Genomic DNA, 119,599 nt, shown 5'->3' on the forward strand with positions numbered 1-119,599 from the left:
GTGGGATGAGGTATTTCCATGTCCGGTTTTCTAAAAATGGAGTGATGCCTGCATTTAAGAGCTAAAAGCTCTGTGAGGTGGCTCATGGGGGCAAAGGGTTGCTGGCACCAGCTGCTTCCAGAATAGTTTTGAGGGTGCCGCAGCCTGGCAGAGGCCAGGTCTGAGCAAGGAGGTAGCACTCTCGGGAGCAGATGCACCCAGACACAGGTTGGTGGAATCAGTCTGCACCACGACGGTTAACGAAAACAACGATGGCAGATGGGAAGTTTCCGGAACAACCTCTGCCTCTCAACACCCCCACCACATGCCCCCATCCTCCCACCCCCACTCCATCTCACCTCACACCACCCCCTTGCCAGATAGCTATAATTACACTGGCCGGGTTTAGCTGGAGAATTTTGGATGCATTCCCATTATGGCCTTATTGATATCCCCTGTTATCATGACTTGGGCCCCTGGCCAGGAGAAGCACCTGGTCTAATTTTATTTATCACTAGATCCTTAATATCCTTTGGGAGCGTGAGGATGCTTCATTCCAAAGACTGCATGAAAGAAGAGTATTATTGCAAATTACTCATCTCAGACCTGAGTCCAGACTTCTGTTTCACATTTTTATAAATGGCTAAAAGGTTAGCTTTGGTAGGATCAGTTAGAATCATAACATTTTAAGTTTCGCCTAAGGTTAAAGGTAGCAGCTTTCAAAAACTTATGATTTCAGAATATCAGGAAGTGACGAATGAATTAATTGGAAATTATTATTAGAATTAATGAAGCTTTTGGAATTGCCCTCGTGAGCCCTGTAACAAACTCCTTTTTGTTCAGATTTCAAGAAAGTCACCCAGAACATGGCTCAAAGTTCCTTAGATGAGTATCTCTGTAATGAACAGGAGGTTTGAAAATGTGCTCTGCTTCAACAGCAGACTTTATTGCTTTTCAAGATGGAAAGATTTTTAGCTTACAGAAAAACAAACACCCTCATTTCCCTCTTCGATTCCTATCCCTGTGACAGAAGCACACAGTGACAGAACAATCAGCTGGGGGGGTCTCTTAATGGCTTCCTGTGGTAGCAGCTGTACTGTGGGACAGAAAGGATATTCAGGAAGAAAAAGTGAGATTTCATCTGTACTTTCATAAGGGAGGAATGTGATGCAGTCTGCACATAACCTTGTAAGGTGTATCTGTTGTCGCAGGAATGGACCACAAAATAACTCCACTAATGCAATTATTTGTACAATAGCTGTTTTCTCTATTAGACTGAAAATTTCACGAGGCAAAGTTCAATTTCACGTGGGCAAGTTGACCTCTATGTCCTTAGACTCTAACACAAGATGGATGCCAAAAATACATATTGAACAAGCACTATCAAGGTTCCAAAGAGTGATTAAAAAAAAAAATAATAACAGGGCACCTGGGTGGCTCAGCCAGTTAAGCATCTGCCTTCGGCTCAGGTCATGATCCCAGGATCCTGGGATAGAGCCCTACATCAGGATCCCTGCTCCATGGGAGCCTGCTTCTCCCTCTCCCTCTGTCTGCTGCTCCCCCTTCTTGTACTCTCTCTCGCTGTCAAATAAATAAATAAAATCTTTAAAAAAATTTTTAAGAATTAAAAGACTTTTTTTTAAAGATTTTATTTATTTATTTGACAGATCACAAGTAGGCAGAGGCAGGCAGAGAGAGAGGAGGAAGCAGGTCCCCTGCTGAGCAGAGAGCCTGATGTGGGGCTGGATCCCAGCACCCTGGGATCATGACCTGCTTAACCCACTGAGCCACCCAGGTGCCCCAAGAATTAAAAGAAATTTTTTTAAAAATTAAAAAAAAAGAAGTCCAATGATTTTTAGGGGAGAAAATGTAACTTTTTTTTTTTTAAGATTTTATTTATTTATTTGACAGACAGAGATCACAAGTAGGCAGAGAGGCAGGCAGAGAAAGAGAAGGGGAAGCAGGCTCCCTGCTGAGCAGAGAGCCCGATGCGGGGCTCGATCCCAGGACCCTGAGATCATGACCTGAGCAGCGGCTTAACCCACTGAGCCACCCAGGTGCCCCGAGAAAATGTAACTTTGATAACCTTTCATTTTGCAATAGTATCAAACTTACAGAAAAGTTTAAAAAGTTATACAAAGAACTCCTAGGTGTTCTTCATTCAAATTCCCCAAATTTTGACATTTGCTACATTCGTACTAATACATATATTGGAGAGTAAGTTGCAGACATGCTGCTCTTTTACCTCTGAATACTTCAGTGTGTAATTCCTAAGAATAAGGACATTCTCTTATGTAACTATCACATGATTATCAAAATCAGAAGATTAACAATGAGACAATATTATCTAATCTACAGACAGTATTAAACATTTGCTCATTAACTTAATATATCCCATATAGCTAGAGGAAAATAATTTTTAAGGATCCAATCCAGGAGTACACATTGCATTATAACATCTCTTTAATTTCCTTCAGTCTAAAACAGCTCCTGAGTCTTTCTTAGTCTTTTATGACCTTGACATTTTTGAAGAGCATAGGCCAATTATCTGTAGGAGGTCATTCAACTCAGGTTTATCTGATGTTCCTTCATGATTAAATTCAGATTTTGTACCTTTGGCAGGATCAGCAGATAAGTGATGCTGTGTTCTTTACAGTGCATCATATCAAGAGACACAGATGGTAGTTTGTTCCATTCCTAATGATGATAAACTTGATCCCTTGAATAAGGTGGTGTTTGCCAGTCTTCTCCACTATTAAGTTATTATTTTCCCCTTTGTAATTCCCCTTTGTAGTTAATAAGTATTTTGTGGGGAGACACTATGAGCCCATGTAAATATCCTGTTCCTCATCAAAGTTTTAACTGCTTGCTATAGTATCCATTAATAAATTTTGCTTGAATTAATTATTACTATGATACTTGCTAAATAGTGATTGTCTAACTCTATCATTCACTCTACATTTGTTGGTTGGCATTCTACTACAGAAAACTGTTCTGTTACTCCTCTGTTTGTTTAATTTATGTATTTATTTATATTAACATGGGCTTTAATTATTGTTTTCGGCATTGGGGTTATAATCTGTTAATATCATTATTTATTTGATGTGCATATTCTCCCAGATTAAGCTGGCTTCGATGATCTTTTGACATGACCCATTATTTCTGAGCATTACCCTTCTCTGTAAGATAATAGTATGTTCCAGGCTCAACCTGAACTTTTTCTGCCCAGCCCTGAAATCATTCATTTTCTCAGGATCTCAGGTTCCTTTAATTGGAGAATGGTCTCAGATTCACTTTTAAAATAAAACAAAAGCAAAACAGAGAAAACACAACTACTCAATAAATGTAATAAATATTTTAAACATAGTCTGATCAATGCCATTGCCAGTTAAACCAAAGAGACACAAAGTTAGATTCATTATGACAGTGTGGTCCATTACAGTGTGTAATGACAAAGGATCATTACATTGGACTATTCAATTAATGATGTTAATGGTTTTTTTAATATTAAAAGTAATCAACTTAGTTCCTCTCACAATTAAAAAATAAGCTCTCCATATATTAATGTCTTACTTATGAAAACAAAAGAGAATTATTAGAAAAAAATTTAGAAAAATAGCTTTAGAACAGAGCTACTGCAAGATTCCTAAATAGGCAATAAGGACATACAAGCTCATAGTCGTCACATCTTTTTGGTAGACTCTTCATTACTGTGCATAAATCACTATCAAATTCTTCATCTCAAAGTCCACCTTGTCTGGTGTTCATTTTCGTACACCAGCTTGCTTCTGACTGCTGTATTTGCAGTATGTCTTCTTCTGTCCCTTTATGTTCCATCAGTTCGCTGAGCCCTGACTCCTGTAAGCAACATACACCTGCATCTTTACCTTCTCACAATCTGTTTTATGTTAATACCAACTTACTTCTGGCAAAAAAATAGCAACTTTGCTCCGGTAAAGCTCTATTTCCTCTCCCTTTTTTTGCGCCTTTGTTAATCACATCTATATGATATCTATATAAACTCAGCAATGCCCGGCTACAAATATTGCTTTAAACACACATATAGTTGGATTTGAGTTACTGTCTGATGTCATTCTCTTTTGGCATGGAGGATTTCCTTTGGTATTTCTTTAGGCTGATCTTCTAGTAATGAATCATCTCAGCATTCACTTATGTGGACATGTTTTTGATTTCACCTTCATTTCAGAAAGACCGTTTTGCTGGACGTAGAAGTGTTAAGGACAGTTTTCCTGGAAATTTAATTCTTCACTGATAGTTTTTTGTTTGCATCTTAAACGTCATTCCACTGCTTTCTGGCCTCTGTTGTTTCTCATGAGAGGTCAGCCATTAGAGGGAATTTTGTTTCCACCAGTACATAATGAGTGGTTTTGCTGCTGTCAAAAATCTATCTCTTGGGGCACCTAGCTGGCTCAATCGATAGAGCATGCAACTCAGGATCTCGAAATCATGAGTTCAAGCTACACGTTGGGTGTAGAGTTAACTTTAAAAAAAAAAAAAAGGTAAAAAACATTATCTCTGCCCTTTTCTTTCCTCAATTTGACTATTAAATGTCTAAATATGGTCCTTTTTAAAAAAAGATTTTTACTTATTTTATTTGACAGAGAGAGAGAATGACAGAGAGAGCATGAGAGAGGTCAGCAGGAGAAGCAGACTCCCTGCTGAGCGGGGAGCCTGATGTGAGACTCCATCCCAGGACTCCAGGATCATCACCTGAGCCAAAGGCAGTCACTTAACCAACTGAGCCACCCAGGTGACCTAAATGTAGCCCTTTTGGTAGTTGCTCTGCTTAGAGTCGATAGAAATTCTTATATTTTTAGGTGAATACTTTTTGACAGATTTGGGAAATTTCTGGTTATTATTTCTTCAGATTATTTGCTACTTTTTCTTTCCTCCCTCTTGGACTCCCATTATATATTTATACGTATGTTGGAACAATTAACATTGTCCCACAAATGTCTGAGACTCCATTTATTGCTCTTTGATCTTTCTTTTCTCTCTTCTTTAGAACAGATCATTTTATGTGATCTATCTTCATGTTTACTGATTCTTTTTTCTTTCCTCTTAAATCTGGCATTGAACCCATCTAGTGAATTTTTTATTTTAATTTTTGTATTCTAGAGTTTCCATTTGATTCTTTTTTTTTAGAGTTTTAATATCTCTTTTGAGATTTCCTCTTCATTGACTCAGTGTCAGTATATTTTCTCTTAATTCTCTGAATCTATTTATCATTGCCACTTGGAAGTCCCTCTGCTAAATTCAATGTCTTGGCCCATTTAGAGACAGTTTGCATTGGTTGCTTTATTCCCTGAGCATGGACCACACTGTCCTATATTTTATAGGTTTAGTAATTTTGGTTAAAAATTGGGCTTTTTTTTTTAATTGGGCTTTTTAGATAATATTTTCCAGTGATTTGATTCTATTTTTCTGAGTTTTTCTCTTTTTTTGTAACTAGCCTGTACTTGTACTATGGAATTGCTCCACAATGTGCAGTCACTGATATGTATGCTGGCTTCTTACTCTAATTATAATTATTTTTAAGCCTGACCTCCTAGGGGTCATCTTGTGCCCATGTAGCTCACTGGTTAGCTGATGATTTGCACAGTTCAAGTTATTCTCTAACACATCCAACCTATAAAGCTTCCATTCTCTGCCTATCGATCTATATGTAGGTTGGAAAATGCTTTCAACTTTGCAACCAGTTCCAAGTCTCCCCTGGCTTTCACTTTTTACCAGGCTCTCTTAAGTCTCTTTTAGTCAGCTAGGTGTGTGAGTTCATCTCAGTACTCTGATGGCTCTCTCACTTTCAGAATCTCCTTCCTCAATATGTCTTGTCCACTGTTCACATTTGCTGGAACAACAATCTTAAACTAGCAAAGTCGTGGGCTCTCTCCTGTTCGCACAGAGCCTGCCACCATTAGCTACTCTAAAGACACTGGCAAAACTGTAAATAGGAAATAAAAATATGGCAAAAAGCTATCTTTTCCTGTACTTTATAAATGTTAATAATTATCTTAGTATTTTTACACAGGAGAGCATTTTCTGACAGTATATGGAGTCCCCCAAGCTGCAGCATCATATTGGGGTCAGTCATAGACTACAAAGAAAAATTGAGTATTTTTTGGAGCCCAATGTGAGTTTTGAACTCATGACCCTGAGATTAAGACCTGAGCTGAGATCAAGAGTCAGACACCCTGAAATGAATATTTTAACTGTAGATATGATGAGCTCTTTAAAATCCAGTAATTGTTTGTTATGACTTTTCAAACTAGAAATGAAAAAACTACAGACGTGCCTTACAAGGGAAATTATTGTACTTTCATTGGCTGGAAAAGTACACACAATAGCAGAGGGACTACTGAAACCTTGTAGAGTTCACATTGCTGAATGATTGCTGGATGGAAGTCAGTAACAGAAATCACAGAACTTCCATCTTTCAATGATTCAGTAACAAAGTAAAGACTTAGCTGCAAACAAAAAGACTGAGTTAGTATCTCCTCTATAAAGCTGAACGCTTACCTGAAAACAAACCTAAGTATATGCCTAGACTAGGCAGTCTTGCCTGTATTCAGGTTCAGCACCAACTAACCATCAGAGATCTTCCATTATGTGAAGATGATAAACACAAGTGGTATTGAAAATTTCAAAGTGTTAAGTAACATTTGGGGCGCCTGGGTGGCTCAGTGGGTTAAGCCTCTGCCTTCGGCTCAGGTCATGATCTCAGGGTCCTGGGATGGAGGCCCGCATCGGGCTCTCTGCTCAGCGGGAACCTGCTTCCTGCCCCCCGCCCCACCTGCCTCTTTGCCTACTTGTGATCTCTCTCTCTCTGTCAAATAAATAAATAAAATCTTAAAAAAAAAAAAAAGCATTAAGTAACATTTTTGAATGGCTCGGTTTATCTAGTAGAAACTGTTGACTTTTGTCTGGATGGTGTAAAAGCAACGGTAGACATAACTGCTGGTGATTTAGCATGAATCTAAGCCATGGTGCCACCCTATACTAGTAGTCACTCGATTCTTGCCACAACATACTTGGAGGAAAAAATTTTTTTTACTGAAGAACATCCTTGAAGAAGCAGTAAAAATTATTAATTTTATGAACTCTCATTCCTTGAGTACACATACAGATTTTTTTTGAGTACACATATTTTTAATATTCTGTATTGAATGGGAAGTACACATTCAACACTTCTGGGGCATACCAAGTACGACAGCCGTCTCGAGGAAAAGCACTGTTGGCAATTGTTTGAAATGAGAGCAGACCTAGCTTCTTCACATATGGAACACCATTTGAAAGAAGGACAGACAGACCAGCGTTGGTTATTCAGACTTGAATATTTGGCAGATATTTTATAAAGAATGGACAAAGTGAGCCTATTAGACTGGAGATATTTGTGAGCTATTTTGAGAAAATAAAAATCAAGCTTTGCAGCAGAACTTAAAATTTGGGGAAATTTGTATTTGCCCCCATGAGCTTGACAGTTTCCCAATTCTTAAAGACCTCTGATGAGATTAGTGGTGATACTAACAAATGTGATTTTTAAAAATCTTGTATACAGATCTTCCTCAATTTACAATGGGGTTATGTCCTGATAAAGTCATTGGAAGTTGAAAATATCACAGGTCAAAATGCATTTAATATATCACCTCCCAAACATCACAGCTTAGCCTAGCCCACCTTAAATGTGCATTTAATACATCTAACCTCCCAAACCTCACAGCTTAGCCTAGCCCACCTTAAATGTGCTCAGAACACTTACAATAGCCTACACTTGGACAAAATCATCTTACACAAAGCATATTCTATAATAAGGTACTAAATATCTCATGTAATTTATTGACTACTGTATTGAGAGTGAAAAGCAGAATGGTCATAGAGGCACAGAATGGCTGTAAGAGCATTGATTGCTTACTTTTATGACTGCCTGGCTGAGGGAGAAGCATTCACTGCTCCTGCCCACATTATCAGAGAGTATGTACTATGTTGCTACCCTGGAAAAAGATCAAAATTCAAAGTATGGTTTGTATTGATTGTGTATCCTTTCATAATTGCTCAGTGGAGATTTCTAGCGAATGTTCTAGCATCTTGTCAAAAGTTAGGGGTTTGGGGTGCCTGGGTGGCTCAGTGGGTTAGGCCGCTGCCTTTGGCTCAGGTCATGATCTCAGGGTCCTGGGATCGAGTCCCGCATCGGGCTCTCTGCTCAGCGGGGAGCCTGCTTCCTCCTCTCTCTCTCTCTGCCTGCCTCTCTGCCTACTTGTGATCTCTGTCTGTCAAATAAATAAATAAAATCTTAAAAAAAAAAAAAGTTAGGGGTTTGTTCCTCTCAATCCCACTCAGCATTTTCCCTTCTGGCTAGTTCCAACCAAAATTTGGTCTGGTTCTCACCAACAAGCATGTGGACTAACAGATATAAACATAAGAAACCAGATTGCTAAGTTTGAATAAGTGTATTAAATTCTTCAGCAAACTTACAAGTCACTTTAGGACACTCTTTTAACTATGGTTTGTAATTCAGTCTCAGTCCAGAGAACACAAGAAACCTGAGGTTTATTTATATCTTTGGAAGACTTAACTTTAAAGAGGCAGGTTTTAGTAGGTTTAGGAGGGGAGGGCTGGGGTTTGATTTTGAAGAAAAGCTAAGTTCAGCAGAGAGAAAGAGGAAAATGGCTCTGGAGGCAGGGCCCGAGCACAGGGCGATGCTTTGTGTCTGTGGATGAAGATGAGGGAGGGGAAAGAGATCTCAGAAGCCATTTTAACTCCTTTCAACTATTTGTTTGCCTCAGTTAATTTAGAAATGGTATTTTGCAGGGGCCCCTGGGTGTCTCGGTTAGGTGTCTGCCTTCAGCTCAGGTCATAATCCTGGGGTCCTAGGCTCAGCCCAGCATCGGGGCTCCCTGCTCAGTGGGGAATCTCCTTCTCCCTCTCCCTCTGCCTCTCCCCCCTGCTCATGCTCTCTCTCTCCCAAGTGAACAAATTAAAAAATCTTTTAAAAAAATAGAAATAGTATTTTGCAAAGAGGCAAACTTAGAATCCTGTAAACCTATGAAAGTCTGGAGGTACCATTTAAAATAGGCATCCCATATTCACAAATGACATATCAGATAAAGGGCTAGTTTCCAAAATCTATAAAGAACTTATCAAACTCAACACCCAAAGAACAAATAATCCAATCAAGAAATGGGCAGAGGACATGAACAGGTATTTCTGCAAAGAAGACATCCAGATGGCCAACAGACACATGAAAAAGTGCTCAACATCACTCAGCATCAGGAAAATACAAATCAAAACCACAATGAGATACCACCTCACGCCAGTCAGAACGGCTAAAATTAACAAGTCAGGAAACAACAAATGTTGGAGAGGACATGGAGAAAGGGGATCCCTCCTACACTGTTGGTGGGAATGCAAGCTGGTAGAGTGACTCTCGAAAACAGTATGGAGGTTCCTCAAAAAGTTGAAAATAGAGCTACCTTATGACCCAGCAATCGCACTACTGGGTATTTACCCTAAAGATACAAATGTAGTGGTGTGAAGGGGCATGTGCACCCGAATGTTTATAACAGCAATGTCCACGATAGCCAAACTATGGAAAGAACCTAGATGTCCATCAACAGAAGAATGGAAAAAGAAGATGTGAAATATATATATACAATGGAATACTACGCAGCCATCAAAAGAAATGAAATCTTGCCATTTGCAACAATGTGGATGGAATTAGAGTGTATTATGCTAAGCGAAATAAGTCAATCAGGGGCACCTGGGTGGCTCAGTGGGTTGAGGCCTCTGCGCTCAGGTCATGATCTCAGGGTCCTGGGATCGAGCCCCACATCGGGCTCTTTGCTCAGCGGGGAGCCTGCTTCCTCCTCTCTCTCTGCCTGCCTCTTTGCCTACTTGTGATCTCTCTCTGTCAAATAAATAAATAAAATCTTTAAAAAAAAAAAAAAGAAGTCAATCAGAGAAAGACAATTATCATATGATCTCCCTGATATGAGGAATTTGAGAGGCAGAGTGGGGGGCCTGGGGGGTAGGGAAGGAAAAAATGAAACAAGATGGGATCAGGAGGGAGACAAACCAAGAGACTCTTAATCTCACAAAACAAACTGAGGGTTGCTGGGGGGAGGGAGGGTGTGGAGAGGGTGGTTGGGTGATGGACATTGGGGAGAGTATATGATACGGTGAGTGCTGTGAAGTGTATAAGCCTGAAGATTCACAAACCTGTACCCCTGGGGCAAATAACACATTACATGTTAATAAAAATAATTAATAAAAAAATAGGCATCCCATTCAGCTTTTTTCCTTTTCTTTTCTTCTAAGAACCCTGGCTTTCTAATTTAATTTTGAATAAAACAAGTTTGGGGAGATGGAAAATTCCCCATAATGGAGACTGATGTGCTAAGTTACTGTTTGTTAAGTTAGTCCATTCAGTTTTACGTGTGCAAGAGAGGTCAGCATAGTTTTTAGACATAAAACTGGACAGAGTCCCAGTAAGAGGAAGAGGGGCACCCTCAAAGCATTTTGACGACTGGGATTCCATTTCCTCAAGGATTTTCTCTAAAGCAAAGGGAAAAATTCCTCAATAGCAGTTCTAACAGGAACAGCCTAGTTCCAGAAGGAATCAGACCAAAGGCCAGCCAGCACACTCTCAGTTCACTCACTCACTCTCAGTTCAATCCCCAAAAGGAGTCAGACTGAAGACCAGCACACAGCCAACTGGTACAGTTCCAAGAGGAGCAGCTCCACTCTGAAAATGAACCAGACTGAAGGTCAAACAGGTCTTCTCAGAGGGAAAAACAAAAAAGGCCTTAAAACAGATCCTGAATAGGGGATGTCTGGGTGGCTCAGTGAGTTAAGCATCTGACTTATGCTCAGGTCATGATCTCAGGGTCCTGGGATGGAGCCCCAGGCAGAGCCCTGAGAGGAGCCCTCCCACGGGCTCTCTACTCAATGGGAAGTCTGCCTGTCCCTCCCCCAATGTTCCTGCGAGTGCACACGTGTGCACTCTCTCTCTAATAAATACCTAAGATATTAAAAAACAAAAAGCCCAGATCCTGAATAGAGCCTGGAGAGCTCAGACACATAGGTGGAGCTTGAAATCCAAGAGAAAACCTACCCTTCAATTCCAGGGTCAGTGAGAAAGCAGTGAGTCCAGTTGGCCCTTGGGAACCGGCACCTGTTTACTCGCCAAGCTTGGAGCTGTTGAGGGCCCTCTCTGGATTGCACGTCTCATCATCAAGTTATGTTAACCTGAAAAAACAAAACTGCCAGTTATTTCACCAGCAAAATAGGTTTATTTAGAAGAGCAGAGAATTGTAACCTAGGACAAGCAAGCTGCAGGAGAACCAGAGGCAAAAGCATAGGAGGGATCGCTCTTTCATAGAGGAAAGGGGGGCATTGGGAAGTCTGTTATAAACAAAACTCCATTAGAGGGGGACCTGGCTGACTAAGTTGGTAGAGCATGCGACTGATGACCTCAGGGTTGTGAATCCAAGCCCCACATTGGGCGCAGAGCTTACTATTAAAAAAAAAAAAAAAAAAAAAAAGTCCATTAGAAGAAACTGGGAGTTGAAGTATAATGGCTTTTCATTGGCTGAACTGTGCTAGGCTCTCATTGGCTAGTCTGTTGCTAGGAAAAGGAAAACCTTTTTGTCTCCTGCAGGGCTGATAAGGTAGTATGCAGAGGCAAGGTCCTCCCTTCCTGTTGGGTCTGCAACTGACATCAAGTAGTAGTGCACCCAAACTGCCCACCCCGCTACCTCTGACTCCATCTGAAAGGAGGTTTCCTTTTATTAATATTTGTAATATGGTTTAAAATCCACACTGCAACCAACCTTGAAGAAATTCTCACTTGTCAAATTCTTGTGTGCTATCAAAGAAAAACAGCCTCAATTATCTGAAAAAGCTATTAAAATACTACCTTTTCCAACTACTTATCTGTATCTGTGTAAGGTCAGAGTTCACTGTTTGAGTAATTCATTTAAATAATATGTTAATTTAATAATATTATTATCATTTAAATAATTAATACACTGTAAATATGTTTAAAATTTCCCAGTTAATTTTAAAATAATAAATACAAGTAGATATAAGCTATGTGTAAACAATATCTCTTTAGCGTCTTCAGTTTTCGAGCGCTTAAGGGAGTCTTAAGACCAAAAAACCTTGAAAACAATTAGATTTGGTTAAGAAGGGCAGAGGAGTTTTGGAGGTTTGAAGAGAAAGGAAGAGATGTTTAAGATAATTCTGGTTATTTAGCAGAGTGGGAAAGTAACTGGCCTGGATAATGTGGCAGGAGTATCCACTAATGGCCCACTCACAGTTACTAATCACAAATTTAAAGTGAGACCAGTTGGCCTGGTGGTGTAGTTTTTCTCCGGTTACATTCAAGCTCATAGTGCAGGCTTGGTGCAGGTGAAGACTTGGATTTACTTTAGTTTGGCTGTGCCAGGCTGGTGAAAAAAAGGAAGACTAGGGTAAAGAAGTTTTGGGCACAAAGGAATGATTATGGTGATATGATGTGGAATCTAATCTGGGCAAAAGAAGAGAAGGCATGAGAAAGGTAAAACATAGTAGAAAAATGGGAGAAATAATGAATAGCAGGTTCTGATAAGGTGACTGAATTGTTGGAAATGGAGCTGTATGTGGAGTAAGCTTGAAAGATGGGGGTCCAAGAGTGGGATGCTTACAATGTAGATCATAGAGGGGGTACACTTACTATTTATGGGTCTAGCATAAGACAATGGGGGTGGGTGGCTGAGGTACAGTGGAGGACAAGGTCATATGGAGAGAAGAGGGCAAGGAATCAGCTAGGGGATCTGATCTGTACATCCATTTCAGTTGTTAAAATGTTGACATTGTTTCATACCCATTGGTTAATGAGTCCATCTGAATCCCCTGATGCTCCTCCATTGCCTCGGCCACACTGGTCTCCTGCCCCAGGACCCAGGACCTTCCCATAGCAATTAAAGTGTAATACCTCGTGCAGGCTGAGGCCCTCTGAGGGGAAAAACTTTGCGGCTGATTGGTCTCTGCCTATGCTTTACCTGAAAGTCGCCTCTGTTTCCATGAATATTGAAATCACCAAAGTGTGACATAGGCATACTGTTGGAGGGAGTGGCAATGAACATGGGCTAAAATCATCAAGGAGCAAAGACCAAAGACCCAGGGATCTAAAGACATCAGGCTACAGTAAGAAGTGAGTGCTATTGTCTGATGCTATGAGCTTTAATGCTGGAGATTTTCATAGAGGAGGGAGGAACAAAGATCTGGAACTGGAAACAAGGAAGAAGCAAACACACAGTTGGCTTCTGGGCCCAATGGGAAGAGGAGGAGGGGAAGAAAGCAACTGCCACTTGTGAGGGCTGCAGAAGAAGCAGGGTCCTCAGGAGAGAGCCAGGTTTCAAGAAGGTGAAGGGAACTTTCAGAAAAGAGGTTGAAGTGTGAATAGTGGCTGTCAATCCCATGAGACCCAACCAATATTATGCAATGCCCCTCTACTATTCTGAAATGGAGTTCAGAGACAATATAACCTGTGCATAAACATGCTTTTTACAAGTGAATCTAATGCCTGCATGATATACAAAGGAGGAATAAAAGTAGGGTATCTTTTAATCAAATAACATGTATTTCAATATGTAAGAGCTTGGGAATGCCCGCAATCAGGTTAAGATAAAGTAATACGCTTGCAGTCGTATACCGAATCACCATGGATGATGGACACCCACAGATGCAAACGGACAGTATTGTATTGATTCACAACTCAAACACCTTGAACTGCTTTGCCATTGGTACTGTGATTTTTTTCCCAAAATGATAAAGAGCCCCTGATAAAGTTTCAAATATAATAAAGTACAGTCTTCTCTTAATCGACATCATCATTGCAATTGTGGAAAATTCAGCATCCCTGATCCCTATCCATCCAGTGCCAGTAGGGCTTTGCAACCACCCTAACAAATTAAAAGATTCCCATGAATTTCCAGAACTGTCCCTAAGAATCAGCACCCTTCCTGCTGACTTTCCCCATACAGGGGATTTTTTGAATGGCCATTATGCAGGGCAAGGGGCACAACGTTTGACCTTGAGAAGGGGTTAGCTTTTGGGGTTAGCTGGGGAGGAACACTACAGAGTTGCGTGTCTGTGGTGTATGGTCTCTGTCCGGGAGGGGCTGGCAATCGGGTGAGCAGGTGAGACTTAGAGGAGTCTAAGAGCATCAAAAATAATAGTTATATAAAGGTAAGGTTTTGTTTTACTTCTAATAGTACAAGGAAAGACAGGAAGACTCACAATAGCAACACTTTTAAGAAAAAAATCAATCTGGTGGATTTTAGAAGCATTTTCTTGTCAATTCAGTTTTTAAAATATGTGACAGAGGCTTTTCTGTATGGAAAGAGTTACTTGCAGTGGCTTGGTTTTCATGGAGAGTCCATTTAATAAAGTTGTAAAGTTAAAACACAGCTTTTCTTAAGCCTTTAAGCTCAATTTCATTTGCCCCTTAATTAACATTCAGTTAAGTTTAACCGATAATATTTCTTTAAACAATTATCCCATTTAACTATCATGGTTAATTAAATCCCCTTAAATGTTTTAAATTATAATCCTAAATTTAATATACTTGATTCTTTCAAGCAAGATGCTCAACAAGGCTGATTCACTGATAAGACAAAGAAAACCTCTGTAGCATGAAAATTCTAGTTATAAAGCTAAGGTATCTAAAAAGACCTCAAAACATTTCAATCTTTTAGACAAATACTGTTCATAAAATTAGCCAAATCTTCATGCATTTTAAAAGTAACATATCCAGGGCTTAAAGAAGTGCAAAGTGTGGGTGTCTGGTTGGCTCAGTGGGTTAAAGCCTCCGCTTTCAGCTCAGGTCATGATCCCAGGGTCCTGGGATGGAGCCCAGCATCGGGCTCTGTGCTCAGCAGGGAGCCTGCTTCCTCCTATCTCTCTGCCTGCTTCTCTGCCTACTTGTGATCTCTGTCTGTCAAATAAATAAATAAAATCTTAAAAAAAAATAAAAGTAACATATCCAATTAAAATAATACAATTAACATGTCAAATTTTTTTAAATGGTTCAAATACCATAAATAACTATTATATACAATTTTTCATGATGGTTATAAAGCTTATTCCTAGGGCATCTGGGTGGCTCAGTTGGTTAAGCAACTGCCTTGGGCTCAGGTCATGATCTCAGGGTCTTGAGATTGAGCCCCAGGTCGGGCTCCCTGCTCAGGGGGGTATTTGCTTCTCTCTCTGCCTCTGCTCCTCCCCCTGCCTGTATGTGCTCTCTCTTGCTCTCTCTCTCTCAAATAAATAAAATCTTAAAAAAACAAACAAACAAACAAACAAAACAAAACAAAAACCCCTTATTCCTAAACCTCACATGAAATTATTAATCCCATGGGCTTAATTTACTTTATTGTCTCTGTACTTGGTCATAAAATTCCCTGAGTAGCAGTCACTGCCCCAGCTGCATGGAGCAGATGCACCATCTCAGGCCAAGTGGGAGCCTTGGCTAGAGTATGGTTAAGGTAGGTTTCAAAGTCAGAGGCTCTGGTCTGCAAGTTGGATGGTACTCCTGGGCTGATGCTACTGAAGACTCAGGTTCACCTCCCCTACCTTGTCTTTAGGTCATGGAAATTTATGCATTTATTTATTTACCTATCTATTTATTATTTTTTTAAAAGATTTTATTTATTTATTTGACAGAGAGAGATACAGCGAGAGAGGGAACACAAGCAGGGGGAGTGGGAGAGGGAGAAGGAGGCTTCCTGCTGAGCAGGGAGCCTGATGCAGGGCTCGATCCCAGGACCCTGGGATCATGACCTAAGCCGAAGGCAGACACTTAACGACTGAGCCACCTAAGTGCCCCTAGGTCACAGAAATTTAAATCCCCAAATTTTCTTATGATTTGGATCATGAGTTACAAGAAGTTATTCCATGTAGTCCAATTTTACAATCTTTCCTGTAACTTCTTTCCTGCCTCTTTACTGGCTGGTAGGACTCCATGCTCTTCACGTATTTTATTTCTTACTTGTCTTGCTGATCTAATTTTTATATTCATTTACGGACATCCCTCCTTTGCTCCCCACCTGAATCCTGTATGATGAAGCGCAGCTCCTGAATTGTTTAAATTAATTCACCTAAAATCTGTTGAGCCCCTCCTATGGTCCAGATACTATTCAAGACCCTGGAAATACAAGATGAAACAAAACAGAAAAACAAACAACCCTACCCTCATGGAACTTCCTTTCTAGTGAGACCATGACCTTCTCACCATCTTGAGCTACCACTCTGAGCTGGAATTATGTCACTGAAAACCCTGACTGGCTCAGGGTCCAGAACATAACAATAAAACGGGAGCAGTGAATATTTCTGAGGGCTTACTGTGAACCCAGCATAATTCTAAAGGCTTTCCTTGTGTCTTTCATGTAATCCTTGCAACAGCCCGATGTTGGGAGGTGGTCATTTTACAGATAAAGGAGCAGCCACACCATTGTTCAGTCATTTGCCTATGTCCCATAACTTGTAAGTAATAGGGCCTGGGTTCTAAACCAATCCATATTCTGGCTCCTATATTTTTTTTTTTAATTTTTTTGACAGACAGAAATCACAGGTAGGCAGAGAGGCAGGCAGAGAGAGAGGAAGGGAAGTAGGCTCCCTGCTGAGCAGAGATTCCCGATTAGATTCGGGGCTTGATCCCAGGACCCTGGGATCACGACCTGAGCCGAAGGCAGAGGCTTTAACCCACTGAGTCACCCAGGTGCCCCTTCTGGCTCATATTTAATGGCTATACCACACTGCCTCCTAGAGTAGTGTGAAATAAATGTTTGAAGCAAAGAAGTCCATGGGAAATTCTTGTGGGCCTAATCAGCTGGTTATCTTGGTGTGTGTTGACAAACCAAAGGTCTATCTCTCCTCCCCACCCTACCTTGTCTGTCTGTCTTCTGCTCTGCCTAACCGGTGTATCTGTTGATGCTTTATTTATATATTTTTAGTTTAATCCAACTGTATACCACGTGTCCGGAGCCAGATTCTACCAGGAAACTTGCCCTACCTTTGCAAGCAGGAAAATGGGATTAGATTAAACCAAAAGGGAGAAGCTGTGTGGGGTCTTTGGTTTATCTCCACCTACCCCTACCATGGCTATCCCCACCATGTATAGACCAGAGGCAACAGATGTCCTACTGGGAAGGTGCAGAGCCTGAATCTTGGATGTCAGCCATCATTTACAAAAATAGACAGATTCAGCCTTACTTGGATAGGTGGCAATTTCACAAGGAGTCTTCAGCAGTGACCAGGAACTTCTCCCTTCTCAGGCTGCTTTCAGAGCAGTGGGCACCAGCCCAGGAGAGACAGAACAGAAGTCCCCAGGGCAGACACCTTTTTAGGACTCTGTGGTATTGCTTAAAAGGGAGTGTGAATGTTCATGAGGCTCTTTAAAAAAAAAAAAAATCCTTTGTTTTTGATCATCATTAAACAAAAGCCACTGTAATAGCGATCTTTTCATGTTTTTGTAGTATTGCCTTAAAGCAAAACTATAAATCTGTGTTTCCCATCCAATAGCTAAGTCTCAGTAATAATAAAATGATCCTGATAAGGAGATAAGGACAAGTAAGATGATAAGAGGTCAAGCCATTGTGATTTGAACATTGAAAAATACTACGGAGGCTCTTTATGCTCACATTCTGGCAATTGAGAACAGAGCAGTCCTTGACTGCTTGTCACCCACCACCTACACAAGGTAGGACTGGATTCAGATGTTTGCGAAAGAAAAATCCCAAAATATCAGTGGTTCAGACAACGGAGATCCTTGGAATAGTGGCCTTCAACAAGTCACTTCTCGGTTTATGCCTTTGGGTGACTTGCATGGACTAGTATATGGACTTCATATACTAGTGCATGAAAAGCACTAGTATATCAGCATTTGCCTTCCCTTTTTTTGGACCCCGAGACTGCCACGTGAAGCAGCTTAGGCTAACCTATCATAGGATAAGACCAGATGGAACACAGATGAGCCATTCCCACTGGGGCCCCCTGGACCAATCAGACACATGAAGCCAATGTTGGACCAACAAGCTCTGGCTAATCCTCCAGCCACACAGCTGTCCTGTCAAATCAGGAGCTAAATAAGGCAATTGTTCTAAGCCACTAAGTTTAAAGTAGTCTGTGAGGCAGCCAAAGTTAACAAATGCATATAATGTAGAAACTTCTTTTTTCCTCTCTTATAAATGACAAATATGGATCCCAGGGATGGTACAGTTTTCCACTTTGTCATGGACTTATGCTGTCTTGTCATTCCCCCACCTGCAGTCAATGGCTTATACTTCATGACCCAGAATGGTTGCCAAGAGCTCCAGCTGGTGCAGTTCCATTTCTAACCAGCAGGAAGCAGGGTAGGGGGAGTGATGGAAGAAAAATAGGTTCCTTCCCTTTATAAACACTCCCCGAGAAGTTTCACACATCACTTATGCTTACATCTCATTGACCAGAACTTAGTCACGTGACTATCGTCTTGGCATGGTTTTCTAACAAGACAGGTTAGGAAATGTCACCTTATTTCTAGGAGCCATCAGCCCAGCTAAAAATCTGAATTGTTCATTTTGGTTTGGTTTGGTTCTTAAGAAGAAGGGAAACAGCATCTGCGGGGAAATGAGCAGCTGCTGCCTCACTTCTCTCTGCTGTGAACTCCTGCAGCCCGGGCTTGCACTCGCTTTTCAAACCACAGCACCCTACGGCTATTCAATAATGTCTGTGGAATGTTCCGGAGGGAATGGAGAGTTTATTCCTCAGATCCCTGAAGGGGCACTCACGGCTTTAGGAACTGCACCCCACCTCCAGCAGATAGCTGACATCATCCTATGATGAGTGACTTTCCTAGATCTTATCAGAGAGGTCTCAGAAGGTACTTAGAAGACCATAAGCCTTAAAGTCAGAAATCCTGTCTCTGTCACTTATTTCCTGGGTGACACTGGGCAAACGGCCTACCCTTATATCTCCTTGTCTTTAAAGTGAGAAGAAAAATTTCAGCCTTCATGGGGAGTTCATTCTTCACAGGTACGGAATATTTGTTTGGGGTGATAAAAAGTTTTGGAAGTAGGTAGTGGTGATGATTGCACAACATGGTGAATGGAATTCCTGCCACTGAAATGCACCCTTGAGAATTCCACCTCACAAGCGTGCCATATTTCTTCTGGGTGTGCCTCATGTGAGTTTATGGAAGAACATGACAGGGGAAAATTTAGAAAGGCAAAAGGAAAAACAATCCTAAAAGGGTGGTCTGGGATGGGGTGAGGGGATGAATGGCAGGGGTTGGAGGACAGTAATTACATTTTCCAGGAATGTTTGAGTCTTGTAATCAGAACCTGCTGCAGTCTCTTGGCAACATGCAGACCGTACAGAGAAATGCCTGACGTGCAGAATTCGTGATGCAGTTTTCTCTGGCGGCCTTCTGTGCAGAACTGATAGTGCTTATGTCTGCAAACTCCCAAAGACTTTATCATAAAGCTAGGTGAGGTGGAGTTCACTCCATCTGGTCCAGACTGGTCATTCAGCTTTAATTCAATCAACATTTAACGAGCGCCTATGTGCACTCATTAGGCTATTAATAAATATTCTGGTTCTTGCCTCAGGACATTAGGTCAAATTTCATTTCCCTGCTGCCTTAGATTTGACAAATGAAAGAGCAGAAGTAATGTATGTCGTGCTGGGTGAAAGCATCCTCCTTCCGTTTTCCTGCCTCAGTGAGTACAGAAGCACACAATACGAGGAAGCCTCTGTCACCCGTGTCTAGCAGTGGCTACAAAGGGCCATACTTGCCACCCTGCACAAAGCCCATTGTACAACAGAGGAAAAAGCTTTTGTGTGTTATGTCACAGAGACTTTGGCATTGTTTCTTACTGCAGCATTACTTAGCCTAACCTGACTATGCGTCTCGCCATGGGCTCAGTGAATATTTTAACATAGAGACTAGATTCCAGAAGAGAGAGCCTGAGTGTCCATTTGGGTGAGCTACTTTCTCATTGTGTGACCTTGGACCAATCAGTGAACTTCTCTGTGCCTATATCCCACACTTTGAAGGGTGGGGTGGGGGGAGAAATAATGGAAACCACCTCAGGGATTGAATGAGGATGAAACTAGGTGAGCTCCATAGCCCAGCACAGAGTAAGTTTTCAAAAAATGGGTGATGATGATCTTATTTAATTTTCACAACAACTCTATGGAAGATTTGTTGATTGCCGAGCCATTGAGGATTTGGTACTATTACTGCAGCATAACTAGACCCTAGGCATGCAAGTAATGAGACAAGGTTTTGAGATTAGAATCCAGCACTGGACCCATCAGCCCATCTTTCAGGCAAACTTTTGTGTGCCCGGAAGCTGTCCAGCTCAGTGTGCAGCTGTTTCTCGTCTGTCTTCAGCCGCTCTCTAGAGGGTTCATTCACTTACTCAGCTTCACCAGTGACCACATCCATGCAAAAGATCCTCCTGGGGCAGACCCTCAGAGCGACAGCTACCAGTCCTGGTCCCTCAGTCAGAGACTGTCCTGCTCTCCTGCCTAAAAGGCTGCCCAGGAATCAGACCCTTAGATATGGAATCCATGAGATTTCCTTCTGCACCAGACTCACCTCTTAGTCTGCCAAAGCCAAATGATTTATTTAAACAATTTTTAAAAAGAAAATAGTTGGTGCACAAGGTAAAAATACTCCAAAGATGCAAAAGGGTATAGAGAGGTGTCTCTTCCACCCTGCTCCCCAAAGGCAACCAGGGTGGGTTTTTTAATCAGTTCCTTGTTTCTCTCTCTGGCTATACCATTGCGGGGAATGCACTTTGGGGGCTCTATCTCCCGCCTGGAGCCACACCCACGGCTCTCTCTCCCCAGCAACGCCCTCCTCCTGGTCTCCTAATCCTGCACATCCTGCGTGTCTATTCAAGCCACCTTCTCTAGGAAGAAGTTTTTAGCAACTCCAGCTGTTAATCATCTCTCTTCTTCCTGACAACAGCCCCGTATCTGGACATTTTGTCATATCCGTTTGGTCAGGTGGTGGCTTCTAATGCTTGGTGGAGGCCATCCTCACTTCCCCAAGCAGCGTGAAGGCCGATTATCCATCCCTATAGCTTTCAATACCACCTACACCCTGATGACTCCCAAATCCACTCTCCTAAGTTTCAGACATATTTCCAGTTGAAGCAGGCATCTTCCGAGTTGTCCTATGGGAACGTGCTAAACTGAATTCTTGCTTCTTGCCCTTAACTTACCCTACATCTTAAATCTCCTCTCTCAGTGAATGGCAACAATATCTGTTTAGTCATCTGAACTTGAAACTTCCCACCAGCCCCACAGCCACTCTCCCCCTATGCCCCTAAATTTCCAGCAAGGGGGCCACTTGCCATTCTCCAGACAGAGGCTTCACTTTTGTGCCTTTGTTCCTTCTCTTCCCTTGACTTTCCCCTCTCCTGTTCTACTCTGTCCAGCCCTAGCCGACTCCATGGTCCAGCACAACTACCACATTCTTCGTGAAACCTTTCCCTTCCCCTCTAGCCCCGACCTCCGCTCTCGAGCAGAATAAATTAGTCTTTCCTCTGTGCCCTCATATTTGTGTTCTTGCTGCATATGCGTCACATCGACGTTTATATCTGCCTGAGAGTGAGGAGACACCATCCATTCATTTCGCGTTCCCAGTGCCCAACTTGGTGCCTGGTTGCTGAGGAGACAGAGAGTCAACCTCATACATGAACGAATGAGAGAATGCATGAATTCGATATTCTATAACTTCTAAATCTGTAAACAAGGGATTGTAAGGTATAATTTTTAAAGGACCATGATGCTGTGAAATTCTATTATTTGGAGCTCTTCAGTGTCTAACAGCCCCTCTCCTTCCCTCCTCCCTTCCATCTTTCCTTTCTTCCTCCACCTTTCATTTAAATAGCCTCTGAGAGTTCCCTGTGTGCCAGGTCCCAGGCTGGACACTGGGGAGACTAAGCATAATAAGGAATCTTGTCTACTTTCAAACAGCTCACACCTTGGTATCACAAACCCAGATTTCAAGATAATTTACAAAGCTGTAGTAACCAAAACAGTATGGTACTAGCCCAAAAACAGACACACAGACCAAGAGAACAGAATGGAGAGCCCAGAAACCCAAGCTTATATGGTTAATTAATCTATGACAAAGGAGGCAAGAATATACAATAAGGAACACAGTCTCTTCGACAAATGGTGCCAGGAAAACTGGACAGCTGCAGGCAAAAGAATGAAAGCGGACCACTTTCTTGTACCATGCACAAAAATAAACTCACAATAGATTAAAGACCTAAACATGACACTTGAAACCATAAAACTCCTAGGGAAAAAAAATATAGGCAGTAATTTCTTTGACATTGGCTTTAGTAACGTTTTTCTATTTCTTTGACATTGGCTTTAGTAACATCTCCTCAGGCAATGGAAACAAAAGCAAAAATAACCCAATGGGACTACATCAAAATAAAAAGCTTTTGCACCGTGAAGGAAACCATCAACAAAACAAAATATATCATATATATATATCATATATATCGATATATGTGATATATATCGATATATATTTATATTTTATATAAATAGATGTATTTTATATATATGATACTTATCCCTTATCAGCTATATCATTTGCAAATATCTTCTCCCATCCAGTAGGTTGTCTTCATATATATATATATATATATATATATATATATATATATATATATATAAAACAAATACAACTCAACACCAAAAAACCCCAAATAATCCAATTAAAAAAAAAAGAGGTCCTGAATATACATTTTTCCAAAGAAGACATATAGATGACCAACAGATACACGAAAAGATGTTCGACATCACTCATCATCAGCAAAATGCAAATCAAACCACAGTGAGATGTCACCTTACATCTGTCAGAATGGCTAGAATCAAAAAGACAAGAAATAACAAATGTTGGTGAGGATATGGAGAAAAAGGAACACTTGTGTCCTGTTGGTGGGAAAATTGGTGGAGCTGCTGTGGAAATAGTATGGAGGTTCCTCAGAAACATAAAAATAGAGTTAGCCTATGATCCCGTAACTCCACTATTGGGTATTTACCCAAAGAAAATGAAACACCAATTCGAAAATATATGTGTACTCCAATGTTTACTGCAGCATTATTTATAATTTATATGGAAGCAACCTAAGCGTCCACTGATAGATGACTGGATGAAGGAGATGTGGTATATATACAATGGAATATTTCTCAGACATAAAAAAGATTTGCAACAACAAGGGGGGATATTATGCTAAATGAAATAAGTCAGAGAAAGACAAATACCATATGGTTTTACTCATATGTAGACTCTAAAAAACAAAACAAATGAGTAAGCAAAGAACAGAAAAGAACAAACAGACTCATACAGAGAACAAAATGATGGTTGCCAGAGGGGAGGAGGTTGGAGGAGGGGGGCCAAAATAGGTGAAGGGGAGTGGGAGATACAGGCTTCAGTTATGGAATGAGTAAGTCACAGGCTGAAAGGTATAACAGGGAATATAGTCAATGGTATTGTAATAGCACTGTATGGTAACAGATGGTAGCTACCCTTGTGGTGAGCCCAACAGAATGCATAGAGTTGTCAAATCACTATGCTGTACCCTTGAAACTAACGTAACACTGGGTGTCAACTATGATTCAATAAAAATAATAATAATTTAAAAAAAATTTAAAGGAACTCACAGCTTAATGGTAGGGGGAAGGGTAGGAATGTGTAATGTCAGACACCCACTTCCCCTTTCAGAGGACAGCTTTCTTTAACTTACAGGCCCACAGGTCTGGTCCCATTGTATCTCTCTGGGTTGTCCACTATGGCTAGTATCATGTATATTTCCCAGGTATTCCCATTTCCTCTGTGGGCTCCCCCTCTTTATTGCTGGTCACTATTTGAAACTCATAGTAACTTGATAGAATGAGACCTTCCCCACTGGCACCAGAGATTGAGAGGCACAGTCTCCCTTCCCTGACCACCAGGCCTTTTAGGTCTTCCTGAGGCTACCCTTCCACGCTATGCAGGTATACTTGACTTCCACCAGAGCAAGACTGGAAACATTTAGACTTGGGCACCCTTAGACTTGCACCCTTCACAGAGTAGATCTCCTGGTGAGCACTTCCTGCTTCTAACCAGGTTCTGTTTGTATCTTCTCTCCTAAGTACTAACCATCTGACTCAACATCCACTTTTTTCTTCTTCTTTTTTTTTTTTTTTAAAGATTTTATTTATTTATTTGATAGAGAGAAGAGAGAGAGAATTAGTAGGGGAGAGGGCCAGAGGAAGAGGGAGAAGCAGACTCCTTGTTGAGTGGGGCGTGGACATGGGGCTCGATCCCAGGACCCTGGGATCATGACCTGAGCCGAAGGCAGATGCTTAATTGACTGAGCCACCCAGGTGCCCCAACATACACTTTTCTAAGAAGAGCTATCTTCCCACCTTCAAGGAAGGGTATCAATCACTGAGCTCATTCATCCCCCACCAAGTATATACCTAATCTGAGTTATTTACTTCTAGGTAAGGCCACAAGGCTCCAACCAATGGTCACCAAGACTTAAGAACCATCTGGGGAAGGGGTTTCCAGGTCCCATGGTTAAAGATGAGGCGGGGGGGGGGTGTCTGGGTGGCTCAGTTGGTTGAGCGTCTGACTTCAGCTCAGGTCATGGTCCCAGGGTCCCGAGGTCATGGTCCCAGGGTCCGGAGGTCCTGGGATCAAGTCCCACATTGGTCTCCCTGCTCAGTGGGGAGCCGCCTTCTTCCTCTCCCCACCCCCTGCTCCTGCTCTCCCTTGCCATCTCTTTCTCTCAAATAAATAAATAAAATCTTAAAAAAAAAAAAAAAAAAAGACGAGTGACAATCCTACAGGTTAGACTTCCTTTTCCACATTCTACCAGCATGAGTTTTAGTCCTCCTCAGCCACTTCATTAGTGGTCTGGCTAAAGTAAGGAAATACGTGTTTTCTGATGACAGATAATATTTTTTGGACACAGTATAACCATTGTAAAGCCTTATTACAGGAGAGAATTCTGGAACTGCCAGAATGTCTTCCTTACCTCTGGAGTCAATGAGCCCCATTACTGTGCAGAGCACGATTCAGTTCCTTTTCTGCACTGGGGGACAGTCTGTTTAATAAAAGAACAATGATAGCTCCTAGGGGCTGTTCCCAATGTTACTCCAGGCAAAACATGCTTCTGTGTGTTCACTGTTGCAGCACAAGCATCATGTGCACTAAAGAACATGTAGTCGGTGCTCACTTATTGACTGTTCTCAATCTACGTCAACCTCAAATGGTATCACCAGTTACCCAGTGGCTTAGGACAAAAATCTTGGACTCAGCCCCCTGCCCGCCCCTATACTCCACACCCAATTCTAGGGTCAATCTTGTTTCTCTATCTTCAGAACACATTCTAAGTTTGACCATTTCAATGAACTGCCAGCTTTACCCTGTGATAATTTCTCTTTATTTCCCTTACTACCTACCATGATTGGTACATCTATAGGTGATCCTCATTATTTGTGGATTCTGTTTGTGTGAATCCAATTACTTGTTAAAATTCATTTGTGATCCTAAAATCGATTCTTCTGGTGTTCTCATGGTCTTTCATGGACACCCAAAGAGAGAAAAAATTTGAGTCACCTGATGAGTGCGTTCCCAGCTGAGGTCAAGCAAGGCAACCCTCTGCCTTCTTGTTTCAACTCTTATCCCAGAAGTGAGTCTTTTTCACGGTCTATTTAGTGCCATGTTTTCACATGTTTGTGCCTTTTTTTTTTTTTTTTTTTTTTTTTTTTTGGTGTTTTACTGGTTGAAATGGCCCCTGAGCATAGTGCTGAAATGCCACGCAGTGCTCTGAAGTAAGTAAGCTGTCGTGGGCCTGATGGAGAAAATACACGCGCTGGATAAGCTTCATTCAGGCCTGTAGTTGCCACTTTCCTAATGTGCACAGGAGAAGAACGAGGCACAAACAAGTCAGCTGTAAAAGAAGAACTGTCACGCCAAAGAACTCCTCGATCCTGTATTTATTAGATACAAGACGACAAAGGAGAAGGAAAGGTTATACATTGGCCATATGTCTAGTAGGTAAACGAGAAGGAATGTGAGTCATATGTTGGTCACAAGTTTTAGAGGTAAACAAAGTAAACAAGAGAAGGAGTGGGGTGTGTCTGGTCCAGCAGAGAGGATTCCTAGTTGTGCAAAAGCACTTAAATGGATTACCTTAGTAGGAGGCTTTCTCTGAGATAGTGGAGACAAAAAGTGAAGCAGGGCTGTCTTCCACCCTGAGCCTCCTGGGCGTTCCCAGCCGTTTGGCTTCAAGGACGTGTCTCATCCCCTCCACCACAGGCCTGCTGCTAGTACACGTTTTTCCTCAAGGTCATCTTTAAGCATGCTTGCATGACCAGTACAACTCCTCATTAGTTATAGTTTAAGCAGTGTATTATTCTGAGGGACTGTTACATGAAGTTATAGTTACAGGTAGTTATAGTTACATTGCTATGAGGGCAATGTTAGCAAATTAACAATATATATTACATGAGGGGTCTTTAAACAGAAAAACACACATAAAAGAAGGTTATATATTGATCAGTTGATGAAAATGTGACCAGAGACTCAAAGAACGCAACCCTGTATTTCCTGTATGAGCCTGGTTCACGGTGACTTTGTACAATGTAACTGCTGCAAATAAGGAGAATCAACGATATTGATTTTTTTTTTTTAAGATTTATTTATTTTAGGGAGAGCATACAAGAAAGCAGAGTGGGGAAAGGAACAAGCAGTTTCAGTGCTAAGTGGGAGGCTCCATTCTGCAACCCTGAGCGGATGACTTGAACCAAAACCAAGAGTCAGAAGCTCAACGGACTACAACACCTGGGCACCCCATATTAATTTATTTGTTATCTGACTCACGGCCAGACTGAAAACTCAGTGAGGGCAGAAACTTTGCTTTTCCTGGAATGATGCCTGGTACATAGAAAGTATTTAATAAATACTTATTGAATCAATGAATGAGTTAGGAGACATTTTGTCTGGACCTCAGGTGATGGAAAAAATTGCTGAAATTAAGCAGTTCCTGAACGAACATAAGTGACAAATGACAATAGTATTAGCCAGATCTATGGTGATCACAGCAGAAACCACGGGTATTTTCAAATCACAGTACAGTTGTAGAAAACTTGAAGTACAGTTTTACACTCATCAATACTTTGAATTATAGTACATATTTTGCTCACTACCAGATATTATTTTAATGTGTTAATAAAGGGACATTCCTGTACCACACATTTAATAATTGTATGGAGTAGAATTGATTTCCTTTATAATCTTGTGGATTTATTTTCTGCATCTAAGACATTAAATATTAAGACATTCTGAGAAGAGATCCATAGGCCTCACTAGACTATTAATGAGATCCATGGCACAAAGAAGTTTAAGAACCTCAGACTAACTTCAGGTCAAGTCCACATTCAGGTCACGCTGCAAGGATCATGATGCCCCTTACAGAGAACTGGGATCTACCCCCCAAATCTGCCTGCATCGCCACAGACCAGGCCCCTCTACAAAGACAGTCCTCTGTGCATCCCCTCAGACATTTGGAAGAACATTGGCAAAAAGTTTCCAAAGGATTCCATAAAGCGTGTCCATGTGTAGTTTCTCACAGAGCCTGGAGGGCATCCCTCTTCCAAGGGTGGTCTGAAAACTGTTATTGATCAAAGACAAGAAAAGAACAGAAATTGAGAGTAAGAATTTAGAAAACTTTTTAAGAATTTGAGTCTAACAATAAATTTGCTAGGGCTTGTATTTTGTGTCTTTGTGTTTTTAAAAACTTTCCTTTTATTTTACAAAATCATCAGTCTGCAGTGGATTGGAAATTGGAAATTTACAAAGACTAAGCAAACAAAGAAATAAATCTGGTATTTTCTCCACGCATAGTTTGAGAATCACTGTTGCTGGGGGATACAGTGGATAGAGATAGGGAAAGAGACATGGATACAAATGAGCAAATGCTCTGAAAAAAATGATGGACCTAGAAGTACATCGGACAAGCAGAACTGAGGAAGGAAGAGGGATGAGGAAGCACCTAAGCTGTGTTTTCACCAGTGTCTGTAGGTGGAGTTGATACTTTCCTGGATATTCCTGGCAATGGGTTCAGCAGGAGCTAAGGCAGGAGTATTGAACATGAGGTACATCAGGAAAGGCGGTCATCAGGCAAGATGGGACAAGGGCCCGTGTGTGTCTGCGGTGAATGGGGACAGAATACAGTGAGAAAGCAGCCCGGAAGGGTAGTGGGAGTCAATCATGATGACCTTGGAAATATGGTGGGGATCTAGGGCTTTTCAGTAGGCTGTAAAAAGCCACAGACCTATTTTATGCAGGAAACGAAAGGTTCATATCTGAGTTTTAAATGATAGTATTTGTTGAGTGAAACGAAATTTTAAAAAATTCTCAGGCTCTGGCTCTTTCAGAGAATAGAATTTGCCTCTTTCCTCAGAATGTACAAAATACACAGAGATCGATTTCCACGCTTGGATGAACACGTGCAAAGATGTGCCTGAATGAGGACTGCTCTGGGAAACCAATTTGCCTCTTTTCTCCTGTCCTCTCCTCTCCCCTCCCCTCTCTTATTATTTCCTCTCTTTCCTCTCTTACTCTTTGTGTCTTACACTTTCCAACAGTACTTCCTGTGATGAGGGACAAGGCCTGTATGTATCCTGTATTGCACTTGTTGCTACCAGCCCCATGGGGTCCCTGAGCCCTTGCCATAGGGCTTCTGTGGCTGAGGAACTGAACTGTAAATTTTATTTAATTTAAATTTAAGGGACACCTGGGTGGCTCAGTTGGCTGAGCAACTGCCTTCAGCTCAGGTCATGATCCTGGTGTCTTGGGATCGAGTCCCGCATCGGGCTCCCTTCTCAGCAGGGAGTCTGCTTCTCCCTCTGACCCTCCCCTTCTCATGCTCTCTCTCTCTCTCTCTCCCTCATTCTCTCTCTCTCATATAAGTAAATTAAATCTTTTAAAAAATATATTAATTTAAATATAAATAGCTGCACAAAAAAATTTTAAACAGCCACATGTACGCATTGGCTGCCATATTGGATGGTGTGGAGACTCATACTACAATGAAAACAGGCAAGGAAAAATAGAGATGCCAGGAAGTCTTCAGATGGCAATAAATCCTGCTTTTAACCCAAATATGTATGTTTGGGCCTATTTGTGACCCATGAGCCTCTTGGAAAGAGACCTGGGAGCCAGGAGCTTAGGGCCCTGATTTTGATATCAGGTCACTGCCCAGTGAAGGGCAAGAACTATGTCCCCTGAGCATTAACAAAATACCAGGGATGGGGTGTTAAGTGTCTTTACAGATTACACTTGAATGTCACACAAACCCATGAAATAGCATTTGTATTACAACGTGATAGATGAGGAAAAGGAGGAGCACAGAGGTAAGCAATGTGTCCAAGCCACCCAGCTCGAGAGTGTAGAGCAGGTATTAAGATATTTGGAGATAGGGTGCCTGGGAGGCTCTGTGGGTTAAAGCCTCTGCCTTCGGCTCATGTCATGATGTCAGGGTCCTGGGATCGAGCCCCACATCGGGCTCTCTGCTCAGCAGGGAGCCTGCTTCCTCCTCTCTCTCTGCCTACTTGTGCTCTTTGTCTGTCAAAAAAATAAATAAAATCTTAAAAAAAATATATATATATCTGAAGCTAGTTCGAAGGCCAAAACTCCTTCCACTGCACCTCTGGGCTTCCCTAAGTTCTTCTGAGCATTTATTTCCTTCCTTTCTGCACTCAGTGAGGCAAGACAGGCAGTCCTCATGCCGTACCCTCCAGAAGGGTGAAGAGGACCTAGTGAAAGTTGGGAAAGCTCTGACAGGTTGACAAGGCGAACGTGCTGAGTGTGCATAAGAGAGGGAGGTGGTATTTTCTGAGAATACAAACAGGGCACAGTGTTCTGAGATGGTACTGCACTCTCACTGATATTGAAAATACTTTAAATTTTCCATTTAAGAAAAGCCTGAGGCCAGGCCTGTTTCAATCATGTAAAAACCAATATCAGTTTGGAAAGGTTATCACAGCCTTGCCAATTCCAGTCAACATTAAAAATGCAAATGTTTAGTATTTAAATATAGCCTTTGGCCACCAGCACTCAGGACATCACCTAAACCACAGTGGGCAGCCATCTCCCACTGAAGACTTTGGCCAGCTCACAAGGAAGGAAGCCGAGGATGTGCCTAAAAGTCTGCTTTAGACCAGACTAATGGAAGCACTTCCTGCCCCACGAATGTCTGGGTCCTCAGAGGCTGTGCAGTTGCTGAACCAGATAGACATCCATTCACTGGGGGCAGAGACCCTGTCGATCTTCTTTGTCCTTGTCTTCCCAGTACCTATCCCAGTGCTTGCTTCATAGGAAGAGCTCAAGGGATATTTATCAAATAGATGAATTCATTCATTCACTGTCTTTTATGGGTTCTCCTATCATATACCAGGCATTTGGGGGAAATCTCAAGTTATTTACCATCTAAGAAGGGTGGTAAGATGTGCAGTTAAATAATAACAACAGAAAATATTATCAAGTCAACCTTACCGCAAGTCTTAATTCTGGAGGTCTCTCAACAGGTGTTTGAAAATATACCAGATGAAGAATACTTGTATGGTTGGACATCGGGATTCTGGGCGCTCTGGGACATGGAGTAACTAGGCAGTGAGATCAGCAATGGGAGCTTCGTGGAAGAGGTGCCAAGAACCACAGCTGAGGGGGGCTCATGACCTTGGTCGTCTCCTTCACTCAGACTGTAGGCTCTCTGAGGGCTGGACTGTGCCTTATTCAGCTCTGCACTCCAGTACCTCACATGGGGCCTGACACATAGCAGGAAGCAACATATGCTGAATGAATGGAGGAATAAATGAATGAACGTTAGGAATCCACAAGGGACTAGAAAAGAAGCAGTATTCAATGAGACTTTCGTATGCACCAAACATTTAATATATGTAGTTAATTATAAGAATCAGGGTGCAGGGTGCCTGGGTGGCTCAGTGGGTTAAGCCTCTGCCTTTGGTTCAGGTCATGGTCTCAGGGTCCTGAGATGGAGCCCCGTATCGGGGGCTCTCTGCTCAGAGGGGAACCTGCTTCCTCCTCTCTCTGCCTACCTCCCTGCCTACTTGTGATCTCTGTCTGTCAAATAAATAAATAAAATCTGGGAAAAAAAAAAAAAAAGAATCAGGGTGCAGCCAAGAGACAGAAACCACATGAGCGGCTTGAACAGAGAGAATTAACAGAAGATTGTTGACTGGGTATAAAGTCGTTAGCCGGGTAACTGAAAGGGTAAGATGAGCACTATAAAGCATAGCCAAGCTAGCAACCTCAGAAAGCAGCTATTACCATAGGGATAAGGGACCACAGGGGAAAAGTTGTCATTATTAAGTTAGAGGCTTGGGAGAGAGACCTCGCGACTGGAACTCAGACACGTGAACAGGGGGCACAGCCAGACTGGAATTGGTGTCTCTGATTGGATGTGATGAACCTAATGCTTGGAAACTACAAACTGGGGGGAAGCATTGCTGGGATGATGCTCATAGCCACTCCTCCCTGCTTCAAGACCCAGTTTCGATGTCATCTCCCTTGAGAAGCCTTCTTGATCTCTTCCTTCAGATAGGAAGCCCACAGGAAGCAGACAGGAAGGCAGAAGTCTTATCTTCCCCCTCCAGCACCCCCACTGGCAGAATTTAAGAGGGAGCCAGCTTGCAGCAGAAATGGGATTCGCTGAGACCAGCCCTGTCATCACAAAGCAGAGTACAGAAGGGTTTTGGAGCTGAGACGCCACGGTGTCCTAACTATACAGGAATCTTCCCATCAATGTTGTGATACAGATACTGCTACTATCCCCATCATATAGATGAGGAAACCGAGGGTCTAAGTGAGTCAAGGTGATTTGCCTAATAAGTTGATGTGGCAGCAGCCTGATTTGAAGCCAGGTCCATGCGCTCTTAATGGCAATACCCTACCAAGCTTCCTTCAGGTTTTTATGTTAAGAAGGTGTCAGGGGACAGAACAGATTTGAAGTCCCAGTTCTGCTGGGTTGGCAGCTGGGGATGAGAATGGGATGGGGGGTTCAGGTGTCACCTATAAGAGCAGGGAAAGCAGGCATGGGGAAGTCATGACAAATATCTCCCGTGTGGCACTTTAATCCCTCATTTGTCTGTCCTTTAAGAAAGTTGAGATCTTTATTACTTGATCAAAAATTAGCCACTCAACAAACTCCTCCCCATCCTTCAAGACCCAGCTCAAATGCCATCTCTGCTGAGAAGCCTTTCCAGCCTCTATAGAGCCAGCCATGCACCCACACGGTGTCCCCGTGGGACTTGATGCAGATCCCTGGATGGGGTTTACTTGACTATAGGCCACGCGAGACTTGAGGACAGGCCTGAGTCTGTCTGGGCTCTGCCTGACATGACACATGGTGGTACCCAATGTCTAGTGATAATTATAAAGTCTTGTTTCTTCCAGAAGCATACTTCCGTGGAAGCACAAGCTACTTGAGGACCCGATTTTTTTTTACTTATTCTCTGCTTTCTGGGAGTTCTTGGTCTACTGCTGAAGATATGTTGAAAAAAACACTGAAAAACAAACCCTCTGGTTGAGCCCTTCACCTCCTACCTTTTCTAAACATTCTTCTCACTCCGTCAGATGGAAATGTCACCATCGGAAGCCCCTGCTGAAACCCTCCAAAGGCTTCCTGCTTTTAGGATAAAGACTAACTCCTCAACTTTTTTGCCTAGGACCGCTAGTCCCCTGCCCGTCTTCAGCCTTGCGTCCCATCACCCCCCATCCCCCTTCCGCCTCCTTTGACTCCACCGGCCACCTACAGAACCTCTTCAGTTTCCCCAACTCACCAAGCTCTTTGCATCTTGGTTCTTTGCTGGTGGGGTTCCCTCTACCCAGAACCCTCTCTTCTTGTTCCCTTTGCCTGAATCACTCTGGTGTATCTCGTAGGTCTCAGCTGCTGACTCACTTCCTCTGGGAGGCTATTGGCAGGGTAACCTGATGCTCCTGGAGCACACCGCTCCTGATCACGCCTCTTATCCTCTGAATTGTGAGGGCCTGCATTTGCTCAGAACACTGAGCTTCCTGGTACAAGGCAGATGCTTTGTAGAATAGATCTGAATGAATTAAAAACTGCGAACAACAAAAAATGAAGAGAGGTCTCTCCAAGGGAGTTTGGAAGTCACGGCTGCCTTGAAGGTGGTGAGAAAATCCCCAGTGTCCAGGCGCCCGGTGAAAAGAGGACCTCTGGGATGGTGGGAAGGGGTCTGGACCTGGAGGCCGAAGAGCAGGGCTGGAGCCTCAGTGATTACGGGGCCACCAGCTGGACGCTATGTTATTTTCTTCTTCTCTATGATAGGCAGTGTTTTCCTCCACCCTACTGGGTACTACAGTTCACCCAGGAAATTAAACTGACAAATGACAGATCAGTGAGAGAAAAAGCATACAGGGTTTATGTGTGCATGCAGCGTGCACACATGTGGGAAAAACTTAAGTGATGAGCAGCTCAAAAGGGTGGTTAGAGGGCGCCTGGGTGGCTCAGTGGGTTAAGCCGCTGCCTTCAGCTCAGGTCATGATCTCAGGGTGCTGGGATCGAGTCCCGCATCGGGCTCTCTGCTCAGCAGGGAGCCTGCTTCCTCCTCTCTTTCTGCCTGCCTCTCTGCCTACTTGTGATCTCCCTCTGTCAAATAAATAAATAAAATCTTAAAAAAAAAAAGGGTGGTTAGAGTTTGGGACATATATGATATAGCATCTTAATGAAGGACAATAAATTTGTCGAGCAGTGATAAGACAAAGAAAGCGAGGTCTAAACCTTCAGGGGGTGTGTATTGTGGATCGGTAAACGAGGAAACGACTAGAAGATAAGGGCTATGTCTGCAGGTGTGTGAAGCAGTTGCCTCTTGGGGCTGTGTGTGAGCTGCTCAGAGTCTAGAGTTATGTCTTACAGTGAAGAGTTTAAGAGTTGTCCTCCTGGGGCCTTCCCTGCCTGGTGCAGGAGAGGGAGATACTGTTACAAATGGAATTTTATGTTCTGCTTTTAGGAAAACAGGGGTAAAGGCAGAGTGCTTTTTTGGTGTCTGCTGTTTCTCAGTTGTCTTCAGCCCAAGATAATCCTTAAGACAGAATGACATGCTTTGGGGTGGCACATTCTGATCCCTTACAGTCTAAAATTGCTTGTCCTCCCTGCCACGTAGTGTCGGGATGGGATGGCACGTGTGGGAATTCTGTGCAAACTAGAAAGTGCCGTCGGAATGTCAGGCATAACCATTTCCACAATGATCATCTCCAGGAGACCAGGAAGGCTGCGGCCTGGCCAGTTTTTGTCACAGCAGTCCAAACGCAGGCCTCAAGCTCTCTAGCTCCTTCTCCCCCAGGGCCAGGCAGGGACTTGTTGCAAAGAAGACACATCAAAGCTCCAACTGCAGATTTTTATAGTTCAGTGTTAGACAAACTTCCTTCTTGAGAAATAGGGTCTGGAGGAAAGGTGAGGAAGCTAATCTAAACTTCCTGCTCCTCAGCCCCCACCCCCCCAGAGCTGGCTTCTTGAAGACCCAGCGTGTAGGCGGCTCCTGACTTTTGTCCCCCTTGCTTCTCCACAGGACTTCTCTACTGTTCTCTGTGGAAGCCAGAGAGACACATCTAATAAAAAAGACCCAGAGCTGTCCTATCATCCCAGGCCCCCAGAGCAATAAATCAAAGGACAGAGCTCATTAAACATGATTCAGCCACAGGAATGAGACATTTCAAAGAATTAAAAGCCTCCTGAAATCGACTCCTTAACAAAGCAAAAGACATCCATGGAGTAAACATTTTTGCACCTACTATATGTCGGGTAATAAACATGTTTTGCGTTACTTAAACCTTATGTCCACCATCCCCCTTTTATGGATGATTAAATAGGGGCTTATGTCAATAACGGTATTATGCCAAGTGAAATAAGACCGTCGGAGAAAGACAATTATCGTATGATCTCAATCACAGGTGGAACTTAACAAAACAGAGGATGATTGGGGAAGGGAGGGAAAAATAAAATAAGAAGAAATCAGAGAGGGAGACAAACCATAAGAGACTCTCAATCATGTGAAACAAACTGAGGGCTGCTGGAGGAGTGGAAGGGAGGGAGATGGAGTAACCGGATGATGGACACTGAGGAGGGCACGTGATGTGATGAGCACTGGGAGTTCGAGAAGACTGATGAATCACTGACCTCCATCTCTAAAACGAATAACACGTTGTACGTTAATGAACTGAATTTAAATTAAAAAAGTAAAATGGGGAAAGAAGAAAAAGAAAAGTTTAATTTAGATGGATGGGGAGCGGTGGGTGGGTGGAGGAGTACTTGGGTACGTAGGTGAATGGACCGGTGGGAGGCAGGTGAGAGCCTGGCTGGATAGGTGGATGGGAGAGTGGGAAAAGCTTCTCGTCCAAGTCAAGAGGAAGTGCTTGCTTCTCCCCCAAAAAAGGCAGAGCAGCTGTCACATGTGGCTTCATCCTGAAGCCCCTCAGAGGAAAGGGCGTGTGTGTCATTAGGCCGTTGTGAGACAAGGCTGTGCTCTGGGCCTAAGGTGTTCCCTGGGCCTAAGATTCTAGAGAGGCTCTTTCAACTTTTAATTGTGGGTCTGGAGTCAGAAGAATCTTGACTCCACCATGTACTTACTGTGTGACTTTAGACAAGTCACTGAACACCTCTGTGCTCAGTTTCCTTATTTGTAAAATGAAGAACTACCGGACCTCATAGTGCTATGAGGTTTAAATAATGTCACTCAAATATAAACAACTGTTAAGTATTTATATTAATATAATTTTTATAAATTTATATATATAGAATTATATATAAATATATAATGATATATATTTATAAATATAAATATTTATAACAAATATGTGTGTTAAATAAAGTTAGTTTTCTTCTCTCTGTCTCGTAGGCAATGTGAAAACCATTGCAGAGATGAGCTAAGACTAGTGAGACTATCTCCTGAAGGGGAAAAAAATCCGGGGGCAGCTGAGTTGCTGTGGAGCAGGCCTTGCTGTACCCCTCTGGGGTTGAGAATAGTTTCAGTCAGGTAGCCAAAGAGAATGAGTTTTCCCTTGTAATGAGGAAATTAAAGGTGACTGTGACTCCCGGTGACCTCTGAACTGCAGCTTCGTTTCAGTGTCCTCTGGAGATTTATAAAGAAGTTTACTTTCCATTCACTCATTCATTTTCCTATCAACACTGACCTACAGTGAGAAAAACAAGAGGCTAATATTCCTGAGGATCTTACAATCTTGAGAGAAGATAAGACACGGGTGGGTTTCATAACAATAATGAACATGTTTGCTGCATAGCAGATGCTGTTCTGGCATTCTCTGTGTGTATTATCTAATGAACTGCTCAGAACCACGTAATAGGTACTACTGTTGACTCTCATTTAGCAAATGAGGAAACTGAGGCTTGGAGTAACTGGCCCAAGGTCACATGGCTTGTGGGTGAGGCTCTGATTCCAACGCCTGCAGCTTGGCTCCTGAAAATGTGCTCTTCAGTATTAGCTTAAGTCTACACCATCCGCTCCCCACTGACCTATAAGAGCTAGGCTTACGTCCCTTATAAAGGACGGGCTGCCAGGGAGCAGCCACCCAGCAACATGCCTGGTGCTCCAGCACCTGTGAATGCCTAACCCACTGCCCTAAATCCACAGCTGGCCCAGTGTCTCCACCCATTCCTCTCCCTACATCTCCTACGTTTTTACTTCTCATGTGACCCCAAGACTAGGCAGACAGCGGGACGGAGAGGAGACCAGGGTAAACTCAAGGGCTCATCTCCTTCCCTGCAGGCCAGTTTCTCCACCAGATGTGAGGTGGGGGTAATGGTCCTGTGCTATTCTTTACCCCAAAGGCCTCCCTCCTCTGACCCTGGAAGGCAATGCCCAGGACAGCAGCTGCAATGGGGTCACCGGGCCTTGGACCCATGGAGGGATCTGACTCTAGTCCTTGGGGTCATAACAACATCTCCACCCACGGAGCTCTCTTGCCAGTGGGTGAAACAGGCTCTGGTGCTTTAGGTCCATTACCTCCTTTTGTGTAAGTCCCACAGCAGCCCCAGTGAGACTAGGATTATTAATGCGCCCCCCGCAACCGCCCTTTACAGATAAGAAAACTAAGGCTCAGAGACTCCAAACAGTCAGATCAAGTAGTGGTCCCAGGACAGGCTTGTCTACACCTTAGAGCCCAGGCTCCAGGCCACGCCACCATGCCTCTTGCCAGGTTCTAAGTGGAGCGAAAAGCTGGTCCTGACTCTCCAGTGCCAGACAGGGGAGACGGGCTGGGTGGCACTGGACTGTAAGCTACCTCCACGACAGAGGGACAGACTCTGGGGTAGTAGGTCAAGTCTACCAGACTCAGAGTCCAGGGAATCCCCTCGGCATAACCAAGTGGAGGCAGCACGGAGGAAGACCGGCCATTTTCCCTTAACTCTGCCCCAGCCTATCAGCACCCCCCACCACGCTCCTGTGGGGGGTCCGACGGAGAGTGACCCATAAGAACAAGTGAAAGAGCAGGTTCATACAAGCCCCCCCAACCCCGCCAGGCCATCAGAGGCTGGAGCAAGGAGACCCCCTTTGATAGCACGTAACGAAAGGAGAGAGAAGAACCCTCCTCCTGTGGTTGTTCCTGCAGTCAGGGCTCGGGGGAGCCGACAGCATCTGCAGAGACAACACTGCGGCCGGGGGACACAGTGACGTCTGCCAGAATGCCAGGGCTGGAGGTGGTGGGGCCAGCGGTGTGTGCGGTGGGAACAGGACAGCACAGAGAGGTCGCCGGGCAGCCGATGGGTGTCGTTGCTAGCACAGGAGGCGGTACTGGGGAGCTGCCAGAGACAGACATTTTGGTGGGGGGCGCAGTTTGAAGGAGAGCGGGATGACGCAACAGTGAGTCCAGTAGTGGAGTGACGGCGGGCTGATTGCCAGTTACCATTTCCAGCGGTTAAAGCCCTGATTTCTAAAGGCTCCAGAAGGCTGTGTTCCTGCCCCAGGGCCAGAGGAGGTTTCAGAAGTACATTACAAATGTTGGCTATTGTCCTTCATAAAGGAACAATTCAACGAACAGCCCTGGCTGAAAGGGGGGAGGTACATTCCTCTGCTGGGTTGTGTCCCACCCGGGGCTGTCCAGTACAGCTCGGGAAGTCCTCTGAGTCAACTCAGGCCTGCCCGTGACCTCTGACCCATGGCCCAGCACAGAAAGGGAGCACAAAAAGGGAGCTGGGCCAATCAGATTCCCACCTCAGGAATTTTAACCAAGAAATGCTGAGACACGCAGGCAGTCAGCAGCCAGGCTGGAGGCCACAGGAATGCACTGGAAGGTTCTATCCAGTGGAGTCAGAGCCTTGGAGTCTGCTAACCACAGAACTGGTTCGTAGAAGGTGAGCCGAGAGCAGTGAGACTCTGGGAAAGACAGGGGGGAAAGCAGAAGCAGAGAAGGAAGCCATGTGGTCCATGAAGCACAGAAGCACCCAGGCCCCTGGACACTCACTCCAGTCCTGACTCCACCATCCTCCCTTTCTCCTCAGGGATGGGAGTGGCTCTCTGTTCCTGGAAACCAGGGTCTGGCAGAACAGGAGGTGAGCTCCCTGCGGGATGGTGGGAAGACTCTGGGTTAAAGGAGACCGGATCTTTGGTCCACTATGGCTTTGCAGGTTATGACAAAGACCCAGAAGAACGATGTGAGGGAAGTGGAGAGTCCTGGCAGGCGGAGAGCTGCCTCCTAACCACATCCGAGGCGATGCAAGACTTTGACTTTGAAGGCCTTCCTACATCTAAATCACGCCTCAGGAAGGAAGGCAGTGCTGTGGAGTGGTTACATAACCTTGGTGGGGAGCTAAAAGCTTCAAATCCCAGCTTCTCCTTCTAACCGTGGGAACTGGGGGCAAAGGTCCTCTTCTAAGTCTCGGTTTCCACATCTCTAAAATGGGGATAGAAAAGAGCCTCCTCCCTCGAGTTTTTGGGGGTGTTACGGGGGTATGCCTTGCCTTGGGTAAGCCCTTCCTTTAGCTGCTGTGTTTAAACTCCTCTCGGAAGGGCAAAAGGTGAAATTAGAGGTTGCGGAATCTCCCTGTGGAATTTTCTACTTGCGATGACCAGTGTGGGGCTGTCCACTGACAGGTGCACACCTCCTCTCTTTATTACTCTCAGGGATTCTGTAGGGAAAGAGGCTTTCAGGGTCACCCTGCCTGCAGACAGGCCGGACTTAACCAGGCTTATTAATAGGAGCGTGTCCATTTCTGTCTTAAAATAGCCACACAAAGTTATTTAAAATGAGCTTCCAGGTGGGTGGTCAGATAGCTTTTTCTCTTTTCCCTTTTTATTGTCTTCCTCTTCGGAGAGTTCAAGAACTCTCATATTTTTCTCTTTCATTTATAGCAAAACAGTCATAACAGGAAGATCCACTGCTCTGTGTAACTTCCTGAGTCGAGGATGTTCAGACTGTCTGAGGGGGTCCCACAGTCAGGCACCACTCCCACCCACCCCTCACACCCCTCTTTGCGGTGTCCCTGGCAGACAGTCACCTCTCTGCCAGGCACGTTGGGCCTCCTGGCTCCAACAGGACGGGCCTCACGGGGGAGGGGCCTCATGCGGGGAGAGGAACACTCCGACTAGGATGGACTCCTTGCCGGAGGAGCACTGCCCTTGAATGGGGGAGGAACTAACGCAGGCTTTTGCCTCTATTCTAGTCCTTTAAGGCTTGGAGGGTCCCTGACTGAAGGCAAAAAGCCCTTTCCTAACCTCAAATCCACAGACCCCCTGCCACCACCATTTCTTACCCTCCACATGTTTCTTACTCACTCTGCTCCCAAACCCTATTTCTTACCCCCCACGTGTTTCTTACTCACTCTGCTCCCAAACCCTATTTAGCCATTACACTCTCCTGAACCCTCCATCCATTCTGAAGACTCACATCACTTTTTTGTTAACAGAAGTCATCACTTCCTCGTGGTTTTTCAGGGGAGAGTGGCTTACCCTCTCTGACCCACTTCCCCTTCAGTAAAACAGCAGCTGGCCTATCTTGGATCTTCGTTGTCACTCTGTACCAATCCTCGTCCACACTCCTATCTTTCTTTAAGCCTCATGCCATCCGACCGCTCTCCTCCTAAGCACTGAAAACCATCCCAAGCTCACTCCCTGAATCACTTATGGTCTGGCTCTCAGTCTTCCTCTCCAGCTCCAGTTCTGCATCACCCTAGGAGATTTCAATGCTCAAACTAGTGACTAGACTGCTACTTCTTAGGTCTTCCTAACTCCAAGGGACTTCACCTTCTCTGGACTTGAGCCACCACTCCCAGACCCAACCCCGGAGCTTGTTATGGTTCCGTTTTCACATCCTTTTAACTATCGCATGATGTCATACCCATGACACTGGCTCTTTGATCTCCAAGAGACCCCAGCTCTTCGGTCCTTCTAGTTCCTTCCTCCTTTCTACTTTTTTCAGCCCGTCTGTCCTCCTGGTGGGAGTCCAGACCCTACAGGGGATCCTGAATTGCATTCACAGCAGTACCATCATTTCCCTTGCATGGCTATCCTGCTATGCGGTATTTTCTTCTAGTCTCAGTGGGGACCATTCAAGTCCAGCTCTTCAACCTGTGCCCTGCCCCCCCCCCCCCCCCCCGCTGACTCTTCTCTGCTTCAACTCCCCCACTCCTCTGACATTTTCCTCTTGTTCTATAAACCTGTCTAGGTTACTCCCTCTGACAAGAGCCCTCCTAAGACCCTTTCTATCACTCTCCAATTTGACTGCCCCTCACTATAGTCTACTCATGTGTGAACCCCTTCCTCACCTCCTACACATTCCCCACCTAATGCACTCTGGCGTATGTCCTGGCCATTCCATGGAAATCGCTTTCCCTAAAGTAATTATCCTAGGTAATATTAATGTGTAATAAATTACAAATTACCCCCAAACTTAATGGCATAAAACAACCATTTTATTAGCTCATGCATTCTGAAGGTAAGTCAGATTGGTCACACAATATAGCTTTTCTCTGCACCATGGTGTCTTCTAACCGGAGAACTAAACATGGCCTCCCTGTCTGGGTTCTTCAAAGCATGGCAGATGCATGGTAGTCTGGTTTCTTACATGACATGCTCTCTGGCTTCTCTCCCAGGGTTTCAGTTACCACCTATGTGCCATCAGCTCCCAGATCTGTCCCACCACAGTCCTCTCTCCTAAGCATCAGACTGGAGACCCATCAGCCTGATGGATGTGTCCAAAGACACATCAGTTTCATCACGGACTAAGTTGAGCTCACCAACCACCATTCTTAACTGGCTCTTCTCCTGGCATTCTTTCTCTCTCTTAGGGATACCTACTTGTCCCAACTTTGACTCTTCCTTTTTCCTCACTCTTTACTTTGGATTATTTACCAAGTCATATTCATTCTGTCTCTGAAATGTTTCTACAAATTTGATCACTCTACAAATAAAAAGCTTAAGAATCTTAAGATTCATAAGAAGCTTAAGAGAGTTGTTACTTCCCAAGAGTAAATAGCTATCATGTATTTATTCTTTCACGTGTCAATCAAACACTTACTGAGTACACCTGAGTTGTGGGAACTGGGATGAAAAAGCTTGTAAAACATGGTTCCTAGTTCCTTTCATGGCAGAGATAGGCAAGGAAGCAGTAGATTACCATAAGGTATGATAATGCCGTGATTGTGGGAGGCCCTGGGTACAACAGGGGTGGTGAGTCTATCCTGGGGTGGGAGGGGTATAGGCGGGGGCTTTATTATTTGGCTATTGCTGTGTAACAAATACTCTAAACTTTGGCTGCTTAAAACAGCAGATGTATTAGTTCATAGCTTCTGTGGGTCAGAAATCTGGATACAGTTTAGTTGGCTCCTCTGGCTCAAGGCCTCACAAGGCTGCGGCCAAACCATGTGGTACAGCAGTCATCTCAATATTTGCCTTGGGGAGGAGGGTTTCACCCTGAAGCAAACTCAGTTGGCTGTTGGCAGGCCTCACATTTTCACTGGATGTTGGCTAGACACATCAGTTTCTTGCCTCTCCATGGGGCTACTCGGGACAACCCTTGCTTCTTTCAGAATAAGGGTTCTAAGAGAAAGAGAGTGAGAATAAGGGAAGAAGAGAGGGAGCCCAAGATGCAACCCGGTGTTTTTGCAACCTAATCTTGTAACTGATTGCCTATCACTTTTGCCATATTCTATTTTTTAGAAGTCAATCAGTAGGTCCAGCCCATACTCAAGGGGATGGGGTTGCACAAGACATGAATAAAAGGAGGGGATCCTTGGGGGTCATCTCAGAGACACTCTGTCTCATTGGTCAGGTGACATATGAACTAGATTCAGAAAGAGCTAGCTAGATGAATAGCTATGCAAGACTGTCCTTGGCAGAGAATGCTCTGTGTAAAAGTACCTGGAAGTGACACAGAGAGAGAACTGAAGTTGGAAGAATTGCATGCTTAGGAAGGTTAGAGTATAGGCTGCCATTCACATGGAGTTTAGAATGCAAATGATGTTGCCGAGATCTGTTTGATAACTAATTCTGTCATCCAGTGGGTTTTATCTGTGCTTCCCAACTTAATATCAGAGATCTTGCTTAATACGTTATTGTCCACGCTATGATTTAACCCAAGTTTTAAATAGTTAATCAACATCGGCTATCTCACATACACAACAAAGCTTCATTATATAAAAAGATAAAGAAATTGAACTGAGAGTCTCTTTCCTTTTTACAAAACCTCAAAAATGTTCAGAATGCTTTTCCAGGACAGCACATTTATAAATCATTACCAATGTGAAAGGCACGGGCAGTATTTCCAGTTATCAGTGGGTGGAGATGACCTGACACTTTGGAATGTATTTATTTAATTTTTATTTAATTTTTAAATAAAGTTTTACATTGAACTATAACACAGAAAAGCACCCAAATAAAGCATAATGCAGTGGATTTTCACAAAGTAACATAGTCTTGTAAATATATCCAGATTTGAAAAACAGAACACGGTCACCTCCCAAATTTCCCTAGTGCCATCTCCAAAGATATCCACAATCCTGATTTCTATCATCATGGAGTAGTTCTTCCAGTATTTAAACTTTATCAAATGGAGTCATATAGTCCATACTTTTTGTACTTGGTAGTCATCATTCATTTTTGTGAAATTCTTCCGAATTTTTTTTCACAATTTTAAAAAAAGTAGGCTCCATGCCCAGTGTGGGGCTCAAACTCACAACTGTGAGATCAAGAGTTGTATGCTTTACCAACTGAGCTAGCCAGACACACCTTCCATATTGTTTTAAATAGCAGTAGTTCCATTTTCACTGCTGTGTAGTATTCCCTTGAAGGACCTAACCATAGTTTATCCATTATACACTAGACAGAAACTTAAATATTTTCCAGTTTAGGGAAATTATGAATAGTACTGCTATTATCATTCATGCTTGTGCTTTATGATGTGAAGCATGTATATGCTTTATATATATGATGTATATGCACACATCTTTATTGGGTCTATGTCTATGAGTAGAATTGCTGAATCATGAGTGCACATATAGTCAGCTTTAGTAGCTATTGACAATTTTCCAAGGTGGTTGTACCAATTTACACTCCAGGAACAAGATTTATGAGTTCCATTTGCTCTACCTCTTTGCCAACATTTTGTATTATTAACATTTTTACTATAAGCTATTCTAAACAATGTGCAGTGATACCTTATCGAGGTTTAATCTGCATTTCCCTAACTCATGATATTGAGCACTTTTTCTTATCATTGCCTTTCAAATACCTTCTTTTGTGAATGTTTGTTTAAACATTTGTTCATTTCCCTATTGGATTGTTTTTTTTTTTTCTTATTCCTTTGCGGATATTCTTTATATATTATATTAGTTTCTTAAGAAAGCCATAATAAAGTACCACAAACTGGGTATCAACAGAGATATATTTTCTCACAGTTCTGGAGGCTAGAAGTCTGAGATCAAGTGCTTGTAGAGTTGTTTCTTTCTGAGGGCTATGGGAAACCTGTGTTCCATACTTCTCTCCTAGCTTCTGGGTGGTTTGCTGGTAATCTTTGGTGTTCCTTGGCTTGTAGATCTCTGCCTTTGTCTTCATATGCCACTCTCCCTGTGTATGTATCTCTGTATCCACATCTGCCCTTTTATAAGGCTACTGGTCACATTGGATTATGGGTCCACCCTAATCCAGTATGACTTCATGTCAACTAATTATATCTGTGATGACTCTATTTCCAAATAAGGTCACATTCTAAGGTACTAGGGGTTAGGACTTCAACATATGAATTTTGAGGAGGGATACAATTCAACCCATAACATATATGTTTTAAGAACATCTTCTTCCAGACTGCGGTTTGCTGTTACACTTTCTTAATTATGTTGTGGTAGATTAAAGAAGACCACAAATTCTTTTTCACTCTCTCCATTGAGAGCTGGTGTTTATTATTACTCTCTCCTTCTGAATCTAGGCTTGCCCTGTGACCTCTTAACCAATAAAACATGTTGAAAGTGATGCCGTAGCAGTTCTAGGCCTACCCTTTGAGAGACTGGGCAATTTCTACTTCTTTTCTATTGGAAGACTTGCTTTTGAGACACCAGCCTATGAGAAACCTGAGCCAAATGGAGAGGACACGTATAGGTACTCTTGAGTTAGTGGCACTGGCTGAACTCTCAATCAATAACCAGCATTAACCAGTCAGTCACTCGAAAGAGACATCTTGGATGTTCGAGCCCAAATGACTCAAGCCCAAACAGCGTAACATGGAGCTGCAGAAAAGCCTAGCTGAGCTCAGTCAACCCACAGAATCAGAAGAGGGAATAAAATGGTTGTTTATGTCAATAAGTTTTTTTGTTTGTTTTTCATGTCAATAAGTTTTAATGAACAGAATAAAATACTTAATGTGTCATTGTGTTTCTTTTTGTTTTTAGGGTTAGTGCTTCTGGTGTCTTGTTTAAGAAATATTTGCTTCCTTTTAGGACATGAGTATTTACCTATGTTATATTCTAGAAGCTTCTGATCTTTTCATTTTAATCTGTATTACCTAAATGATTTTTTATGTATGGCATAAAGTAGTGGGGGCATATTCCTCTTGAATTCAGTAATAATGATAACTTTTTGGAATTTAGAATTAAGCGTGCAGTACAGAACACCAACAGAGTAGTAATTTAACATCATAAGTAAGGAAACCTCCATAACTAGTTTACCTGTTTTACCTATCTGCACTCCTATCACTCCTCAATAGGTCTCAAGACAATGAAGATTTAGTTATTTAATCACTCATAAAACATGTACTGTGACCCAGGATTTCCATTTCTCTGTGCTGGATTCTGAACTAGGTGCTAAAAATCATCCAATGAGATACAGGCCTCTTTTCGTATAATTACATCTTGTGGGGGAAATTGGAAATAACACATGATCTATTTATTTGTATTTTTTAATAACACATAATTTAAATTGTGCTGAGTGTATAAAACAAAAGCAGAGATGATATAGGAGTGGAGCCCAGGAACTGCTAAGTTAGTCCTGGGGTTGGAGGTGTATCAGAGAGATTCCTTGCAGATGTGATATTTAAGCAGAGATTCGTGGGATGAATATTAATTATCTAAAGAAAGAACTGGAGGAAGGGAAATTCTAGGCAGAAGAGACCACAGCATGTACAGAGAACTCTAGGCAGGAAAGAACCCACTGTTACAAGAACTAAGAGGAGTTTCATTGCTAGGGAGAGAGGATAAGGGGGACACAAGTTGAGACTGGAGAGGTAGGAAGGGCCTAGACCTATAAACCTTCTTAAAGGAATCCAGACTTAGGGAGATACCACCTCACAGCAGTCAGAATGGCTAAAATTAACCAGTCAGGAAACGGCAGGTGTTGGCGAGGATGCAGAGAATTCACTGTTGGTTGGGAATGCAAGCTGGTGCAGCCACTCTGGAAGACAGCATGGAGTTTCCTCAAAAAGTTGAAAATAGAGCTACCCTATGACCCAGAAATTGCACTACTGGATATTTACCCTAAGATACAAATGTAGTGACCCGAAGAGGCACGTGCACCACCATGTTTGAAGCAGCAACATCCACAATAGCCAAACTATGGAAAGAACCTAGATGTCCCATCAACAGATGAATGGATAAAGAGGATGTGGTACAATGGAATACGATGCAGCTATCAAAAAATGAACTCCTTGCTCAGCAGGGAGCCTGCTTCTCCCTCTGCCTGCTGCTCCCTCTGCTTATGCTCTCTCTCTCTCTCTTTCTCTCTGACAAATAAAATCTTTTTTAAAAAAAAAAAAAAAATGAACTCTTGCTATTTGCAACAACGTGGGTGGAACTAGAGGGTATTATGCTAAGTGAAATAAGTCAATCAGAGAAAGACAATTTTCACATGATCTCTCTGATATAAGGAATTTGAGAAACAAGACAGAGGATCATAGGGAAAGGGAGGGAAAAACGAAACAAGATGAAACCAGAGAGGGAGACAAACCATAACAGATTCTTAATCTCAGGAAACAAACTGAGGGTAGCTGGAGGGGAGGGGGGTGAGAGTGATGGTGTAGCTGGGTAATGGACATTGGGGAGGGTATGTGCTACAGTGAGTGCTGTGAATTGTTTAAGACTGATAAATCACAGACCTGAACCCCTGAAACAAATAGTACATTCTATGCTAATAAAAAATTAAAAAAAAAGAGGAATTCAGATTTTATTCTGAGAGCAGTGGATGCCTTTAATGGGTTGTAAGCAGGGGAGGGGCATGGCCAGATACATGTGTTTTTGAAGATCACTAAGGCTGCCTTATAATATGACATAGAACATGAACAATGTCTGACAAAGACTTCAAAATGCCATGGTAATTCCAAGCATGGAGAAATCCTATTGTCTGAGTTATCAGGAAGGACTTCATGGAGGAAGGTCTTCATGGAGGAAGGTCTTCATGAAGGTGGTCACAGAAGAATCACTCGACATGGGAAGACAGGGAGTGTGTGTGTGTGTGTGTGTGTGTGTGTGTGTGTGTGTATCTAGGTGTAGGGAGTAGACTGCACTCACTCAGCCACAAAGCTAGATATGTATGGGCCCTGTTTGGGGAATGGTGAACTGTCCAGTCAGGCTGGAGGATAATGGGAAATAAAGCTGGAAGGTTAGGTTGTGGACATAAAGGCCCGGAAAGTATACATGAACACATATGCATACAGCCCATTCTCATCATGAGCTGATCTGTGTTGGCGAAGTCTCTAACTTGCTAACATTTTCTTGAAACCCCAAAGTCAATTCCTGTAGCACTTTCGCAGTCTTTGAGGACATGTGCAGAGTGGTGAAAATTTTGAGTCACCGTGTGTGTGTTCGCAGCTGAGGTTGAGCAAGGTCACCCTCTGCCTTCTTGTGTCAGCTCTCATGCTCTAAACAATTTTCCTTTTTGTAGCCTATTAAGCAGTGCTTTTTTACATTTTTGTGCTTTTTTGCAGGTGATTTCACTATTTAAAATAGCCCCAAAGCATAACATGGAAGTGCTACCTACCTAGTGTTCTAAGTGCCAGGAGGCTGCGATATGCCTTATGTAGAAAATATATGTGTTAAATAACCCTCGTTCAGGGGCACCTGGGTGGCTCAGTGGGTTAAGCCGCTGCCTTCGGCTCAGGTCATGATCTCAGGGTCCTGGGATCGAGTCCCACATCAGGCTCTCTGCTCAGCAGGGAGCCTGCTTCCCTCTCTCTCTCTGCGCCTACTTGTGATCTTTCTCTGTCAAATAAATAAAATCTTTAAAAAAAAATAACCCTCGTTCAGGTGTGAATTATAGTGCTGTTGGCCATCAGTTCAATGTTAACGAATCAACAATGTACACGATGGGGATTCAGGAGTGCACTTGTTGTGATGAGCACTGGGTCATGGGTCACTATACTGAACACCTGAAACAAATATTACACTGTATGTTAACTAACTGGACTTTAAGTAAGAACTTTAAAAATAAATTTTAAAAAATATAATGTATATTTATAGTTTTTAATCAAAAACACGAAACAAAGTTACATATTGGCCAGTTCGTGAAAATGGGCCCAGTGGCTTATGAGAACCTAACGCTATACTTCCCTCTGGGAGCAATGATTCTGTATTAGCAATTTCAGCATTTGTGGCTACTTTATAGGACTACTGGGAATAATGAGAATTGACTGTATCCACGCACCTATTCCCCCCACCCCACCCCGAAAGCTGGTTATCAAATAGTATCAACACACCACTGACTGCGGCAGAGCCTGCAGGAGCTCACCACACTGTGGAAGTGTTAGTGAACCACACTCTCACAGCTGGGCAGTGTTTGCTTGAAGCAGGATTGGAACAACACATCTCCATGTTAGCAGTGACCTCTAAACTCTCAGTTACAGGGGGCTCAGTCTTTGGAGCCACTAAGACCCAAGTTCGAACCCCACCTCCCCAATCAACTTGTGTGCGTCCTCTGGCAAGAACCACTGCTATCCTTGATGGGAGAATGATGGCCATTGGACAGTTTTATTGTGAGACCTGATGAGACCGTGAGTGCAAATGGCTTGACTCAGCGCCTGGCACACGCATAGATGGTGAATAATTGTTAATCCAGCAAATGCGGGGGGCAGGGGAGGCCTTCCATTCTCTGCCTGCTACTCAGTCCTTTGATTACAGAGGTTCAGGATGCAGCAGTGCTGTGCCCAGTCATTCTCAATCAGCTTTTCACACTCACTCTGTCTGAAAGGCCCAGGCTGGGTCTTGCACTGGAGACGCCCCAACTGTAGATTCTAGAAGACCTGCTGCCTGCAAGGGGTCCTCTCTTTCCAGGACCACACAAAGGGTCCATTTTTCAGTTTAACTCTTGTTGCTCCCCTATTATGGCAAAATTGGCAGTTTCCTAGCCAGTATCTATGTGTCTGTGGCTCCTGGTTTTTGGGTGGGTGGGGCGGGGTGGGGGGCTAACTGTTGCGTCTATTTGGTTAGGCCACTTTTCATCCTGTTTCTTGATACACTAATCTGGGAATTCAGAAGCCCTGGCTGCCCGAGGTCAGACTTTGCTTCCTCTGACTCAGCTTTACCCTCAAGATACAGCTTCGTTTCTGAGTCATCAGGCTGAGCTTTCGAGGACAGCAGTCTGGCACTCCCGCTTCATCTTCCCAGGAAAGGTGCTATGTCTCCACACCTCAGTGCCAGTCCTATGCCTAACTTGGCTCACAATGCCCAGAAACCAAGAAACAGATTTTTAATGAGTCTGGAGGATGCAGAGGAAAAAGGCTCCAGGACCAGGAGTCAGAAGGCTGGGTTCAGTTCCAACTTTACCAATTAGCTCGTGCAACTTTGAGCTAGTTGTGGAAGCTCCTGAACTGGAGGGTTCTCTTCCATTAAACATAAGTAGTAATCCATGCTGGGTCCATCCCATAGGGACAACAGGAGGCCTAAATGAAAGTGTGAAGTGCCCCCAAACTCAAAAGGCACATCCCCTGTTCCATGGGCTATATCAGGTTCACAAACTCATTTCATTTGGCTTGAACAACACTGACCTAGACTTCAAGTGTTTAGCATTTTTAAAATGAGTTATCACCAAAATGGGAGACTTCACTTACATATCTGAGGGACAGCTTCTCTTTAAAAATGAGATGAACTGACCATATGAACTCCTCACCCTTGTGAAAATAAAGAGAAACCTCACTAAAGTGGATTCAGGATGCTAGAAGGGGAAGGCTGTGGCAGGAGCCTGCTAGGAGGAACGCTACCACTCAGTGTCAATTATAGGAAAACTGTCAATGACTGACCCCTAACAGAAGAATCTCAGCAGGAAAAAAGCATCAGTTACAGTCCCCCAAAGGGAAAGATGTACATTGCGTCTCCTACAAGAGACAGACTGTCTTGCAACTCAGCCACTGAAAACCCATTATCATGCTGAACTCTTCCTTCTCTCTACCGGACCGTTCTCACAACAACCCATCCGCACTTCCTTCTTCTCTGTAAAATAATGTTTCTCTCCTTTGTTGGATTTGCCTATGGTTTTGCTCTGGCTTGCTTGCCCTGGGTTGAAATTCTCTGCTACTCCCAAATACACCCACTTTGGCTGATAGGTCATGAGCACTTTTATCTCTAAGGGTAATACCCTGACTGGCAACAACCCACTAGAGCTGAGTAGCAAAAGCCTCTTCACTTGGGCAGGAGCCTGGAGCTGCCTTCAAGCTCACCACTACTCCCTGCTACCTGCCAGTATGGAGGCCAAGGCTCTGTTGCCACTTCTTGTTGCTCTAGGGCTATTAATTTGCTCCTAGTGGAGCCCTAGTAGAAGCATGTCTTTTTAATAATCATATTTCTATCAAAATGGGGAAATGAAAGTCCCAGAACTGTCCCTTGCCCCAAATTATCTCCCCCTTCGGGGTCTCCATGTCAAAAAACCCAAGCCCTTTGGTTAAGTTTTCCCTTGTGCCAACTGGCCCTTTGAAAGCAGCTTTGAGTGAGAGCTGGGGCCTGAAGTCCCACAGGCTTTACATTCAACCCTGCCCATACCCGTTTGTTATCATCTGTAAAATGGAATAGGATCAGCTCTTTCCCCCTAGGTTGACCGTGTACGACACACAGCAGTTCGTGCGCCGGTCATTCACGATTGATGACTGAAATGTAAATGGTTTGAACTGATAAAAAGCACTATGGGTGATGGGCGTGTGACGTGAAAGACCGTACTCCCGAGTGGGGCTAAAGCAATGGCTGCGGAGGAAGAAAGCAAAGGGGAAAAGTAATGACTTAAGGATGGTTATGAGTTCAGTTACATCCATCCCCACCCTCGCTCTCCCACCTCTGCAATGAGAAAATCCCGCTAGGGATGTGCAAGACCTCACTGTACCCAGGATGCCGTTACCAAGACGGGGTTCTGATGGTGGCTCGGGCAAGCATTACCTTGTGTGAGCTTGTCTCCCCATCTATAAGATGGGGCTAGAAATGGCCCAACAGTTAGTTACCGTGCGTGTGAGGACGAAGTGAGAAATGTACGGGAGAGCACTTTGGAAATCTGCAGAGCGCTATACAGAGCCGGCGTTTCCCAGTCTCTTTACAAAAACTTTTTCTCCCCAACTCTGTCCAAGGCCTTTTGAGCTTATCAAGGCTAAGACCCTCCCCCTCGGTTTCGCAATGCTGCCCCTTCCTACACACCAAAGCCCGCGCCGCGTCAGGAGTCTTTTTTTTTTTCCCCCTAGCGAAGGCGGGGACTCGGGTGGTGTTGGCAGCAAGCGACGCGAGCCGCGCCTGGCCAGTCCCGCATCGGCCGCGGTGGGTGTGCCCCGCAGGGTGTCCGCCCCGGGCCCAGGCCCAGGCCGCCGGCGAGAGGGCGCCCGAGGCTGTGCGCGCCCCGGGCGACCGGAGTGCGCCAGCCCGGGGGTGCGCGCCCCGGACAGGGACCGTGCACCCGGAGGCTGCGTGCGCCCCGAAGCCGGGGTGTGTGCCGGCCCCAGGCACAGCCGGCCGCCTCCCTCCCGACTTCTGCGGCGCGCCAAGGTAAGGCGCTCTGCGACCCCAGTCCCTCACGGCGCATGGAGTGGGGCGTGCCAGCACCCTGCCCCAGGCGACCGAGTCTGGGTCCCGGCGCTCCGCCACTCTTCTCCGCTCCCGCCGCCCGCCTCTCCCCCTCCCCGCGCCGCGTCCCCGTCTCCCCTTAAGACAGAGGCTGCGGCAGCCTGGGCCGACCAGGCGCCCCTGCCTGGGGTGGGCGACAGCGCAAGGAGGGGGTTGCGGGGGTTGCGGGGGCTGTGCGGGCTACCCAGGGGCGGGCGCCGCTCCCCTTCCGCCCCGACCCGCTCCCCGAGCCCGGGTGCTGGGGAGGGAGGAGACTGGTGGGGAGGGGGAGGCCGCGTTGTCCTTGCGGCTCCCGTGGTGCAGCCCCCGCCCAGCGCTTCCCAGCGGGGCGCTGCGGTCCGGGATGCAGATGGCGGGACTGGGCGCCCTGCACCGGCTCCCAGGACCAGCTGGAAGCGAGCTCTTGGTCTCCGATCTTTAGTAAAAGCTGCCCCCCTACCCCGTGTCTACCCTGATATCCCTCGGCTTCTGGCTGAACTTTCCAGAACTCGCGTTGGGCCACGACCTTGGGTGGAGGCACGGCTGCCCTGGGGAGCCGCGTGCGCTGGCAGCCTAGGGCACTTTTCTTGAGCCTGCGTGCCACTTGGTGAGATTCCCACTTTCTCATCTCTCCCTTAAGGTCATACCTTTGACCCCAAGTACTTTGTCCCTGCAGAGTGGCCAGTGACATAGCCTGGGAGTTGGAAAGTTGTGGCCCCTACACGAGGTCTAATAAGCGCTTGCCCTGAGGCTCTGCCAGGGCTGTGAGAACTGGCGGTTTCAGTTCTCTAGAGACCTACAGTGCAGGTGGGAGGGCCAGGAAGAGGCATTTTCCAGGAGAAAGAGGAGGAGATTGCCCCCTTCCTGAGGATGACCGCCTGAAGCCTGGGCAGTGCTATGGAACAAGTAGCATCAGAGGATGGTCAGAGGCAGCCAGTGACCAGCTTGAGGACTGGGGGAAAGCATCTTGAATTAAACACAAAACCTGCCTGGGTAAAACCTAATGTGGGTTCTTTAGAAACTTTCAAGACATGAAGAACACAGAGCTACACTTGGAATGGCAGCAGAGTGCACTCTCATGTCCCTTTTCAAATCCAGTCCTCCTGCCCGTGTCTCAAACTCCCAACTCGCTGGACCATAGTGTGAATTCTGGGAAAGGAGATGAGGGATGGCTCAGGGTCCAAGGATGGCTTAGCTCAGGGGTGGCTCAGGGAACAAACACTTGCTCTCTGCAGGCACCAGACAAGATAGCGGGGTAGAGAAATGAAAACATGCACTGTCTGGCCTCATGGAGTGTGCAGTCCAGTGGCCAAGACGCACATGCATCAAATCACTCAAATAGAGAATTACAGGTAGTGCTAACTTCTTTCCAAAGGGAGGGATAAGCTACTATGAAAGTCTGTGTTAGGCATCGTAGTCGCTCTGTTGAAAGGCTGGTAGGAGCTAACCAGTTGAAGAGGGTGGAACAAGCCTTCTGGTCAGAAAGAACAGGACAAGAAAGGACTCTGAGACAAGCAGCAGAGACCATTAGAAGGACTGAAAGACTGTATCACGTGATGACCAGGGGCCCAAATGGCATCCCATTGCCTGGGCCAATCAATAGATCTGTAGTTTCCTTTCTCAGCCATGATAACGGGCAGTTGGAGTCTCCCCTCCCTGGGTAAGGTGGCTCATCTTAAGGCTTTAAAGCTAGAATGAACTCAACACCCTATAGTGTAAAAATTCTTTAGGATGGCTTACGTGGCATTTGGTTATCTGGGCCCCACTGACTTTCCAGCCCTGTTTCTGGTTCTCCCACTCCCCCATCTCCCAGCCACCGCAATCCCCTCTCCATGAGCACCCTCTGTGTTTTACTCAGGGCTGCACTTCAGGCAGTTCCTGGAACACAGGCTGTCTTTGCACACACTATCCTTTGTCTAAGATACTCTTCTTCCTTAGGCACCCAGTAAATGTACAACCAGCTTTCAACATCAACATGTCAGTTAAAGTTTCCACCACCATCACCACCACCACCATCAGTGCCATGTTGGAAGGCCTTTCCTGACCAGAGTCCAGTGTTGCCTCTTCTCTGTTTCCAAAGCTCCCTGGACGTGTATCTGTCCAGGGAGCCTCAACTGCACTGAGCATCGCAGAAACATATTTCTTTTTCCTCTTGTCCTATGTGTGTCTCAGGTACCCAGCACAGAGAAGGAGACATTGAAGGTGCTTGATAAATGCTTATTGGATGAAAATGGTCTAGGCAGGTGTTTCTTAACTTTATTGTTAGGGTGGGGGAAGCATTACATCTATCTTGGAGATTGATAAAACTGTGGATACCGGGGCGCCTGGGTGGCTCAGTCATCAAGTGTCTGCATTTAGCTCAGGTCCTGATCCCAGGGTATTCAGATCTAGCCCTGCGTCTGGCTCCCTGCTCAGGGGGAAGGAAGCCTGCTTCTCCCTCTCCCACTCCCCCGGTTTGTGTTCCCTCTCTCACTGTGTCTCTCTCTGTCAAATAATGAATAAAATCTTAAAAAAAAAAAAAAAAAGCCCTGTGGATACCATACATTCTTCCAAGTGCATATAATCTAAAATACCTTGTATATAATACCACATGATTTACAGCCCTCCCGTCACCCACTGGCCCCATTTCCAGAACTTTGGACTTTAAGTTTACAGGAAGCAGAGGCCCAGGGAGGTGCGGTAACTGTGTAAGCACCTCCAGCTGGTTAACAGCATGCCGCACCGCCCCCCAAAACTCCCCCCAACACCTCCCAACCCCCAGCTCCTGACTCTGGGGCTCCTTCCAGCTCTCACTGCCTCTCCAAGCCAAGTAGCCTCCTTTCGTCCCCGGCACCTTGTGAAGGCCACTGCTCATGGCTGGAAGATGGATATTTTGGTTTTGCTTCAGTTCAGTAGCAGCCTAAGGTGTGACAGGGAGAAAAATCTTATTATGGGCAAAGTTGACAATTAGGAAGACAAATGGGCCATCTCCCTGGCCTGTTTGCTGCCCCTCGCTGGCGATGTTATTACATCTGTTTTAGCTGCAGGAGGGTCACGTGCACTTCACAGTTAACTTCTGGGCCCTGCATTGAGTCGTGGGGGCCAGGCTTGGTAACACTCTGGATCCGGGGGGCTCTTGGTCTTGTTATAGTCTTCTTCCCTATAGGGCAGGCTCTGGGAATGAATGGAGTGAATGGGCTTCTTGGTTCCCGCCTTTGGAACTCTGGCCTGCGTGCCTCTTGCTTTCTGCCCCCAAACACCTACTCCAGGTTTTTGGGGCCAACCAGTAGGTTCTTATCCATGGATCAGGCTCTTCATTCAGTAATTCACTCACTCATTCCACACCGCGCAGAGTCTCTGCTCTGTACCAGGCACTGTGCGGATGCCAGTCAGCATGGGAGGCAGGGATGCAGGATGCCGCTCTGCGGGGGGCAAGGCAGAAGGAACTCATTCTAACTCAACCCAAACAAGCCTTCGGAGCCGGGAGAGGGAGGACAGTTAGGACTGACTTCATGCTGACAATGCGCTCACTTTTTAAAACTCAGATCTTACGGAAGATCTCTGTCATCTCTGAGGAGGAACGAATTTTCTTAACTGTAAAATGGGTTTGATAGCCATCTTGTCCTGCCTATCTGTGGCAGCTGTGCAGATACAGTGATCGAATCTCAGACGGCAGATCTGCTCACTTCCGTGTGGGAAACGGGACCGGTACATTATAATAATAGGGTGCATGGGTGTCGAGCCCTGGCTGAGGTAGTCCTGTCAGTAATCCTCAAGATAGTGGCAGTCATAACCCCACATGTACACATGAGGAAGATGGGACGCAGAGCGGTTAAGTGACTTGCCCAAGGCAATCCATGAGAAACTGAGATCGGCAGAACTGTCTCTGGAAATCACCCGGCCAACCACTTTGTGCTGCTCTTTAGTAGTTGGTGGGAGGAGGCGTGGGCTTGGGGGCTAGGGCACACCCGGCTAGGAGCCTAGATGTGCTGCCCACCCGCTGTGTGATTTACAGCTAGATCCCTAATCTCTCTGTGCCTCAGCATGCTAATCTCCCAGACCCAGAGTTTAGACTAAGACACGCCTTCTGTGAGCAGTTTCCAGTCTACACGGGTAATATTTCAGAGTAGGAGTAAAGGAAAGACGAGGGGCCCTCCTGCTAACAATAGGCCTGTCGCAGTTTCCTGGATAAAATAAATGCTGCCCCAGGATTTCAAGGAGATGGTTAATGTGATATGCAGGCAGTTATAGATTGGTGGTGTCTGAGAAGCTGGCTGAACGTTCCTTCTCCAAGGAAAAGAAGCATATTTTCAAAAGGAATGTCTCCCTGTCTCGTCTGGGCCCTGGGGCCTGGGCCCTGCCCCACACGCAGCTTTCTGGGGACACAGGTACTGTGGGAGAACACAAGAATTCCCATCTCCCCTCCCTCCGTTATTTTTCCCCCCAAAGTAAGTAAAACTTATTGGCTGGACTTATTTATACTTTTAAGATGGCTGTGGCTTCCCCCACTCTGTGTGGAAGCATCCTTTGTGGTCTCCTTTGGTATGTATGAATAGTCTGTGGTTCTGACGTCACGTGATGAGGGGGCACACAAACATGGCAGTGGGGAGAGTTGGCTCCATACGAAGATAAAGGGTAGCCTTTGGTGCCGATTTCCCTCCATGACGTGGTTTTTGCCCAGAAGCCGGAGATGCCGGCTCTCTGGGAAATCGACTTTGATTTTCCTAGCGGGGTACCAGGCGGCAGCGCTGAGCGTTTCCAGGTGCTGCGCTCCTGGCCGTTCTCACCGTCCCACTCCCTTCTGCCTAGCCTGGCGCGGCCCTCCCGTCCACGGGCTTCAAAGACCAGGGACGTCAACTTGGGTGGTGGCTGAGTACAGCCTACTGTGGTCGGGGTCTGCATCTATTAGGCACGATACCGAGCGTATGGGGAAGGAGGGACATTTTAACAGGCGTGTTGAAGTTTTGTAAGAGACTGTTTTCAGGTATGATTCGCATGATTTTAAATAAATAAATAATAAAGGCCATCCCCTCTCTGCTCCTCAAGGGAAGAGGGAGGAGGGGAAGACAGGGGCCGTGGCTTCACCATGTGTCAGCCCCGTGAGCCTGAGCAAATGCCCGGGGTTTACAGAACTTCATTCAGCTCTCTCATCTGTGAAATGCTACTGTTAGTGCCGACTTAAGGCTCTTCTGATACAGGAAACAGAGACTCCCTAAAGCTGATTCGAATGAAGAGGGGGAGGAGTGGTAAAATGCAGCCGTGCTGGTTATCAACAGGCCTGAAAGGGTGGAGGCAGGCCTCAAGGCAGGGTGGAGGAGGTTCTGGGTTTGAGACTATCCCACCAGCGCAGCAGGTGCTATGGGTTCAAACTCTGCACCTGCCCGAGCCACCCCACTCAGCCTACTATCCCAGGAACCCCTCCTTTGTCACTCAGTACTGGTGCTGGAGAGGATCCTGGTCATGTGAGCTCAGTTCTCTGGATGCAGAGGCTCGCTCTCTAGGCTATGTGGTGGCTGGTCTCTGGCCGTCTTGGCCATGGGTTGCTGCCAGGGCAGGCATCCTCCCCGGGCCGGTCAGATGGGAGAGGAGCGCAGAGGAGGGTCAAGCATACAGAACGAGACCTTTTGTGGCAGGAAGGGCTGTGTGGGTGGAGATACCTCGAGGAGAACATGAGCTGGACCTCCAGGATATGCCCAGTACAACACTGACTGAATTGTAAGGACCTAACAGCGATTCTTAACTTGGGGTTAACGGCCCCAAGCAACTCCCATGTAGAATTCAGTGTGTGAACATGGTTAGGAGAATAAAATAACATCTTTGTTTAGCATTTTCATTGACTATGAATGTAGGCAACAAACCATAGTGTATTTGCAGTATCTGGGAGGTTGTCACCAGTAGAAATCACGAATCTTTTCATATCACATTTTAGCCACTGCAGATAACTTGAACTATGATTTATTCCCATTGTAGCTTTGAAATTACAGCCGTTATTATACTGGTGCTAACGCTTGTTATTTAATGCATTAATAAAGAAGGTATATTACTATATTACTATTCATTTTTAAAAAATTTTTGATAATTATATTTCAATGTAATTGGCTTTCTTTGTAGTCAAGCTACGCATTTTATATATTTGAAAATGTTCCAAGAAAGGATCCCTTGGCTTCATTGGTCCACTCACGGGGTCTATGGCACAAAAAGGGTTAAGACCCTCTGACGCAAAGTCAGTAAGCTATAGTTTCCACTTTCCCACCCTCCCCTCACCCTAATCTTTCATATACTCATCTGTCTCTGTCTAATTAGTGCAAGACATTCTTGAGCAGTAGTAAATTTCATTTAATAGTTTGGCAAATTTGCAAGAGCGCATAATTTGTAGTTTGGGTAGAAGGTTTTGACGTATATCCAGAAGTTAATTTACAAATTATAGGCGCACCTGGGCAACTGGTTAGGTGATTCCTATCAGCCCACAAACCCACCAGCCCATTGGTCAATTGCTTGATCCATCCGTGCAGACCAGTCTGCTGAAACAACACACAATGGACAGTTGTGTTCTTGAGAGGTTCAGGAGCTTGTGTAGTAGCTAAGACTAACTGATGAGCCACTCGAGCAAATGCAAGCTTGAATCCTAGGAAGGAGGAGGAGCACTAGGAGAAGAGGCTTTGAAGTGGGCCCTGAAATGGAGGGAATGCACAGGAAGCAGACAGGAGTAAGGAGGGAGTCAGTGAGGATTTGGGGGGGGACTGGCCAGATGTCGATTTTGAGGAGGAAACCTGGAGAGAGGGGAGCCCGCCGGAGCACGTTAGACTAGTGGTTGGTGATTTGCTATGGTTTACTGAATGTTTAACAGGTGCCAGATCCATGCCAAGCCCTTTCAATACAGCACTGACTCAGTCTTTGCCAACTGCCCAATGTGGCGCGACTATTATTATTCCCGTTGTATTGGGTGAGTAAAATTAGGCTCAAAGACGTTAAATACTTGCTGTAGGGCACAGGGGGATTAAATGGTTGAGCCAGGAGCTCAGCCCCGATTTGGCTAATTCCAGAACCCAGTGCTCTTAAAAATCATTACACACGACCGCAGAGGAGTCTGTTTGGGAAAAAACCTTGGCTGCCATTTTGTTTCAGTAAGAAAGTGCTTACTACCCATCTCTGTCTTCCCCATCCTTCTCGCCAGTCCTTTTCCTATTCTCACACATCCTCCCTTCCCCCTCTCCATCCACCCCTATTCCTCTCCCAGGCACACACCTGCACTAGTGAGGGGGGGATAAAAACAGAGAGTGAAAGCTGTAAGGCAAGTGGAACCGGGTTCTCATACCAGCTCTGCCACCTGGCTAAGACCATGCTGAGCCTGTTTCTGTCTGTGAAGTGGAGGTAATGATGCCTCCTTCTTAAATTTGCATGCATTCTTTCTAGTGCTTCAGTGCTGTTTTGGATAGTTCTTTCCAGTTGGGTGTCTCCAGCCTCTGTTTACACTGGGTGATGGTGCCTATGTCCTAGGCTTTTCTAGAAGGGCTTCCCTGAACCCCTCAAACCTGGCCTATGGGCAGCAGGCATCACTCCTTGTAGGGTCACCTCTGGCCTCTGGGGAGAATTCATGAGCATTACTTGTGAGGCTGTCCCCTCTGGCTTTAAGCTGTCTGTCACAGGGCTCAGTGCAGTATCTGGCCTGGAGTCCGGTTCAGGAGACCCTTGTTCAAAGCAAATGAATGGTGCCCTTCGATTCCCTTTGCAGGACCCTGCTTGGCCCCTATTCTCGGTCCCATCACCTAGAGCTTATCTCTACGAAACCTCACTGGTTGCCCAGACCACCCCTCTTGTCTTACAGACACGGACCAGTGAGAGCAGGTGTTAAGCTCTGGTGGCCCAGGGAGTGAGCTGGGGTGGGAATCTAGGCCTCTTGCACTCGCTTACCTCCCGGCTCTGACACTAACACGGAATGTGTTTCTCTGCCCCACTGTTAAGCAGGCTGATATTTTGGGGTGAGGGGACATGTGTGGAGGCTGACCATGGAGCAGCTGGTATTACGTTCTCGTGCAGTTGCTTACTTGCCCCACTCCTGTAGCCTGCCTCAGGGCTGGCCTTCTCCGACTAGTCTTCTCTCACGTTCTACCCCCCCAAGTCCTCGGCTTTACCAGCTGCTGAATGGAGCCCTGTGTCAGCCAGGGCTGTGGGTGGCCGCCTTCGGGGGATGCCTGCTGGTGCCAAAAGACTCCTTTCCTGAGAAACCTGCCCACGGGCAGGACTGAGGCCCAAAATTCCTGGCATTCGAGTCATTCCTTTGGATGACTTTGTCTTCTCTAGAGAGCTGTCGTTAAAACGCTAACACGTTGCCCAAAGGGGAGCCTGGTAGCTCACCACCGTGGCCCAGTGTGGAAGAGGGCAATGCCCAGGGCTTTGGGGAAGTCACACCACCTCCTTGTCCCTCCATTTCTCATCTGTGAAATGGGGATAATGAGAGATTGCATTATAGGATTCCCCCAAGGAGGAAAGGACATAGTGCACATACAGCGCTGGGCACATAATATTCAATGAAATTAACTTTTTTCTTTCTTTCTAAGGCAGTAGATTATTTAGTCAGTTCTCTCGCTGAAGTCCTGGTTCTTATTAGTTTTTGTGTGTTTCTTTCTTTTTTTTTAAAGTATTTTGTTTATTTAAGTACTGTGGTCTCCTTTGAAGATTTTTTTTTCTCCTTTCTAATTATAAAATGGTTTTGAACTTTATTTTCTTGTCTGTAAACTAGGGCAAAAGATCCTGTCTTACTAGTTGATGGAGAACTTACTGAGGTGAAGTACCTGGGGAAGCCGGGCCTGCCAGGGGGTCAGTGAGAGCCTGGAATTCTGAGTTATCCCGGAGGTGGGGACTGCAAGCACCTGGGGGTTGGGACAAGGTTCTGGGTGGGTCACTGGGAAGGAGACGGAAGACAAAGAGGGAGGAGGAGGGGGAAGCAGGGGGAACCTTGCTCCTCCATCCCAGCTCTTTGAACGTGGAGTCTGGGTCAGAGGGGACCTGGGAATATTGTGCCTGCTCTGGAGGAGGATGGATCCCGCCATCTTTCCCCAGATCTCTGGCCTTCCAGGTCTGTTCTCAGAGGTTCTGAATCCCCTGGAGGGATGGCATCCTTGGCTTCCACCCTGGCTTGACTTTGTTGGAGTGGTGGTGAAGAGACCGGTTTTCCCTACCCCACCGAGCTCCCAGTGGGTGTCAGTGGATGTGGTAAACTGCTCCTTTGAGAGGGCAGTTGGGCTTTTGAGAACATCAACCCAGGCCAGATTCTCTGCAGTTTCCTCTGAGACAAAGATGGTTCTCTGTAGCCTGGGTCTGGGGGAGGGTCTAGGAGCAGGAGCATCCTGGCCCAGCGTCCTGGTCTGTGAATGAGGAAGGGTCCCGTGGAGGAGCAGTGTCAGAGGAGTTTTCTAGCAATCCCCAACAGAGAGCCTCGCTTCCAGAGTTCTCTGCAAGAGAGTCCTCCCTTCTTCATTGTCTGCCCTGGGCAGTGAGAGCTGGGGTCGGCCTTTCTCCTCACACCAGCCTCCTGTGAGCTTCTCCAGTGTGCCTTCCTGCCATCCTCTGGGGAAGGCTCATCTTCACCGCCATCCACCATAACTGAAGTTATCCTTCCAAAGCGGGGTCTAACTGATGCCGAAAATCACTCTCCTTAGGGCCGGAGACCAGGAGCAAAGAGCAGAGGTGAATACTGGTTCCTGGGACCTTGAAACCAAGCAGCAACCTGCCACTGTGGTGGGGAGGGAGGGGAAAGGGGATACAGCTGGAGCCTTCCCGTGCATGGGCTTTTCGGCTACAAAGGAGCCAGCATCCATTTCAGCCCAGAAGTGGGGCCTGGAACCATGGAGTTCATCATACCTCACATTTGTTGATGGCCTGTGGGCTGTTACTGTCCCTTCTGTCCTCCTTCCCTCTCCCCCCCCCCCCGGTTGTCATTCCTTCCTGCTATCCAGTAGGTAACCGACTGCCCACTTACCCTGGGCCAGGGACTCTGCTAGGCAGGGAGCTTACAGCACAAGAGAGGAAACAACGAATCAGAGAGCCCGTTACACAGTCTGATGCGCACATCTGATGGATGGTCTTCCGGGGCGCTCTGGGAGCGCAGAAGTGTGGGGAGAGAGACCAGTCCTGACTGGTGTGTGAGAAGAGACGGGGCCTGCAGGTAACACTGTCTTACGGATTGAGTAGAAGTTACCAGAAGGAGAAGAAAGGAGGAGGGTGCTAGACAGCAGGAGCAGAGGGAGGTGTAGAAGGTGGTGTCGGAGATGGGCAGAGAGAGTGTATACGGAAAGTTCAGGGTGATCACTCACTCACTGTGTTTTGTTTTTCCCTCCTGTAAAATGAGGATAACAGTACCAAAGTCATAACTCACACACTCTCTCTCTCTCTCTCTCTCTCTCTCTCACACACACACACACACACACACACCCTCTTCCTTTTTACCAATTTATGACCTAGCAGCCAGACTTAAACATGCGGAAATAAAGGAAATGAGAGGCAGAATGTGAGGAATGCCAGAATCAGTGGGAATGCAATGGAGGCAAAATAGCATTTGGAAGAAAGCCTTGAAGGATGGAGCAGTATTAGCTGAGATTAGTATTTAGGATTAGGAAGAGTTGGTACAATTTAAGCAGATCCTTGAAGGACAGGACAGACTCTGGCAGAAGAGACAGAAAAGGGCATCTAAAAGGTTGAGCCCAGACACAGAGGTGCTTAGGCACAGGGTGAGGTTGTGAGGGGCAGAGGAGCTGGGGACCAGCCTGGAAGGGTGGGCCGAGGTCACATCAGTGCTTAACTGGTGGGCTGGCGGGCAGCACCGGGTTTGCATGTGGGTTTTATTTATCCACAGTATTTAAAAAAAGAAAGAAGATTTAAATCAACATTTTAAAAATCATATTTTACATAAATCCACATTCCTGTTTCTTTGGAAAAAGTACGGTCTGGCAACACCAGCCCCGCCTTGAGTGAGCGGTGACGTTGAGGAGATCACGGCTGTGCAGAGCTGCGGGCTGACACCCACTGGCCAACCAGCTTGCCCAGTCTCGTCACCACACAGCTCACTCTCAAGCTTATACGGTGTGTTCAGAAAGCTCCTGCTGAAGCACTAATTCATGACAAGGGAAAGGAAAGAAAATTCTACACCATTAACGTTGTAATTCCTTCATCAGATGAGGGAATGAATTTTACTACCCGGGAACATTTTAATTATGGGGTAGCGGTTAGATGGGGGCAACGAGATGCTTGATGTGTGATGGCTGGGGAGGGAAAACCCTCAGAAATGAAGCATGGGGCGGGGGGCGCCTGGGTGGCTCAGTGGGTTAAGCCTCTGCCTTCGGCTCAGGTCATGATCTCAGGGTCCTGGGATTGAGCTCCCGCATTGGGCTCTCTGCTCAGCAGGGAGCCTGCTTCCTCCTCTCTCTCTGCCTGCCTCTCTGTCTACTTGTGATCTCTGTCTGTCAAATAAATAAACAAAATCTTAAAAAAAAAAATAAGTGAAGCATGGGAGTAGACACCCGAAAAGAGAGAGATGTTGGGGCCCTGCAGTGAGTCATTCTGACCACTTGATTCAACTACGGCATCTGGAGTCTTTGCTGGAAGGACCAATACACCTGTTCTTGGCAAATATTTATTGCACTGTAGATGCTACCACCTTACTTTATTAACCTCTTAAGCTTAAAAAATTGGACTCTTGAAGGACAAGGTGAAAGGTGTGTGTGTTTTTTAATTGATAAACTCATGGGAAAGAGAACTTTTTCTTTTCCCATTTTTTTAAGAGATTTTATTTATTTATTTGACAGAGATCACAAGTAGGCAGAGAGGCAGAGAGAGAGAGGTGAGGGGGAGAAGTTGGCTCCCCGCTGAGTCCCCCAATGTAGGACTCGATCCCCGGACTCTGGGATCAGGACCTGAGCCGAAGACAGAGGATTAACCCACTGAGCCACACAGGTGCCCCACTTTTCCCATTTTTAAAATAATTTTTACTGTGTGTATGTGGGGGGGGGGAGTCTTTGCAATTTGAAAGGTTCAATAAACCCTACTGGGAAATTTTTTCTTAAAAATTATTTTAAAAATCATGCCAGTGAGTGGCAAACGTTTACAATAATATAGAAATATATGAAAGAGAAAACTGAACTGTTAAAAATTGGTGATTAAGGGGGTGCCTGGCTGGGTCAGTCAGTAGAGTATCTGACTCTTGATCTCAGGGTTGTGAGTTCAAGCCAAGCTTTGGGAATGGAGCCCATTTAAAAAAAATAAATAAATAAAGGATGAGGTGCCTGGGTGGCTCGTTGGTTAAGCATCTATCTTCGGTTCAAGTTACGACCCAGGGTGCTGGGATCAAGCCCCACCTCCAGCTCCCTGCTCAGTGGGGAGCCTGCTTCTCCCTCTCCCTCTGTCTGCTGCTGCTCCCCCTGCTTGTGCTCGCTCGCTCTCTCTCAAATCAATGAATAAAATCTTAAAAAAGAAAAAAAAGAATTGGTGGTTAGGGTATGTGAGATCATTTAGAGAGTATTATTCTAGACATGGCACTGTATGTTTATGAGATGTAACCAGATCTAGGTATCTGTCTATCCGTCTATTTGGATAGACATTTTTTTTCGTAAAAATGAGGGTTTACATTTTGTTCTGTTGTTTTTCTCCTAATGCTCTGTCTTGAGTATTGAAGGTCATTATACCACCTCTATGCCTGTGTAAAGAGAGTCTGTGATGGAAAACACTGCCAAATAGGAAGAGCTTGCTTTGAACCTCCACTGTGCCCCTCTGAGCCTTAGTTTATTCCTCTATAAAATGGGGACAAGGATTCCTTCAAAGGTTAAGATGAGGGTGAAATACACTACAGACTGTGCTCCCCATAGCTTCTTGGATACCAGCCAAGAGAGACCCCCGGAACCACTGAGAAAAAGCAAACCTGCTTCCATCTTTCATTCTTAGGCTGGAATTGGAGGGGGAGGGGGGGCGTCAATTACAATTTTTCACAGTAGAATTTAAAATTATTTTTTCAGTGCTGAGTAACATTAAAATGCCAAGCAGTCCATTAACAGATGCATTCAAGTTTTGCGTAGGACATTTTCTCTGGACTCAGTTTTATTTATTCAGCTGCAAGAAAATTCCTGAAGCCAGGTATGTGGATTGGAAGGTATGTCTGATAGGGAATCTGTGACCTGTGCCTGCCCTTTGTGGGGGCACCCTCTTGCCAGGGGGTTATGTCAGCCCTTCTCAGTACGGAAGGGGGTGCGGAGGGTGGCTACCGATCCTGTCTTTGGAGGCATTCCCTTCTGATACCTACTTTAACTTTTTCACTTCCCTCCTTCCCCTTCTGGCACTAAACTACAGCCACACTCTGTTCCCCTTCCTCTCTAGAGTCTCTCCCCTAACACCTTTTACTCGTGTAAACCCCAGCCCTAGATTAAACTTTACTGTCCCACTCCTCTGATGCTGCTTTGGGACTGAGGAATTCATTTTTAAGCCCATGCCCTTCGACCTCTGCTGCTGCTTGGCCTCCCTCATGTTTCTCTGCGTTGTCTCTCATCCGGTCTCCGTGACTGTTGTAACTTGCTCCGTCTGCTGTCCTCTGGCTCCGGATCCATTCGTCGGTCCTCCCTCTTAGTCCGTGGTCCTGTTTCCTGCCTTACTGGGAAGGTGGAGGTCATGTGGCTTGAACTCTGAACTCTCACCCCCACCTCATCCTTTCTCCCCATCTTGGCTCTCCTCTCCCTTGCCAGAGCCCAGCTTGAAAAACCTTCCCCCTCCACCTCCAGAAACAGTCTCCTGGCTGTAGGCTCAGCACCACCCAGCGCTAACTTGGGCGGGTTACTTAGCCTCTCTGGGCCTCCCTTCTTCGTTGCAGAACATGACTAATAAAATCGCCTTGCAGCTCTGGTTGTGGGGCAGATGGAACTCAGCTCTGCTGCCTGTGTTAGCTGTACCTGGAGTACATGTCGGTGCTTACGCGCCCTCCCCTTCTTGCATCTCGGTCCATTCCTCCGCCTGGCTGCCTCCCCCCAACACCCCCAGGGTCTGCAGACGTGCTCCCCTTCCTCGGAGCCCACCTTGCCCCTTCTTGGAGCTGCTGCCCATTTCTCTCCTGGATTCCACCAAAGCAGCAAAGAGTAGCCCCACCTGCTGCTTCTACCATCTTGTCAACCCCTGGCATCTTCCCTTGTCCTCTGAAACTGAGCCCAGGCTCCCTGGTTTCCTCCAGATGTACCCACTTTGGATCTCTGGGCCACAAGCCACCCTGGTTTTTCTTCCCCGTCGGCTCCCCACATGTGACTTTCTTCAGGAGTTTTGCTCACATGCCGCCTCTGCACGCTCTTGCTCCCCACATGTGAGCCTGCCCCTCCAGTCTTCAGGACTCTCTCCCATCTTGCGCCCACCTTTTCCACTGTCTGCTGGGCCGCGCTCTCCGGGTGAACCCCCCCCCTCTGTGTATGAGCCCCCAGTTAGGCATGCGGCATGCCCAAGGATGAACACCCATCCCCCTACTACCAAATCTCTTTTCCCTCCTGATCTTCCTGACTCGCGGGTTGAGAGGCAGGGGCTGCTGGTACCTCCCTCTCCTCCCTGATCCCGTGCCTGGACAGAGTGAGTGTTCGGCAAACAAAGGGTGGAAACCAATGAATCCCACAGGATGCCAACTCCTGCCATTTTCTTTCTTTCTTTCTCATTCATCCCTGTTCAATTCCCACAGCAGCCATGGTGACAGACATTTTATATACTTATCCCAATGAATCTGTACCACCCGGTAAGGAGGAAATTGTGTTTTTCCTATTTTACAGATATGTGGCCCCCATGGCTCGGGTGGGGGGCGGTTAGGGAACTTGCTAAACACACAGCTGGTAAGTGGCAGAGCTGGGATTCGAACTTGCATCCACCTTCCTCCAAATCCACATTCTTCTTCTTTATATTTTAAAAGATTGATAGATTGACTGATTGAAGAAAGAGCCCAAGTGGGAGGGGCAGAGGAAAGGGAGAAGCAGGCTTCCCACTGAGCAGGGGAGCTGGATGCGGGAGTCCATCCCAGGACCCTGGGATCATGACCTGAGCTGAAAGCAGACACCTAACCAACTGACCCACCTGGGCGCCCCCCCCTTCTCAGTCCACATTCTTAATCCTAAACTCTCCTGCCTCTAGCAGTTCCAACAGCGGGCTATGCTTAGTAGGCGCTGCGAGCTGAATACCATCTACAGAGACTCTCTCTTCTGTGGGTGTGCTACTGTTCTATTTACCCTGCTGTCACCCCAGCTCATCGCTGGCTTATTTCAGGGTCTGTGCCTTAACCCTTAGTGTTAGCACTTGAAAGCTTTGGGGCCTAGAAGCAGGAATGTGACCATCTCTTTATTTTTTTTTTTTTATTTTTTTTTTTTTATTTTTTTTTTTTTTTAAAGATTTTATTTATTTATTTGACAGAGAGAGATCACAAGTAGATAGAGAGGCAGGCAGAGAGAGAGAGAGAGAGAGGGAAGCAGGCTCCCTGCTGAGCAGAGAGCCCGATGCGGGCCTCGATCCCAGGACCCTGAGATCATGACCTGAGCCGAAGGCAGCGGCTTAACCCACTGAGCCACCCAGGCGCCCTGTGACCATCTCTTTAGATAGGGCCTCTGTTTCTTTTCCCTGTACGAGAGAGTTGGACCAGTTAATTACAAGAGCCTGTCTAGCTCTTATGCTCTGTGATTCTGTTTCACGGTTCTACTTCTGAGCACACAGTAGGTACGGCTACACATGCTTGAATAGCAGAAGAAGCAGCACCCTGGCTGTCAGGGAGATGACAGAGTTACTCTGGGAGACAGAGCAAACATTCAGGAAACTGCCAACAATGTAAGGCATTATGTAATTATGCCTGTGATCTCAGATTATATACATTTGTGATGGTTCAATAAAGGAGAAGAAAAGCTGCTGCTCTCTTAAAAGAAAAAAAGAAAAAAAAACACATAAAAGGAGCAGTTAGTGAAAAGCATTCGGTCTGGCCAGACTTCTTGTCAGATCTGCTACGCTCTTCCCTCTCAAAGTCATTCGTTCATTCCGTAAATACTTACTGTCCGCTAACGGACTGGGCTCTGGGGACATTGCCCCAGACACAACACCTCCCCACCCCTCTCACTGCTGCAGGAGTTGTCTCTGACACCCAGCTTTCATCTGGTTCCTGCCCTGCCGAAGAACCTTCTCGGCTTTCCTGCTCTCTGCAGAATCAGTGAACTGACCTCCAGCCCTGCCTTCCCCTCCTCTTACCCTCCCCCTGCCCTGCAACCTGGACCTGGTCTACTGGCCGTTCCCCAAGCCCCCCATACATATTTTCATGTCTGAGCTAGAGGGCTGCTTTCTCGGTCAGCCTGGCAGGCTTTTATTCCTCCTTCAAAGCCCAGCTCGAATGCCATGATGGCAGCAGTCTTGCGGTCCCCCGGAATGCCTTTGCCCACCTCTGGGACACCCAGTGGCCTTGTTTAGGTCTCTGCCTCCCATTTTGGATTGTGAGTTTCTTAAGGGATCTTTATGCCCTGTCTTACTCATCCGTGGGTCCCCAGAACCTAACCCTGTGCCTGAACAAGGATTTCTGATGCATGGCCAACCGCACAGCATCTGTAGAGGCCTGAACAGCAGGGCTCCCCTCGAGCTGCTGGACTCCTTCACTTTATGCCTTGCCCCCCACCCCGCCCTCCGCAAAGGTGACAGGATGATTGAGGAGGCATCTGTCTCTACTGTCTCTTGTCTCCAGACAGTAGTGGGGAGACTTGGCCAGAAGGGCCTCACTTTGGCCCTGGGGGAGGGGGGTTAGCGGCTGCGGCGGTGGAAACCACGCGTGGCCGCAGGCTGCGGGGAAGGAGGCATGTGTGTTGGGCTTGGCTGGCAGGGGTTTCTGCGCTCCAGAGCACAAGTGGGTAAGGGTGTCGGGCGGGCAGGCTCTGTGCTGCACACACCCGCCGCAGGGCTGGGCCCCAAACGCCTTCTGCCCTGGGAAGAAAAGGAGGCATTGTGTGCTCTGGCTGCGCTCCAAGGGAAATATTCCTGTTGTTCTTCTATTTTAAACTGCTCCCTTTTTAAAGAAGGAAAGTCCAGAAGTGAAAAGCTCTCTCCCACCCCAACACATCCTGCCCACCAATTTCAAATCAGTCGCCGCCTTGAAAATCTCCATGAATTTATTAATCCATCGATTCATTCATTCGAGGACTAGAACTTGGAGGAGCACTGCTATGGCTCGGCCCCATATGAGGCACCGGGGAGACCGTCCTCGTCCCTGTGAGACCCTGTTCCTGATCGCTCGCTGCGTGTCCACATCCTCTCAAGCCAGACGTCCCTCTGTGGGTCAGCACCCCGCTTCGAGGGCTCCGTTCACCCCTGCCTGTTCTCCGCCTCTGCAGCCCACTCCGGCACTGTACCTCCTTTTGGAGCCCTGAGTTATGGCCCATCACCCTTCCCTTGACTCAGCCCTTGCAGACCAGCATGGCCAGAAGCATGCCGCAGCCTGGGCAGTTAAAAACTTAGGCAGTTAGACCTAAGTTCAACCCGAGCTCTGCCATTCGCTTTTTTTGTGACTTGGACCCAGTGATGAAAACTCTTCTGGGCTTTGGCTTCCTGATCTGCAAACCAGAGCAAATAACACCTGATCTTGCACACGGAGTGTTTGGGAGAAGGAAGAGATAGTGGTGCACTGCCTTACCCAGTGCCTACCATACCACAGGCCCCTCAATAAATAATAACAATGAGCAATTATTAAGCACTTACTAGTTGCTTCCTTCCCTAAAAACAAAAGCAACCACAGTTTCTGTTGGAGTGTTTTCTACATGCTAAGTGCTCTGTTAGGCATGTTGCCACCTGGACAGCCTTAAAGAGTAGAGAGTAGTATTTTATACCCTTTCAGAGCTGAAGGAAACTGGCTCACAGAGGTACAGTGACATGGTTAAGGTCACCAAGCTTATAAGCCTAGGAGCTGGGAATCATGCCAAAGTCTGTTGGGCTCCCCCGCCGTCCCTTCCCAGCCACACAGACCGTGCCCCCCCCCCGCCCCCATCACATGCCCAGCTCCTTGTTCCTGGGACCAGCAGCACCAGCGTCTCCCGAGAGGGAGGTGGAAATGCAGGTCCTCAGGCCCCTTCCCACACCTACTGAATCAGCATCTGCATTTAACAAGATCTGGAGAAACACATGTACAATACAGCTTGAGATGCGCTGAATTTTGGTTCACAAAATGTTTTTCAGACTAGGTGAGAGCAGGACTTGTCAACTCTAGTGCACATCAAAATCACCTCGAGGGCTGGTTAAAATGCAGAGCCCTGCCCCCCAGAGATTCTGACTTTGTATCTATCGTTTGTTCCCTGCGCATTTATGATTTTCAGTTCAGGGCTTCCTCGGAGTAGGGAGAGCAGATCTGAGTGGGACCCAGACATACTCCTGGCTCAGGTCTTAGCCCAAGGTGGCTCGTGGTGTGTAGCTGTTGGAGCCATTAGAGGAAATCTGGGCTGGATTGAGTCCTCACAGAGTCACTGGCAGCAGCCATCTCCCTGCTTTGGGGGGAACTGGCCCATCAACAGGGATGTACATCTCTCAAGTTGTATGAGGCAAGACCCATACATTCCTCCATCAGCCACTGCATGCCAACAATGTGCGCCCACTCCCCTTCACCATGCCCAGGTGAACAGCAGAGAAGTTTAATTTGTAATAAAAGACCCTTGTATCTGGGTGCCTGGGTGGCTCAGTTGTTAAGCGGCTGCCTTCAGCTCAGGTCATGATCCCAGGGTCCTGGATGGAGCCCCGCATTGCATCGGGCTCCCTGCTCAGCAGGAAGCCTGCTTTTCCCTCTCCCACTCCCCCTGCTTGTGTTCCCCCTCTCTGTGTCTCTGTCAAATAAATAAAATCTTAAAAAAAAAAAAAAGCAAACCCTTGTATCTAGCCTGAAAATATGTCTTTCTAATGTAGATTTTGAGAGTGCTAGATCTGCAAAGAGCATTTTCTCTAAAACTGGTATCTGTGTAACTTGACCACTGCTATCAAGTTAAAAAGCAATTAAACACCTCAAGACTCCTTAGAACTTTCAAAGATTATCTGAAAAGTAATTGTGTCATATTGATTCAATAATTTTAAGTTAATTATAAAGTCACAGCATTTCTTAGCTTATTCCTTTGCAAATAAATTTATTTTATGTCTAGACCTACTGCGTGACCAAACAATGTGGTTTATATTTTCAACAGTCATCTGATATTTAAGGAGCATGGCTGGTGAAGCATTTTAATATGAAGAGTCTTTCATTTGCTAAATCCTCCTATCTGGTTCCTTCCTTTTCTATTTAAGCTCCATTGGCAACTTGCTTCATAGACAGCTACAGAACTAGAATCTTAAAGGCAGAGAGCACTGGGGTCAAGAGCTTGCTCTCTAGAGTTAGATACACCTCGATTTGAACTCCGGTGCTGCCGCTTCCTAGCTTTGTGCCCTAAACCTGTCATCTGTGAAAAGGATATAGGAGCACCTACCTTCTGTACTCCATGTGAAATTAAATAAGTTATCATTCACACAATATCAGATAACATCTGGCTAGTAATAATTACTATTTATAATACTAATATAATTATTCTGATGATGCCTCAGTTTGGTGATCTGTACAATGGGTGTGTCAGGGAATTACAAATGTCAACACCTGACTATTCAAAACTTCTCTGCCTGTGAAAACTTCAAGTCGTTCCCTTCTAAGAAAATATCTAGCAGAGTTTTCTTGGCTCTTGCCCTCAGGGAGGCAGATTGGGGTCGCCCGGGGATAGGAAAGCCCTGGACAAATGGAGCCAGTCCTGAGATTCCTGGTGACGGAGGGAGAGAGAGACTGGCAGACGGTGGGTGAGCAGATGCCAGGCGTGAGGGAGGTGGAAGGGTTTCCGTGAGAGATGATGGAGAACCGAGCCCTGTGCTTCCGAAACAGTTGTTTTGCTGGAAATAGATGCTGAGAAGAGCAGAGAGAGGGAAGGACAATTTTCAGACTTTGTCTCCTGCTAAGAATGCACTTCCCCTTTGGTGTTTTCTCCAGAGACTGCAGTGAAGGTTTGGGTTGCCTCCAATTCATTTTTTCCTACTTAACTGCCGTTCCTTTGAACACAACCATTGAGCGGAGGCTGGGCCATGAGGTGGCCATCTTTGCGTCATCTACAGGGGAGTCCTGACGGGGCTCTTCCAGGCCTGAGCGGGGAGGAGTAAGGACACGTACAGATAGGTGGTTAACAGGTGTTGGTGATTATTCCCACTCTACGCATCGTACTTTCCCTGTGGCTAGTGGCTGCCAGCAAAGGTGGCTGTCTTCACCGACTTCACCATAATAATGCCATTATCCCCCATTTCACCTGGGGACGCCAGCCACAGTGTTTTTTAATTTATTTTTTATTTTTTTAAAAGATTTTATGTATTTATTTGACAGATAGAAATCACAGGCAGGCAGAGAAGCAGGCAGAGAGGCAGGCAGAGAGAGGAGGAGGAAGCAGGCTCCCCGTGGAGCAGAGAGCCCGATGCAGGGCTCGATTCCAGGACCCTGGGATCATGACCTGAGCCGAAGGCAGGGGCTTTAACCCACTGAGCCACCCAGGCACCCCGCCACACTGTTTTTTTGTTTTTTTTTTTTTAATAATTTTAGACTTTTTTTTTTTTTTAAAGATTTTTATTTATTTATTTGACAGAGAGAAATCACAAGTAGATGGAGAGGCAGGCAGAGAGAGAGAGAGAGGGAAGCAGGCTCTCTGCTGAGCAGAGAGCCCGATGCGGGACTCGATCCCAGGACTCTGAGATCTTGACCTGAGCCGAAGGCAGCGGCTTAACCCACTGAGCCACCCAGGCGCCCCAAACACACTGTTTTTTAAAGAACCAGTCAAATCAGTTTGATATCCTCCAGTACCACACGGCAGACCACGGCCATCTGCAGGAGGTTTATAAAGAAAAGCACTCCATCAAAAGTCTAGAAAAGAGAATCTGACCTTTGCCCTGCTGTATGGTATGGACAAGTCACTGAGGCTTGGTTTCCCCATTAGTAAATGAAGATGATGTCCCAGGTCATGTCTGGTTTTTCTGCTCCCAGCAACAGACAACCAGCAGGAGTGATGGAACACTTGCTACCTACAGACTCAGAAGCAGGAAAGAGAGACCTTGCCTTAAAGGAAAAAAAAAAAAATCACCCATAGTTAGGCTAGAAGAAAAGATGTGAGCATCTTTATTTTATTTGTTGTTAGAGTTAATAAAGGTCTGCCTGTGCTGTGCTCCAAATGTCCGACCATTTCGTGACATCTTTGAGCTGCTATGGGCGATACAAACGCGGGATGTGAATTTGGGAAGCACCATTTCTTAGTGACTTTCCCCACATTAAAATAATGCAAAACCCAACCAGAACAGGATGTGACCTTTCTACGTACTGCCGATGCTGCACTGGACTTATACAGAGTCCATCTTCTTCAAGGAAACGTTGAAGTGGATAGAAGTTTCTAGAGTCCTTCCTCTCTCACTGCCTCTCTCTGGCTCATCTCTGAGGATGCCCAGCGTTTATCCAGCTGCATGCAGCCAAGGCTGGGTTCCCCTCATCCCTGCCTGGCCCACAACACAGAGGCCTACTGCTCTTCTTTAGACAAAGCCTGCTGGAGGGGCAGGCGGGGACCTTGGGCAAAAATGAAAAGCCTTTCAACTTGCCTGAAAAGTCTGGAAACAGCCCTGGTTCCACCCAGGTGTCTGGAGATTACTTATCAGGCTCAGTTTGGTTTAACTGACTTTCCTGAATGTGCAGGCTGTGCCAAGATAAATCTTTCTCCCAACCCAGGAGGCAGATGCCACAGCCCACGCAAGCCCTAAAGTGTCTGCACCTGCAGCCTCGGTTCCCAAGCCCGGCAGCTGTCTGTGAAGGCCTCCCCTAGATTCTGACCAGGGACAGTGATGCTCAGAGCGGAGGCTGCCCCGAGAGGCTGGGTGCACCGTGGAGGGTGTGGCTGCTCCTACCCTAGAGATGCTTTCACTGAGGTGACCCAGGAGGGAGAAGGTGAGGCTGAATTCCTTGGTTTACTCCGAGCTGTGGTTCCCAAGCTCTCTTGACGATGGCCCAGTTTGGCCAAGGGCAAAATCATGTGGCCCACAGAGCCCACGGGCTCCCACTCTGCAGTGGGAAAGAATTCGAAATAACAGAGGATGAAAGGCAAAGCGAAAAAGAAGCAGAGTGGTTGGGCAGCAAAGACTCAGGACAAAACAGAAACTCTGGAAAGTAATCTACAAGTGACATAAATGAACAGAATAAAAGCAATTGAAAACCAAGCCAACGCTGAGGCTGCGGAGTTGCAAAGAGCCGAACCACTCCAGCAAGCTTCGGTGGAAGGGTAATTCAGTAAAGGACATCAAGTCCACCCTCTCCACGATCGCCTGCTTGCAGATCTTCCTTTTCCAGGGCACTTTCTTCCAATTTGAGGTCTGGCCTGTGTGCCTCTACCCTGTCAAGCACAGGTCCCATGCCCGAATCCTAAGTCTGAAGGAGCCTGGCACCGCAAATCCTGGTTTCAGCCTTGCGGGGGTGCGACTGCTAAGGAAGGAAATAACCCAGGCATAGGAAGGGTGTTCACAAAGTGTTGGTGAGCCCAGAAAAGCAACAAATGTCTTCTGTATTAATAACAAAGCACCCTCCAGAGAATTGCGGGAATTCCAGTTCTTGGCCGGTGTGCACACACAGGAGTTTTGCAGCGCTATTTGGAGAGGGATGGAGGTCACACTTCTTTGTAGAACAGAGAATTAATGTTCTCAGTAAACTCTTGTAATGAACTAATTTTTGTTTGTGAACGCCAAGGTTTATTAACGCTCAATAACTCACTTATGTTTCTAGTTCCCTAGAAAACGGAGATCTCCTGTATGGAGTTTCTTTTTGGAGTGATGAAAATGTTCTAAAATGAGGTTGTGGTCTTTTCAATAACTGGTGCTAGGAAAACTGAATATTCATATGCAAAAGAATAAAGCTGGACCTTAACCTTAAACTGCATACACAAATGACCTCGAAGTATATCAAATTCCTCAACCTTAAAGATAAAGCTATAAAACTTCTGGAAGAAAGCACTGAGGAAAATCTTCACGACAGTGAATTTGACAGCGATTTCATAGATCAGAGACCAAAGCACAGGGAACGAAAGAAAATTCAGATAAATCGAACTTCATCAAAATGAGTAACCTTTGTGCATCAGAGGATACCAGCAAGAAAGCAACAAGACATCCTACACAATGGGAGAAAATACTTGCCAGTCATATACTTCATAAGGGGTTAATATCCAGAAAGATCTCTTACAACTCAACTACAACAAAAACAATTTTGCCAATTCAAAAAGGGGCAAAGGACTTGAACAGACATTTCTCCAAAGAAGCTATACGAATGGCCAGTAAGGACATTAAAAAAGATGCTCAACAGTCATTGGCATTAGGTCAGTAAAAATAAAAACCACTAGAAGATGACACTTCACATCTACCACACTTGCTAGGATGATTAAATAACTTTTTTATTTTTTAATGGGAAAAAAACCCCCAGATATTGGTGAAGATATGGGGAAATTGGAACCATTATGCATTGCTGGTGGGAACATGAAATGGTGCTGCTGCCTTGGAAAACAGGTTGGTGGTTCTTCAAAAAGCTAAAAATAGAATTACCATATGACCCAGCAATTTTACTCCTAAATGAAAGCAGGGACTTGAATAGATATTTGTATACCAATGTTCACAGGAGCATTATTCACAGTAGCTACAAGATGGAAGTAACCCAAGTGTTCATTGATGGATGAATGGATGAACAAAGTATGCTACATACATACAATGGACTAATATTCAACCATAAGAAGGAATGACGTTTTGCCATATGCTAAGCCTTGGATGGATCTTGAAGACTCGCTAAATGAAATAAGCCCGACATGGAAGGACATATTGTATGATTCCATTTATAGGAGGTAGCAAGAAAAGGCAAATTCATAGGGACAAAAAGTGGCATAGATGTTACCAGGGCAAGAGGGAATGGGGAGTAACTGTTTAGTGGGTCACAGAGTTTATGTTGGAGATGAAAACTTTCCGGGTATATTCAGGGGTGATGGTGACAAAACATTACAAACGTATTTAACGTCATTGAATTTTGTACTTACAATTGGTGAAAATGATAAATTTTAGCTTATGTATATGTATTTTATTTTCTCATTTATTTTTATTGTTTTAAAAATATTTTATTTATTTGACAGAGAGGCAGCAAGAGAGGGAACACAAGCAGGGGGAGTGGGAGAGGGAGAAACAGGCTTCCCACCCACTGAGCAGGGAGCCCCATGCGGGGCTTGATCCTAGGATCCTGGCATCAGGGCCTGAGCTGAAGGCAGACGCTTAACGACGGAGCCACCCAGGCACCCCTATTTTATTTTTTAAAGAGTTTACTTATTTATGTGTCAGAGAGAGAGTGTGTGCACAAATGGGGAGCAGCAGGCAGAGGGAGAGAAGCAGGCTCGCCGCTGAGCAAGGACAGGAGTCTGATGCAATCCCAGGCAGAGGCTTAACCGACCGATCCACCCATGCGCCCCTGAACATGTATTTTAACACAATTTTAAAAATTAGGTGATGGCAATGTTTGCACAAATCTATACTACAACTATTGAATCGTCCAATTTAACTGAGTAAATTGTATGGCATGTAGACTACATCCAAATAAAGCTATTTTAAAAAATCCATTCCAGCTCTGACAGTTTCTCTGATCCATCCATTCATTCATGTATTTATATATTCACTGATTGAACATATGTTTGTTGAGTCCCTATCATATCAACTGTTCAGAATAGGGTGATAAATAAATCAAACACACTATCTGCCCTTCCCTCACTTAAAACAGTGTGGGTTTACAAAGGAATCATAGCTAACATTTCTTGACGTATTATGTGCAGAGCATTGGCACAAACACTTTACACACTTCTCTCACGTGGTCCTCACAACCATGTACTTAGCTGAATAAGAAATTTGTTCAAGATCACAGAGCCAGGATTTGAACCTGGGCTGTCTTACCTCACAGCCTGTGTGCTCTTAACCATTCATCATATGTGGCAGCTGGGTTCCAGCCACCTGAAATTGGGGTTTTCCTGGAGACCTGCCCAAAGGCCCACCTGTCAGGCTGCCTGATCTGGTGGCATTGAAGGGAGAGTTCAAGATGAGGTGGGATGCCCTCCAGGAGGGAGTGAGTGTGGATCATAAGGCCTAAGTCAGGGGGGGTCTCGCATAGCCCTTTACAGTAATCATTATGAAGCAGGTAGGATTACATTTTTTAAATGGGTAGGTTATGGAATTCTAAATATAAAATCAAATTCACAATTGAATTTATATTATTATATTAATAGATAATGTATTTATTATTTGTTGAACACAGCCTGTACACCAGCCTGGGTTCTGAGTGGTTTATATATATCATCATATTTCATCCTCCATGACATGTAGGGTGTATGACTCTTCCTACTTTACAAATGAGGCACAGAGAGGTCAAGCAATTTGTTCAAGGTTGCACAGCCAGTGGCAGAACTGGGATTCCAGCTGTGGCTTCTCAGTGTGGAGTCCAGACTCTTAACCACCACAGAACTTGCTCTTTGATTACGTTAAGATATACAAAGTAGTGGGATATGAGGTTGTGGGATTATGGTGATTTCCCACCTTTTCCAGCCACAAATTGTTAATGTTTTTATTTTCCAAGAATATATCACGATAGTGATTTTTAGAACAAGAAAAGATATCACATGTCTCTATGATGTTTTCATCTTCTTGCTTTACCGTCTTATTTAGTTGTGTTTGATTTGGCAGTTCCCTGCGCGCTCGGGCACAGACAAAGCCAGTGCAGTGAAGACGTGGGCAGTACTGCGGGAGATAGGGTGAGGTGTCGGTGCCGCAGCAGCCGCGTTGGCTGCGGCTGCCGGGATTCCGCGGCAATCTTCGGGGGAGGGCGTGGTCCCCTTCTCATTAAAGCCTTATCAACACTAAATATCCTTCTTTAAAGACTTTCCCACCATCCACCCCACCCCCATACTTGTAAGTCTGCGTTATACCACAGTTAAGCACGGTGCGCACACTGAATTCGAATTTGAATGCTCATAGTGCCGATACCTGGGCAACTCACTGCACTGAGCCTCAGCTAATGGGAATCATAGGACCGCTTCATAGGGTTACTGTGCGAATTAAACTGGATGGTGTTTAGAATGGACCTAGGATACCTGGCACAGTGTAGCGTCAACAGAGAGTACTGTATTTAGATGTTATCTAGCTGCTTTTTGATTCATTCCGGTGGTTAGAAATCTTTCAAAAATTGACCATCAGTATCTCTTCTCTTGAGTTGCCCGCTGATGCCCCTTCCTCCTGGGTCTCTTGATGTGTGGATTTGACAGTGCGTTTGGGTCAAGCACTGAGAGCATTCTGGGAGGGTCTTTTTCCCCGGGTCCCCGATGCCTTCCATTTTCTCTGGGGAACACTTTTCACTGGTTAGTGCAGCCTCCTTTCTCCCTGAAACTGGCCCTATTTCCACCCTGAGAAATTCTCACCGCTTTAAAGGGTCGGTCTTGAGAACAGCTGATTCCCCCTGGACTGCTATAGCCAGTCCAATCCCCCTGGGACTACTATACTTCCAGCTTCTCCGTCCGTTTAAACAGTGTTGGGACAGAGTGGCCGTGGCCGAAGCAGTCCGCTCCGAGAGCCTCTGTTTCAGGCGTACCTAATAGCCTGCTCTTCCTTGACCCCGGGTCATCACACCCGCTGCCGAAGAGCTGACCTTCCTGAGCAAAGTGCAAAAGCCTAAGGGACTGCTTAGATAAAAGGCACATTCTTTAGATAGTTTCATCTCTTCTTCCCCTTGCCTTGGAGAGTCCACTCTTTTCTCATCGTGGGGCAAACGGGATCTGGGCCAGAAGCTGGAAGTTTCTAAACTGCAAAAGGAATCAGTGTCTCCTCAGCCAAGTGCTTCTTGCCAGAGAAGTTCTTGTGGATAAATGCGTGTGGTCCAAGGGAATCTGCACAGCCAGTGGCAGAACTGGGTGGCGTAACCCAGTCTTAGGATGGTAACCTAAGACGGCTACTATCTTAAGACCTCTGTCAGAGTGAGGCCTAGGGGTGGGGCGTGCCAGGTTCCAACACAGGGCAAGGCCCAGAGGCCATGGAGGGGGTCCTCCCACAAGAAGCACACCCCCCTTGAGAGTGGTTGGGGATTTCCATGAAGACCTTCCTTAAATGCGAAGTCACCTTCTGCGGGGACAGCACCAACCCTGAAGCTTGCGTCCGGATTATCTGTGTGTCTGCTGCACTCACCGGCAGGTTCTCTCCAGCCTGCGTGGCTGCGAGGAAAGGGTACTAAACTTCGAGACCGAAAATCTGAGTTTGGGTTGAGGCTTTGCCTTTTGTTAGCTTTGTGTTGTTGTGGGGAACCAGCTTTGTTTCCTCATCTGGAAAATGGAGAGCAACATTCCTGGTTCTCCTCACCTCCCTGCCTGACTCCGGAGGGAAATGAGCATGGTAGGCAAATTAGAAAGGTATGAAAGACAGAAGACTTTGTCCTCCTCTGAGAGACACAGCAGTCAGCACAGCGTCTGTCCCAACATCGCAGGGGGGTGCTCCTTCTCCCCAGAAAGAGGTCTGAAAGGAGGGGAGACTAGGAGGTTCAGAGTGTGTGTCTTCTTTTCCTTGTGGGTCTTCTGTCCCGGCATCTGAGCCAAGCTGACTGGTGGCACTACTGGGGGACTAGAATTTCCTTTCCTCATTCTGCTGGTCTTTTTTTTTTCTTCTTCTTCTTTTTCTTTTTTAATCTGATGAGAGGCTTGGGGCCAACCGGAGAAGCAGATGTGCTCCCTTGGTACTTAAGGAAGTATCTGGAAAGGTCACCTGTGTTTAGAGCCATCAGTGTTGTGGATAAGTTTAGTTTCACACACCTGACATGGCATCTAGCCTGTGATGCTGGTCGGGGACAGAGACACAGAGCAGCAATTAGAATTCGAGAGACACCCGCTGTAGTCGAGGGCAGACAGCCGTGGAAACAGGCAGACTAGCCACTGCTCTTGAGCAGATGCTGAGTGGAGCTTGGAGGAGGGGCAGGAATGGGCCAGTGCTCCGGGAAGAATGCTGGGTCTTGCAAGAAAAGCATTAGGTCTGGAAATAAACCTCTCATCTCCATATTGGATGAGAAAGAATTTATTCCTGGGAGAGGAAAACAGAGTGCTTGTCTCCAACACAGAGATGAACCAGAGGGGAAGAGTGGGTGGCTGAAAAGTCATGGGACCCGGTGACATGGAGAGCTTTTCTTCTCCCAGTGTCCTGGGGAAGTAGCACATGCCTCGAGCCATTCGCTGGCCAGTTTGGAGGGGGATGGTCAATGATCATTTTAATCCATCAGAGGAACAGCTTGCTCTTTGGTATATTTTTCCATATAACCTCAGAGTTCAAGGTATATTTCTGATATATTTTTAAAAATTCTAATGATCTGGTCTGTGAACTCAGTTAACACAGAAAAATACTTTCAGCAGTTGAGAAAAGTGTATTCTGCTGTCCCATAGTCCTGTCCCTCCCATCTACCTGTGCCCTTTGGGAAGTCTCTTGACCTCCCTCTTGAACAAGGTGCCCTAGAATCTTTCCAGGAAAATAAGGAGTGTGATCCAGTGTAGTAGGAAGAACACAGAATTCTAATTTAAGAATATTCATTTTCATCCATATCCCCTCTTGGGTGAGCCAAGAGAAGTCACAGTGTCTGTCTCATTTTCTTTACCTGTACAATGGAGAGGCTCGTCCCCATCTGGCTGCCTCAGACTGGTTTGAGGATACAGGGGACGCAGGATGTCAAGTGCTTTCCAAGTGTATTGGACTGGAGACAGGCAGCATTTCAGGGTGGCACTGAGCTCTGGCATCAACCGCAGTGTGGGGTAGGCAGGAATCTGCCCTGGTCTTTGAAGCACATCTCGACAGGCTGTGCTTGTGAAGGTCAGAGCTGCTTTGACATGTCTCACTGTTGGAATTTCACCTCCCAGGACAGCCTCATTTGGCGAGGGCTCAGGGAGGGCAAAGGGAATGAGGTCCCTATCCTCTTTTTGCTAAGCCTGCATACAGGAACCCAGAGGCTCTCCCGGCTCCTTTTGACCACACCTACCCCAGGTCCAGCTGTGGTGCTGGATTTGGAGAGCTTGGAGCCTTTGAGCACAAGCCTCCTACCTGCCTCTGCTCCAGAGAGCGCGGTGGCTGCAGTGAGCTGGCCCCGACTCTTCCCAGAGCTTGCCTGAGACACTCTGAGACTGTCCTCCTCCACAGCTGCCTTCTAGCTGGCTCCTGTACCTGCCCTTCTGAACTCACCGGTCTGCGCTGCAGTTAGAGACCTGCCCAGGGCTGGATCCTTATAGTAGGTATCTCCTTGCTTTTCTCTTGCTGCTAAAATAGGGTGCATGTTGGTCCTGGGGCATCAGACTGGTTAGAGTGGCGGGAAGCCGGAGCTGCCAGTCTAGTCTGCATCTCACTGAGCATTGTATCATCTTCCTGCTCTGCCCCAGTAGACTTCCAGTGACTGACCAGGGCGCGAGCCCTGGGACTGCTTGTGGAAGCTTTAGAAGCTTTACGTGGTTGTGGAACCCCAGGAGGTGGGTGGAGGGGGAAGTTTCTAAATAGAGTCTGGAAGAAAGAGATGCACCCCTGCAGGGTTTCAAATCCGAAGGACAATTCCCATGTCTTCATTAGGAACAATTTTATTAATGAGCCGCCTGAGCTGCAGGGAGAGAGAAGGAAAAGCGAAATTAATTATGACCCCTCGGAGAAGCTCCCAGAGTTGGGGCAGTTGCGGGAGGATGGTGTGTGCTGTTTCGGTGTCTTAGCTGTGGCATTAGCTCTGGGAACTAACTTTCCAATGAAGGATTTGAGCTTTCTTCCTCTTCCTGCAAGATCAGGTATCAGCTTATTGAGCACTGAATTCCTGCCTGACCCTACTCCCCTCTTCCCGGGAGTGAAAAGGAAGTCAGTATTTGCTTCTCCAGCAAGGTCACGGATCACCTGACCAAATCCTTTAACAGCTGGGAAGCCAGTGCTGCTGTGCTGAACTCCGGAGCCTGAGCCGAGCAGTCAGCTCTGGTCCAGCAGCCAGCACCTTGCTTTCCGCAGGGAGTCGACTCCTCTCACTCCAGGCTATGGCAGGGGGAGGATGCCAAGGCAAGGTAATGTGGCTACAGTTTTCCTCCCGACAGTTTCCCCTTCTCCACGAAGCTCCAGATTCCACTGCTGCATTGCAGGCGAAAATGACAGACACTTGCCGAAAAATGTGAGAACGGAGTTAATGAGGTTGTGTTCATGTGTCATTTACTGCGAAGGAGTTATCTCTTTGTTTCCTGGGTCGGTGGAAAGTGAGTCGGCTGGAGAACTCCATAGGCAGAATATTTTTTAGAAGTGCAGCTCCCCTTCCTGGGTGCCTGGGCTCCAGCCCCTCCAGATGCTAAGCGGCATCACAGATGCCTCCTGCTTCTCGGCACAGGGGACATTTACACTGGGAGGTGAGGGGCTCTGGAATGGGGAAACAGGAAGCGCCCATCATTTTGGCAGGATCCGTAAGAGGTACGGGTAATTTTTTGCGGGTGGGGGGGGGGGTTCTTTTGGAAAGAGTGCTTTGTCTTTGCGAGCGATCGTGCAGGGATTGACCGGGCTGCTGTTCCATGCATTACCTTGCTAAATATTTGACTTTGTAAGGTTGAATTCTCTAAGAATTATCGTGGCAATACGGCTGTGCTTGGAGCCAAGCTTTCTTTTCAAGGAAATCCAAGGTGCTATTTATTTTGGCATGTGGCCTGTTCTAGGATGAAATACAGCGTTTTTATTATTGCAGAATAAAGAGAGGTTTGAAGAGATGAAAAGTACAGAACTAGGTTTCAGTTTCAGGACTAAGTAAAGGAAGGTTTCTTTGTATTTGAGGTAAGGAATGAGATTGTAAATGGCATCATAAAAGGAGTAACTGCGGAGAGGGAGAGGGTGTAGGTGTCTACACTGCAGGAGTTGGGCTGACTGGGGGAAATCGAGCTGTTCTAATGTGGCCTGATAGTTATACACGGGCTTTCGGAGTAACTGCCTCTTTGATGGATTTTTTTTTTTGGTAAAGATTTTATTTGTTTATTTGACAGAGAGAGATCACAAGTAGGCAGAGAGGCAGGCAGAGAGAGGGAGGAAGAAGCAGGTTCCCTACTGAACAGAGAGCCTAATGTGGGGCTTGATCCCAGGACCCTGAGATCATGACCTGAGCTGAAGGCAGAGGCTTAACCCACTGAGCCACCCAGGCACCCCTGAACTGGGCATTCTTGATCCTTAGATAGGTTATTGACAAATTAAAAATTACAGAACACCGGGTATTGTAAGGTTCTGAATACCAAATACAACTTAACAGCACTGAGTAATGAATTGCTTTATGTCAAAATTTTTAGTGCTTCAGAAGGTTGCAAATTTCCATTTGAAAGGGGAATTCTGCCCAACCAAGCTCATTTTCATGTCTGTTGCATTGCAAAGTAGCATGTGTTGATGTGGCAATTTTTCTTCAGTTCCACTCACCAAATCACATAAAAAAATACACCCTTAGCTCAATTCTAAGATGTCCACCCCCAGGGCCATAATTGTGGCCAAAGTACAGGAGGAGACCAGGGTGGGTGAGGCTGGCAGTGGTGGGATATGGGCATGACAGTTCCCTCCTTCCCTTCCTGTGTCTAGACCTTTCCTTGGAAGCTTGCTGTGCTCTCTTCTTCAGAGCGTTGGGTGTCAGCTCCACTTAATTTCTGTAACCTCAGAAATGACTGATTTTAGTAATATTCAAGCAAGTCTAAGAGAACTATTAGAAATCTCCATAGAGTTCTTTTTTTTTTTTTTTTTTAAGATTTTTTTATTTATGGGGCGCCTGGATGGCTCAGTGGGTTAAAGCCTCTGCCTTCGGCTCATGTCATGATCTCAGGGTCCTGGGATCAAGCCCTGTGTTGGGCTCTCTGCTTAGCGGGGAGCCTGCTTCCTTTCCTCTCTATCCTCTCTTTCTTCCTGTCTCTCTGCCTACTTGTGATCTCTGTCTGTCAAATGAATAAATAAAATCTTTTTTTTTAAATAAAATCTTTTTTTTAAAAAAAAAGATTTTATTTATGTATTTGAGAGTTTGGGGCGGCAGCCGAGGGAGAGACTTCAAGCAGACTCCCCACTGAATGCAGAGCCTGATGCAGGACTCGAACCCACAACCCTGAGATCATGACCCAAGCTGAAACTAAGAGTCCAACGCTTAAACGACTGAACCATCCAGGTGCCCCTCTGTAGAGTTCTTTTCAGTGAAATCTGACCTAACATGTGTGGCATAATTATCTGACCCTAGGATCCAACATTAAGGGTTGAATCCTAACTCAAACCAAAGGCAGTAAGTGTGACTGAACTCCCTGAGGTGATGGTGAGTTTGTGTCAAAGATCCCTCTTGCACCTAGGTGGCCCCCTCTTCTTAGAAGGAGCCTGTGGCTTAATGTACCATCTTGAAGAAGCAGGTCACACACACCTTTGGCCAAGAGGCCTTACAAGAGAGTAGTTCTCCTTATCTGTCCGAGAAGGCGTTTTACACATACTTGTGGCAGAAGCAGAGAAGCATCAAAGTCAAGAACACTTCCTGCTCCCCCTCCCTCTCCCACCCCGATCAGTCACAGCATCCGGGCTGGGCAAATGTTTACAGATCACTTCCCAGGACATGACTGGAGTAGGCTAGACTTGAGGACAAATCCTGGTCCAATCACCTGCTTGTGATGTAACTTTGGCAGGCCTGGAAACTCTCTCCGCCTCAGTCTCCCTATCTGAAAACTGGGGACAAGCGTAATAATCCCCTTGGGGTTATGGTGAAGATTGCATGGGAGAATTCGAGCATGTCAATTGCTCTGAATGCTGCCTGTTGCTCAGTAATGATACAGGGTAGGAGGAGGAAGGGAGGAGAAGGGAGAGGAGAAACCATGATGATGGAGACAGGCTGAGGGGCCGAGCTTAGGCTTCATGTCCTCACTCTTCTTCTTCCGCCAGCATCTGGGAGGCTCCCCCACCGACTGCAGACTACTGACCTGCGGCATTATCAGGCACAGTGTCCTCTGCCTGGGAACCCTCTCTTGCTTTTCTTTCTTCTTCTTCTTTTTTTTTTTTTAATTATCCTTATTTTTTAATGGAGATAATAGAGACATAATTGACATACAATATTGAATTGGTTTTAGGTGTGCAAAATAATGACTTGGTATTTGTATATATTGTGAAATGTCTTCCACATAAGTCTGGTTAATATCTGTCCCCATAGTTATGAACTACATGACACCACAGTTACATAGTTACAAACTATACAAACTATCCTTTTTTTTTTTTTAGTTACAAACTATTTTTACGATGAGAACTTTTTAAAAATTCCCATCTAATTAATATACAGTATTATATTAGTTTCAGGTGTACCGTATAGTGATTCAACAATTCTAAACCTTACCGAGCACTCATCCTGGTAAGTGTGCTCTTACCCCTCTTTATCTATTTTGCCCATCCCCCCACCCATCTCCCCTCTGGCAACCATCTGTTTGTTCTCTATAGTTCAGAGTCTGTTTTTTGTTTGTCTCTCTTTTTTTTCCTTTGTTTGTTTGGTTTCTTAAATTCCACATATGAGGGAAATCATATGCTATTTGACTGACTTATTTCACCTAGCATTATACCTTCTGGATCCATCCATGTTGTAAATGGCAAGATGTCATTCTTTTTGATGGCTGAGTGATATTCTCTCTCTCTCTCTCTCTCCCTCTCTCTCTCTCTATATATATATATATATATATCTCACGCTTATGATGAAGACTTTTAAGATCTACTCTATTAACAACTTTTAAACATCCAATACAGTATTATTGACTACGGTCGCCATGTTGTTCATTACATCCCTGTGACTGGAAGTTTGTACCTTTTGGCCGCCATCCTCCGTTTCACCCACCCCACAACACTCTGCCTCTGACAGCCACCAGTCTGTTCTCTGTATCTATGAAATTGGGTGTTTTTAGATTCTACCAACAAGTAAGATCATATGGTATTAGTCTCTCTCTGTCTGACTTATTTCACTTAGCATAGAGCTCTCAGGATCCATGCATGTTGTCACAAACAGCCAAGATTTCCTTCTTTGTCATGGCTGAACAGTTTTGCATTGTATCTATTTACCACACTTTCTTCACCCTTTCATCCACCGCAGGACACTTAGGTGGTTTCAGAACCTTTTCTTTCTAGCAAGGGCGAACCTCCCTCGCCTCAGGTTAGAACCTTCCAGATCTACTTGCTGCCTCTTTAGCAGCCACACTTGCCCTCCCCCCGCCCCATCTTTCTACTCCAGCTCTATGCTGTTTCCAAACTCAAGTACTTGTTGCCCCCAAAGTAAGTGAGGTACTTCGTGCTGGCATTCCCTCTGCAAGGAGTGTCTCTGCACCTGGAGACCAGGCTGCCCTTCCAGGCTCTGTCACACCTGCAGAGGGAAAGGCCCCTTTGGCAGCTGCACGCAATGTGGTTTGGAGCGCTCACAGAGAGAGGCCACGTGAACTTTTGCCAAGCAAACTTTAGACCTCCTCTCGTTTGGTGGGCCACATACTTCTTAGCCGTCTTTCCCAGTTTACCTATTTGTTTTTTCCATCCCCAGCTGTTGAGGCCACCCCTCATCTATCTCTTACTCCCAGTTTCCCCCAATCCTTCCCTTCTCCCCGGTACGCTTCTCTGGTCCGGAATTCATTGTCAAGCACACTGGAATTCCTGAAACAACCCTGCGTCCACTGCTGAGGTGTCAGATAACTCACTGTTATGATGTGTGTGGAGTTACAATCATAAAAAGACAATTTCCTGGGTGATTTATTATAATGGGGGCAGGTGCCAGGTTGTTTACCATTCGAAGAAAGAGTCCTGGGATTAGAACTTTGGGGAGAATTTATGATCAGACCTCAAGGTATCCTAATTCAGTCAGGACAGTCTTCTGCTTGAATAGTTCCTGATATCTTTGGAGCACCGAGCTTGAACTTGCCCTGCCCTACCCAAGGTTAGACATCACCTCTAAGTATCAGTGCCTCCTCGGTACTTGCAATGATCTCACGCCTGTTTTGCATCTGACTGGGATGTCACAGATCATTTAGAGGTATTCTGATTCCAGTTTCTTCCCCCAAAATGGATTAGAATTCTTTCACCGTGATGGAGGGGAGTAGATTACAGCTTTTGATGTTGTGGAAGGAGTACTCTGCTAGTTGGCAGAGCTCTGGAGCCGGCTCTACCCCCTTCACTAGAATGCTGAGAGGCCCTGCACAGACCAGTTAACCTCTAGCCTCAGTTTCTTCCATCTGCCAGGTGAGGGGACTGGGCCAAATCCTCCCTTTGGTGTTGACCATCGCTAACATCCTTTGAAGACATGGCCAGGATTGGACATACTCTGGGAGGAATGTGGAGCTCCTGGGCAACCCTGAGAGGAAGACAGGGATGGAAGTTCTTTGCGATGATACTGCCTCCCTGTTTATGCTAACTGTCCTTCTTTCTTTCAGGGCTCTTCAGTGGGTTGTACAGACTTACTGGATGAAGAGTGCCTGAGAGACTGAGAGTCTGCATTCCCTAAGATGGAGAAGACAGATGGTAGGCAGGCTGCTCTGTATAACCTGGTCTAAAGGGAGCCCTTGGGTTGCAAAGGGATTGCTACTACAGATCCTAGAAACGGCCTAAGGGAGGCTCACAAAAGACATTCCCTGTACAGATAGTGCCAGGAGACCCAAACTGTGTATTTCAGGTATGAACAAGAGAAGTAGTATAGGATACGAATGCAGCCTTGTGGTTATGTCAGACTGCTGTAATCACTAGACAGTTTTCTCGTCTCTTCCAAGCATCAAGAAGGGAGCAGGATGCTCTCACTCACTACTCTAATTTTAAGGATGAGGAGCTTGAGCTCTGAGAGAGACACAATATGGTGAAAGAGCCTCCATGTATATCTGGGTGGCTTTCCCTGTTATTTACTCCTCTGAGCCTCGGTCTCCCCATGTATCAGTTAGCTTTACTGTGCAACAAACCACTCAAAAATTGATAGACTTAAAGACATTTACCATTTCTGGAAAGATTCTGTGGGTTGTCTGGGCCATTTTTCTGGTCTGGGCCAGCCTGGCTGATATTTGCTGGGCCTCTTCATGAGTTTGTGGTCTTCTGGGCGACCTGGCTGGATGGTGTAGGACGGCCACACTTACATGTCTGTTGGCCGACTCCATGTCACCCAGGCACAGGTGGTGATTGGCCATGTGTTTCTCATCACCCAGCAGGTTAGCTGGAGTCTATTCCCACGGTAGCAGAGGGTTCAGAGTTGTTGAGTAATAACTATGTAACACAACAACAACTGTTTTCACAAATATTCCCCTCATTCCCTGCCCAGGAAACTTGCTGAAGGTCATAGACTAGACCCTGATCTCCTGATTTCCTCTTCTTCTTCTATTTTAAAGTTTTATTTTTAAGTAATCTCTACACCCAAGATAGGGCTCAAACCCATAACCTTGACATCAAGTGTTGCATGCTTCACTGACTGAGGCAGACAGGGACCCCCCCACACCCACCCCGCCCCCAATCTTCTGACTTCTGTCAGGGAAACAGGAGTGCCTATAATCCCCCTGAACCACATGGCCCTTCACCAAGCCCAGGACTCAGGGACCAGACAGCAGCCCATCCCTGCCCCTTCCCGCTTTCCAAATGTAGTTCCTGTATATTTTGAGAGTCTGCCTTTCTCCCCAGAGAGCTGCCTTTTCATGGAAGTGTCCCACCGAACACCAGCTAATTCCTTTCATGCCCCGGGGGCCTGTCATTCCTGCCAGCCTCATTTGTCCCTGCTCAGCAACCTCAGCACTACTGTGCTCCTCCACGTGATTACCCACAACTAGCTCAAGATAGGTACCCCTCCCTTCGGGCAGCACCGCCTCATGAAATAAAGGCAGGAGAGAGAAAAGCTTCTGTGACTGCCTTGGCCTCTGAAGAGGCTCATTAAATTCCCCTTCCTTCCGACTGTGTTTGTGGCCACTTTCTCTATAGTTCCTGTTTTTTTCTGTTTCCTTCAGAAACCAAATGTAGGCTTTTGGACTTTCTTTCTCACATTAAATACCTCTGATTGATTAGCTCACCTGCTGAATTTCACAGTCTTCCTCAAGGTAATAATCACTGTGGCATCTCCTTCCTTCCACTGGCCCCTTCTACTTCCCTTTCTTGCATCTGTGTGTGAGTCTTAGGCTCATGACTGCCTTTGCAGGTCATTTCCAAGGGTCTAGTTACCTGGCATCCTTGCGGACCAAGACGCTGTAGGGAATCCTAGGTAGCTCTGAGCCTGTTATCTTACTTTCTTCTTCTCCCCTGACTCATTTTCCCAGTTCCTACAGAATTATCTTCCCGGATTCTTGAGGCTACCATTTTTTTTTTTAAGATTTTATTTATTTATTTGATGGAGAGAGAGAGACAGCAAGAGGGAACACAAGCACGGGGAGTGGGAGAGGGTGAAGCAGGCTTCCAGCAGAGTGGGGATCCAATGCGGGGCTCAATCCCAGGACCCTGGGATCATGACCTGAACCGAAGGCACACGCTTAATGACTAAGCCATCCAGGCGCCCCGAGGCTGTCATTCTAACATGAGAGCTAAATATTCCAGAGAACGAGCACATCCTCAGCGAGTCCCCCCCACCCCGGCCCTACTTAGAACAAGCCCATCTTGCCTTTCTTGAGTGCCTGTGCCATGTCCTCCCTATCACATTCATGCTAACAACCACAGCAATCCTGTCAGCTAGGTATTATCATCAGCATGCTACAGATGGAGAAACTGAGGCATAGGGAAATTCAATAATTTGCTCAGAATCACAGAAGTAGGAAATGAGAAAGCCAAGATTCAAATCCAGCCAGTGTGGCCATGTGTCTGTTTATCCGATCAGCAGCTCATTTTGAGCAGAAACAGTCCTTTTAATTAATTCTTGCCCTGGCCCCACGCCCGGAATTCTGAGCTCCTTCATACCTGTCACCAGGTAGAATTGAGAGGAGCGGAGCCAGATGGGAGCACAGGTCTGCTGGCATATCAGATCATCTCCCTCGTTCAAGGTCCAGCATTCCTTCTAACTGGGAGGAAGAGAAGGAACACAGTGGTGGATAGTAGGTAGAGCAGCTCTGTGTGTGTGTGTGTGTGTGTGTGTGTGTGTGTGTGTGAGAGAGAGAGAGCGAGAGAGAGAGAGAGAGAGAAAGAGAGAGACCCCATAGTACTAGCTTAGGAAAAAGCACCTATGAAAACCATCATCCTGGATAGCGCTCCGTCTCACAGACTCCTTTGGTTTCCTTCAGTCTCCCTTGTGGAAGATTTTGCCTTTGAATCTGTTCTTTCTTATTTGATGCTATTCTTGTATTTGTGCTCTGGACCTGCTCCCAGAGGCCACTGGGTAAATCAGCCTCAACTGATTTGAGGCAATAAGCAGATAAATAATGCAGCTTCTCCTTCAGGAGAGTTCTTTGCCTTCGGGTCATAAATCTGCTCTCTACTTAACTTTAAACAAATATCTGCTCTCTGATTTGGCCTGTCCCTGTAATCCAGGAGGCTGCTGAGTCGACCAGGAGGCCTAAGAGGACAGCTGGGCGTAGCCTGGAAATTTAACAGAGAGCAATAGCTCTCATTTATGGAAATGACCAGTGTGCCTCTTTGGGGGAAAGCAGGTTGGTGAAAAAAAGTTGGTGTGGGTGAATGGGAACTTATTTGGTCTTTTGGGGGGGCTTGAGAAATCGCCACTCATTACTGCCTGAAGTTCAGGTCCCTGGCACAGTACCAGTGGAACCCAGTGAGGACAATCCCATGGGTTGTCCCGTGCTGTGGTGGTGGCATAACTGCCCACAGGCCCCATGGCTTTATTGAGCATCGAGCCCGGTAGGCTTGACTGTGTCAGTGGATACAGTGTCAGCCTGCAAGGGTCTGGTTGGCTTTGTTTAGTTCTTTGGAGATAACTGTACTTCTCTAAGCACAGAGGGCCACCTGACAGTGCATGGCACTGACTGAAAGGAGGGATCTAACAGGCAAGAGAGAAGAAGGGCTCAGGCCTAGTGCGCCAGCACCTTTAGGGGAAAAGCAGCCCCAAGAAGCTACCGCCCAGGGAGCACCGTCATTTGCAGCTTTTCTTTAACTTGTCCCTTTCCCTTCATTGCCTTTAGCTTTTCTTGCCTGGAGCATGTCAGCAAGCTCTCAGCTGGTCTCAGGGCCTTGGGTTTGTTCTCCTTCCAGTCCTCTGTGAGGACACTCTTGGTGACACCACCACTGATTACCTGGAAAGTAGAGTCAAGGCTTTGTTGGTGTGCATGCAAGCGGCCCATGACCTGGTTCTTGCTGACGTTTCCAACTATCTCCTCCTGTTTACCCTTCTCTACCACACTCGGAGCCTCATTTGTCCCTGGCCACATCACCCATACTTACGGAACTCCAGAATACTGTGGGATTTCATACCCCCGTGCCTTTGCACATTCTCTGATGTGTAGCTAGAATCTATCCTGGCTATTTACTGCTGCATTACAAACACCCCAAAACTCACTGGCTGAAAACAAAAATGTATGACTAACACAGCTTAGCTGCGTGACTCTCGCTTGAGTCCCTCCTGTCACTGAAATCAGATGAGGGCTGAGGCCAGAGCCATCTGAAGGCTCATGCCTGGCAGCTGGGCTGGGATGGCTGGAGCAGCTGGGGCTGGCAAAGCAGCTCTCTCCCTGTTTCCATATCACCTCTCTATGGGACTGTTGGGCTTCCTTACAATGCAGTCTCAGGAAGGTGGACTTCATACATGGCATCTGACCTTCTACTGAGTGGCTTCTAACTTACTGGCTTAGGATCTAGCCTTGGAATTCTCTCAGCATCATTTCTACCTTATTATTGGTCAAAGAAGTCACAGGCCAGCTCAGATTGCAAAGGGGTGGAGAAATAGACTCCACCTCTCAGTGTGGGATTCCCTTGCCTGTACTGAGAGGGTGGGAAGTGATGGTGGCCGTCTTGGGCACGAACAGTACAATGTCTTTCGCCCTCTTGTTTGGGCAAATTCTTCTTCATTCATCTTATGCCCAATCTTAAGTCGCTTTGTGAAGTCATCCCTCTCCTCCCAAGGCACAGTTAACCTCCTAAAGAAATTGGGAAATTAAGTCAGGAAGGCTGTCTTTTGGGCATGTATCTGTTAGGATCCTTGGCACACCATGTTGTACCTACTGGTGTTTCTCCTACTTGATTGTACATTTTTTGAGGGCAGGGCTGTACCTGACTTATCTTTGTGTCCTTAGGATCTAGCTTAGCAACCAACACACAGGTGCACAAAAAAACAGTAGTTGAAGTAAGCAAATTGAATTACTACTATTTTGTAATTTTGCCCCCAGGGCTCATGACCCTTAGAACCAAGCAATCAGTCAAGTCACAGAGAATTTGTGGAGCCCCTACTGTGTGCCTGGGCAAACCAGCTTCCATCGTGGGGCTTCGGTTTTCTGTATTTTGTGTTTCCACAGTGGGGCTTCGGTTCTCTATATTTTTTGTTTCCACAAAGATAATAATTACATGGGCTTTTCATCATTGTTCAAAGCACTCTCTATGTGTAAATTAATCAGCTCTCACAAGGATCTCACCTTGCTCTTAGTATTGCCATTCTATAGATGATGAGACATAGGGAAGCTAAGTAATTTCCCCAACAACCAAAATACAGACCAGGCTTTTGAATGTGCATTCTCGATCTCTGTGCTGCCCATGAATGTGCTCTCCTGAGCTAAGCATTTTTGGGGCACAGTTAGCAGAATGTCACACAGAGTCCATATGTAGGAGGACTACATGAGAACAGACTATTTAACCTGAAGAAGAGGCTACGTGGAGAAAAGTCCTTATGGATTTAGTTGAAGGACTGACTTGTCCTCAGTGTTCTCTACGGCAGTCAAGAGAACCAATGGTGCCTTAGGGGTGATGGGGAACTTTCTCACCGCAATGTCCCCTGACAGTCTGGGCTGCCCTGAGAAGTCATGAGTCCCACCTCTCTTGGAGGATGTAGGCCAATGTCCCTTTTACATGGCCCGTGTCCTTTACCACGTTTTATCCAGTCTTTGAAGAATGTGGTATTTCCTCACTTGACACGAGTTTTTGAAAGTGAAGTTCGTGGTAAGCACTCCGCAGCGTGGAAAAGAGCATGGGCTGCGCATGTCTCTGATCTTCACGTGCCTGAAAGCTCACCAGGATGAGGACACTTACATAATGCAGAAGGCAGAACTCCGCAAGATTTCCTAGTATCCATCTGAATAATGCGAGGTTGGGTCTTAATGTTGAGGCAGTTGTGTACCTTATCCTTCCAAACCCTCAGTGTTCATAATTGCCAATTAGTACCCCGATCTGACAGGTGCCTGGCTGCTTCAGTTCAGCAATTACATGACTCAAAAACAGAAAAACAGTACGAGACTATTTTATCTTACTGGCCTGCCGGCAGATTCCACAGCAGTAACTGAGATGAATACTGCAAATTGGAAACTATTTCCTCTACCTATTTCCTTGCAGACATTGGCTAAGTACACATTGATTTAATAACCTGGATTCTCAGCATGGCCGGAACACTGTGAGCATCTCAGCTTAATTTAGATGCTGGGACATAGAAGTCTCGCGTGAGAGCGTTAAGTCTACATGACACACATTAGGCCTCACCACCCATAATTCGTATTAACATTGTGCTTCTTTTTTACATGTCTGCCAGCCAAAGACCCGTCCTCTCAGGGGGATGAAGAGAAGGGCCCTCCAAAGAGCCACCCCTACTCTGTGGAGACCCCGTATGGCTTTCATCTGGACCTGGACTTCCTCAAGTACGTGGATGACATTGAGAAGGGAAACACCATCAGAAGGATTCCTATCCACAGAAGGGCCAAGCAGGCCAAGTTCAGCACTTTGCCTCGAAACTTCAGCCTTCCCGACAGCAGGGCTCGCCCCCATGCCGCTCTTCCCCACCAAAACTGGTCCCCGGCGGTGCCGAGGAAGGCGTCGCTGGGGATAGAGGAGCGAGCCCAGTCGCTGCCACTGGGTGAACACCCGCAAGCCTCCGCCAGCGGCAGTGAGGTGAGCTACCACCGGAAGGCCCTGCTGGCGGAGACGGCCAGACATTTGGAGGCTGCCTGTGCCAGGGAGGCGGAGCCGGCCCCCGGGGGCGGACGGCCCCAGCTCCTGAGAGCATCCAGCATGCCAGCCACACTGCTCCAGAACAGGGCATCAGAGGACTCGAGCCTAAACTCAGGGCCCCCCACACCTCCAGCCCTCCCTCCACTTCAGGGTGAAGGCAGTGTCTGTGATGGCGCCTTCGGCCCTGCAGAGGCATTTACAGGTTTTCAGAGCTCTACTCCACGAGCAACAACCCAACCCAGAGTCAGAGAGTTTGGGGACCTGGTGCCAGGGATTCCAGAGCTGGTGCAGGAGGGCACCGAGCCTCCAGAGGACGAAGATGAAGAGGAGGCTCCAAATCACCTCTCTCTCCCGAGCCCTCCCTTCTCATCCCAGGATGCACTTGTCGTTCTAGAGGATGAAGACGACAAACACAAAACCAGAGAAGCGGAGGTGGTGGCCACCCCTGGCTCCCCAACACCCAGTCCCCCACCCCTGCCATCACCCATCCCTGAGAATGAGTTCCCCCTAGAAGAAATCGAGCTCAACATCAGCGAGATCCCACCCCCACCACCTGTGGAGATCGATGTGAGAAGCATTGGCGTCCGGGTCACAGAGGAAAGCCTGGGCCTCCCCGCGTTGGATCCCGGAAGCATCTCCAGCCTGAAGCAGCGGCTGTCTGCCCTCGAGGGTGAGCTGTCTGGAAGAACTGAGGAACTGGCCCAGGTCAGAGCTGCCCTCCAGCAGCAGGAGGAGGAAGTCAAGGCCAGAGGACAGAGGATTCAAGAGCTCGAGCGCACTGTAGCTCGACTGGCGGAAGAGCTTAGCCACGAGAACACCAGAGACTCTCAGGGCCAGACTGACGCCATGGTCAACACTGACCCCCTCCATGGACTCTTGACCAGGGAGTCGTGTGACAAGAGCATCGGGGTCAACCTTCTGGGCAGCACAGGCTCTGAAAGCTGGAGGGCTGGAGGAGAGGAGAATGGCCTCTCAGGGGGGCAGACCAGCCACAGACGGGGGGATCGGAGCCCAGGAGAATTCGTGCCACCACCACAGCTGTCACTGCCGCAAGGACCCGAGGTGGTCCTCACCCCCTCTATACCCAGCTGCCTCTCCATGGAGCTGAGGATTGAAGAAGCAGGCTCTGAGCAGGAGGGAAGCCCACAGGTGGGAGCCGAGGGTCTGGGCAGGGTGTCAGGAGGCTCTTCGTGGAGCAGCGACCGAAAGTCGCCCCCAGCAGGGCGAGAGGAGGCCAGTTCAGAGCCGCCAGGGAAGGAGCGCCCGGGGAGGCCACCAAGCTCACCCACAGATGCCACTATTGGCCAGTACGTTAAGAAGATCCAGGAACTCCTGCAGGAGCAGTGGAGCTGCCTGGAACACGGGTACCCCGAGCTGGCCAGCGCCATCAAGCAGCCTGCCTCCAAGCTCAGCAGCATCCAGAGCCAGCTGCTGAGCTCCCTGAACCTGCTGCTGTCTGCCTACTCAGCCCATGCTCCGCCCCAGAGGGAGCCCCCCGACCCCCCTACCTCCCCGCCGATGGGTAAATACTGGTGCCCAAGACAGGGAGCCACTTCTCTTTTATCTGATGACTCCAAGGGAAAAAAGATTTGAATTGCATGCGTGTATTTTTCAAAAGGTTCACACACCTCCAGGAACCCAGTGGGAGAAACAGCAGGGGGCTGTGTCCCTACCCTTGTCCTGGAAGGCTGGGATGGCAGGGCTGCCACAGACAGTGGGCACAGATAGCACAGGGCACAAAGAAACCAGCCAGGAAGGCACACGGGTGCTGAAATTCAGTCCCCACTCACTTACCATGTCTGCAGCCCATGTCCACTTGGGGTGGGAGGGACCCGTCTCTGACTTGCAATGTGCAAAGGCAATGTCTAGGGCAAGAACAGCCCTGGCTGTGTGGGCTCCAGACCTTAGCCTCCCTTCTTTCTTTCCTGGGCTCCTTCCCATGGTCCTCTCTGGTTCTTGCACATTAGACGTTTGCTCTAGCCTGGTTTTGGAGGAACATTACTTTGAGCTCAGAAACAATTTACTGAATATTTTGTGTGTGTGTGTGTGTGTAAGAGAGACTGAATGCTACATGTGGAAGTCGACCCTTGGGCTGAGCAGCACTTCTCTTGTAACAGATCGCACACTCTTTTCTATTGAGTAAAGTGGAACCATATTCTGCTTTGCTCAACAAGCACCGTGCAAGTCTGCTTCCTGCTGCAGATCACGAATGGGCTGGTTTTTTATTTCGGTGCTAGTTCCAGTCTTGCCCGCTGGAAAATGCCTTCCGTACCTTTGAGCACAGCAAAAGAGACATGCTGTTGCTCACGCGTCTGCCGTGCCTACCCCACGTCTCAGGGCACAAGTGGCACATACGCCAGGAAAGTCTGCAGAGCTGCCCTCGGGCAGAGGTGGGCGTGGGAGCAGGAGTCCTGTGAAGCGGGTTCTGTGCCTGTCCTGCCGTTCACTGAGCAAGTCTGAGCCTCAGATCACGGCTCTTCTGGAAGAGTGCTCCTGGAACTCCACTCCGTCATCCACACACAGAGGGGCTTGTGAACGGGGACTGTTGGGCTGGTGTTGACCAGAAGGCCGGGCCTCCTCAAAGACCTTCAGCACCTTTGATTTATGTTATCTAGTCTCCATCCCTTTCTACCCCCTCCCATGCCTTCAGCCTGTCTCCCCTCAAAGTAAGAGTCTTGGGTTTGCTGCCTTCTGGGGCATCCCTACAATCATTCTAACCTGTGATGTTGTGTCTACCTAGAGATCTCCCCGTCGACCAGCCTTAAATCCATAATGAAAAAGAAAGACTATGGCTTCCGTGCAGGAGGTAATGGGACCAAAAAGAACCTTCAGTTTGTTGGGGTTAACGGTGGGTAAGCATCGCTCGCGAAGCCCAGACTGCCCCCCTCCACACTACCTATCCCACTCTTGTCCTTAGCGCTCTCTTTTCCTAGGGGGAAGCATCTGGTTTTCATTTTTCTTCAAGGGAATTAATGGCCCTTTAAAACTCCATCTTGGGTTTGCATGTGTTTGGCTCCTTGCCAGCTGTGGTGGTCTGTTGGATCCTGTGCTTTGAATGTCTTGGCTTTGGTGTCCCTGGGGCCAGGATTCCAGGTGGCTTCTGGGAGTTTGGGGAGCACATGGGCCCTTTATGGAATACATTTAATCTGAACCACAACGCTGAAAGCAGGACAAACTCTTAATTTGTTGAACTTCAGATTTCATCCATTTAATTTTTTTTCTTCCGTTTACTAACTTACTGCAAACGAAACCAGCATTTTTTAGAATGAAGAAAAACAACCAGTGTTTGTTGACTCAGAACATGAACCAAACCTTATATATTCTAGAGAGTAAACCATTGGATTTAGAATATTTCCTAAATCAGTCATTCAACATCTATTAAATGCCAACAAATATTTTAGGTGTCAGGGATTAAAAAGTCCAATAAATCATCGTCCCTGCCCACTGGGGAGGGTATGTGCTCTGGTGAGTGCTGTGAATTGTGCAAGACTGTCAATTCATAGACCTGTACCCCTGAAACAAATAATACATTATATGTTAATAAAATAAAAAAATTTAAAAAAAAAATCATGGTCCCTGCCTTTAGCTCATAGTTTGGACAGGGTAGAGATAAGAAATAAAGGGAAAAGAGTGATATGCTGAGACGAAGTCTAGTCAAAAAGGGAGTGTGGGCCCAAAGGAGGGGCACCAGGCCCAGCCAGTGGTGGGCCCAAGAGGTTGAAACACCTGCTAGTTTGGGTCAGACCAGAAGGGAGACACCAGTTAAACAAGAGTGACGTCACTCTTGCAGGCTCTGTGAGGAAAACATCAGAAGTATTGGCATGGGATGTTCTAGGAGAATTGCTGTCCTTATTCCCACTAACGTCAGACTCTGTGAACCCGGCAGAAACACGTCCTCTCTCTCCCCTGCTTACCTGCCCTCAGCAGTGCCTGCCCAATGCCCAAACCTGGAAGTCCATCTCATAGCTATTGCTGGCCCCATTGTCTACCAACAACTCCCACCTTTCTTCCCTAAAGTGTGCCAAGTGGGGCCCATCGTGGGGCCTTTGCGTTCGCTATCTGTCCTTCCATCTGTCTCGCTGCCGCCCTGAAGTCTCCTGTCCCAGATACTCTTCAGGATTTGTCACGTTAGTGCAGTGGTTCTCAACCTTGGCTGCACCTTGGAAACCCTGAGGGAACCTTAAAAATACCAATGCCTGAGTCTCCTCTCTGAAAACTCTGGCTTAATTAGTCTGGGGTGCTGTGTGGATATTGGGAATTTATACACCCTCAAGTGATTACAGTGTGCAGCCAAAGTGAAAAACTTCTGCTCTAATTAATGGAGCCCCTCCTCCCATCACTCTATTCCATGGTCCTTTATTACTTGATTCATTGTTCTTATCACTGTCTAATTGTGTACATGTTTGTTTTCTGTTTTTTCTCTACAAGAATATTAGCTCAATTAGGACAGGGACTTTAGAACAGTGTGTGGCACACAATAGGTCCTCAATAAATTTCTGTTGACTGGATAGTCTTCCAGGTGAAGTTTTCATGGAAGCAACTGTAAGACAAGAACTGCTTGGTAAATGTAATATGCGCCCCCCCTTCTCTTAGTCACCAAAGCCAAAGGTGGCTCCAAGCACAACAGAGAAGAAACCTCTGTGGTTTAAACAAGACAGAATGTGAGCATGCCAAGGAACAGGCTGGCTTTGCAAGTCCAGTGAGCATGGGGGCCCTACATTGGGGCCAGCATCCAGAGAAGCAGCCTAAAGGGGTTCAGCGGAAGCTGTGACCACTGGTCTCCCCTGGTCTCTGTGGCAGTGTTCAATGGGCCCAGAGTCTGAAATCCTTATCTTAACTGCAGGATCCTCTATCAGGGGTCTCCTACTGACCATCAGCAGAAGGATCAATAAATCTACTCCATGGTCTGTGGTCAGCCACTTCAGTGGAATCACACATAATTGAACCTAAGCATCGCTGCTGGGGAGGGCGGGCCACAAGACAAGGAGGCTGATGCCCTCACTTTTGCCGTTGCAAGCAGTAGCCGAAACGGGCCACAGCCAGGAAGCTCAAGATGCTGGGTTCAGGCACCCTACTGTTCATGTTTCCTATGCAACACTGCTGGGAGGAGTCACAGACGGGTCCTCCCATGTCAGGTGTGAGCCTGGCTAGAACAGGGGGGCAAAAGGGAACTTCACAATCACCCAGAGACGTGAAGATCTGTACGTCAGCTCCGAGAATTCAGGGTAGGGGTGGGGGATGTTTGCCTACGTCTGGGCCCCTGTCTAGACAACATCTTAGGATTCCAGAAGCAAATGCTCTTGGGAGAATCTTGGATGGCTTGTCTGGGTCATCCAAATGCATCAGCCAATTAGGACATGGGCTATTTGTGTATTTGCCTCCAGGAGCTTAATTATCTTTTCTCCCCAAATGGCCTCCAGTGTCAGAGCCACGGCTCTCCACCACATCCTTCTCTAATGTAAGGTTCCTGGGAGTCCCCTCACCCAGGCCTGCAGATACAAAGAATGGAGGATGTGGTTAGCAAGTTGGGAATTATTACCTGAACCCCACCTGGTTCTTACCTGTGTTGACCTGCACCGGGCAGGAAACACAGGATGAGTGACCTTCGTCTCCTTCTCCAGCTACGAGACCACCTCAAGCGAGGAGACCAGCGGCGAGGACAGCTCCCCAGAAGACTTGTCTGACAGTGAGGCCGAGAAGAAATGTGATGGCCCAGAACATAGGCGGGGCCAGGAGGCCCACCCCGCCTGCAAGCCTGGGCAGGGCCTCCCCGAGGGCAGCAGCACCACAGGCCAGGAGAGTGGGCCTGGGGAAGAACCCCCCCATCCCAAGGCTGAGAGGTGAGTCAGCGGGGTATAGATGCGGATACCTGCTCCTCTGGGAAAGAGCAAGGGCACTTCTTCATCCTTTTATTCTGTTCGTTCATTTGTTCATTCATCTTTCTATCCATTCACCCGTCTTCCCTGAGTTTCTAATTGATGCCAGGCATAGACCTAAGTCCCGCCTTCGTGGGATATAACGTCACAGACGGGGTTGTACACATAAAGCTAACATCGTCCGCCCTGGAAATGTGAAGGACTTTACATACACTATAATCCTTTTAATTATCCCACACAGTAGAAATTACTATAATCCCCACTTTACAGATGTGGAAAAGAGGCTTAGAGAAGTTAAGGGACACAGCCAAGTGGGGCTTCTGACCCAGGTCTGGTCTGACTCTGACCTACATGCTTATTCACCTCTCCCGTTAGCCATGCTGACATAACCCCATCTTTTAAAGGGATGTGAGGTCATGTCACATGATGAAAAGCAGCACTGTCTTTGAGGCTGGACACACTTGGGTTCAAATCCCATGTCTGCCACTGTACTTGCCTCAGCTTCCTCTTCTGTAATACGTGGGTAACAGCCACCTGATAGGTTTGATCTGGGGACTGGATGAGAAAAAGTATGTAAAATGCCTAGCACAGTGCCTGCCACAGAGCAGGCTCTCGAGAGAAATAGAGGGGTGCCTGGGTGGCTCAATCAGTTAAGCATCTGCCTCTTGACCTCAGCTTAGGTCTTGATCTCAGGGTCATGAGTTCAAGCACCACACTGGGTGCCATGCTGGGCATGAAGCCTACTTTAAAAAGAAAGAAAGAAAGAGAAGTGTTAGGAATAAGGATAGTAAGCCCCATTACCAACATCACCCCCCTCAGCGGAGAAGCTAGGGCAGTGACAAGCAGCGGGTGGGGGCTGACTGGTAAGCAGGTCCACAGGGCTGTTCAACATGGCGGCACTATAGAGACAAGCTGAGGCAGAGCTTCCTGGTGACCAGTGCCATGAAGTCCACCCCGGGATGGTCCGTCTGCCCTTCCACTAACCCAGGAAGAGTGCTCAGCACTGAGAACATCCCAGCTTAACGGAGTTTCATTGTACTGACTCTGTTCACGTTGATGGTATCCTTCATGGAAGAACAACCTGGAAAGAATTGCTGGTAGGGATCGGGTTCTCTGGATTTTTCAAGTCACTTAGGCAGAAAATAGTTTACCCAAAGTCAGGAAGACAGCCCTCCCTTTTCCCAGCATGTCAGGAACTGCCGTTAGTCTCACGGCCCCCAGAATGCTTTGGTGATCTGCTCCTGCCTCCTGAAAACAGCAGGATAAAAAGGGCAATGTGCTTGACTCACTCCTCAGCAGGGTTCAGACGCCAAGCCTCACTGACAGGAGGCTGAATTCAGTGGGATGCGCCTTGCCTGGGAGGTGGCCCAGTGAGGGTGTTTCAGCTGCTGAGAAGCAAAGTCAAGCTAGGGGATTACTTTCTTTTATATTAATGTGAAGACTGATTATATATACATATATATATGTTTTTCCCTTAGATATAAACCTTCAGAAGAATTCCTCAGCGCATGCCGGGCATTGAGCCAACATCTGCCAGAAACTGGGGCCACCAACGACCAGCTCTTGGTACTGTGACTTTTCATTGTCATGGAAAGATGTCCCTACCGTTTAAGCTCTTAGTTCCAACTGGGTGACTTTGGTCCCTTGCCTGAGGCAGCTGTGTGCGTGTGCACGGAATCCCTTTCCCCCAGGGTGCCCTGCTTTGCCCAAACTCTGCTGCCGGTGTGAGGATAATGATGCCAGGAGACGGGACTGGATGCTGACGCACCAGGGAGCAGCCCGGTGCTCTGAGGCGCCGCGGAACGTTCCCAGGCATTGCCCTTGAACATCCAGCATAAAATTGTGTGTGGCTTCAAAACCAAACCAGCCCTCGTGTGGCTTGGGCTCAAAATCGCCTCATGATTGGGGAGAACTGTGGTCGGAGTGAGGAGCGCGTGGCGCGGGACCCGGGGGTTCTAGTCCCAGGAGAGCTGTCGGTGAGATACTGAGCAAGTCATTTCGTGGCTCAGAGCTTGTGTCCTCATTAATAAAATGAAGGTGGGTGGTGGGCAGCATGTCTTCATTACCCTCAAGCCCCGGTATTTAATTCTGTAGTCTTTACTGATTTATTCATTTATTTGTCAGAGAGAGAGAAACAAAGAGAGAGAGCACAAGCAGGGGGAGCAACAGGCAGAGGGAGAAGCAGGCTCCCCACTGAGCAAGCAGCCCGGTGTGGGACTCGATCCCAGGACCCTGAGATCGTGACCTGAGCCGAAGGCAGATACTTAACTGACTGAGCCACCCACGCATCCCTTTATTGTGTTTCTTGACATGAACCTATGGGTCAAGTGACCAAAAGCAAAAAAAGAAAAAAAAATTTGCTTGCTTCTTAACACCTTCATGGCCCACAGGGAATTAAACATGTAGCCATTAGGTTTTACTTTTATTCAAGAAATCCTGGCACAGACACATATTCCCAAGTCAGGAGAGCCAACTGGTAGGCCCTGACATGTAACAGCCTGTGAGCATTTTTAAAGCCCCTTTGTTTTCCTTCACAGAAGGGCCTTAGGGGTAAAAAAATGATTGATTCAGCCCAACCCATTTTCATTATTTTATCTTAGCTGATTTTGCAAACAACAGTTGCCAGATTGTTTAAAAAACAAACAAACAACAACATCAAAAAAACAGTATGTGATGCAAATGTTGATTGAAACTCCTGTTACTTAATTTTAAATGAATTACAGAACTAAGCTGTATGTTCCTTAATATTAGGATCTTTCTCCAGAGTCTCCTGACAATTCCACAGGAGAGGGAGATATTCTGGTATATAAAAAGTGTTTCAGCCATGAAAGGTTCCACTGTTTCTGCCTAGAAAAGTGATAGGGGAAGGGTGTCTGGCTGGCTCAGTTGGTAGAGCATGCGACTCGATCTCATGGACATGAGTTCAAGTCCCAAGTTGGGTGTAGAGTTTACTTAACAGTAACCTTAGGGGTGCCTGGTTGGCTCAGTGGGTTAAAGCCCAGGGTCCTGGGATCAAGCCCCACATCGGGCTCTCTGCTCAGCAGGGAGCCTGCTTCCTCCTCTCTCTGCCTGCCTCTCTGCCTCTGTCAAATAAATAAATAAAATCTTTTTTTAAAAATCTTAAAATTAAAAAGAAAAGAAAAGCGATAGAGGATGTGCAAACCTGACACCACACCTGTATTAGGATTAAAGTACCCTCTACCCTCACCCCACCTGAGAGACAAAGCAGTCTGTACAAGGACCTCATTCTGTCGAGCCACGGGAGGTTAGGGACCTAGTCCTATTTCATCCCCATTTTGCAGATGAGACAAGTAAGGTTCATAAAGACTCTGTGAGTTCCAAGGTCACAGCTTAGTCTGGACCCTAAACCTAGTTCATTTCCAGAATAACTATGAAATCACATCCCCATGGTTTCTCCTCCCCTTCAGATAAGTAACTTAAGCATGTTCTATTTTAAACACATAGGTCATGTAACACACAGAATTGATGTCATTCGCTCTGGAACTCTCCTCCTCCATGGTTCCAAAGAAGCTGTACACTACAGATAGTGAGGTCCTGCCATGGGTTGTTAAACCATTTGCTCTGAAGGTCCTAGCAAAGCTTAATAGCCAAAAATAACTCAAACCCAGCTGTTTGGCTTTTATTTCTAGCATAAATTGGACTTGTTGTTTATCTCAGTTTTCGGCATGCGTCTTCCCCATTAGTAAAATGTTGTGGCCTGCTAGCTATGCCTATTAAAAACACACAAAAGTCCTGGTAGGGTCCAGGCTAAGGTCAATGTAGGCTGGCTGTGTGTGTGTGAAAGACAGGGGCTTGGTTATCCTATGCATACAGGGGTGTGATCTAAACTCACAGAAGATTCAAACTGTCCCCTGCACTTTGTCACTGGTTACTGTTTGCTCTCCCAGACCTCCTTCTACGTCAGGTGGGGGCTGACTGCACAGGTTCAGACCACCCCCCATCTGCCCTAGCTCTGAACTTCCAGGAGTAGGTCACACAGAGTTAGAGGGAGCTGAGGGAACAGAGGTGAAGCATCCAAAGCTGCCCTCTCCCATGGAAACTAGTGGCCCAGCTTGAGCACCCCAGGCCAGGCGACATCCTAGAATTGAAATCTGTTGGTATTTCAGAGGCTGAGCTTGAACACCATCCGTCAAGAGTGGTTCCGCGTCTCCAGCCGGAAGTCGTCCAGCCCTGCCGTGGTGGCTGCCTACCTCCGTGGGGTCCAGCCCCTGTCCCCACACTTCCTGAAGCTGCTGGTGAACTTGGCTGATGGCAACGGGAACACGGCCCTTCACTACAGCGTGTCCCACTCCAACTTTTCTGTCGTGAAGCTGCTACTGGAGACAGGTCAGAAATGGTTGCGCCTGCTAAGCCTGGGTCCCTCCGTGAAGGGCCATTTTGGTACCTACTTCCTTCCTGCACCAAGGTTCTTCACTGTCCTGAGTTCCTCCTGTATTCCAGGAGCTGGACTAAGACCGCCGTGCCTTTAGTGATGTCACCCATTCTTCACAACACTCTTGTGATAGAGGTATTATTATCCTCATGTTGCTGTGTGGGACAATATCACGCAGCCCAGGAGTGATGGTGTGGACAGGTGGCCGATGGGGCTGGCTGAAGGCGGGTCCAGGCCCAATGGCATCTATGAGTTTAGGAAGGTTGTTTGAGGGAGACCCTAGGAGGGTACTTATAAAACCCCAAATGATGTCCTCAGATTAGGCCCTCTGCTACGCACTTGGCATATGAGAGCTCATTTAATCCTCATAACTCCTGCTAATAGGGATGATTATCCCTATTCTAAGATGATGAAAGTGACGCTCAGAAAAGTCAACAGAATTTTGCGTGATTCCGAGATCACGGCAATGACTCAGTGTGTTGCTGGGGTTTAAAGTTGATACCATTGGTCTGTTCTTCCTGTTCTCTGCATCCGGGAATTGGAGCACATGCTAGATCTGTAACCTCTATTTAGGAGGCCGGAGGAGGAGTTTACATGGGCATCAGGAAGTCCGCATTCCAGATCCAACAGCTTTCCCCCAACTTGGATCTTACCCACCTTGGCTTAAATGCCTTCCATGCCTTCCATGCCTTAAATGCCTTTCCACTGTTGGAAGAATGAAAGGCAGCTTCCTCAGCCTGGCCTTCAGGAATCCCGGACGGCCTGGCCCCCACCTGCATTTGCTGCCTCGGTCATCACCGTGCATCCTCCTTCCCCCCACTCCAGTCACATGGCCTCTGGCTCACCAAGCTCATTCCCTCCTTAGGGCTGCTGCATTCCCTTTCTATCCCAACCCTTTCCGCTGAAGCCTTTCTCAGGCCGGGTTCCTTCTGATCATTCCGTTTTTCCAAATTCCCTTAAGCAGCCTTGAGGGCTTTTTACCTGAATGGAAAGATGATATACCTAATGACAGCCTAAAATTCTTTTTGCTTTCCACAGTATCAGAGGAAGATAAAGTCACAACTCTGGCATTGAGCCAATTGTGCTAGATCTGAGTTCTTCATGGAACCAGGGACATCATAAAAGGGGTAGCTCCATTGAGAAAGGCACATTATTAAATGGAGCATACCTGTGTTCTGTGCATAAAGAATCCAAAGATTGGAAATGCAGAGCCTCACTTTGAAGTAGTTCACACTGAAACCTCCAGGTGGCCCAGGCCAGGCCAAAGAGCAGACGACCTAAGCTTTGGCTGTTACACATTTCTGCTGGTGTCAACGGAGAATCCATTCGGTTCTCCTCAACCCTAAAGTGATCTGGAAGCTTTCTGTTTATCATACTGATAGAGCTGAAATAGTCATAAGCACAGAATATGAAGGGGAGCAAAGAATGGGCGGAACGTTCCATTCTTTTCCCTCACTGTAGGCGGCTTGTTGAGGAGGGCGTATCGGTCACCCTCTGAAACCCAGGCTTGCAGCTGTGAGGCATCCAGAAAGCACTTTACACACTGTAAGGGGCTGCACAGAGGTGACTCATCATGACTGAGTACACAGCCCAGCGGGTGCACCTCCACCACCTTAGTCCTTTGTGATCTGTCCTTTATTTTGCCAGAACACCGCTGCAGAGGAGAATGCTTGCGGAGCTGGATGGGCTCAGTCAAGAGTGTTCCCCCCACCCCCCAACCAAGGGTTGGCTCCCTCCCTGGTGTGCGCTCAGGAGAATCTGCTTCGGAAGCCCGGGGGGTCCTCAGCCCCTTTTCTGAGTCCCTGAGGAGAAGTCAGTCCTTACCCTACTGAGTCATAAGTCATGTTTCTGAAGAGAGTAAAGAGAAGTGTAACCTGAGGATTGTTTACGTCTCCTAAAAGCAAATGTAAAATAGTCCTGAAGTAAAAATAAAAAAATCAATAGGAAGGCAATGCAGATATTCCCCTCTTCCTCAGGGCTGAGCTGTGAGGCTGTGCGTGGGGCTGTAATCCGCTTTCATAGCCCCACCGGTCACGACAGTGGTCAGAATTAATTTTTTTTTAATATATCCATTGGCATCCTGGCATCGCAATGGCACACTTCTGGAAAACTGTTTGAGGTGGGGTGGAGGGAATGTCAAACCAATATTGGTTTTTTACCCAAGGACAGAACTTATAAGTAGCCCAGACATTTTTTTCATAAAAGTCCAGGTTTGTTACAATGAGTACCTAAGTCTTCATGAGCAAGTGGCAAGGCTATAAAAAAAAAAAAAAAAAAAAAAAACCAGAATACTATTCTGGACAATAATAGCGAAACAGTTAATGCTTATTGAGTGTTTGTGAGGTACAGTTCTAAGTGCTTTAGATATTCACTCGTTAAGTTTCACAGTAGCCCCACAGGTTCTGTTACTATCCCCATTTTACAGAGGAAATGCTAAGAAAGGCTAAATGACTTGATCCACTGAGATAGTTTCTTTTAGTGTGCAAAAGCGATACATCGGTTCTTCAGCAACAGCATGGGAAAGATTTTGTTTACCACATGATACCGCCCGTAAGAGACGGGGTCATTCCTACAACAGATAACAGGCTGATGATCTCCTATGTTGCCTTCGACGGAGCGGGGTGTGAATGTATGCACATCCCCGGGTTACAAAGCAGACATTGCTTCTGAGTTCTCAACTAATACTTCATCTTAAAGATACGCGATTTTCTGCTCTACTGTGAAATGTATTATTAATACAAAAATGCATGGAGACATTTTTTCCCCTTCCATTTTTCAAATAAGATGGTTATTCCTGGAAGATGTCCTATATTTTTCCTGTGGCATTTTTCAGGCCTCCTGGTACACTGCCCAACATACCACTAGGCCTTTGGGAAAGACCTGAAAACTCAGCCGGTAGGTTGAGTTACACATAACGTAGAGTAAAACCTAAAACGGACAGTGGGTGGTATGTGGCCGCATGAGTCATGTCCTGGTCTCATTTCACCTTCACTTGGGCCCTTTATGAAGGTTCACTGACCTTCAGCATCCAGAACACTGCTTTAGGAAATAGTCATGATCACCGTACCCCTTGGCCATCTGTGACTCTACCACCATGGACCTTTATTGCTGGGTAGCCTAGAAAACTTGCAAAAGAAACTAGCCACTTTTAAAGGCTGCTACAGATATAAACACTGACTCCACCACTGGGAGAGGACTCTTCTGTACCATGGCCTTTTAACCAGCAGGCAGCTATAGCAGAAACTCACTTCTGCTCCCCTGGGAGCTAGTCCAATGCTCACCGCTCCTCTTGCAGGTGTCTGCAATGTGGACCATCAGAACAAAGCTGGCTATACTGCCGTGATGATCACTCCCTTGGCTTCTGCAGAGACGGATGAAGACATGGCTGTCGTCTGGAAACTCTTAAGGGAAGGAAATGTGAACATCCAAGCTACTCAGGTAGGAGGTGTGAACATGATCCCCTCTTGAATAAATATGGGTACCTCTCAGTTTTATTCTGCCAGTGGGGGGAGAAATTCCACATAGATCTATGTAGTTTTTAACCCAAGAAGGCTGGACCCTGCAAATGGCATTTGTCCAAAGCCTACACATTTGGTGTCTTCAGAAGCTTCAGAGATCCAGACAGGCCAGGATGGAGGTCAGTGAGCTTGTCGTCTATGTCCTGGTCCATACCTGAGCAAAGTCCATCTAGATCTGACTTCTTAAACAAAGTGATCCCACAGTTAGCACCAGCAGGAGAAGGTATGAAAAGGCTGGAAAACATTTGCTCATTGATGTGTGGGAAGCCCCTGCAGGTGACCGATCTCAATCATGAATTAGAAAGCAGTTCAGAAGGTTGAACATCTCTGTTCAACTTCCGGCCCCTCTACTTGACAGCACAGAGTAGGGGTCTGGTCCTTAGCCAGTTAGAGCTTTGCGTTAGACAAGGGTCCACAGGGAACAATGGGAACTCCTCAAAAGACCACGTACCCGTCTTTGAGTAATACGTGAACAATGGAGGGCTTGCAACTCTCCTTCCCGCCCCTAGAGTGATCAGAGATGTAAGCCTAACTATCAAGAACTGTGAAGGATCTGAGATTGTACTCTACCTTAGAGCTAATCGGTTAGCATGCTACAATGTCCTGGATGCTGGTAGAAGACATGAAACTCTTGTGCCAGAGACAAAGAATAGTATATCATTCACGGCAAGAAGAGTAGTCATAGAGTCAGTATTTACACTAGCTTCCTGTGCAGAGTGGGTTATATTACCAGAAAGGAACCGTGAGCATTGGGAACCCGCATCTTTTATATGGGATAGTGAGCATGTCTGCCCTCTGTTCTGGAGAAGATCCTCTCTCTCTCTTCCAAGGCTATTCACTGTACCAGCATCTTTGAAAAGACTGTCTCAATTATCACGGTTTCGCTCATACATGGAACTTAAGAAACAAAACAGAGGAGCATAAAGGAAGGGAGGGAAACTAAAACAAGATGAAATCAGAGAAGGAGACAAGTCGTAAGAGACTCTTAATCATAGGAAAGTGAGGGTCGTCAGAGGAGAGGGGGGAAGGGGGATGCGGTAATGGGCAGTACGGAGGGCGTGTGCTAGAATGAGCACTGGGTGTTAGAAAAGACTGATGAATCACTGACTTCTACTTCTGAGACTAATAATACACTGTATATTAATTAATTGAATTTAAATAAATTAAAAAAATAAAAATTAAAAAGACCCTAGAATAATAAGATAATACCACTCACAAGGAGACCCATAAAAAGTACCTCCCAACAATATATTTAACTCCCCTTTCTACCCCCCACAAAGTGCAGATGGTAGCCTACACAGACTGGGTCACTTTGCACACTCCATTGAACAGCAGTCCTACTGGTGGCAAGAAACAGACATCTGCAGATCACTTTCTGTTTTTCAAAGGGCTAGGGCTCCTACATCCTCAAATTTAATAAAGTTGTTTTTATTTCATTTTTTTTAAAAGATTTTTATTTATTTATTTGACAGATAACAAGTAGGCAAAGCAGCAGGCGGGGGTGGGGGGGAGCAGGCTCTCCCACTGAGCAGAGATCATGACCTGAGCCAAAGGCAGAGGCTTTAACCCACTGAGCCACCCAGGCACCCCAAGTTGTTTTTATTTTAAATGCTTCCCATAAACATTAATTTTTTTCTAAATTGGCCCTCTTTTTAAAAAAATTTTAAGATTTTATTTATTTATTTGACACAGAGAGAGCAAGCACAAGCAGGGGGAGCGGCAGACAAAGGGAGAGGGAGAAGCAGGCTCCCCACGGAGCAGGGAGTCCGGTGAGGGGCTGGATACCAGGACCCTGGGATCATGACCTGAGCTGAAGGCAGACGCATAACTGATGGAGCCGCCCAGGCGCCCCTCTAAACTGATCCTCTTGCAAGAAGGGATGTGCACCAAAATCAAAATCAGTGCTCCGTCGCCGCCTTTTTTAGAGAGGGGGGGAGTAGGGTACAGCAGAGGGAGAGGGAAGGAATCTCAAGCAGGCTCCACACCCAGTACAGAACCTGAGAGGGGCATGATCTCACAACCCTGAGATCATGACCTGGGCAGAAATCAGTTAGATACTTAATAGACTGGACCACCCAGGTCCCCCCAGTGCCCTTTATTTTATGGGGGAGAAAATGATGCTCTAGAAGGTAAGCTGCTCATCCCTGGTTGCTCAAGGAGGGGCGGGAATTCATAGCTGCCACTGCTCCCTTCCCTCTCTCCAGGGCTTCTCCAGGGAGGCGAGCCACAGGGGTCAGGTAAATAAGAATGAGTTAAGAGGCTGGGAGTCTCCTAGGCTCAGCGGTTGATTTCTTTCTGTATCTCCAGGATCAGCACAGCGTCTGACGATATAGCAGCACTCTGTAAATATCACTGAATTAAATTGTATTGAATTGGAACAGGAGGGAGGTGAGGAAGACAGGGGAAGTCAGGCAGAAGGGCAAAAAGACAATCTACATATGTCATCTGGCTTTAATACGACTGGGAGAGAAGGGTCTCAGTGGAAATCTCATGGTCTGGTTAGTCCAGTAACGGAGGAACCATTATGGGGCGCCTGGGTGGCTCAGTCCGTTAGGCATCTGCTTTCGGCTCGGGTCATGATCCTAGGGTCCTGCGATGGAGCCCCGCACTGGGGCCCCGGCTCAGCGGGGAGTTTGCTTCTCCTTCTCCCTCTGCCCTGCTTATGCTCTCCCTCTCTCAAATGAATAAACAAAATGAAAGAAACAGAGGGAGGGAGAGGGAAAAAAAGGGGAAGGGAGGACAGACGGACGGACCATTACTTCAGGGCTGAGTATAAGCAACCCAAAAGGCAAATAGGCTTTTCTGGACAGATGTGCCTGTGTTCCAGAGAAATGGAGAACTAGGACCCCGAAGAATACATTCTCACATACTGAGCATTCATACTACGTTACCTCCCATGCTCCTAACAACACTAAGCGCTAACACATGCCGAGCACCTGTGAAGCATTCGGGTCTCAAAACAGCCCCGCGAGGCAGATAACTTTGTTAAGCACTCCCACTTTACCAAATCAGGAAAAGTCACTGAGAGGTTAATTTGTCCAGATTCACAAAGATAATAAGCAGCACAGCCAGGATTTTCCTGATTGCAAACCCCCTTTCTTTTCCCTAAGCCCCAGCATTCTGGGCAGGGAAGCATAATCCATCAGTTACCGCCCACTGGCCTGTATCAGTGAACAAACACGCCAGCAAGCATGTCCTCAGCACTTTTTACGCGTACGACACGGCGCTCAGAGCCGCAGGGGATCTGAAAGGACAGAAAACAGAAAGGTTGCCTCATTCTCACCACCTTAAAAAAGCCTGATGTCCGGTGAGAGAGACAAGCCGGACCTGCCTAGGACCCAGGAGAACCATGAGGGCAAAATACAGTCGAGCTGTGTAAGAGAGCCATGGATATAAAGGAAAATCGATGAGGAATAATGGCCAGTTTGAAATCAGAAAAATCGCTACCATACATTGTTACATTTATATCCTTTATTTCACTTGATTCCCACAAAAGTGAGTTACATGGGACAGGTCATTAGTATATTAATTTTTAATAAAAGAAACAGAAACAAGATTCAGGGACTGTAAGGAACGGTGCCAGGGTCACGCAGCAGGAAACAGGAGAACCAGGGCTTGGGCTCACTTTCTGACTCTAAGGCACCGCCATGAGCGCTGATTACAGGGGTGCTACAAAGGGTCTGTGGCAGGGCACCTGGCTGGCTCCGTCAGAAAAGAACGTGACTCTTGATCTCGGGTTTGTGAGTTCAGACCCCAAGTGGGCTGTCGATATTACTTAACTAAATAAAAAACTTAAAAGAAAACTGTCCGAGACTATGGATTAGAAATGACCATACGACCATGCAAGCAGAGATCTCATCAAGACCGAGAGGGTTCTGGGTATCAATGAACTGAAGATACCAGGGGTGTTCTGAGCAGACCGAGGCTTCCTGGAGGAAGTCAGGCTGGGGCAGGCTATAGGAAGCCATGGTGGGGAAGCAGTCAGCCCTTCCTTTATGTCATTCCACATTCATCAGCATATGCTCAGTGCCAGGCACTGGGGGGACAGAGTCCCTGCCATCAGAAACTGATTCACAGTCCACGAGAAAGAGAGAGATTGATGGGCTGCAATACCAAGTGGTAAGTTCAATGTTAAGCCCGAGGGGTTAGTAGAGGGCTTTAAAGAGATGTGGCATCTGCATGGTATTCGAGGGGAAAGCAGAAGTCTGCCGGGTGGAGAAGGATGGGTCCAATCCCAGCAGCAAAAGGAGATTCAGATCAACAGTCATCTTCTGGCAAAGTCTTGCCTGAGCATCCCTGGGCTGGAGAGGGGGTCCTCACCACACTCCTGTGCTCTGCATGGCAGGGAGGCCAGACGGCGCTGATGCTGGGAGTCAGCCACGACCGCCAGGACATGGTCCAGGCGCTGCTGAGCTGCCAGGCAGACGTGAACCTGCAGGACCACGAGGGATCCTCGGCCCTCATGCTAGCCTGTCACCACGGCAATGCCGACATGGTGCGCCTGCTCCTGGCACACCCGGCCTGCGACAGCACCCTGACTGACAAGGTGAGGCTTCCGGGCCATTAACAAGTAGGTGTTTCCCTTCCCTTCCTGAGAAAACAAAAAACAAAAAACAAAAAACAAAAAAACACCAGGCCAGCCCACAGAATTCCAGGAACCACGTGACCCTGAGATCTTGACCTGAGGCACCCCAGACGCGTGCTTCTTAAATAAGCATCTTTGTCAGTTGATGGTGACCACCGTGATCACCAACACAGAGGGGTTGTGTAATACACCCCCAGTCACACAGCCGGTAGGAGGCCGCTCCATCCAACTTCTCAGAGTCTCCTCAGGAGCCAGACCCTTCCCACGCATTAGCGCACTAATCCTCCTGACCATCTAGTGACTCAGACACTTCATCTGCATTTTTACTGAGAAGGAAACACAGGCCTAGAGAGTTTCTGTAACTGTCCTAAGGTCACAGCTGCTGGTTCTCGAGCAGGGATGCAAGCCCAGGTCTGACCTCAGGGGCGCTACAATGGAATGGCTTTAAACACGTCCTTGTACTTACTTAACGGCCACAGTTTGAAGAAGAGAAAGGCCTGGAGAGGGGAAGAGTCCCCTCCCCGCTCAAGGACATACCCTCTCACTAGCTCCATCCGATTGTTCCATCAGTGATTAAAGCTGCTGGGTCCCTCACGCCACAACCGGGCAGCAGGCACCCCGGTCCAGTGTCTTGTTTCCACGAACCCCAATTCCATCCAAAGCCCTTTCAGAGAAAGCACAGACCCTCTGGAAATGCATGAGGGAATGGCGGTGGGCTGCTGGAAATAAGGGCCTCCTGTTCCAAACACTATACAGTCAGACAAAGGACTTGTGTTCATGAGCTCCCCTCCCCTGGGGCAGAAGGAGGCAGCCCCCTCTTTTCTGGAACAGGCCCAGGGTCCTCCTAGGAGTCACTGTTGCCATGGGGAAGCCTGAAAAGGCAGGCCTGTGGGACCGTGGGGCACGAGCTTTACCTGTCCCTGGCTAGCTGGGATACTCAGGCATGAGTGTGACAGCCTCTCCTGGACCTCTCAGTCCAGGTCTGTCATAGGTGAGAGACAGGTCAGTGACTGCTAGTGGAGGAAAGGCACAGTGAGGGCTCTCTTGTAAGCCGGACAAATCGAGTGATTGCCGGAAGCATGGGCTTTAGACACTCCGACCGTGAAACTGGGTTTAGTAACTGTGTGACTTCAGGCAGGTCATCTAACCCCTCTTAACCTCTGTAAATGGGGAGCGTCGTAGACTGTACCTAAATATGGTGATGTTTATAAAACACGTATTTGACGTCGGGCAGATGCTCAGCTGACGGTCGCAGTCACTGTCGTGACTAGCTGAGCAGAGACAGCTAATCAGAAGAAACCAGCACAAGAATGAGTAGGGGCATAGCATTTGCAGGCCGAGGCTGTGGGGACAGAGGGAGAAGAAGGTCTGGGGTTAGGGGAGCCGGTCAGATGAGAATCGCCACCGAAGGGAGAAATGGCTCTCACTCGGGGGTGATTCTGCCCTCCAGGGGAGCGTCAACAGTGTCTGGAGACATTTTTATTTGCCATAAGTGTTTTGACGGGTGCGGGGGCTGCTGCTAAAGAACTATAGGTCATCGGGCCTAATACAGCAATAGCTGAGGAACTCTGTCATGGGCGACGGCTGAAGTCCAGGCAGGACCGGATCAGGAAGAGCCAGTCCGGTTGAGGAACAGGGCAGGGCTGGAATCCTAGGAAGGAGGAAATGGACAGCTACCCGGACAGTGACAGAAGCCCACTGTAGCGGAAGGTGAGAGGATTAGGGGATGCTCGGTGAGCACAGGGGTGCTCAGGAAATGCTGGCAGCAGGCCCACAGAAGGTTCTAGACCCTACGTATGGCCCATGCACCTGCTGCCTGCTTGGGTCAGGGCTGACTCAGGATTCACACCCCAGTTTCCCAGTGGTAACTTGCGTGAGACATTTCAGAGGGACCAGGGAACTGCGGACTGAGGCTTTCCCAAGCACCAAGCCCTGTTCCTCCAGCTTTGCCCTGAAGGGTGGGGTCCAGCCCTTACTACAGCCACCCTGTAGTCTCAATGTGCACCTTTCCTGAGGAGACTTCGATGCAGGTTTGGATGACTTGATAATTTCCTTGGAAAACTGAGCGAAAATTCATATCCTGAACTGGGTTTCTCTCGTCCTACCAGTATTTAAACGTTGATGTAAACATGGAACCCCAGAACAGCCAGCAAGGCATTTTCTCTAGGTTTAGAAGGTAATTTGAGAAGTCGGTCACCCAGCCTCTTGGGGGCTGCCTGCCAGACAAAGAAGAGGGGGCAGTGGGGACTGGGCTCTGGGGCTCACACTTTGAAGGGCTTGTTTTGGCAATGCCTCCGAAGTACCCATCACACTGAAAGCTTCCTAAGGAAGAGACTACGCCACACTCCTTTTTGCAGTTCTTGTTATATTGAAAGATAGCCTCTCTCTCTCTCTCTCTCTCTCTCTCTCTCTCGCTCACACACACACACACACACACACACACACACGTGCTGGCTGCCTGAGCCCCTCCCATCTCTTCAGTCTGCAGTGTCCCCCAGCTGGGACGGGCCAGGTGGGGTTCCCACTGGAGCCATGCACCGTCGCCTTGTTCCCAGGACTTCGGCAAGGGCATTTGAGGGATACACCCTCCCCGGGTGGTCTCTCTGGCCACACTGTGAGATGAGTGGGGTCCCCACTCAGGTGCAGGCCAGCACTGCCAGATGGGCCCTGTTCCAAAATGCACATGTCCCCTGGGACTAGCCTGTGGCTCTTACTCGTACTCATAGTCATCACCCCATCTCTGCATTTACCTAGAAGCCTTGGGATTGACAAAGTGCAGTGATGGAAACCAGAGTACAGGGGAAAGGCCTGTAAAACCCAGGTCCTTCTCTTCGATCGAAGAAGGAGGCTGCTTTTAGAAGCCTCTTCTGCTTAAGGTCTTTGCTTGATTCCACACTTGCCCAACTTTAACCCACTGAGCCACCCAGGCGCCCCATTCACACTTGCCCAAGTTAATTGAACACTTCTTAGCAGCCCTGTGCGCGTCTTCATCAGCTTGAAATGAATACCTCTTAGTTCTCATCCAGCACTCCCTCTGTCAGCAGTGCTCCCTGGGTGCCGACCAAAGGGCAGGCACCCGGCCAGGTGTGGGATGTTCTTGCTGGGCCGGCAGCCACGGGCCAGATCTCACAGAGACCGAGATTGATCAAACGGCTCCACAGAAACCAACTTATTAATGGTGGTGAAAGGAAGGTGCAGACGGTCATGAGGCGTTTGCAGGGAGAGCTCTTCTGTTTGATGAAGCCTGTGCAAAACACCACTTCGGGGTGGGGTGTTGCCAAAACACCACCTCCTTCCTCTGTTCACTGCACGCAGCGTGCGCGCGCGCGTGCACACACACACACACACACACACACACACACAGCACCATCCTCTCCCCTGAGCTCACTCTTTCTCTTCTGGCGTGTCTGGCTCTGTGTCACACATTATAGTGATTTACTATTGTGTAGAGTCCCGGGGGCAGCCGGACTCCATCCTCGTGAGATGGAAGAGCTGTAAGCTGAGGGTGAACACCCCCCACCCGCTTTCGTGGATTTTCACATTTTCAGAAGTAATTCCTCTCATATACAGTAGGGCAGAGAACCATCCAAAAGGGTCTTGGGTGCCCCACCCCCCCCGCTAACATAGATTAAATCCATGAATATTTATGAAGCAGAATATAAAAACAGTCACATTCACCAAGCTACATAAGGGTCACAGAGAGCCTCATATCAGGGTTTTGCCTCTAAATGAGTGACCAAAGAAGTGGTTTTGGAGCTGCGGGATTTCAGAATTCTAGAACAGGACCGAAGAGACCACAACTGCTATCATAACAGACGGGGACCGCTCACCGTCTGCCGCATCAAGTTGGCCTTGCCCCTCACTCTTTTTTTTTTTTTTTTTTAAGATTTTATTGTTTATTTATTTGACAGAGAGGAGGGAAAGGGAGAGCACAAGGAAGGGAGCAGCAGAGGCAGAGGGAGAAGACTCCCCTGCTGTGCAGGGAGCCCGTCGTGGGAAGACTCCCCTGCTGTGCAGGGAGCCCATCGTGGGATTCGATGCCAGGACTCTGGGATCATGACGTGAGACGAAGGCAGACGCTTAACCGACTGAGCCACCCAGGCGCCCCTCCCCCTCACTCTGTAGAGAATGGCCTGTGCTGTTGGCCGAGACCCTTCTGAACACTGCTTCTGTAGACGGTGGGCCTGGCAGCTCCCTGCAGGGCAGCAGCAGATAACAAGTACCATGGCATCCTTTATCGGGTGTAAAAACACACGTGCCCTTCTATGCTCTAGAACCACTGCCCAGAGTTGGTCCTTAGGGCGTAACTAGAAATGGGGAAATGCTTTCTGCACTAAGTCTATGACCGTGAAGACCTGGAAACAACCTAAGTCTCCAACAGAAGAGACGGAGTTAAGAATGTGGTAGAATACTACAAAGCCAGTAAGAAAAATTATATGTTACAATGGCTGTGCGAGGACAGCAGAAATCTCCTAGTGTGCCATGGTACGTTCAAAATAAAGGCAGATTCAAAATGGATATGTACTATCTTTCCTCTTTTTAAAAGCCAACAACAAATTTGCACAAAAGAAAAGACTAGAGGGAAACATACCAAAATGCTAACTTTCATTAAGGTCTGGGTAATGGAAAAATGGAAGAGTTATTTTTATCCCATTTTACATTTAAAAAAAAAATTAAAAACTGTGTGGGAAAAAGCAACCAACCAACCAACCAACCAACCATGTGACACTTATTTCCATCTGCACGGATTTCCCAGAAGTGATTGCTGTTTCCATGGAAAGTGACCCATTTTTCATGATTCTCATGCCATTCCAATCTCCCCCTCTCCTAGGGTCTCTGGATGCTGAGAACAGACTTGGATGCCCCATGCCTACCCTGTACTTCCAACCCACCCTTCTCTGGGGCAGGAGGCAGACAGGATAAAATTTCTCTTTTCCTCTCTTCCTGTAGGCTGGCCGAACAGCTCTGTCCATCGTTCTGAAATCACCCGCCCATGTGGAAATTGCAGGACTTCTGCAGGCCCACGCAGAGCAGGGCAGGTCCCTGGGGCCATAGGGGCTGAGGAAGAACCGGCAGCTGGGAACAAAAGGCTCCTTCTCTGGACTCCTTAGCCCTTGGAGAGGGCATGGGTCACAGCCAGAGGGCCACCCTTCAAGAGAAGAAACTATGTCAAATATGCACATACATTCCAGTTATACAATTCTGCTCATTAGAACGCTTTGTAGTTTTTGCCTTAGGCCAAGCCCCAAACTACGCAGGCTGCAGAGCAGGGTATAAGGTGCAGGGTGCATCCGTGTTGTCAAAAAAAGCCCAAACATCTTCAGCCTTGAATTCCTCATGATTCTACCCTTTGTAGCACCGTGTAGCAAGCACACAGGCAGGAGCACATTAGCCAAGCAATACTTTTTACATGGAATCTTAAAGTGCACCACCTTTCTGTTTTGTAATCAGTTACATGAATATGTCCCACTGAACATGCATGTCGGGAGAGGACTGGGTGGGGGGTGGGATGGGGTAAGGGGAGGTGGATTTAAGCAGCCACCCTGGCCATCATTCTCTAGAGGACCCTCAGAGAATCACCACGCAGTCAGCTGAAACTGAACAAACCACATCTGGGGCCTTTGGTTAGCTGAGGTTGACAGAGAAATCTTAAATTCAGGCAAAGCAGGAAGAGCCTACAGGTATCAATGCCAGTTAAACAGTCTTGACCATTTCTGAGTCATTAACTGGCTCCAAGTTGTGCCAGGGAAATTGGAATTAATTAGGAAATCCAAATCCAGTAAAGCACATCACGTGTATTTAGAGAGAGTCCAGTTACATCCCCTTTTCTGAGTCTGGAAAGATTGTGGGAGCAAGCATCCTCCTGGGGATAGGTGGTTGTCATCCAGAAGCCACCACATTTCCTCGGTAGCCATATCCATGGCTTCATGGGAATCCTGGTTCCTTTCCCCTTTGAACCCCCAAGAGGCTCTGAGGTTTCTGGGGCTCCTGGTTGCAGAAGCTGCCAACCTGAACTGCAGCAGGAGTGTGGGATCTGGGCAGGGCAGGGTCCTCCCTGAACTGACTGCTCTCTCTGCTGGACAGTTCTTTCTTTAACGTCCATAATCCCAGGGGCCCACATGTGCATGGCTTCTATTCAGTAACTCACACAAGGTTATCCATGAATTTATTTGTAAAATCTCTTATGCAAAAAAATCCTCCTTATATAGAAAGAAAAGACATCAAAGTTTGGTGAGCCTTTGCTCTGGAAACTCAAAAGCTTGAGTTCTTATTTTGACTTATATGCCAATTTGCTTGGTGCCCTTGGGTGAGTCACGAAATCTCCTTGGGTCCTGGTTTCATCATCTCTAAGAAAGGAAATAATTATACAACCTACCTCCTGGGGGTGTTGTACAAGGAACAGCTGATGGAAGTTTTGGAATCCAATTTGTAATCCAGAAGAACTGTCTACAAAAAACGGCACAGCAAACTGTTGCTGGGATTCATGAAAGTCTCAAAGTCCCAGAGCAGCACACTGACATGTGACAGTGTTGCTCAGCGGTAGAGAGAACGGAGCGAATATGGAGCTAAAAATAATCTTAAGTGGGTTTATTTTGACCTCAAAGCACACTTGAAGAGCAAAAACCACCTTAAAAAAAAAAATGTTCTAGCCCAGTGCTTCTCAAATTTTGATATGCATACAATCACCTGTAGATTCTGCTAGAATGCAGTAGGTTTGAGGGCAAGGGACCTGAGATCCTACATTTCTAACCAGTTCTCAGGAGATGCTGATGCTCCTAGACCACACCCCATTGGAGTAGAGGCTCTAGCCTGGCCTGACTGTTTATATATTAAAATGCTGCCTCTCAGTCTTTGTCTCGAAGTCTTATTTGCTTATTTGGGTCTTATTTGCTATCGTAGCTCTGCAGGCAGCAGTAAGGGATCTGTTTCTTATGTTGCCAATTTAGAGTTTATTTTCGTATCTCATGTTAGGATGGCCACTTTCATTGGGTCACATTATCTTTTAATGATCTCATTTGAGGCCAGCTATCAAAAACAGCTTATTTACCAGAGAAGACAAACTAGTTTGCCTATGGTTTGAGGCCACTGAATCACTATCAAAAGGCTTTGTCCACCCTTTCTCAGATTTTTAGTATGCTTCTTTTCATTTTGACATTGGAATGTGAACACATGCTCTCCCTCTTACAACCATTCCATTCCACTGGAAGGTTGGAGCCCAGAACATGGTGAGACTGAATAAGCACAGCCTACTGCCATGTCATTGTCTCTCAGTATTCATTCAACAAACATCTACCGAAACCAGCCGGGTGCCTGACACTGTTTCTGGTGCTGGCTTTTTTTTTTTTTTTTTAATATTTTATTTATTTATTTGACAGACAAAGATCACAAGGGCAGGCTCCCCGCTGAGCAGAGAACCTGATGCCGGGCTCAATCCCAGGACCCTGAGATCATGACCCTAGCAGAAGGCAGAGACTTTAACCACTGAGCCACCCTGTTGCTGGCTTTTGTTTATGTATTTACTTATTTTAGTCATT

At 46.6% G+C, this 119,599-nt stretch overlaps 1 protein-coding gene across 4 annotated transcripts; it reads left to right on the forward strand.

Annotated features, from left to right (window-relative positions):
* The first annotated feature begins 51,211 nt into the window (after nt 1-51,211).
* KANK4 (KN motif and ankyrin repeat domains 4) lies at nt 51,212-119,346 on the forward strand. Of its 4 annotated transcripts, none has more exons than XM_032302420.1 (10): nt 51,212-51,527; nt 87,077-87,164; nt 93,277-95,214; nt 96,433-96,544; nt 99,314-99,532; nt 101,047-101,134; nt 103,696-103,915; nt 107,257-107,399; nt 111,825-112,025; nt 117,015-119,346. In XM_032302420.1, the coding sequence occupies exons 2-10, from the start codon at nt 87,149-87,151 to the stop codon at nt 117,117-117,119; spliced, it is 3,042 nt and encodes a 1,013-aa protein (XP_032158311.1). In that variant the 5' UTR covers nt 51,212-51,527; nt 87,077-87,148; the 3' UTR covers nt 117,120-119,346. The 4 variants fall into 4 exon arrangements, with proteins under 4 accessions (XP_032158311.1, XP_032158312.1, XP_032158314.1 ...); XM_032302421.1 differs by lacking the exon at nt 51,212-51,527 and adding an exon at nt 81,507-81,715; XM_032302423.1 differs by lacking the exon at nt 51,212-51,527 and adding an exon at nt 82,089-82,109.
* Nucleotides 119,347-119,599: the final 253 nt, after the last annotated feature.

This window comes from Mustela erminea, chromosome 10 (genome assembly GCF_009829155.1).
Source record: "Mustela erminea isolate mMusErm1 chromosome 10, mMusErm1.Pri, whole genome shotgun sequence".
NCBI classification, from domain to species: Eukaryota; Metazoa; Chordata; class Mammalia; order Carnivora; family Mustelidae; genus Mustela; species Mustela erminea.

Excerpts from the sequence above, each read along its gene's own strand:
- KANK4 (XM_032302420.1), top strand. Across the intron at positions 99,533-101,046 it reads CCCCATCCCAAGGCTGAGAG|ATATAAACCTTCAGAAGAAT; the intron begins GTGAGTCAGCGG and ends TTTTTCCCTTAG. Across the intron at positions 103,916-107,256 it reads GAAGCTGCTACTGGAGACAG|GTGTCTGCAATGTGGACCAT; the intron begins GTCAGAAATGGT and ends CTCCTCTTGCAG.